Source organism: Mya arenaria, chromosome 9 (genome assembly GCF_026914265.1).
Source record: "Mya arenaria isolate MELC-2E11 chromosome 9, ASM2691426v1".
NCBI lineage: Eukaryota > Metazoa > Mollusca > Bivalvia > Myida > Myidae > Mya > Mya arenaria.
In genome coordinates this window covers 20,606,609-20,711,691 of record NC_069130.1, presented here as the reverse complement: position 1 = coordinate 20,711,691, position 105,083 = coordinate 20,606,609, and the positions used below count along the sequence as shown (strand labels likewise).

Here is a 105,083-nt window from a genome sequence, read left to right as displayed (position 1 = left end):
TTAATTTTCAAATCAGTTTTTAAAATATTTGTACTTCATAAACAAAAGAGAACTTGCCGAACATAATTTGTAACAATGCTAACACATTCTACATCATCAAGGGAACTATTATATATAAACGTTGAAACAATGAAAACGATATCCAAACTGCTTTTAAAAATGATCCATGTTATATAGGAAAGAGTAGGCTCTTACAAAACAAAACGGTACTGACACTAACAAAATCACGAAAAAGCGATGAATGGGAGAGCTTTTCAGCCTTCTGGTACACAAAAAATGAAAACAAGAGTGCAAACCAATTTTCAGACCATCTGCAGGGTAGTAATAATAACAAGTATAAGTCGCGTTTCTCTTTTTGAACTTAACATGCACGGTCTCCTACATATGTCAATTGAAAACATTATTTTAATTGTATACATAATAACATTTTTTTTTAATGAGTTAAAATAGCTCCAAACAATGTTTTATTGTAAGTCAAAGTAAACATAAACTTACATTATTTTAATTATTCAAACAGTCAGTGGAAATTTAACAAAAGTGTGCTTACCTGTTCTTTTTAAGGACAGTTTTCAAATGTTATCCATGCTGCATGCACATCTCTTACAATCTTTCAGGATTGGCGACACGCTGGATAATAACGTCATGATATGTTAAACTTTGTTTCATTCACTATCATTTTTCCATGAAACGGATATCAAATCAAGACCTTTAAGGTTCAATTTCAATACGAGGATTTATGATATAACGTAAAGATTGTGACTGAAATGTTGACACACATTGGCTGCAAAACCACCATGAAGGCAAAGGACAATCTGATTAACCTGTTTGTTACGTGCGAGATGTTAACAATAACATTTCATACTGCTTTTCAAAATACTATCAAAAAACGAGAAATAACGTGCAGAATTTATGTGAAATACTTCATAAACAAGCTTAGTGGCAGTAAGTTAAGACATTAATTCCTTTAATGGTACACGGTAAACGCCAACGACAAAGAACCCACGTCCTTATTATTTTTTAATTTTATTCCATTTTAGGCATACTCAAGGTTAAACTCCTGCAATTGAATATATTTGAGTTCAACTTTTTAAATTTGGTTCGTATATATATATATATAGTGCATCTTTTTTGATATTTCTGAATACATTTATTTTTACTTTGACTGTCTCGTGTATAAACACAGAATGCTACATTAAGTGTATACTCCAGTGTATATCATGACATGACTGAAATAGATAATAGATAATATTTGCATGAAACTCTGAACACTTAACCACTATGACAATCTGCACCAATTAAGATACATTTTGTTGAATAATGTGTTTTGAAGAGACTAGCTTGTAAATAGCTGTATTTCTTTTAGTAATTTTGTGTATTTGAAGCATGTCTGCAAATGTAGATTTTATCATGTATTTTGAATGGATCTGAAATGCTGTTTATTTAACTGTATAACAACGATTGGCACAATAAAGATGGATTTATGAATTGTCTTCATACAAAAAATCCAACCAGTCAAAATTGTATTTTCGAATTATTTCCCAATACAACAACTCTCAGTCACAGTTTTGGTGCATCATCATCATCATCATCATCATCATCATCATCATCATCATCATCATCATCATCATCATCATCATCATCATCATCATCATCATCATCATCATAATAATCATCATCATCAACATCATCATCATCATCAACATCATCATCATCGTCATCATCATCATCATCATCCATCATCATCATCATCATCATCATCATCCATCATCATCATCATCATCATCATCATTATCATCATTTTCATCATCATCATCATCATCATCATCATCATCATCATCATCATCATCATCCATCATCATCATCATCATCATCATCATTATCATCATCATCATCATCATCATCATCATCATCATCATCATCATCATCATCATCATCATTCATCATCATCATCCAACGCACCCACCACAACAACCACCACCACCAACTTCACCATCTTCATCATCATCCACATCATCAATCATCAGGAACATCTACATATCATCATCTCGTCATGATTATTGTCGTCATCGTGACATCATAATTAGTATCATTGCCGTCGTAGCATTATCATTATTATTATCTTCATCTTAGTCGTCGTTGTCGCATTATCATTATAATACTCATTATATTCGTCTTCGTCGCCGCCGCATTATCACTATCGTCGTCATCGCATCATCATGATAGTGTCGTTGTCGTAATATTTCACTTATCAAAGACGAATTTAAAGAAAAATCACCAGCCTGAAAAAAACAACGTATTTTGTTGTTGTCCAATTTTCATTATAATTACACAAATTTTAAAATGAGCGTCGGAACCCGCCACCGCCTCCATCACAAAAAAACCGGATGCTTAAGATACAAATGTAACATTAATAGCAGAATAGAGACTGCGAGTTTGTATCATTTGTGCAAATCATTATAAAAAGGAAAGTTACATTAATTGATTCCCTTCAAGAGATTATCTTATTATTTTATTATTATTATTATTATTATTATTATTATTATATTATTATTATTATTGTTATTATTATTATTATTATTATTATTATTATGACTATAATTATCATTAATAAAAGAGAGAGGCGCTCATTAGGTTAATATGACGTAACGTCATTTCACTTCAGACTGGGTCACTAGCTTTAACGCTGTGCTTTATCGTTATTTTTTACGTACGACCGCAGAGTTTACGAGACGTTTCTGAAACGCCTTTATGATTATCGTTAAGTTGGTCGTTATTATGATCGTAAATTTACGATAATGGCAGATCGTTAATTGAATCTGAAACGCACCCCTGGTCATTAAAAGGCTTGGTTATTTTAATTATTTACATGATTGTTTATTTTATACAAGCATGAGGTCTTAGAAATTAAAGTTAAGTTGACATGTTTTCACCTTTCTTTAAGGATTTTTCTAGTAAGATAAAAAGATTGTTTATGCTGCTGAATATAAAAAAAGAAATATATATAATTTTATACATGTATTAGTGAAACTAAGCTTATCTTTATTTCTAACACACGTGGTGATATTCGTATTATATTCAAATTAAATAATTAAAAAACGACCATACTGCACAAAATTAGCAGATTAGCGTTTTACTATTTATTACCCTCGTTCCAGACATATGTTGGTAAGCTCATCAAAGGCACGTAAACTAACAACTAAACTCGATAGATAGAGTTGTGTATGTTATATGACAATAAGTGACAGTATTTCCCTCGTTCCAGACATATGTTGGTAAGCTCATCAAAGGCACGTCAACTTACAACTGAACTCGATAGATAGAGTAGTGTATGTTATATGACGATTAGTGACAGTATTTCCCTCGTTCCAGACATATGCTGGTAAGCTCATCAAAGGCACGTAAACTAACAACTGAACTCGATAGATAGAGTTGTGTATGTTATATGACGATTAGTGACAGTATTTCCCTCGTTCCAGACATATGTTGGTAAGCTCATCAAAGGCACGTAAACTAACAACTGAACTCGATAGATAGAGTTGTGTATGTTATATGACGATTAGTGACAGTATTTCCCTCGTTCCAGACATATGTTGGTAAGCTCATCAAAGGCACGTAAACTAACAACTGAACTCGATAGATAGAGTTGTGTATGTTATATGACGATTAGTGACAGTATTTCCCTCGTTCCAGACATATGTTGGTAAGCTCATCAAAGGCACGTAAACTAACAACTGAACTCGATAGATAGAGTTGTGTATGTTATATGACGATTAGTGACAGTATTTCCCTCGTTCCAGACATATGTTGGCAAGCTCGTTGAAGTGGATGTGTTTATTAAGAAATAATATAAGATATATGACTATATTATACTATTTATTGAACTTTCCTTATATATTTGAAATAGTTTGTCTCTTTCTCACTTATCAGCTGAAGGCACTTAGTGACAGTCATCCGGATATTTGTGTTGGTTAACATGCTTGAGAGAACCAAATGACATACAGTCTGTCTGAATGTTTTGTGTGAAAAGAACCAAATTAAAATGTTACAGTACATGTATCGGTTATAATTCATGTTTAATGTAAAAACATACATAAATGGTTCTGCAATGCTACATATTATATCTCATTGATGTAGATTATGAGAAAAGTAAATTTGATATACACGATTATTTTCTAAATGAAAATAGTCATATTCGAATAGAGTATTTTTACTGAAATGGAGCTTTACGGCGGGCATCTCGCGCGCCATCTTATATATAATTGCTTTTAACGTCAGGACCGCCAAGTGGCCAAACTCATTTTATATAAACATAATTTTATCTATAATATGATACAAAAGTATTTTGTTTGGAAGAGGGTTGCATTTGTTCCATTTCAAACTTGAAATCCATACTTTATAGTTTAAGATTCATGTAGTAAACGAAAAGTAGACGTATTTTTTTATTATGTTAATCAGGAACTATAATTGACTTAAATTTTATGAATGAAGCACGTCACGGAGGAATATACAATCAAAGCGCTGCATGCAGTAAAATATCCACTTTTGCAGATTGATTAGTAATCTTGGTCGATGGGGTAATGTTTGTTGTTTATCTTTGAAGTAATCTAATAAACAGCACTCACAAAAATATGAGGTGAAGGAGAAAATCATGAGTCAACAAGTGAAGTGAAATGACATCATAGAGATTGATGTATGTTTAAAAGCACATATTGGTTTCGTGTCTATAAAGAAAGCCAGAAAATTGGCATTGTTTTCTTTGAATAAACCATTAAAAAGCAAATAATTAAAGGGGCTGTACCCCGTATGATAAAATAACGAAAAAAAAGAAAATTGTCGAAAACTGACATAATCTTGACATCGATGTGTACAAAGCATTGAAGCTTACCACAAGTACCACATAGTCTACAATTTATTCAAGTTAAGCTATTATTTTGTTTTGTTTTTCCATTAAAAAATATTACTGGGTATGTCTACCAGGTAGAATTAATTCCTTATGCGTGATTGGCTAAACGGTGTTATCACGTGATATTATCGAGGTAGGTGTATAGCTTAGTTATGTCACCCAATTAGAGTAAGCCGTCGAAGCTCAGTGGATACGACACTGGACTGCAAGGGTTCGAACCCGGTCTCCGACACAATATTTTTTTACAATTTGGTACTTTTTAATAATTATGATATCGAAGCGTAACACATTCTATTACATAATTGTCCTGACATTCGTTACAGAAACAAACGTTTTTTGGTGCCAATCTGGTGTACAGTCCCTTTAACGTCGATCAATAGAAGTAGATCGATGTGATATATAAGTATCTTTAGAATAATGACTATATGCGATAGGAGTTTTTGTTTCAATTACCACATTAAATATAATTTGCCAAAAGATTTAAAATGGCTAGGCACAGGATTTTACCAGAGCGAGAAAACAGAAAATAGTAAAAAACTAACATAAGATTGACATAGTTGAGTACAACGCATTGAAGCTTACTGACGAATATTGCTTAAATTCTTCTCGAATCGCGATACTGTAAAAACTGTCTCTTGTGAACAAATTCACACTTTTGTTACAATTCTTTTTTTATCATTTTGGATATGGGTTATTTTCCTAATACCAAACTTACCTAGCCGTATTGAAGGTTGTCGTACCGTACACCGAACCGCCAAAGATAATCGTGGTAGGCCCTGGGTACCTTTACATACATGATAGTACCTCCTTTGAGGAAAGATGGAACGGTGCAGCTGTATGCACATTTGATTGTAAATAGCTTTCCTTGACCACATCATAAACATCAACAGTTATAATTCAGTGTTAAAGTTATTTCATTTGATGTTAACATCATCTCGCAATTTTCTCTTTATTGATTTGTGTCCTAAAATCAGTATTAACACCATCTTTACCATTCCTCCAGTCTTTTATCAGTTTTAGTGCTTTGATTGGAAAACAGTAGCGAATATGTAGACAGCAAGGAGTTGGCATTAATAATATTGATTGAGAAACAAGTCAACTCCATTATTCACTTAGTAACACATTAATGCATTTCAATATAACTTGTCAAGTGCCTTTATCTTCATATTAAAACTTAACAGTTATATACCATAAAAACTCAACTCAACTGACGTGACACGTTTTTCTGTAGCTTTTTGCATATATATCAATAACCCAGTAGTCAACGAGAAACTGCAGTCTCTATTTCACTTCGCGCACCTTCCTCTACATTAAATGTAATTTTATGGATACCATATGTTCATTTCATGAATAAAACTATATTACAAAAGATATTCTTGTAACACCTAATTTGACTTATTACTGAACATTCGTTCATGAAAACAAAGACGGATATCTTATTATGTATACTATCATATTTATGAATACATTTATTCAGAAAACAAGCAAAACAGAAAATACATGTCATAAGACAAAATATAACAGGACTGTTGAAAATCAATGGGCCGTATAACGCATATAAAAATAAATGCGACAAAGAAACATACAGTTTTGCAAATATACTGTTTGTTAGATACGGCCAAACCGTTATGCACGTACCGTTTTGCATACACATCATGTTGGTACAAAAACACTTATCGTTTAGTACACACCGTTCTGAAATGTTTGCACAGATATCGTTGTGTTTGCTATAAAAGTATTTACCGTCTAGCAACAAAAGAACATAATGTGTTTTGACAAAAAGTCACATACCGGTTCGCACATTAACAATTTTACTAACACACGCACATACAATTTTGCTACAAACCAGAAACCGATTTTCTTCGAAGGCTCATATCCTTTTACCGTTTGCTAAAACCGTTTGACATATATATCGTTTTACTACAAAAGCATACACCACTTTACACATACTGTTTTGCCGTTTTGTATGCTTTAAAATCATAGACTGTTTTCCACATTAGTTAATGCATGTATACCGTTTTGCTACAAAAGCGCATATCATTTTGCACATAACGTCTTGCGACAATAAGCACATACCATGTTGCTTCAAAAAGCGCATACCAGTTCACTACAAAAGCACAAACCGTTTTGCTACAAACATATCCTTAATCTTGAAGTATGTGAATAATGGGCACACTGTAACCAACGACCATAAAAATTTAAAAACAGTATAAATCACGCAAAACTTTCTTCTTATCTATCAAGAGTTTTAAAACATCATATTTACATATGAAAGTACAGTATAGTATGATAACACGTGTCAGCAATATAATGTACTGGATAACAAAAACATCTTTATAAATTCACACAAACCAAAAAGTAAAACATGTAACCGAAGTCGACTATTTTCTAGCATAATAACAGTATACCACAAAAAATTCTAAAATGTATATTGGTCCCAACTGTATTCTCCTGTTTTATATATCTATATCTTATTTTCGTACACATTTAGGGTCAAAAATGTGTGTGATGGAGTCACATATTTTAGAAACATGGTTATGATATATGTCTGAGTGTGTTCTGTTTTAAAGTATTGGACATTTTGGTGGTTTTTGTTCCTTTCCTTTTGGGGTATTTCGTTGTTCACCGTTTCCTTGCATGATCGGCATGACCGGTTTTGGCTTTGGGATTGGCTTCGGAATCGTCGGACCCTTCGTGAGTTTCGCCTGTTTGTAGATATTATTCCAGGCGTCAAACTCTGCTACAAGTTGCTTATAGTATGTGTCGTCTTCTGATAACTCGGTCTTAGCCTGCTCCATTTCTTGTAACTTCATTTCCAGATTCTCAATGATTTCAGATCCAAGACTCATCAGCCCATCCTTTTCATCTTTTTTAAATGACTCAAGTGCCTTCTTTTTACTTGATTGTTCTCCTTTTGTAACATCTGCAAACTCCATTGGCAAAACAACTGATCCAGATGAAAGGCGATGTAACTGATGTTCTAAAAACACAGGTTGGTATTTAATAATCTTTTCAGAGATATAATAAAAGTTAAAATGCCCTCCCTCATCAAATGCAATATCAGTTAATCATGCCCCCTACCCTAATCTCAAGTGTAAATAATGAATGCCATAAATCATTTTTAATTAAGGGTTCCTTCTTTTTCGTGCATTGCTTTTATTTGCATTGGTACATATCATCGTATTTTCATTAAAATATGATGCTATTCGGTTAATGGTCATAAATCATACCATTTTTTTCCTTAACCATTTTGTAGACAAGTTGTTCTTCGACCTTTCCATCCATATATCCCTGCAAAGCGGCTCTAGTCTGTAGAGTACCATACATTAATGATAAACCATACACTCAAATCTTTTATCGTAAGGATCATAAGAAATGCGTTAGCATAAATAACAAATTTGTATATATATTTAAATAATCAACGACAGTCACCACTTGTTTTCCAAAAGAATTCATTCGCATTATAAAATATTGGATTCTGCTCTTAGAAAATTATTGGAAGTAATGTCCAATTATCTATTTACCTTTGATCCAAGGTAAAGTTCTTGCTTTGTAAATTCATCAGTAAGAGTGTTGATGTCTGCTATGTATTCGCTGTAGCCGTCCACATGAGCATACTTCTTCTCTCTGATTTTCAGTTGAATTTTTTTGTCGAGCTTTTCTAGAGACCTTCTGCATCTCTCAAGGGAGTCTCTCTCTACGATTGACTTGAAACGTTTCAATTGATTTTCAAAACATTCCTGAAAGAAATCTGCGTTACATGACACATACGCATTTGTTAAACACAATTTGTTCTACTATAGTTTTCTACCGAAAAAAACCCACCAAATTTACTCTGCAATGCAGTATTCAATTGGATATTATGTCGTACTATTTATGCGGTACTAAAAACAAATGCATACAAACTCACGGACGCTTTTCTGTGAAATAAGTCACTGTCATCTACAACAACAAGTTCCTTTAGTTTATTGACAGCAATGTCCATGCAATCATTGTGATATCTCTCAAGCCCGCTCTCATTTGGTATATGTTTTTTTATCCTCTTTTTCATTTCTTTTTGGTAGCATTCTGACGCTTTCCTTACTGCAAACTGATTTTCCTTGTCAGCCATTAGTTTCATAGCATCTTGTAAACACGGCGCCGTGTTTTCCTTCACGTAATTCATGTAGCTTATTATGATCGTTTTCAGCACTGGATAAAGACAAGCATTTAAAGAATATGAATATATGTTTTTTTTAGATTTTCCTTGTGCGTTTTAGTTCTTGGTAATGTAAAAAGTGTAAAAAAAAGTTGAATATTTGGCCTATTTCATTAAATATTTTTCGATTTTTTTAAATTTGTTTCAACATCATATATAATACCAAGTTCATTTTGACCTCATAACCAGAACTAGATTTTAACATTGGCATACAGCATAAACCATTTTATGCTAAGACTATACCTAAATCAATAATGAAACGGGACCCGGGTCCCTTAAAAGAGAGCAATATATATTTGATCGGTATTTGAGTTGTTACTTACTTCTGCCGTTTATGGGCTTGCCTGATTTGAGTTTCAACGGGCTACAGTCACATAGGTATTTGTGCAAGTCGTTTACCCGTTGCAAAAACTCTTGGTCAATCTCATTATCCGGCATTGATTTTAGTTTTTCGGGCTTTGTGCATTGAATAGGGAGTGCAATGCATTTCCTTTTCTTGAAATATCGTTTAATAAGTCGCCTTGGTTCGTTGTACTCCTTGACACTGTCAGATTTCCCAGTCTTGTAAACCAGCAGTTGTTCAAGGTGTTCATCATAAGATGTATCAGATGTTAAATTGAAATCTCGTAAAACTAGAGCGAAATTTGGAAAGAAGAAATCAAGAATACTGTCGTGTTCACTTGCACTTCTTGCAACTGACACGTTAGATTGAATCACATTCAGAAATCTGTAAAATATTAACATCCAGCAATGCATTATGATTACAATCTAGCGGTTAATGATATAACTCTTACTAAGGCCGTTTGTCTGACGTGGTTTTACTACTTGATCAAGCAAGAATAATTTGAGATGCTATTTTCTCGTTTAATTTATGTAATAATCCAAGCGAACAAACTGGGCGGCCGCCTCTAAGTAGCGTATTTGCAAGGACAAAATGAAATCTGCGCATCCCTTTAAGCAAACCAATGTAGGCATTCAAACGAAACAAACTACAACACTTTTTAACAACAGACGAATGGCGGATACATGTATTCATCAAAACAAAGTTGATATACTGATGTTCAATGATAAAACTGTTCTCGATGTTAAACCAGATTTTCAAAACGTTTATATATAATTTTAACGATAACAAATGTTTTATCAATTTTACTACCTCCCGCTGGTCTTAGAATATACTTGAAAAGAAAACGTAACCCTTGATAATTTGATTTTTTACCGAAATTTCGTGATGTCTGAGGCATCAAGGATGCCTTTTGTATTGTATACAAGGACATTGCACAGCAATGTGGCAATAAGGAATATCCACCACGCCACGGAATGTCTATAATTGATTGTGTAATCGAAACAAAAATAGAGAAAAGATCATGGACTATTAAAAATGATACGTGAAAACGTTGGAATAAAAAAATGTCGTATTCAGTGGTCCAGTACATAAAACACAGTTTGCTTTGACTATAGTTTGCATAGATGAGCATGGTGGTTTGCCAATCGACGTGTAATAGGTAAACCTCATATGAGGCCAAAATAACAATGTTTAGGTTATCAGTCACCGCCGCAGTCGTTTGTCCCAAAACTGGTTCTTTTTTAAACTATGAACATTTACTGGTATTTTACCTATAACACATGTTTTAAGTTGCTTAGAGAATATTTAAAGTATGATCATAACATAATATGGACATTTTCGCTTTCGGTTATAAGTTTGCAGACGAAAGAGGTATAACGTTAAAATAAATTATTACCTGTTTAAGCCACGCACTAAGCTTTGTAAAATATACTTGTTTTTAATCACAAATAAAGAAACATTGTTTGATTGCATAAGGCCTGCATCTTAGGTCCCACCAGATTCATGTTTCGTTGCGCGGAGCAGATTTACCGTTCCTATTTTTTTTGAAACTGTATTTTTTTATTTTGTGCGCCCGCTCCCATATTTTAATCGCCAGCCAGATTTTTTGTTAAAATGTCTTTTTAAAGACTGAAGACATTAACGATTATATTTTTTCTACGCTGGTTTATGTGTTTTTATTAAGGGAAGTCTCAAATTGACACTATTTTCAGTCCGAAAACCTGGTAACAAAATGTAGGGATTTTAGGGGGATCCATTTATGCCAATTTAAGGTTTTAAAACATTAGCTTGAAGCATATCAAACAACTGATAGTTAAAGTTGATACTTTAATTGTGTGGTGCACGCTTTTCTCAAATAAAAATGGAAATTTTTAGATTTTGTTTGAAACAGGTAAAAAATATGCACTAATGCAAAAATGAAATAGAAGTATAGTTTCATACCCATTCGTTCAAGAAATTCAAACAAATCCACATTAAAGGGATGTAAAATATAAAAAAATACCATTATATGAACCTGTTTTGATGGATTGGAATAGAAGAAACCAGTGGCTTAAGGCTTATGATCAATATTAAATTAGTTTGTGTATAAGTAAGTATTTTAAGTGTTAAAGTTTACATATTCTTTTGTTTAAAATATTTTTTACTGCAGAAATGCTCAATATCAACGAAAAAAAAAAAAAAGCTGAAAAAGCAAGTGTGTATACATTTCGGACTTCAACTATTTCGGATAAATATTTAAAAGTCAGCTTAAAGGGATGTGTTTCAATTTATCTACTTTGTTTAGACTGAATTTGATACTGATTATTTTTTTGTTATAAATAGTTAGTCAAATAATGAAAAGCTTTACATAAAAACTATATTTATGTATGCCTTTTTTAGTTTATAAATAGATTTTTCTTAGAGAATAGGTATTATAATTCATATTAATAAAATTAAGTTTGGTAATATTTTAAACTAATGAAACTTTAACATTAATGCTTAAACTTTCAACAAGTGTAATTGATAGCATCATTCTAGTATCAACATTTAATGTATTTAAAGAAAGGGTTTGGTTAGTAAAGTAATATTAATATTGTGGCTAAGATTTCAAAATGACACATACTGGAGATTCTTTTTGGATGGAAACCGGAATGATGAACAATGACTCAAGAATTATTTGAATCGAGTTAAAATGCAAATGAACAGAATTTTATTTTATGGCATTGATGCTGAAAACGACAACTTCACCTAATATTAACATGAGTCATTGTTTGGTCCAAAATGATTTATCAAGGTCATTTTTTGACAAATATGGTATTATTACACAAATGTAGTTCTTAAACCAATATTCATTTCAAGGTTAATCAAAGGTCCATTAAGCTTAAACCTGTTTCTCAGATATATATTAATTAAAATGACATGCGATTCTAACTTTTAATCTAATATGACAAAAAGATGACTGCAGTTTGCTTTATTTCACATCATGATCACTCAATAGAGCTAGAGTGAGAGAAGTGTAGTGGTATAGGTGATTGTCTGACTACTTCTACCCAAGAGGGAATGGGTTGGAATCCCAAGTTGGAAAACAGAGTTCACAGGTCAGTTGATGTATCCTGCTTGCAATCAAAGAGAAAAGCTGTATGTTGGGCACCTGTAAAATAGAAGACACATAAATATTTACTATTAACCATAAAACGTGAAATTTGTTTGTAAAATAGTCTTCCATTTTTTTCAAATACAATATTTGATAATAGTTCTTATAAAAGTACAAATTTAACTTTTTAGTTAAATACTGTGTCAAACTTCGAATTGAAATGAAATGCCTGCACTGACAGTGATATTTTGTAATAGTTATGATTTCATATACGAGGGTACTGGTAAACAAGAGGGCCATAATGGCCCTAAATCGTTCACCTGAGTAAAATAGTTTAACCTTTATAATCAATATAGCTTAATATTTGGTCTCAAAGAATATTGAAAAACATACTGGTCAAACATGTTGCCTGGATAATCAATGACAGGACTTGTCACCGTTGCCTGCACACTGACAGGACTTGTCACAGTTTCCTGCACACTGACAGAATTTTGTTCACTTACCTGCACACTGACAGGACTTGATGATTGACTACACACTGACAGACTTTGATTCTCATACTTGCACACTGACAGGATTTTGTTCAGTTGCCTGCACACTGACAGGACTTGATAATTGACTGCACACTGACAGCACTTGGTACAGATACCTGCACACTGACAGGACTTTGTTCAATTGCCTTCACACACACATGACTTCGTTCAATTGCCTGCACACTGACAAAACTATGTCAAATTGCTTGCACACTGAAAGAACTTTTAGTATAGATACACAAACAAAAAACAGTGCACCATCTAATAAAATCAATAAACTGCCTTAAGCTCTAATCAAATATCAGACCACATTCAGCACCTTCCACTAATATCATTGCTTCTTCCATCTAGGTAAACATCACCTTCCATCACATGTTCAAAATCAAAATTTTCTTAAAAGACATTAAGCCTTATTCAATATCCACACAAAAGATAAGATTGTAGCTTAGAATAATCAACATAAAGTTCAATGGAAAAGTCTGATTTTTAAATTTATCATTATGTAAAAATGCAAATAATAATAATTATTTTAATCTATGAACCTAAAAAAAGAACAATAATAACCTTTAAATGACTATGTTGAAGACTTAATAAGATTTAAAATATATTCCCTTGTTAATAAAAATAGAAAATAGTGGAATCTCCAACATAAAGGGAGACCATATAGCAAGACTTGCTGCCCTTGCTTCAAGAGTACATAACTATCAGATTTTAACATTTTGGCCATTTTGTTGTTGTTGTTGTTGTTGTTGTTGATGATGATCAATCATGACCTTTGGTGTATTTCTGTAGAGGGTCACCAAATGAAACTTTCTGTAACGTTTAATTTAATTTGGAGTGGTAGTTTTAGAAGAGATGGGTTTTTTTAAGCAAAATAGGAAGTTGGCCATTTTGTTGTTAGTGCTGTTGTTGTTTTTGTTGATCAGTTGTGACCCCTTGTTGTATTTTTGTAGAGGGTAACCTACGAAAGCTTCCTGTAAAGTTTCATTGAATTTGGACTGATAGTTTCAAGGTGATGTTTTTAAAGCAAAACAGGAAGTCGGCCATTTTGTTGTTGTTGTTGTTGATCAATCGTGACCCCTTGTTGTATTTTTGTAGAAGTCCACCCAAGGAAGCTTTCTGTGAAGATTCATTGAATTTTGGCTTGGTAGTTTCAGAGGAGAAGTTTTTTAAGCAATTGTTGACGGACGGACGACGGACTGACTGACTGACTGACTGACTGACTGACGGAAGGACGGACTGACGAGCGCCGGACAAAGACCGATCACAATAGCTCACCTTGAGCTAAAAAGCAGTAGTTTGCAAGAAGCAGCAGCCAGTAGTTATTTTCTTCTTTCATATTTATTTTAATGGCAGTTGCATGTATTCCTGAAAGGCTTGGTCCTATAACAATAATAAATCTTAAATAAGCATACGTCCCAATTACTGTTTGCATAGATAATGCAAAAATTCGTATACTCATATGCAGAGATATACAGTCTTACCCAATCCTTTTCAGGGCTGAGCCTTTCTTTCGAAATATTGCCTGCAATGAAAAACTTTATACTGTAAATCATATCAATAACAACAAAGGGTACTGTACATAGTGATAATTGACAATAGGTCTACCTATTCATAAAAGACAAATGTCATTTTTATAGTAATATAATTGTATATTAAAACATATTTCAGTGTGTAAACTTACATAGCGTAAGGAAACAGTTCAAATAATATGCGCTTACTAAACTTTGTTTACATTTTGTACTTCCGGTTTTTTCAATCGAAGATAACAAAGTATTAACGAACGTAATAGTATAATACTGACAAGTATACCTTTTTATTCTATTTTAACATGTCAACGCCATAACATGCACAGTACAAGTCTAAATAAAAATGAAAACTTGAATACATTGTATTATCAAAATGTGTCATAACCTGATAACATTGAAACAGGAAACAGCTGCTTAAATGGGTCAAACCGTGCCGTAGCAACCGTAGACGACAAAAGGTTACCACCCACTATATTTATTAAAATAAATAGTAAATATCTTCTAGTATGATTTTTCGATTATTATTTTTTAAGTATACTCACATCTACGGTTTGTTTAGATTTTTGTCTGTTTACTCCTCCTTTTGAAGAGTAACTACGTACGAAGCTTTCGTACGAAGTGTTCGTACGAAATAATGTACGAAAGCGTTAATAAAACGGTTGCAGAAATCTTCGTACGCAAGTTCGTGCGAAGTGATCGTAGATTTCTGGTCTAGTTCGTACGAAGTTTTTAATAAAACTGGCCCCTATGAATAATCACGTATTGTTAAATAACGCCACTGTTCATAAAAGTAGTTCATTTTCCATTTGATTCATCAGTTAGATATGTGATATTTCTCTGGAGTATATGAATGACATTTTTTTAAATGTTGGTCACTTCCTGAATTAAAACGAGATGGATTATGAACATATTACACAATACTATATTCATTTTACCGCGTGCGACGTCACCTTTTAAAAACACACAATTCATTAAAAGTTTTGTAATAATATGGTGGCTCTTACCGTATATCACCCCTGTATTCATTCTTTTTATAAACGAAATTAAAACGATTAGCATATATTTTTATTTAAACTATTCCGGGAACTACTTTTCTCCATTGCATGTAGCGAGGAATATGGAATTGCTTTGTCAGTGTGGGGTATTCGGCCCATCATCAGCGCGGGCATTGCTCTTTGTCCCCTCGTCATTGAACCATTACGCATGCACATCAAAGCCTGATGGGTACTTTTTAAATAGAATGCAAACGTATCGGTGAGAACAGGAATACCGTAAGCATTACGTGAAGTTGAGATGATAGCATTTTGTATCTTATGCAACATGAACCCGAAAAGCTGTAGTAGCGCTGCATGGAATAAAGATTTTATGGTCGATATTATTAAAAGAAAACGGATCAGGTTTGTTAACTCATGTCAGACTAAAGCGGATGTAAGGAACAGATGGATTAGCCAGTGACGTAAATAAATGTTAATAAACATGAATATTTCGTGAAATATACTAAAAATTTTAGCTCTATAATCATTGTGAAAAAGGCTGCATGATGAGATGAATCACGCTCGAGTCCGGTTTCTGTGCAAAACCGATGATACATTCATTTATTATAATCATAACAAATGAATGTCTCATCTGTTTTTATATCACGAATGAATCAAGGTTAGGCTTTGATAAATCTTCTGTCTGACAGTGTGTCTCTTTGTCTGAACGTATAACAAAAATTATGACGACCTCTTACCTAGTGTTACATCACCATTTTAAAGAAAGCAAATTTCTTTGTATAAAGTGTTTATGTTTTGATTCTTAGTGAATATGTAATGTCGGTATTATTTTTACTTTATAAAGGATCTAAAACAGTTAGATATATAAATGCTGTTTTAAATTATCCCGAATACTTAATTTCTGCAATGAATGAAGCGAGTGAAATGGCTTTGCTTTGGCAGTTTGTTGTAAGTTTCATCTTTGGCGTAGGTGAAACAGGTAAGTATATTTTATTACTTTTTACAGGAAAAAAAGCAAGTGATAAAATAAAAGAACATACGTCGTCATATAGAATACACTTTTCTCCCACCTCAGTTGAGTAGATCCAATAATTGAGCTATGCTAGAAATTCTAATCTTGCCCACGGGCGAAGATGAAATGCCCGTATGGAACTTCTTTTTAATGGTCTCCACATTGTAATTACCTTCCTTGTTAAAGACTGTCGTCTGTAGAATTATGGAAACATTTTCTTGAGGTAATATTTAGAACGCTTATTAATTATTTCTCGCTTCAAATGTCACCATAAAACAGTTATCACGCACCTTTCAAGAAATAATGCTTCACTCTCCTTAGAACTATTTAACGACCGATTTGACTAATAACATCATCTGAATCTGCGCGCATATCCATGACAACCACAAATTATCGCATATCCATGCGCAATTATTTTTACTAAGCACAAAAGAGTTCCAGCAAAAAATACATTTTTACTTAATTTTGTTTAACTGAGTTGGGGGAAAAAGCATCTACCATGGCCGAGAGTGTAAGATAGGTTCATCCCGACCCTCGCGCAGGGTGTTTTGCAGAAACTCGGTAAACCTCGTTTCCGCAAAACACCAAACGCTCAGGTCGGGATGAACCTATCTTACACTCTCGGCCATGGAAGATACTTATATTATTCAACTCGTCGAGGAAATAAGGCCTTAGGCTTAATATACTCTAATTTATAAATGGATGCAATTTCATAAAAGGACGTTTATCACATAAATAATCTTTTAAAAGAGAATCATTTAAAGATGTTCAAGCTGTATCAACATGCGTTTTTCTTTGGAACTTTCTTTCTTCAACTGTTATTCATAAATGCTGCGCGTCTTTGTCTTTGAAAGGAATGCAAGAACCGATCTTGTCTTTCCAGAAAGGACTAACAATATCGACCCATGGCAAGCCTCGTTACTATCTACCGCACGTGACATCAGGTCCACATTCGAATCAGCATTATCTACAATAAAATGTTTTGCTTACTCCTTTTGTTGCACACGCCAATTAATCGGTATCTCTTTATCTGAAGCTAGATTACACAGTTTAAACCGAGCCAAGGTACTGTCATAATCCTTTTGGTCCCGTGTCGTATTTTCCTCACCTGCTCTGCCCGTCGTACTTCGAGAGGTGTCGTCAATGCTTCTTCATTTTATGCATTTAAGCATACGTTGCCAAAATACCAAGTTCGTTATTACACCTAAATTATAAAAAAGAATTTAAAAACAAAGCAGTGTTAATGGATTCAAAGTAATGAAGACGAAACATCAACATTTACGGCACGTTGCATGATTACAAATTAGCCCGATAATAAAGATAATTAGATAACTCAATCATTAATTTCTAATTTGTGTTTCCACTGGTCGTTCATAGGTACAACACCAACCTCCATTCTTCATTTCGAATTTAAGTTACTCTTTTAAAACGTTTTGGATAAATAACAGACACTGCTTCGCGTGTGCACAGAGTGCCAAAATTGTGCGCATTTAGTAACATAATTGACATTTGCTTCATATCCGTCTGTCTTGAGTCTTTGTGGTCATTTGGGAATATTGTCTATACAATTTTTAAGATTAAGATTATTTAATTATTAGTTTTTGCAAACCTGCTCAATCTCTTTACACTATATACCAGTCATTTAAATGTGGTCCAATAAATGCTTACCAGGAATAGAACGTACAGTTAAAAGCTTTGTCATTGTCAATAAAAATGCAAGTGCTCAATCAGATTGACGTTTGTTAAACGTTAAACTAAATTAAAAATATTTTCGTTTGAAAGTACAAATAGATCGAGTAACAGCACAATGAACCATTTAATGTGTTTTTGTCGATAGCAAGACATTGTTGACACCATGGCGGCTCCGTACGGTAGGGCGTCAGTGCGGCAGAGCGGTGATGCGTCCGTCAGGATTGAACTTTGTCCGGGCTGTATCTTGACAATACATTATAGGATTCACAAAACACCTGCCATGAAGGTTCACTAAGATGGGATGGTGTTTCTCGATAAAGTACCAAAGGTCAAGGTCACCCCTAGAGGTCAAAGGATGCAATAATCCTTGTCCGGGATGTACCTATAGCCCATGCGTGATAGATTTTCAAAAGAACCGACAAGTTGTCAACGATGCAAAAGCAATTAATTGGAGATGCATTTTGCACTATACATCACAATTGTTTTCAAGTTACATGAATCATGTGACAAGCCTCTTGTTCGCTGATGTTGTTTCATTTATGATTGCCCTTTTTCTGCATGAATATTGGTAAATTGTGTGGAAAATTATCGAGGAATTGTTTATCGTTCCTATACATCTATTGGAACCTCTGAGACTAACATTACATAATTTGAATTGTTCTTAGGAAAAATTTTATCATTGCATTTTATAGATGAATTGTTCCAGATGATGAATGTTCTGATATCAATATTTGTTTGTTTCCTCTTAAGTATATTCCACGAGTGCAGAATATTATGAATGAATACGTTATGGCCATATATGCCTTTAATGTCATTTTCTTCAAGTTAACAATCAAGTATAAAGCTCCCACCGTTCTTTTCTAATACCGTGTTAATAAATATTTTCCATTTACCTATATTATTTTTGTCAATGAGTCTTTTTACCCAGCTTGCTTTAATAGCATGTAAGAAGTATCTAACATTTGGCAGGTTAAGTCCACCGTTTTCCCTGGAGCAATATATTTGTTCTCGTTTGATTTTATCAGGTTTATTATCCCAAATAAAGGTAAACATACCTTTTGTGATATCGTCTATCATTTGATCCTGTGGATTTGGTAGCACAGTGAAAGGGAAAACTAATTTTGGAAGAGCGAATGTTTTAATTACAGAGACCTTTCCAAGCTGGGTTATTTTCTGTGTTGCCACTGTTTTAGACATTTTTTTTGAATTCTTGTATTTTAGGTATAATATTATTGGTTAAAAATAATGAATTATTGTTTGTAAATGTGATTCCTAGAGCTTTTGCTGACGTAGAGGTCCATGTAAGACGACTTCTATCACTGAGTTTTATTTTCTTTCCTTTTAAAATTCCGACTTGAAGTACTACTGTTTTGGAATAGTTAAGTTTTAAGCCTGACGTCATACCAAACTCGTAAATTGAATGTATTAACTTCTTGTATGACAATTCATTTCCATTATTGAAGAATGCAGCATCGTCTGCCAAAAGAGTTTGTTTTATTTGAGTGTTTTTAACTGTAATAATTTCTGGGCAATAATCAATGTAATTTGAGAGTATTTCGATACACACTAGAAACAAAAAAGAAGATAATGGACATCCGTATCGTACTCCGCGTTTTATTACAAAACTTTCTGACAGATGACCATTATTTAGAATAATTCCTCTGATATCGTTATAAAATAATTTTACCCAGTTATTAAGTTCATTTCCAAAATTGAATTCTTTAAGACATCTTATTATGAGTTCGTGATCAATGCTGTCAAAGGCTTTCTCAATCTACAAATATCAGAAGTCCTGGTTTGTTTGTGTTGTTTAAATGATCAATTACTTATTGTATAAGTCTTATAATTTCAACAATGTATCCCCCATTTGATAAAACCGGTTTGATTGGGTGATATAATAGCATTTTTTATTTTTTATTCTATTTGCAATTGCTTTTGTTGCAATTTTATAGTCTATATTGAGAAGATTTATTGGACGCCAATTTGAAAGTAATTCAAGATCTTTGCCTGGCTAAGGTATTAGAGAAATAAGGCCTTGTTTTGGCAGTTCAGTAAGTGATTGAGTTTCGAAGGAGAAGTTTATAGATTTTCGAAATGCATTTTTAATACATCCCAAAATACATTATAAAATTCGACTGTTTGCCCATCTGAACCAGGACTTTTGTTTAAATTTATATCTTTTAATGCATCTGTGCATTCGGATTCAGTTAACAAACCTTCACATTTTAGTTTTTCTTCATTGTTTAATGATTTTAGAGGAGTATCAAAAAAGTTTATTTCACTATTGCTTGTGTCTGTTTTTGTATAACTTTTCATAAAAGTGTCGTTGTTCGGTTAAAATATCTTTAATATCAGTTAATATAGTTTGGTTTGCTTTAAGTTTTGTAATCGTTTTTTGTTCATAGTGCTTTTGACCTCAGTATCATGCCATTATGTTTTTCTGTTGTAATAATATCTAATTCCTGATGAAGCAACATTATTTCTTCATCATCACTGTTATTTTTTTTTGAGCGTGCGTTTTCTTGAATTTTTTGAATTTTTTCAATATGTTCATTTTTTTTCTTTTTCTTTTTTAATGTAAGTGAAGTATTTAATATAAATGTTTCTAATGGTTCCTTTGATTAATTCCCAAAGAGTATTGGGGTTATAGTTACTATTAATTTGTACGGTTTCCATAATTGCAGTTTTTATTTGGTTTTGGTACTCTGTGTGATTGATGATATTATTGTTTATCTTAAAGTAACCTGGTCCTCTCTTTTGCTCAAGTGTGTTAAGGGTGAGTAATACAGTCGAATGGTCTGTTTTATATCCTGGCTTGATGTCACATTTAGGTATTGTATTACGAAGATATTCGGAGATAATAAAATAGTCTAGACGAGAGTAAATAATAGGCCTAATATTTGAAAAAAAAAATATATCAAATTACAGTTTAAAATCATTTTATTTAGTGTTGATTGACATTTTCTGTTTGTATCTGTCCTTCCATTTTCCTTGTCGATAGAAGGATTAAGTACTGTGTTGAAATCCCCGCCTATCATTATATTTCGTTCATTATTGGTAGCCACAAAATTTTCTAATTGATCAAATAAAGATGTCTTATCATCGTTAGGCCCATAAACATTTACTATTGTTATAGCCTTGTTATTAACATTTATATCTAGAGTGATTAATCGTCCAGCTACTAACCCATTAAAATTTAAACATTCGATATTCGAAAATTTATTGACAAGGAATGCGACGCCTTCTTTATTTGATTTAAGTCCGCTAAAGAATGAACAACCATCCCATTCCCGTTTCCAGGATTGACTTGTTGATGCATCGGAATGAGTTTCTTGTAAAAAGATAACGTCATACGATTTAACCTTAATATACTTAAATACTTGTAAAGGTTTTTGCTTATTGCCGAGTCTTTTAGTGTTAAGAGTACAAAAGTGACACTCATTATTTAAAAAGAACAAAGATAATTGGAATATTTCTTAAGAAAATCCAGATGTCTCTCAGAAACGGGTGTTGAAATAAATTTAGTGGCATAAGTTTTTTTGTTCAGGCGAACAGAATATGGATAGTCTTGTAAAGCGTGATGAGTACGTGAAATGATACAGTTACAAAAGATAGAATCAGAAAAAAATGAAAAAATAAAATTATTTTCGTTTATAAAAAGATGCCATGATTACGCATAAGATCAATTGATGTTACTGAATGACTTAATTCATACTATAGTTTTTAATCCTGTCACATTAAAGTAAAGCAGCATTAATTTAAAAAGAAACAAAAACACATACCATGTTCTAACAGTATTGAATAAATAATAAGGGGTGTATTTTTCGCGATAAGCGCCATCTTTTAACACAAGTTATAAATTATATATGAATTAAAATATAAAAAGTTATATGATTTTGAAAAAAGATCTAATAATAATTGTTGGACCCTAGCACAATGTGTATATGTATTATGTATTGAGCAATAAACATAACGAGGTAATAAGTGTAAATCGCGCGTTATGTATGTATTAACAGTCAATTTGTTGCATTTGTTTTACCAAATCTCAATTTAATATAAAAATGTTCAAGCTTATCATGCATATTGTTTAATGCATATCCTATAATTACTTTATTAAAGATGTGCAGTACATATGGAATCGCTAGATAAATGTACTTATGCTAATAATGATTGCTAGGCTTTAAACGTTTCAACAACCTTTTTTATTTTTTGTGAAACAAGCAAACTTTTGTGAAAAGTCATAGAAACGAGTGATATAAGACTGCTGAAAAAATGAGATTGCAGGTATTCATATTCATGTTCAAAAATTGATGTTTTATGCATTTTTCAAAACATTAATTTGCCAACAGAAATATGAAAAACTACAATAAAATATTTTGTCAGCATTCTTATATCATTGGTTTTATTTACACAAAATTGGTTCATTCCAAGACAAAAAATAAAATATTGTCCATAACGGTAAATCTGTGAGATTGCAGCTTTAAAGAAAACAATAGAAATAACAGGACTATTTTTGAATGATTTCTAGCAGATAATTTATATCTGTTGTCAAAGAAACAAATTCAAGGTATCAATATCCGCCTTGTCAGAAACAATACGCTAATGTAATTATATTATAATTGTATATGGGTCTATAACTCTGGCTTTAAGAAATGATGAGTCATACCCTTTAACTAACTGAAAAAAAACAATAGACATTTTGTTATACCAATTTTACTAGTGGCTCTGTGAAATATTCTTTGACTGTTAAAAGGTGTAAGTTTTAAATATCTTGTATCTTTACTTTAAATATTATTTTTTCCTTGTTTTTGTTTCTTTTAAACAATTTTTGTTTTTCGTTTCAGAGACTCGTTGCCGTGTCACAAATACTTCAGACCTAGGCTGAAAGTTGCTGAAAGAGCAGTAGACTATCCATACTCTACAAACTTCATCTAAACCTTTTCCAACTGATACTTGATGCAACCACAGATTTTGCAAGGACAAAATTCGCAAAACAGTTTCTTATATCAATGGACTGTGCTTGAGTTGAATAGAAACTGTTTCAACACCGTGACCATCAATGGATTCATTCAGTTTACTCTTGCAGTGATAAGCAACCTTGTACATCATTTCAAACTTTGTAAATAGTTTAAATTTGATTTTTTTTGTCTTCGTGCAACTCACATGAAGCTAATTACAGTGGACTTTGAGATGTTGACCCTATGTAGGAAGGAGAGACGATCTTTATACATACTGGTTGTAGCATATCATGAAAAAAGGATACAAATTTAATAACCATCATGACGTCATGTGCACTGTTAATTGCGTTGCTATTAAAGGCGTAGACGTCTTCTATTTATCATGCATTTTTTGTTTAGTACATTCGTTAAAAATGTAGTGCAACTTAAAGGGGCTGTACTCCGTATGATGAAATAGCGAAAAAATAGAAAATTGTCGAAAACTGACATATACTTGGTATTGATGTGTACATTGCATTGTAAATTACTTACTAAAGTACCACATAGTTTACAATCAATTAATTTTTATAAGTTATTTCGTATTTTTCCATTAAAAATGATTACTAGGTATGTCTACCTAGTAGAATTTATTCCTTATGCGTGATTGGCTAGTCAATGTTATCACGTGATATTACCAAGTTAGGTATATAGCTTAAATATTCCACTCGTTTAGAGTAAGTCTTCGTAGCACAGTGGACTACAATTTTGCCGAGACGGGTTCGAAACCGGTCTCCGAAAACATTTTTTTTTACAATTATGATATCAAAGAGTAAAACATTCTATTAAATAATTGTCCTGAGATTTGTTAGAGAAAACAACTTTTTTGAGAGCAAATCTTGTGTACAGCCACTTTAATACTTCTTACCATAGACAATACGCCAACTTATAACATAACTTACGGCACAAGAGAGATATAACCCCATGCACTATTTTTCATATATATATATAACTAGTGTAGTAACTATGCAAATTAGGTTACCGCATCACAGGAAAACGTATTCATACGCGCTGTCAAAAACGTAAACAGAAACAGACATCAGAAACAGAGTTTCAAAAGAAATCCTGTCGATGTCAACAAACTCAGCTCCACGATGAAACGAGTGGTGAAGAAGGCTGGGCTTAATTCAAACAAACGACCCCTGCTCATAGAAAATACCTCGTCCAGTATTGAATCATGAATGGCAACAATGTTTGTGATTATGTAAAAATCGGGACACACGAACATTGCATCTTTAAACAACCATAACATAAGTCCAAATCAACACAAGGAAACATCCAACATCCTGTACTCCAGTGAAATACATGTACAATGCTCAGTCTATGCACACAGTTCGCCAGCAATATTAATGCGAAAAGCTACAGAAATAAGTTCAGTAGCAAAAAGTTTAAACATAAACCCGGTTTAATGGCACTGGGCAAACGCCAAAGACATAGAACATAAAACAAAATTTCCCATACAAGAAACACGGAAGAACAACACAAAACCCCACAAACAAATGCTCAAGTTCACACTGATTCCACATGAAATCTCCCTTTTTCTGTTGGATTTACAACATTTATGGATCTCAAATTCACGGAGGTAAAACCCATGTGAATATCATCAAAATGACAAAAAATCATCATGTAATCAAACAGCTACAAAACGAATTCGCTCTACTTGAAGCGACTATGACGCTGACTAATGTTTTTTTTTTAACTTCAACCGCCAACTGACATGTACACACTCGTGTGATTACTAATAACGTCGCACAGTCATGACATTGCTCTAATTATTTATTTGCTTGATTTTAATGCATTGAAATATTTAAATGGATTGAAATATATCCTTTTTTGTTTTCAGGTGAACCTTTAAAAATCAGTTGATAATTGAGACATGAATTATGTTTTCATTGTCAATAAAATGATTGATTTTATGTCGTACTATTTTCTTTCCTGCGGATGAGGCATCCTAGTATTAAACACTCAATGTAAATTCTTCGCTCTAGGACACGAGCATGTGTATTGAAGAAACTTTGACCTAGCTTGCGACCGTAATTGAGTTATGTTATAAATAGATTCTAAAATTCGCTATTATTTAAAAACAATAAAAACTCAACAAAGCCTCGTTTTTATCGTTCTACAATGAACTCGTTTAATAAATTTGATACAAAATACATACTCATTTGAGATCCTCTATGTATAACACGACCCATAACTTGAATGAAAAAGAGCTATCATGGCTTAAAATAGTTCAAGATATTCAAATGTAACTTGATACATATCTTGCCATTAAGAATACTCAACTATATCCGCCAATAACTTTGCCTGTATAGTTGTCAACTTGAGCACCTATTACGAAAAGACGTTAGCGTTCTCTCTGTGTTCTAGTAGTTAATTATTACAACCATATACGTATATAACTGATTTAATCAATAATTTTTGTTTCGCAAACGATTTGACATTCGTCAATAAAAGTATCGTATTACCAGTATACATGTTTACCGTTTAAGAATATTTTTCGAGAAAGTCATTTCCAAAGAGGGCGTTTCTAACCGCAGAAGGTTTACTTATATCTTATTCGAAGCCATAAAGACCCATGGAGGTGATAGTTTGTTTCTTATATTGTCAAACTAAAGTTTCCTTGGCATTGCCTATCATTGGATTAACACGATCTTGAACATTGTATTTTCTATCATCTGTCAACTTAAATACACTGCTAACAACACTAAGACATCCAGGGGAAATAGTGCGAGCCGTTCTGCAATATCCGGCTGTATTATTTGGCAATTTCTTTCATAAAGACACACATTATGTATTTACTTAATTGTTTTCTGTTTATTTTGATTTTGCATTCTTTTGAGAGAAACAAAAATGATTAAAATCGCGGATGATGTCCTTACTTTTTCTTCGGATATTTACCATTGTTTATTAAGGTGGTAGGTTGTGAAACATTGATTAAATAAAATGTTGTTCAATTATATTCATTGTCTTTCCATATTTTTCACTATATTCGAAACTTAAAAAATGCTTTTTTCAAAAATAAAGTTTTCATTTTTAAATGGATAATGGAGCTATATTATGACAAAATTTACTACGGTCAAATAACGTAAACCTCTGAAAAAAATATTTTGCTTTTTGAGTTCATATTTTGATGAGTTTGTGTTTTTGTGAACAGCATGTATTATTCAGAAACAAAGTTCTGCGAAGTCAGTACAAGATTTACGATAAAATTAAGGTAAAATTTATTTTAATGAAAGAAATTCCTTAATGAATATATCAATTTTCGATTGAAATCAGTCTCTGAAAGTGAAATCGTTTTGTAATACATTTTATTATTAGGTATCTGGATATGACACGACATAGGGAAACTCATTTCTGCCCAGCGAAATCAACGGTGTTTCACAAACCAAAGGCAAACTGACAATCACACAAAAATCCCCACTTCTGTTATGAGTTATAAAAAACGTGGCATGTCACAGGTATTGACAGAAATGCCTCATATACTATTGTGTAATTGACAACCACTTATTTATCTTGTAAGGTGTGTCATGGCTCTTGTCCACAACCGGTAGTGAGCTCCTTATTATTGGCATTCCTGCCTGCTCTGCATCTGACATTTTCACAGTAAATGTCTCTTACACACGGCAACTGTCAATAAGAATCGATTTTATAATGTTCAGGTTTTGTCAAACTACTGCTTAAAGTATTGAGTCTGATGTTGCTTTGTGACATTAACTTACCAAGAAAGACCAATATGGCAAAATTTGCAGCGCATAACATTTCTATTTGAATAGTATTGCAAGTTTGCAACTATAAGTTCGAGAGGGGTCGTTATTAATCAGACAAACTGGAATTAACAATGTCATTGTCGTAATGTTTTGTATTTCATGGTGCTGTCAAGGTTTATCGATATTGGTTTTAAATGTAAATGAGCATTATATTAAAACTTATTCAGTATTTTGTGTTGATTTGCCTATTTTAAAACCGAATCATATACTGCAGTATTTTGACTATTGAAAAGAATAAGAAACATGAACAAAATATCTGGTTTGGCCTGAAATGTGAGATTGGATAAATAGAAAATGCTACTATTCATTGAGGAAATAATATATTTTTTTTTTTTTAAAAATATGCGATTTGTTTTTAACTCGTACACTTACACAGTTTCCGTTTATTTTTCATCAATATATACATTAACACTTTATTCCTTAACGAAGGTTGTTGTTTATCAATTTCACATTCATTCTGTATAAAGTGTAATGGCATTTCCCATCGAAATCACGTGTCTTTGTTCGATACTTCTGTCCTGTCATTGGGCGCAATAATACTAATGGGCAGGTCATATTTACTACGGAACTATATTTTTCAATGCAATCGTAGTAAAATTATTGGCAACCTACAAAACTAAAATCTGCAGTAAAGCAGTTAAATCAAAATGAGCAACGATAATTTGATTGATTTTAATGTTGATTTTGATTTCATGATGGATTAAATAGTTGAAAAAATATTAAATGACACTGATGACGACTTAATTCGAAATTTGGAATTGACATTTCGTAAAAGTAAAACATCTGACAAAACATGAAATGGAGGAAATGAAACAATAACATATTGTAGTGCACCAAGCTACGTCCAGAAGAAAGAGCTCAGTTCAACACTAAGTCTTCTCGCGTCCACTAGCTTTCCTTCCGCGAAAGTTCACATTGCTAAACACGTTATCCCACCCAACGTCACTGTCGTTTCATCCGATGTTAACTTCCAAAGAAATGACAGTGCACTTGCTGATTTGTCCAGCACCGTATTCCAACATGGTTCATACTCTAACTGATCCTTCAATATAACGCTCAACAAGTTAATTGACTGGAATTTCTCTCCAATTTGAAAACTCGCGACTAACAAACGCTAGTATCGCGTATTATCGTATTATAATGAGAACTTTGTAGGTGTCGATATTTTTGTTAGTTTAAACTTATTTTACAACGATTTATGAAACAAGCTTAGGCAACTTATATTAACCACTCTCGTTGGCAGAATGTTGCGCGAAAATGTAGTCTTGTATTGTGGGGGAAACCGGAGTACCCGGAAAAAACCCACTTGTCTGGCTTGGTGACCACTTACCAAACTCACATGCGCCCAGGCCGGGAATCGAAGCCGGGTCGCCTTGATGAGAAGCGAGTGCGCTAACTACTGCGCTAACCGGACAACCAAACAACCGATATTTTTGTTGTTTACTTTCTTGTCATTGTTAATTTTTCATAACTCCATTTGTATTTTTCCAGCTGTAAAACAGTTATAATATGTTGTTAAAATATGCTTTTCCTTGAAAAATTTAACCCATGAATAAGGAACTTTTTTTTCTGCGCATTCATTGTTTAATAGATTACGGTAACCGCAGCTGTTCGAATTTACCCACCGTTGAGAATAACGAGATAAAAAAGAAGAGAAAATGCTCTTGAATAATCTATTTATTTAAGCATAAATGAACATTCAAATAAATGGGAATATAAGTATTAAAATTCGATATTTATCATTTTATTGGGGTATGGTATGCATTGGCGCAGTTGAAAATAATGGTGGAGTCATTCGGAGAAGATTGTAGAGAAAATTGCTGGAACAAAATGAAATTATGTTGGTTTATTATTATATGTAAGGGAAAACATCGCCAAATATGGCTCTTTCGTAATGTCATAAAACGACTTGCATTGATGGATATACATCGATAATTATAATGCAATATATAGTTTAGGGACTAATTTCTTTGTTTGGTTACGGTTTAGTGCACCTTTTAATTCTAGCAGAAACGTTCAATTGGAAAAAATCATTTATGATATTATGGAACAAAATATAATCACAATTATAATTACGGCAAAAAACTTTTCACTGTGATATATACAATTGATTATATGTTGCATTAAAGCTGCAATGTTGTTCATACAAATAGTCGACTGCTTATTTTTAATAACGAGACGTTTCTGTTGATTTTTTTTTACAGTAGATTGTCAAACTCTTCAAAACCGCTGTTTCATAGAAACATTTCCAACGCTGAAGTTAAACCCTACCTTACGTATGTTTATGTACATAAATTCAGAATTGTATTAAGCCAGTTCCAATTATAGCCACATCGGTTAAATAAAGAAGTTGGTAGGTGGACTAATATTGTTTTTGAACAAAGAGATTGCCAACATTGTGATGTCTTTCATTGTTTGATTGAATGCCGTCATTATACAAAAATTTCTAAATATATTTCACGATTTTATCGTACTCATCCAAGTATTTCAATTTACATGGCAGGTGCGAATAGCTCCGACGAATTGTTTCTTATTTAAGAAATTTGCATGGCTACATGTTTGTCATATCATTATAATGCATCATAAAGACAGTAAGGTATAGTGCTTCAAATATTAAGAAAATCGTCTGTTTGTGGTGTATAATACATATATTGTATGAGTTCCATGACGATTAATCAAGCATATAATCGTGTTCAGTTGAAATTATCCAGTCGATAGTGCAACTATTATTCATCTCAATTACATGTTGAGCCTTTAATGAGAGGCTTTTCAAAGAATTCTCTTGATATAATTCCATTGGCTTTCATCTACTAAACTGACTCATTATTGGCCAAACGTTTTTATAATATCTTTAAGCCAATAACATCCATAATTGCGAACATTGGCAATAAGATCAAGTGATTCAAAATGACAGCAGAAAACAACATAATGAACAAGCTAATGTTACCGTAAGAATAAATCGTTCAACATTTACTTGATGGCTTACCCAACTTAAAAAAGAAGATAAGTCAAAAACACCATCAATATCCGTCAATGATTATGCTGATGTGTCTGTGCTACTCCTACGCTGTCTATAGAGTCAAAGAAATCGTTCCCCAGCAACTACAGTTATGCATTTTTCGGCGTTTATCGACTTAGAGACTTCCCTTAGCTATTTTAATGATTTATATTATTTCATTTACTATCTTTTAATATTTTTATGTAACGATGTGGGGATTATAACATTGACTATTGCCAAAGCGAAGGTCATTTTGGATACAATTTCATTTCGGACAGTTCTTAGATTTTAATTAATTGCTTAAGGTGATACTTTTTCAAAGGAAACACATGACCTTAACATGTAGTAAAGATGTTCCTTTTCAAGAATATGTTGAATTGTCATAGTCTACTTTTAATCAGAACAATGTTACATTTGGTCTAAGTCGTTAATTTTAGCATAAAATATATAGGCAATTGTACTGGTAACCCTAAGCTGAAGAATTCATTTATCAACTACATCATAATGTTCAAATTAAGTTAAGGGACATTTGACTGCTGTAACCTACCTCTGATACCTATGTTCGGCACAAGTAAATTTTCAGGTTGACCTTGTCTACCTTATTACAAAACAGTTTTGAAGCATAACACCAAACCAGGCAACTAATTGACAAACCGATGAATACCTCAAGTGTACAACCGTTTAAACTTATCGAGCTTTGTATCACGTGAGAATAGAATAAACATAATTTAAATTCGATTTGCCAATTAATTCCTGACGTACCTGATACCAGTTTTCAATGTTTTTTTCCTGTTTTATTTTAGCAGATTTCGTATTCACTTTAGTCTTGAGTCTGAGATTAGGATTCAGGCTTTACAAAACTTCGTATAAATGTGTTAAAATATATTTCATATAACTAATGTTGACAAAACACGAGTGGCTGGAAAGGTTATTCGTTACAGATGCCTTCATTTGTACTATATTTGCTGTTTGGGTAAAAGTTTAACACCAAAACTAAAATGGTACATTTCTAAGTGTGACTCTCAAACACACAACCAATAAGATAATAGCAATGGGCCTAGGACATTACCATAACTGAATTCTGTACACTTTTCCCACTCCATTAGACAAGTAAAAACTGCACTCTCACAGATTGACAACTTTGTTTTTATTTTTTTGTCTTGGAATAAGCCATTTTTGCGTTGATGTCTGGAATAAGTGGTATAAGAAGGCTGATTAAAGATTAAATCGCATATTTATGGTCGAAAATTGATTATTTTATGGCTAAAAGCGTTACTAACGCTTATTTTTTTTTGAAAAATTTGTCCGTTTTTCGAACAATTGGGATCTGTTATAGTGTGAGTAATCTTATATAACTTAATTCAAAGCATTGATACAAAAATCAGATTCTGAGACAAAATTTAAAACTAGAAATGTCAAAACGGTCAATCTCTGAGAGCGCAAGTTTAAAGTAACAATAAAGCGAAATTTGAAACTTCCCGTCTCTAGGTGTTAACTCAGAACATAAAACGGAATCGTCTGACATTAGCGATAAAGGTTTGCACTTAGTTGAATTGAATCGCGTTTTTAAATCATTGCCAAAATGAATGGCTATTGTATTGAGCCAAGTTGCAATTCATTAGGCTAAGCGTTTTAAATATATTTCCTTCATAAGACAAGCTGAATATTGCTTCCCGGATATGCGTATTAGTCTAGAAGACTTCCAGAAAACTTCCCTCTTTGTCTCAGGGCAGTTAAAGGGACAATCAATGATGGAAAAGATAACACTTAGAAAAATGACACTTGTGTAACTAAACCGAGCCTTTTCTTTTGTAAGTCAACAAAGCAAACTCCTTATTCAAAACTTATCATTTTACACCTGTCTTGAATATGAGACGCAAAGCCATGCAAGTCGTTAAAAAATTCGTTTGAATAGTATTTTGAAATGGAAAATAGTACGATTTATGATGAAAAAATCAACAATAACCAAATCTTTTGATATCAATGGGCAATATTATTATGCCCCCCTCCGAAGAAGAGCGGATATATTACTTTGCACATGTCGGTCGGTCGGCAGGTGGGTCCGTCGGAAGACCAATGCTTGTCCGAGCGATAACTCGACAATACCTCGACCTATTGTCATCAAACTTGACATGAAGGTTAGGCCTGACCAGTAGATGACCCCTATTTATTTTAGGGTCATCGGATCTAGGTAACAGTGAATTTGAATGTGAAAAGGTTGTCCTAGTGATAATGTTTGCACCTATGAATGTTTTCAAAGACAGGATAAGTTCTTTAGTTAAAGAGAAAAGAAAAAAAAAAGTAAAAAAGAAAATATATACCTAATTACCAGGGAAATATTTTTTTTTTTAAATATGCATACACAGAATATGTATAATTACCGATTAAAACATGTTTAGTTTGTTAATGAATGTCAAGTCCAATAATAAAAACAGTTATGATTACCTAGAATGGCGGCCATCTTGAAAAAAATAGCGGCCATTTTAAATTTGTCTTTGCTAACGGGATTTTCCAAAGAGTGTACATGTCAATTTTGGTGCTTGTACCATAATGTTGACGTTTTTTTACACTAATCTGCAGGGCTACCTGGGATTTGCCTTTCGTTTCCATTGTATTATTCTTTCATAAACAGGTTTATAACAGGAATCACCCTGAGATGTTTTTCGCCTGAACCAAACTACTTTATTTTGACACTCTTCTGCGGTTTAACTGATTTTGACAAACAGGTCGTCAACACTGTCTGTTGGGATTTTGGCGCGACGTTATGTACGAGAGTGACGTAACGCGCGAAATGTATTGATACCTACGTAACGTTACTTCCGGTATGTTGTGATTGTATGTATGACTTTTAATAAAGAAAACGAACCTACACGACGTGTTTTACCGTGATCATCCCAAACATTTTGGTGCCGTAACCAAACATAGATCATGAATTTACAGAAGTTCATAGCGCTGACAGACGGCCACAGAGAATCCATAGAAGATCATTTTGTACAGCTCGAAACCGCAAAGGAGGGTTACGAATTAGAGGACATTGAATTTATTGTCTTTTCGATTGCTGGTATTATTCTTGTATCACAAACGGATGTTGAAAACACTACACGTGGGATGAAAGAGACGAATGGGTATAATTTACGTTTAAAACTTCGACTGCAGAGGTAGAAAAGGTATTTAGCTACGGTAACGTCAGTTATCTCTTCCACTGCGTCCGCCGCTTTAACCCCTGAAGTTTCAGGAGCACCATCAAACAAAGCTAGCTCTGCCAGTACAACTACACCTCCCGCCGAAGCAACAGCCACCGCAAATGCTCAAGAAGAATACGGAAACGTAAACCAGTCATCTCGACCAGAAGCGTTAATCGTAGAGTCATTGCAACAAGTCATCACTAGAAGGGGATGCAGCGAAAGCATTCGAAAGATTCACGTTAACCAATGCTAACTACAGGCAAGTTCTAAATTTGTTGACCGAACGTTTTGGACAAAAGTACAAAATTTCATCTGCTTACATGCAGACACTTCAACAGTTGCCTTCCCCATCCAACAAACTTAGGGAGCTCCGTGATTTCTACGATCGACTAGAAGCTACGATCAGAGGTCTCGAATCGTTAGGTGAAAACAGTTATGGAAACTTGCTCATTCCCATAATCCTTGAGAGGCTTCCACCTGAAACGAGGCGTCACCTAGCCAGAGAACATGGAACCGGATGTTGTCTGAACTTCGCGGAGCGATGTACAAAGAATTAGAGATTATGGAGGCTGGTCAGACACAGGAAAAACTTACCTTTCAACCAACTGCCTCATTCCTTACAAGTGACCGTAAGTCGTCTAACCGTGACGTGTTTGTCCATCCGAATCTATCACAAAATGATGCCTTAAGAATAAAATGTGTGTATTGCACAATGTCGAATACCGGAGAATCTCAGAACAACTATGGGGATATCATACAGGAACAGGACAACAGAGTTTTCAATGAACAACTCCCAGACAAAAAGTGATACCCACCACCAGATGATCTGCAGAGGGGACATTGTGTTTTTCCAGGACGATTTCAAACCTAGGTTGCAGTGGTACCTTGCAGTTGTTGACAAACTCATTACCGGTAATGACTTATTCAAGAATTATACCCGCTGGAAGTAGTAGACGCTTAATAGACATTATGGTAATATATCTTAAAACCATTCGTGGCCGGGAGAATGTTGGGATTTTGGCGCAACGTAATACGATGTACGAGATTGACGTAACGCGCGAAATGTATTGATACTTAGGTAACGTAATTACCGGTTTGTTGTGATTGTATGTATGACTTTTAATAAAGGAATCGAACCTTCACGAATTGACATCCCAAACACTTTCGGAGTGAATATTCGGCGCCAACTGGTTTTGGTAATTGACAGAACGTTAACTTTTTCATGGCACAATACCGTTTCTTTCTGTTCTCAATAACAGTAACTTAGATCTTCAATATCAAGGTTGGTAAAGTAAAAAACTTGGCCCTGAAATACAATCAAGATCAAGGAATATGCTTTCTTTAATTATATTTGATTGCAAAATATCATCTCTCAATCATTAAGCAGAACCTGTTTTTTAAAATTCAGTGACAGTTACCTTTACTTCAAGTCTTCAACTCAAATTAAAGCTAGGTATTTTATACGTTAAAGCAATATAATTCTTTGCAATATGTCATATAAAGTTAATGATCGGAACATATTTTGTTTTTTAAAAGAAATTAACGCGAACGAACAGACACAAGCTAGCCCGCCCGAAAACTAAGACATTTAACAAAATGATTCAAATGTATCATACAACTGTAATTATGTTCTGTTCATGTAGTTTTTATTTGCAAACCTCCGTCCTTTTCACTTTGTGGTTCTGGTGCGAACACAAGGCTCATTTGCCAACCTTTTATCCAATTAGAATATAAACGAACAAAAACATAGCTGTAAAGGGAAGAAGTAGGTCTGTACAACAACAGTGAGTCAGATTTTCTGTCTTATTAAAATAGGCTTGTTCTACCTTTATACATCAGAATTACTCTATCCTTCATTGTTCTCAAATTGATACTGGCTCCGGTCAGGTTTATACACTAAATATTGTAGTTATTGATAAGAGTTGGAACAAGTTTTAGGATATGCGCATATGCACTAGTTAAACGCCAATTGTTAACTCGTGTTCCCATGATCTTGTGTTTCACTGACCGTTCCAAGGCTGCGATCCCATTATTTGGTATTTGAACGTAAGTGTTTCTCCTTCACTGTCGTTTTGGTCAATTACGTGTGCCTCCGTACAGGTGTCGTATGTTTTGGCTTATTGGGTTGTCCGTGCATGTTTCGCAGTATTTCTATGATATGCATAAGAGAAGAAGGTTTCCTTAAGTATTCTTGATGGGTTTTGTTACTTAAACAAAAAGCAAACAAAGGCGGTGTGTTAAAGATGATAGCAAATAAAAATCAACAATACAGCAAGTGCTTTTATTAACAAAGTAAGTAACTATCATTTGTTGCTTGTTTGTAAATGTTCAGAATACTTTTGTTAAACAAATCAATAAACGAAATGGATGAAAAAATTATATTTCTTTAATGCCACATGTAATGAAAGAAAGAAAATGAAATGGGAATCATACACGAAGTAATCTTATACATCTTCCTTCACTGTTTGAAGGATTTAACCCTGAAAAGAGATGGCACAGAACCAATTACCCTCAGGGTTAATGTATCTAAAGAGATGAAGTCAATTTATTCGGTAATCCTTTACAAAAAAAGATTCAGGCAAGTGCCAAGGAATTTATATGTGGACTCGGGAAAGAGCAATCTTTTCATCACTAAATTTTGTATCGTTTGGTTTCTGTCGTATACGTTATGTGATAGGAATAACCCCGATTGTTTTCGAAAGGGAAAAAAACATGTCTAAGCGAAACAAAACGACCATTACATGTTTTTAATAAGAAATGTTTTTATGTTCAACATAAATTAGGATTTAATTAAGGTCAAGGGTTTTCGTAAGATTAACTTTTTAAAACAAATTGAATATACATAATACACTCATACCAATTATCAACTTAAAAAGGCTTGTGCACTGTTAATAAAAAAAATCCTTATTTCTAAGTATATTTTGGGGAAGTAAGGAAAAAAGTAATTATTTAGGGAACTGTTTACTTACGAGAAAAAAATAGAACATTAAATACGGTACCCTGTACAAGGAATAACCATCACGCCCTCTCACAAAATCAGTTTTATTGGTAAGCAATCTAATATATTATAAAACGAGTTCAAACTGTGTATCGATGGCACCAATGAGCTATAGATATAAGCGGCGTCTACTTAACGAATGTGTTACTTATGTATAACTTCCATTTATTAATTATTTATTACTCTTTACGGTATAAAGTTTTATTCTAGATCGGTGATAATATGCCAGTACATCATGTGCATGTGTATTTACAGATGTACATAAATCTTTAGTCATTTATTTTCTGTTAAAAAAAAGCTAAGAGCATATTATAGTATCTTTTCGTTGATAAATACTTTTCTTCAAGAATTTCGAAAACGATATCAGACATAAATTCAAAATTCGTATTTTTTGTCTGTATGATTATCATTTGACAATGTTTCGTTGTCCCAATGTTTAAGTCCTTGTTCTGAAGGTTTCTGTTTCAAACGGAAATTCGTTCTCATGAAATTGAGTTGAGAGTGGTTCATATATATAAAAGTCCTCTTTTTCCCTCTAAAACGAATTCCAATAATTAACTTAGCCAGCGTAGTTTGGGTTGGATGAACATGTATGCGCAAGTCCTTTAGATAGCTTGGCAAGCGATGAGGTTGAATGTAATTACATTTCGCATGCCAATAGCCTTCTTAGATTTCGTTTTTTTTATCTAAAATAATTGTCATTCTAGCTATCTGACCAAATTTAACACGCTTATAAACACACACAATTAATTTTATCAGGCTAAATATATTGTCGAAAAGTCAGCGGATTGAATCATCGCCAATGATAAACACAATCTTTGCTCTATAGAATTCTACACTGATTGGCAATTTTACAATTTCCGACTGAATGGAAAGTATAGAAAACTGTGACTTACTGCTGGAGATACGGCCACCTTTGTCCTAGTTATGTCATATGCTCATTTCCTTGAAATGAATAATATTTTGAGGGGCACAAGATAAGTTTATGCATTTTTTTTAATGCTTTTCTTTGCTGAACTCAATTGTCTAATAATCATAACAAAATGGATACATATGATTTGTTACAATATAGAAATGTAAGCGGTTTTTTTGCACCTTCTTAACTTGGTAATTTGTGGTCATGAAGCTATTAATTGAAAAACAACAACAACAACAACACCTGGTAGAAAGGCTACTATTATTTTATCTGTACATAAATCATAAGCTTTTCTACGTTTAATAATGAAGGTCAAACGAGTTAAGCATATTAATTTATTGAAATATGTATTTCACAATTCATAACTCTTTTATGCCAATATAAAAAAAATCACTGTTTTAACAGGAACTAATTTCTCAAAATAATTAAAAAATCGACTACATATTTTTTTTGTGGTTAATAAGGCGAACACATTAAGCTTCAACATATAAATTTACTATATAGAGTGCATTTATAGATGTTAGCGGAAACAGGGTCCAACAATGTGCTTACCTGGAAGTACGCTGTTCTAGTGTGCTCTAATCAAACGTTGTTATACTGGATGCTAAACCGACTTTACCATGTTCTTCTTGGCTCTTACCCCACATAAAACTTTTATACTGGGCGTTTTCGATTTAACCCTGTATATGTTTTGGTGCTAACGCGACATTGCGGTGTTGTACTTAGGATTTGCCCGACATTGCAATGTTCTACACGTTTTATACCCGTTAGAGCGCTGTTTAACTGGAAATTTACTTACCCGATCGAACGGTATTTTATAGGGATTTACCCGACCTTACTCTGATGTTCTGACCGTTTAGCAACGGAAGTATAGCTGAGACTTGCATATAAATCTTAGCGAAACCAACATCAGGTTAATAACAATGAGGACTTAAACTCATAAAATATATAGTGGCTTTTAAGCTAATTGCATGTTCAAACAATCTCCCATCTTCCTTATATTCTGGTTTACTAACTAATATGTTCTTTACACAACTAAATGCTACGTAATCGGTTGTTACAATTATATTTCAGACACATAAACCAATGACTGGGCAGGCAGATATATATTTAAATAAATATTTATTCTTTGCTGTTACATCGACACACCAAGAATTTCAAAATAGTGTTTCAGACACAATACAAACACGGATGATTGTCTTGACAAAAATAGTTTGATTTTTGTATCAGATATTTTTACAACAATTTCGTGTAACAATAGAAATACATCAGATCCTAGAGGTTCATAACAATAAAACAGGTCCTAGTCGTTCACCAAAATACGACAGGTCTTAGACGTTCATCAGAATACCAAGTGCACAAGCAGCTCCTAGAAGCTCATTAGAATACCAAGTGCACAAGCAGGTCCTAGACGTTCATTAGAATACCAAGTGCACAAGCATGTCTTAGACGTTCATCACAATACTAAGTGCACAAGTGAAAAAATGTACGAGCGCTAAAATTAGATCAATGGTTCCCGTTAATTAAAAACCTTGAAGTGTATTGTTAACAGATAAAAGAGAAACATGTTTACCAAAAAGCTCATTAACGAAAACCTGTTAAGATAGGTATGATCTATAATGGGAGATTTTGCTTATAAAAAGTCATAAAAATGTTTTAGCAGAAACCTGCCCTTTCAGACGTGTATGATGCTTCTCTACCTTTTGAAGTTGTACGTTTGAAAATATTGAATATTAGATTGTCGAGTCTTAAACGCAGAAAAAATGGAAATTGAAATACCAGCTGAAAGAATACCGGACTGGTATTTAAAGTCATGATTTTGTTAGCACAACCAGATGTCTTTGTATAACGCACAGTATGGTGCACCTTTTAAACATCGCTTTAATGTGTGCAAGAGGGGAGATAGTAAGCTAATACTTGATTTGAGTCCGGCTCGGTTCCTTACGTAGAAACACTTTCTGTTTTTTGGTATCCAATGATTTCATAAGTATCAAGGTCACCTACTCAGCGGTAGTAGCACACGTTATCATCTGCACTCTGTCATGTTATCCGAATCACCTTCCAGATAAATTCTGTACAATATTTTTGGGATATATTTATCAAATTTATATATGAATTGCCCATTTACATGTATGAACTTGTTTTCCAACTGAATTATTAAACTCAACTGAACTGATTTGTATACAAGTTTAATTATTAGTTAATCGCGATGTTTCTCCTTCAGTGGCTTTTTCTGGCTCCTAGATCGTGCCGTGTTTTTGACCCAAATATTGAGAAAAATGGTCACTCGATCCTAATCCAATGATTCCATTTTCCCCATTTCCATCGGTGGATCCTGAAGCGTGATGCAATGGGATATATGAAAGGACAACACATATATAAAAATGCGGTTTAATCATTGACCCCAATGGTATTCACAAACCTCCGATTAGTTATGATTCAATTTAAGCCATGTGATTATCTTCAAGTAATATCACAACCAAAAGTATTATACTTGATTTTTCAACAGAAATTAGATCATCATTTGAAATAAACAGAAGAAATAATTCAGGAATATTGTTACATGTTTACTTTTATGTAGCTTTCACTTAAGAAAATGAATCTTCAGTCAATGATGTTTCAGTGAAATACATTACTCATATAATTTCATTGAAATAATTTATTTCATCTGTTTCACAAATAACCAACCTTATTTTCCGCGGTACTAAAGTATGTCGCTTGCGTCTGGGTGACGGGATCCATGGTTGTGTATGTGGCACCGGGACCCCCAGACGCCCTGAGGCTGCTTCGGCTCATCAGTTTGTGTTGGTTCCACTTCCGCCGTAGCAGCTGGATTACCTTTTATCATAAATCAAAGCAATGGTAGAGATAAACAATGATTTGCAAATCGCTTTTTAAATTCCTTTAAAGACGTTAAAATTCGTATGTGATATTCAAGAAATGGACATGAAAATCAAGGCAATTGAGTCTTGCTAATGCTAAGTAAGTGATACAGGACTATTTCGGTTAAGATTGTTACAAACTCGCTGTAATTGCCCTTTTACATTAGCATTTAGTAGATAATACACATATGTGCATTCATAGATGCTCATGTATTGTATGATAAGAGTCCTCTCACACCTTACCGAATTGACGTTAACTAATTAATATTAATGCGACAAGTGCTTATAACTACTGTAGCGCGACGGCTGTGTGGTAAACGTCCTGCAGTTTAGAACCCGGCTTTGGTCGAATAGGAAAAAGAAGATATTGTAAACCCAACAGGGGAATCAGGATCAGTGTAGCCCTCGTTGCTTTTCTTCAAATAAATTAATATGTAGATATTAGTAACTTAGTCAAATTTACAATTGTGAGTAAATATGGTATGGAAAGAAAGACGGAATAACAATATAAATATCAAACACGTTCTTAAATTTTTGTTTGTTAAATTTAATAAAGTTTTAGTTTTATAAGCTTCATCCTCATGTTGCAAATGATTGATTGACTAGTGCTATCAGTCGTATTTGTCGATCTATAACGTTTCCTATATGCCATATATATGCTAATGTGTGATTGACCTGCAGGGACAGTTTTCAATATAACTTCCTTCCTTTCCGTTAGATATGACACTGTGATCCCATTCAGTCTATTTGGCTGTTATATTTTTTTACAGTGCAATCAAATTATTCAGATTTGTCTCTTAAGCTTTAACATCTAAGTTTGTTTGTTGCTGAAATAATTCTTTTGCTGAACAGAAAAGTGAAATAGCGTACCTGGTCTGATCCGCTTCCGGCATTTGTCGTAACTTTGTGATTAATAGCCGGACGATATTCACCAAAAATAGTACGTTTACCTGGTTAAGAAAATGGAAGAGCAATAGCAATACAATTTTGATATGTAAGACCTTACTCTGAAAATGGATATAATCACACTTTTTCATAGATTTACCTTTAAACGAAGCCTCTATAAGGACTTGACTGACAGCTTGCATTTACGTAACCTTAGAACTAATAACTCAACTCCGATATACTTATCAGGTATATTATGAATACAATACGATGTACACATACGAGGGGTGATCGCGAAGTTCGTGTAAATGTAGACTTATTTGTGTTCTATTATTAATAATGAAATGAAAAAAATATACCACTATAATGTCTAATTAATTAGAATTCTCCATGCTAAATATTATACGAATCCATTAAAAGGTTTGATAGTTACATCAATTCCAACACAGTCACTATGCTTCACTTGACGCACGCCAAAATCGTAAACCACGTCAATTAGCGTCACACGTCATCCATGTTCACTTTCTCTCGTTTGATATCAAAATACGTAATAATTACGTTTGGCAGCGTAACACAAACTTACCCCGATTAAAAATACAATCGGACCATACATGATCCACTGTAGTGCACTCTCATTAATCCAGCAACTAAAATGAAATACATTAGAATTTAATATATTTGCCGAATACATTAAAGTGGAACGAATATGAATGGCTCAATGACGGCTTGGCAATTTACACAATAGCGAAAATTGTTGCAAGTACCCATGGAATGTAAACGACCGGAAGGCAGATTGCTTTTGACATATTTTTATATGATAGGTTTGGAATTAAATAAAACATGTTATACTATAATAATGCCATATGACCCTCAGGGGTGTGTTATATTAAAAAAACAACAACATTATTTCGCTGCACCAATCAATTGACACTCAACATATTTCAGTTTGAACAGACATAACTTCTTTCAGTCTTCAGTGGAAACAAATATTATCAACATGTGTAAAGCACGAAATGTATTATTATAGGAATACTCTTTGATAAATATTAAAGATGACTCCACAAACCACATAATGATGTTATTAATCATATTTAGAATGAGATTTATTACTTCTGAAATCTTCAATTTGTATTCTGTTCTGTTTAAATATACAATTTTGGACGATTTAAACAGACTGTGCTTCCATTTTCGTATCTTATTTTGCTTTTCTGTCTGTCTTCAGCGTCGATCTATGCATCATTTACCTTGTACATCAAGATTATTTGCCTCAAAATTATCGCAGAAAGACACATAGATAATTTTAAAATTAATCCTTTGCGATTATTTTCACAAGCACAAAGAAAGTAGTTCATTATGTATCTGGCTACTGTTTTAGACCTGTTAGAAATTCATGTAGAATCTAGAAAACATGCAAATACGAGCGATATGTTCACTTGATTAACAAGAGCAATGGAATAAAGTCCATTGTTTGCATCTACTACCTTGGTGATGTGACCTTTAGTTTTCTAAAATTCATTTCCCTTTTTAACCTCAATGCCTTAGCAAATGATGGGCACTGATCAGACTTTATATGCGAATTCTCACAAACATTTATCCGTTAGGAGATTTTCTCTAATGGTTATTTGATGACAAGGGCGTATGCGATAATTATTCCAGGCTGAGGCACGATAACATTGTAATTACTTGGGAAACGTATTATATTTATGCTGCATGGCTTAAAATTGTTCAAGATATTCAAATGAAACTTGATACATATCTTGCCAGTAAGAATACTCAACTATATTCGCCAATAACTCTACCTGTATAGTTGTCAACTTGTGCACCTATTGCGAAAAAGACGTTAGCGTTCACTCTGTGTTCTAGTAGTTAATTATTACAACCATTAACGTATATATCTGATTTAATCAATAATTTTTGTTTCGCAAACGATATGACTTTCGTCAATAAATCTATCTTAATACCAGTATTCAGGTTTACCGTTTTAGATATTTTTCGAGAAAGTCATTTCCAAAGAGGTCGTTTCTAACCGCAGAAGGTTTACTTATATCTTAATCGAAGCCATAAAGACCCATGGAGGTGATAGTTTGTTTCTTATATTGTCAAAGTAAAGTTCCCTTGGGCATTGCCGATCATTGGATTAACACGATCTTGAACATTGTATTTGCTTTCATCTGTCAACTACAACACGCTGCTAACAAAACTAAGACATCCAGGAGAAATAGTGCGACCTTAAACGTTATGCAATATCCGGCTGTATTAGTCTTTTCATAAAGACATACACATGTATTTACTTTTTTTTTCTGTTTTGTAATTTTAATTTTGCATTCTTTTGAAAAAAAAATATGATTAAAATCGGGGATGATGTACTTACTTTTTCATTTCGGATATTATTCATTTTTTATGAAGGTGGTAGGTTGTAAAAGATCGATGAAATACATTATTGTTCATTGCCTATTTTCAATATATTTCCATTTATTCACTATATTCGAAGATTAAAAAACATTTTTTTAAAATAAAGTTTACATTATGAAATGGATAATGCAGCTATATTATTGCAAAATTTACTGCTTTTCTTTTTGTGTTCATATTTTGATGATTTTGTGTTTTTGCGAAAAGCATGTATTATTCAGAAACAAAGTTTTGCGAAGTCAGTACAAGATATACGATACAATTGAGGGAAATTTATTTTAATGAAAGAAATTCCTTAATAATTATATCAATAATTGATTGAAGTCGGTCTCTGAAAGTTTTATAATACGTTTTATTATTATGCATCTTGATAAGACACTACATAGGGAAAGTCATATCTGCCCAGCGAAACCAACAGTGGTTTTTAAGATGGCAGAGGAATCACAAACCAAAGGCAAGCTGTCAATTACAAAGAGATCCCCACTTCTGTTTAAAATAACAAAACGTGGCATGTCACAGGTATTGACAGAATTGCCGCATATATTATTGTGTAATTGACAACCACTTATTTATCTTGTAAGGTGTGTCATGGCTCTTGTCCACAACCGGTAGTTAACTCAGTGATATTGGCATTCCTGCCTGCTCTGCATCTGACATTTTCACAGTCTTACACACGGCAACAATCAATAAGAATCGATTTTATAATGTTCAGGTTTTGTCATACTACTGCTTTAGTATTGATGTTGTTTTGTGACATTTACTTACCAAAAAAGACCAATATGGCAAAATTTGCAGCGCATAACATTTCTATATGAATATTATTGCAAGTTTGGAATTATAAGTTTTAGTTCGTCAGGGTTATATACCTGACAAACTATCATTAACAATGTCATTGTCGTAATGATGTGTATTTCATGGTGCTGTCAATTTTTATCGATTTTGTTTTAAATTTGAATGAGCATTATATTAAAACTAATTCAGTATTTTGTGTTGATTTACCTCTTTCAAAACCGAATCATATATTGCAGTATTTTGACTATTGAAAAGAATAAGAAACATGAAGAAAACATCTGGTTTGACCTGAAATGTGAGATTGGATGAATAGAAAATGCTACTATTCATTGAGGACATAATATATCTGTGTAAAAATATGCGATTTGTTTATAACTCGTACAATTACGCAGTTTTTCGTTACTCTCCATCAATTTTTACATTATATTTAACACTTTATTCCTTAACGAAGGTTGTTACTTATCAATTTCACATTAATTCTGTATAAAGTGCAATGGCATTTCCCATCGAAATCGCGTGCCTTTTTGTCGGTACTTCTGTCCTGTCATTGAGCGCAATAATACTAATGGGCAGGTAATATTTACTACGGAACTATTTTTTCAATGAAATTGTATTATTATTATTGGCAACCTACAAAACTAAAATCTGTAGTAAAGCAGTAAAATCAAAATGAGCAATGATTATTTGATTTCATGGTGGATTGAACAGTCGAAAAAATATAAAATGACAATGATGACGAATTATTTCGGAATTTGGAATTGACATTTGGTAAAAATAAAGCATCTGACAAAACACGAAATGGGGGAAATGAAACAATAACATATTGTAGTGCACCCAGCTACGTTCAGAAGAAAGACGACATCGCTGATACTGTCGATCTTTTATAGTTCGGGAAATACGGCTCCAGCTCGGCATCTTTTCTGATGACAATCGGCGTGTACAGCAACGATTCGGCATGGTGATCGGCATAGCGTTACACGATCTGCATAGCTTCCGCGTGAATACGCGAAACAAAACTCTTTCACTCGACGTCTTCCGGTATCATTCGGCATCGATTTAGCTTCCTTCAGGGTCCGCTCGGGATGGCTTAAATATTAAGAAGCCTCGATGAAGGCTTTCCAAAGATGCCGAATTAATGGCCATGGGTTTCCGAACGTCGCGAATGGTTCCCGATGGTTTGCCGAAGATCCCGAAGCCGTCCCGAAGTAAACCTTCGGCGTCAAAATTTTAAAACTTTTAAAATTTGGATATCGATGTTTTTACGATCCAGATTTGTCCCGAAGTGCCGAGAAGGTTTCTAAAAGTGTTAAGGAAGGACAAGGAAGGGTTCCAGAACATCGCTAAGACATGACGAAACATTCCGATTTTGCGAATAAAGCTTTCGGGAACCCTTTCGTGGGCTTAGTGGACGGCAGGTAATAACAAATACCAAGTTACGATTAGGCCACCGGGCTTTGCCTTTCGTATCGTTCTGTATTGTTCTTTCAAAAGAGGTTAAAAACAGGATTCACTCTAAGATGTTCTGCGCCTGAACCAAACTACTTCATGGTGACACTCTTCTGCCGTTAAACTGTTTTGACAAACAGGTCATGAACACTGTCGTAATAATTCACTTGGCGCCAACTGGTTTTGGTAATTGACAGAACGTTTACTAATGAAACAAGACTATTTCTTTCTGTTTTCCATAACAGTGAATTAAATCTTGACTTAATAAACCTGGAATTCAATATCAAGGTTGGCTTGGCCCTGAAATTTAATCAAGATCAAGGAATATGCTTTTTTTAAATTATATTTCATTGCAAAATGCCATTTCTCAATCATAAAGCAGGACCTGATATTTTTTTAAAATTCAGTGGCAGTGACCTTTACTTCAAATCTTAAACTCAAAGTAAAGCTAGGTATTTAATACGTTAGAAACTATACATCTCCGCAATATGTCATATAAAGTTAATGATCGGAACATATTTTGTGTTTTGGTCGCAATAAACGCGAACGAACAGACACAGGCTAGACCACCCGATAACTAAGACATTTAACAAAAATATTCAAATAAAAACTGTAATTATGTTTTTATTATGTAGTTTTCATTTGCAAACCTCTGTCATTTTCACTTTGTGGTTCTGGTGCGACCGAAAGATTCACTTGCCAACCTATTATGCAATTATAATATCAGCGAAAAAACATACCTGAAAAGAGAAGGAATGTAGTCGGTACTTTAACAGTGAGTTGGATTTTTTGTCATATTGAACCAGACATTGATCTATCTTTATACTTAACTCTATTATTCTGTATAATAAAATTGATACTGGCTCCAACAGGCTTATATTTTAAAGTTTGTAGTTATTGATAAGTGTTGGAACACGTTTGATGTTATGCGCATGTAAACTAGTTCAACGCCAGGAGTCAAGTCGTGTTCCCGTGAAAGTTTCTTTCACCGACTGTTCCAAAGCGGTGATCCCATTATAGTATTTTGTATTTGTACGTTAGTGGTTCTCCTTCATTGTCATTTTGGCCAATAGCCTGTGCCTCCGAAAAGGGATTATATTTAAAATGGTGACTAAAAGTGTTGTCCGTGCATGTTTCACTGTATCACAATGATTTACAACAGACGAAAAAGGTTTTCTGAAGTATCCTTGATGAGCTTGTTACTTAAAACAAAAAGCAAACAAAAGGTAGCGGTGTGTGAAAGATGATAGTTAATAAAAATAAATTCAACAAATACAGAAGGTGTTTTAATCGACAAAGTAAGTAACTAGCATTTGTAGATTGTTTGCAAATGTTCAGAATATTATTTAAAGTTCCAATCTAACTCCCAAATAATATTTTCCATAATAATACAATTGTTTTAATTTACAAAAAAGAATGAATAAATGTAAAAAACAATGGTTCTTATTAAGAATTCCGAGTATAATTTGAAAGAAAAATGCAGGAAACACGGAATTTCCTCCTTAATAGACGAAAGTAGATAGCAATATATCTTTTAGCACCCATCGATCATTTGCCAATTTTGCGTTTTCAGCTATTAAATACACGGTTACAATCTTGTTATCAGTAATTAGTATTTTCCATAAACGCATTATTAAGTAAGTAGTTCAGGGTTTATCAATCAAAGTGTATGTTTGTTATGCATGTCCATGTATTGATTTTGAATTATAGTGTAACTTTAAGTAGTTGTGTTAAACAAATCAATAAATGGAATGGATAAGAAGTTATTTTTCTTTTTTACCACATGCCAAAAAAGACAAGAAAATGAAAAGGGAACCGGACACGAAATACTATAAAACTATACAACTTCATTCACCGTTTTAAGGTATTAGCAATGAACAGAGATGGCACAGAACCAATTACTCTCAGGGATAATGTATCTAAAGAGATGAAGTCAAATTTCTCGGTAATCCTCTACAAAAAAAGATTCAGGCAAGTGCCAAGCAATTTATATGTGGAATCGGGGAAGAGCAATCTTTTCATCACTTACTTTTGTTATCGTTTGGTTTTTGTCGTATACGTTGTGTGAAAGGAATAACCTTGATGGTTTTCGAAAGGGAAAAAACATGTCTAAGCGAAACGAAACGACCATTTCATGTAATTAATAAGGAATGTTTTTATGTTCAACATATATTAGGATTTAATTAAGGTCAAGGGTTTTCGTAAGATTAACCTTTCAAAACAACTTCAATATACATAATACACCATTTCCAATTATCAGCTTAAAAAGGCTTGTGAACTATTTTCCTTTACAATTTATGTTCTATGGCATTAAATATTTATTGACGTTTCGTGAGCAAACCATCTGGATTTTTAAAAAAAAAAATCCATAATTTCTAAGTATATTTTGGGGAAGTAATGAACAAAGTCATAATTTAGGGAACTGTATATTACGAGAAAAAATAGAACATTAAATACGGTACCTTGTACAAGAAATAACCAACACGCCCTCCCACAAAATCAGTTTTCTTGGAAGGCAACCGAATATATTATAAAACGAGTTCAAACTGTGTATCGATGGCGCCAATAGGCTATAGATATAAGCGGCGTCTCCTTGACGAAGCTGTTACTTATGTATAACTTCCATTTATTATTATTTGTTACTCTTAACGGTATTAAATTTTATTCTATATCGTTGATACTATGACAGTACATCATGTTTCTGCAGGTGTATGTTAAGATTTAAATAAAATAAATCTTAAGTCAATAATTTTCTGTTAAAGCAAAACTAACAGCATATTAAAGTATCTTTTCGCTAATAAATACTTTAGCTATTATTTGCGAAGTTTCGAAAACAATAACAGACATACATTTAAAAAATCGTATTTTTTTCAGTATGATAATCATTTGACAATGTTTGTTTTCCCAATGTTTAAGTCCTTGTTCTGAAGGTTTCTTTTTCAAACGGAAATTCGTTCTCATGAAATTGAGTTGAGAGTGGTTCATATAAATAAAAGTCTTCATATCCCAGCTAAAACGAATTCCAATAATTAACTAAGCCAACGTAGTTTGGGGTGGTTGAACATGTATGCGCAAGTCCTTTAGATAGTTTGGTAAGCGATAAGGTCGAATGTAATTACATTTCACATGCCGATAGCCTCCTTAGATAACCTTAACGCTTTTTTATCTAGAATAATTGTCATTCTAGCTATCTGACCAAATTTAACACGCTTATAAACACACACAATTCATTTTATCAGGCTAAAAATATTGTCGAAAGGTCAGCGGATTGAATCATCGCGAAGGATAAACACAATCTTTGCTCTAAAGAATTCTACACTGATTGGAAATTTTACAATTTCCGACTGAATAGAAAGTATAGAAAACTGTGGCGTACTGCTGGAGATACGGCCACCTTTGTCCTAGTTATGTCACATGCTCATTTCCTTGAAATAAATAAGATTTTGAGGGGCACAAGATAGGTTTTATGCATTTCTGTCAATGCTTTTTATGCTGAACTCTATTGTCTTATAATTAGAACATTGTTACCAGGTAGAATTGTAACGGATATTTTTGCACCTTTTTAACCAAGTAATTTGTGGTCATGAAGCTATTGATTAATAAAACAGCAACAACAACACCTGGTAGAAGGCTACTATTATTTTATTTAAATATGCTTTTCACAATTGATAACTCTTTTATGCCAATATATATATATATATATATATATATATATATATATATATATATATATATATATATATATATATATATATATATATATATATAAATATTTCACTGTTTCAACAGTTACTAATTTTTCAAGATAATTCAATAAGCGAATACATGTTTTTTTGTGGTTAAAAAGGCAAAAACATAAATCTTCAATGTATAAATTTACTATAAAAAGTGCAATAATATATGTAAGCGGAAACAGGGTCCAACCGTGTGCTCACTCGGAATGACGCTGTTCTAGAGTGCTCTTAATTGACATAACGTTGTTATACTGGATGCTAAACCGACTTTACCCTATACTTCTTGGCTCTTACCATAAGGCTCTTATACTGGGTATTTTCGATTTAACCCTGTATATGTTTTGATGCTAACACGACATTACGCTGTTAAACTTGGGATTTGCCCGACATTGCAATGTTCTACACGTTTTATACCCGTTAGAGCGCTGTTTAACTGGAAATTTACTTACCCGATCGAACGATATTTTATAGGGATTTACCCGACCTTACTCTGATGTTCTGACCGTTTAGCAATGGAAGTATAGCTGAGACTTGCATATAAATCTTAGCGAAACCAACATCAGCTCATCATTCTTTATTTTCTGGTTAACAAACTAATATGTTCTTTACACAATTAAATGCTACGTAATCGGTTTTTACAGTAATATTTCACACATAAACCAAGACTGGGCAGGCAGATAAATATTTAAATATATATTTATTCTTTGCTATTACATCGACACACCAAGAATTTCAAAATAGTGTTTCAGATACAATACAAACACGGATGATTGTCTTGACAAAAATAGTTTGATTTTTATCAGATATTTTTACAACAATTACGCGTAACAATAGCAGCACACCAGGTCCTAGACGTTCATAACAATACCACAGGTAAGTCATTCATCACAATACAGCAGGTCCTAGATGTTCACCAGAATACAACAGGTCCTAGTCGTTCACCAAAATACACCAGGTCCTAGACGTTCATAAGAAAACAACAGGTCCTAGACGTTCATCAGAATACGACAGGTCCTAGACGTTCATCAGAATACCAAGTGCACAAGCATGTCTTAGACGTCCATCACAATACTAAGTGCACAAGTGAAAAATTGTACGAGCGCTAATATTAGATCAATGGTTCCCGTTAATTAAAAACCTTGAAGTGTATTGTTAACAGATAAAAGAGAAACATGTTTACCAAAAAGCTCATTAACGAAAACCTGTTAAGATAGGTATCATCTATAATGGGAGATTTTGCTCATTAAAAGTCATAAAAATGTTTTAGCAGAAACCTGCCCTTTCAGACGTGTATGATGCTTCTCTACCTTTTGAAGTTGTACGTTTGAAAATATTGAAACAAATAGATTGTCGAGTCTTAAACGCAGAAAAAAATGGAAATTGAAATACCAGCTGAAAGAATACCGGACTGGTATTTAAAGTCATGATTTTGTTAGCACAACCAGATGTCTTTGTATAACGCACATTATGGTGTACCTTTTAAACACCGCTTTAATGTGTGCAAAAGGGGAGATAGTAAGCTAATACTTGATTTGAGTCCGGCTCGGTTCCTTACGTAGAAACACTTCCTGTTTTTTATCAAATGATTTCATAAGTATCAAGGTCACCTACTCAGTGGTAGTAGCACACGTTATCATCTGCACTCTGTCATGTTATCCGAATCACCTTCCAGATAAATCCTGTACAATATTTTTGGGATATATTTATCAAATTTATATATGAATTGCCCATTTACATGTATGAACTTGTTTTCCAACTGAATTATTAAACTCAACTGAACTGATTTGTATACAAGTTTAATTATTAGTTAATCGCGATGTTTCTCCTTCAGTGTTTTTTTCTGGTTCCTAGATCGTGCCGTTTTTTTACCCAAATATTGAAAAAATGGTCACTCGATCCTAATCCAACGATTCCATTTTCCCCATTTCCATCGGTGGATCCTGAAGCGAGATGCAATGGGATATATGAAAGGACAACACATATATAAAAATGTGCTTTACTCATTGACCCCAATGGTATTCACAAACCTCCGATTAGTTATGATTAAATTTAAGCCATGTGATTATCTTAAAGTAATATCACAACAAAAGTATTATACTTGATTTTTCAACAGAAATTAGGTCATCATTTGAAATAAACAGAAGAAATAATTCAGGAATATTGTTACACGTTTACTTTTATGTCGCTTTCGCTTAAGAAAATGAACCTTCAGTCAATAATGTTTCAGTGAAATACATTACTAATATAATTTCATTGAAATAATTTATTTCATCTGTTTCACAAATAACCAACCTTATTTTTCGCGGTACTAAAGTATGTCGCTTGCGTCTGGGTGACGGGATCCATGGTTGTGTATGTGGCACCGGGACCCCCAGACGCCCTGAGGCTGCTTCGGCTCATCAGTTTGTGTTGGTTCCACTTCCGCCGTAGCAGCTGGATTACCTTTTATCATAAATCAAAGCAACGGTAGAGATAAACAATGATTTGCAAATCGCTTTTTAAATTCCTTTAGAATTTCAAAAAAAGAAGTTAAAATTCGTATGTGATATTCAAGAAATGGACATGAAAATCAAGGCAATTGAGTCTTGCTAATGCTAAGTAAGTGATACAGGACTATTTCGGTTAAGATTGTTACAAACTCGCTGTTATTGCCCTTTTATATTAGCATTTAGTAGATAATACACATATGTGCATTCATAGATGCTCATGTATTGTATGTTAAGACGAACACAAAATATGTTGTGTTGGTAGCAACATATTGCAAAGACGTACGAGTTTATGCACGTACCTCTCCGTTACAGAAGCAGTACATCGTTGAAACAAAAGCACCCTGAAGAAAAGAAAATCTAAAACTTAATATTTCACAGAAATAATTAACCTATAAGATGTCTGTCAACAAACGCATTTGGCAAGGTCCTTAAAGGGCCTCTCACACCTTGCCGAATTGACGTTAACTAATTAATATTAATGCGACAAGTGCTTATAACTACTGTACCTGATATCGATATATGTTTCATCCTCATTGTACTTCACATAGAAAATGGAATATACCTGAAGAGATATTAGCAGCGCGACGGCTGTGTGGTAAACGTCCTGCAGTTTAGAACCCGGCTCTGGTCGAATAGGAAAAAGAAGATATTGTAAACCCAACAGGGGAACCAGGATCAGTGTAGCCCTCGTTGCTTTTCTTCAAATAAATTAATATGTAGATATTAGTAACTTAGTCAAATTTACAATTGTGAGTAAATATGGTATGGAAAGAAACAATCAAATTACTCAGATTTTTCTCTTAAGCTTAAACATTTTTTAAGTTTGTTTGTTGCTGAAATAATTCTTTTGCTGAATAGAAAAGTGAAGTAGCGTACCTGGTCTGATCCGCTTCCGGCATTTGTCGTAACTTTGTGATTAATAGCCGGACGATATTCACCAAAAACAGTACGTTTACCTGGGTAAGAAAATGGAAGAGCAATAGCAATGCAATTTTGATATGTAAGACCTTACTCTGAAAATGGATATAATCACACTTTTCATAGATTTACCTTTAAACGAAGCCTAAAGGACGTGACTGACAGCTTGCATTTACGTAACCTTAGAACTAATAACTCTACTTCGATTTACTTATCAGGTATATTATGAATACAATACGATGTACACATACGAGGGGTGATCGCGAAGTTCGTGTAAATGTACTCTTATTTGTGTTCTATTTTTAATAATGAAATGAAAAAAATACCACTCTAATGTCTAATTAATTAGAATTCTCCATGCTAAATATTATACGAATCCATTAAACGGTTTGATAGTTACATCAATTCCAACACAGTCACTATGCGTCACTTGACGCACGCCAAAATCGTAAACCACGTCAATTAGCGTCACACGTCATCCATGTTCACTTTCTCTCGTTTGATATCAAAATACTTAATAATTACGTTTGGCAGCGTAACACAAACTTACCCCGATTGAAAATACAATCGGACCATACATGATCCACTGTAGCGCACTCTCATTAATCCAGCAACTAAAATGAAATACATTAAAATTTAATGTATTTGCCAAATACATTAAAGTGGAACGAATATAAATGGCTCAATGACGGCTTGGTAATTTACACAATAGCGAAAAATTGTTGCAAGTACCCATGGAATGAAAACGACCGGAAGGCAGATTGCTTTTGACATATTTTTATATGATAGGTTTGGAATTAAATAAAACATGTTGCACTATAATAATGTCATATGACCCTGTGTTATATTAAAAAAACAACAATATTATTTCGCTGAACCAATCAATTGACACTCAACATATTTCAGTTTGAACAGACATAACTTCTTTCAGTCTTCAGTGGAAAAAAATATTATCAACATGTGTAAAGCACGAAATGTATTATTATAGGAATACTCTTTGATAAATATTAAAGATGACTCCACAAACCATAATGATGTTATTAATCATATTTAGAAGGAGATTTGTTACTTCTGAAATCTTCAATTTGTATTCTGTTTTGTTTAAATATACAATTTTGGACGATTTAAACAGGCTGTGCTTCCATTTTCGTATCTTATTTTGCTTTTCTGTTTGTCTTCAGCGTCGATCTATGCATCATTTACCTTGAACATCAAGATTATTTGCCTCAAAATTATCGCTGAAAGACACATAGATAATTAAAATTAATCCTTTGCGATTATTTTCACAAGCACAAAGAAAGTAGTTCATTATGTATCTGGCTACTGTTTTAAACCTGTTAGAAATTCATGTTGAATCTAGAAAACATGCAAATACGAGCGATATGTTCACTTGATTAACAAGAGCAACGGAATCAAGTCCATTGTTTGCATCTACTACCTTGATGATGTGACCTTTAGTTTTCTAAAATTCATTTCCCTTTATAACCTCAATGCCTTGGCAAATGATGGGCACTGATCAGACTTTATATGCGAATTCTCACAAACATTTATCCGTTAGGAGATTTTCTCTAATGGTTATTTGATGACAAGGGCGTATGCGATAATTATTCCAGGCTGAGGCACGATAACATTGTAATTACTGGGGAAACGTATTATATTTATGCTGCATTGTTTGGTACTTCAGTAGTGACCCATAGTCGATCATGTTGTCCCCGTTGATTATTAATCAAAATCAGCCGTCATCACACAAAATTGCCAATTACTGAACGATGCGTTCAAAGGAAAGATTCTTAATTGCAGGAAATTTTGAAGGCTTGTGAAATCGGAGAACGACGGCGATTCAGAAGATTACGGATTAATGGGATGTAAAAGGAAAGTGGTTAATTAAGTTTACCAGCGCTTATTTTAAGTTCCATGGATTCTGTTATGTGCATAATATATTATCACGCCGCCTTTACTTTAATAACATTATACATGTAGACTTTTATATATTTATATAGATATATATATATATATTCGATCGTGAGAGGGCAACATGAAATGTATTTTCATGGATATTATTTAGGTATATTTCTCTATTGAAAGTGTGTTTTAATAATGCGTATGTTCTTAATTTGGTAAATTGTTGATGCCTGCTTTCCAGCTTTGATAATATGTATCTTATATTCCCTTTTTACAATCTCCAACGTGTAACTATCGACAGCTTCTGGTAGCCAAATATCATAGACTAGCGATTGAGACGGGCAGATATACTCATACAGATATACATGAAATAATTTGTGTCTCATTCAGCATGAATCAGGTAGAATCTGAGTTCCACTTTCTTCTCGTTTGCCTAACAAAAGGGAAATTCAACCATTGGACAACATTAAATAAATTCGAATACCTCAAAAGCACTCCTACGCACAGGGTTCAGAAGGTAAAAAATCTCTATGTTCTTATCAAATATTGCTCTCTCTCTAAGCCAATTTGTGACCACTGTGCGCAAGAGTAAACAAAGATACTTGGTAACATATTGGGGGAGAATCGAGCTTAACCTTAGCATTCAAACAAGATGGCGGCGCCCATGTAAAAGGTGAGTTTTTCGGCGATTTAAAATTTTGGAAGCCAGTTTAGACACTGGCATATTGTGAAAAACCTGCTAGAGAAAATTCCACACCCATTGGTACTTGGATCTCCATGAAACATGCTGTAGTTTTGTCAAACATTCGGACATCGGCATCGACTCGAGAGGAAAACGAACTAAAAGGCACGGCTAAGGTTAGGATCCCTCGATAATATTGGCCTGTTTTGACGATTAGCAACACTATTCATGATTGTTGTGTCAAGTTGGTGCAATATAAATGTGTATTGATCAAAAGTTATCCGTCTAGAAACCCGTAATGACGTATTTGCCTTAAAATTAGTATTTATGCACAATGCTAAGGAGCAGTGCACGCAAATAAGTGGCTAAGGTTAGGTGCCATTTATTGAGAGAGGCGTTCATTACCTACGGTAATTTTGTTTCCTGTTTGTATCTGTTCTTTCTGAGAGATTAAAGGTTTCCGTAACACTGTGCGACATCATCATTATCCGGATGAGGTATTTTGAAACTGCCAAATCTGATTTCGCTGTGTTTTCATCTAGATACATTTGAGAAAAAACTACAGTGACGCGATGTTGTGGATGAAAATCGTCTATTTTGTAGTTTTTGGTGTACCTGTTTAAATTTGAGGATGCATTAAAACAAGTAATAAAGAAATATTCACATTCATATTTAATCAATAGTTACCAGAAGCGAAACTGATCGCACTTAATTAGTACTTAAATTGTCAACGGTAGATCGGTCTTGTCAAAAATGTTGACAAAAGATTGTAATGATGATAAAGGTTTAAAGTAGATGAATGATGTTTCCTGTATACTCGTATTTGAAAATAATGTCTGGCTCGATCAAACATAGTTTAAACGGTTACAGGCATAGGACGAATACTTTACAGGTTGTTAAATAGGGCCGATCTAGAACTGTTATGTTTGTTGTGTCACTAAACCCTAGTTTCTCCTGACATTCGATTCTCCCCCCTGCATATGAGAGGATGGTATTGATTTTGATATCACATTATTTATGTTGAATAATGTACAAGACAATTGTTGTAATAATGCATATTTTCCGATACCAATACTAACACATGCATACTTACTATAATATAATGTTATAACATTTGCACCAGAAAATGTGTTTGTGTACTTTTGTTCTCCAATCATTAATTTATTGGTTTTCATGCTATAAACATTGTAAAATGTTTTAGGCAATAAACAGATCGTATCGTTTACTTATGAACGCCCAGCCATTCGACATTACCAATTCTAAGATCCTAAGATGTATACAGTCTAATGAATTGTATAAGCGGTCAGTTATCAAATAAAACACGTTCTCAACACGAAACTTACAATTCTGCCAGAAATAAGTGTGGCCGTTTGGCAACATCAGCCCTTGTAATTTGAATTGCTTTTGTTAGTTGATCTAATTATATGTGCATATTTATGATGTCATAATAAATTAACATCGGAATAATGCAATCCGTCATTTGGCATCATGGCAAGTAGGATAATGGTTCTTTTTTGCAATGAATGTTATAAGATCTACATCTATGTCACCAAGAGGTCACAGAACGTTATGTTTTCACAAGTGACAGAGCGTCGACTGTAAATATGCTTTTATGTGATCACCAGGGAAAACAACTGATCGTAAGAAAAAGGATTTGATTAATAACCCCAGGGCTTACTTAAGAAGTTGGTCCATTGGGCAAACGATCATGTTTAGATTGATGAAACACTTACTCCATGGTGAGATAGTCGTCCGATTCTCGAACCAACGTGTACACCAGTGTTAATACGACCGGAATACCTGAAATAGAATTCTAGAAAATAGAACCTCGAATTCGCCTTCCTACTGTATGGTGTTCGAAAATAAAGCCATTACATTCTTACTATATGGTATTTTTGGTTAATAAGAATATTACCAGCATGAACCACCCACCATACTACTCTTGGGTTTTCGAAATCATTCAGGCATAAAGTAAAATATTCTAGTACGGTATCCTAGTTAGAGCGGCTGAATCACAGCACCGCATTTTCAAACATGTGATATAAACACGCAGTTGTAATAAGGTATTGCAAAAGTAATGAAGCCCACATTAGATCAGATATTCTGATGTGATGCATTCACTCCTTACCCAGGCTACAATTGAACATGAACATTTTCCTTATCGTTGGAAATGTTAAGCAAGTAAACATTTAAGCAGAATAACTAAATGTTATTAGGAATTGAAACATGTTTGAGAACAGGAATGCATAGTGACAATTTAACTTAGAACGTACAAGATGCGCTATTTTATATGGAAAACAAAACTTATTAGAAATTGATTCAATACCAGACATTGTTATACCATAAATTCATCTGAAGAGCTATTTTATATGGAAAACAAAACTTATTAGAAATTGATTCAATACCAGACATTGTTATACCATAAATTCATCTGAAGATATGGAAATTAAGCCTCCCGAATAACTAAAAACATGTTTCAATATGGAAATGACTTTGAACAATTCTACAACTGGAAAATTAAAGAGGTCTCAGTGCAAATCAGATTGATGAAGTATTACTAGTCCATCTCTTAATTATTGATCTAGCCACGACAAGAGTAGTTCTAAGACATAAGAATAGGATCTCCTCAAGTTATCGGGTTTCTTTGATGGCTATTTCAGTTATTTCACCAGATAGTGATATTATGTCTTACCATTTAAATACCAAATATGTCCTCAATTTTGGGCAACTGATTTTGTATCGACAGTTTGCAATTGGTTTATTGTATATATCACAGTGCAAAACAAAAAAGCATATTGTTTGTGTACAGATACAAAAGCGTTGGCTGTTTTATAACTTTGGGACATTCTGGCCACTAAGCAATTAATTAAAAAAAAAAACCTCCTATTTCAAGGCTAACCTGTTTATATGCTTCTTATTTGTTTTGGTCAACTTAAACAATAGTGTTCGCATTTAGGTATTATAGACAGTTCGCTGGAAATTGTATTATTATGCGTAAATAACAACACTATTTTCAGACAGACAGTGGTGTTATCCCTATTCTAATGTATAAAGTTTACTTCATACAATTCAGACAAACAATATTGACCTTTTTCTTAAAGCCGCTACAGTTTTGACCGATTTAAAATGGATTATTTGTTTAAATAGTTCTAGAATAAAAAAAAATGTATACTTATGCCGATATTTATCACAACTCCCATTAAATAGTGTAAGCATGGAAATAAACCACTTATAAAGATAAATAATCATAAATGACACTATCAAGACGTCATCAAAAAGTTACAACATTGATCATCGTCCTCCACCAACATCTGTCCTACGGAGGTAAATTTGATAAATAAGAATAATTATCTGCTTGCATATCACTAGTGAAGAGCAAAGTTATTCGCTAAAGCACTTTTTGGTACAATTGTGGATATTTTCATTAAGTTGTTGCAAAATGTGAACATTAAGATTAACCCTCAAATACTTAATAACGTACATTAAGATTTACCAAGACTTTTATTTCATATTGAGTTAAATGCTGTTCTATGTGCGGGGACGAGTACAACACAATCGAAATGTCGGAATGTTTATACTGTTTTGTTTTCAACCCAATTTGAATTATGGAATTTAGCGATTTGTATATGACAACAGAATATCAAAATGATTTACTAGTACTCACCCCAGCCAATGATGTAACAGGAGATGATGAGAATCTTCCCCGAGCTGAACGCGTACACCATGATCGTGTTGAGGTATAAACCCTCACAGAACATCCAGAGGAAGTTGCACACAATGAAATACTGGCACATAATGTGCAGGGCTTGGCACCAGAGCTGAAAAAAACACACATTTCTTTAAAAATTGGAATGGATTTATGGACGAAAGAAAAAATGAACGGAAATCTTTTATAGAAAAACAAAAGCGAAAGAGTATCTTTTGTACATAAGTGACCACATATCTGATGTCCATATAAGGCCATCTGAGACGCGTCGTGGGAGTTTGGACATTACGAAATAATTATAACAAATAAAATAATCTTGAATAAAACAATCTAAAATAATAGTTTTTTCTATGTGTCTTAATTCTCCCAAAGTTGTTTTCTTTAAAAGGATCGGGATTGGCGCATAATTTTTCGATAATTTATGACCATAAGTTAACTCATGTTTCGATAACAACCACGGTTTTTGTCCAGACTTTCTTTACTCCAGTCATAGTCTGTGTTTTAAATGACTTAAAACTACAAAAAATCATATGTGTTTGCATTATGCATGTTCCATAAAGATTCATTGTTAAGAAATAAGATTATCAGATAGTCGTAATTCTGATTCGGTAATGTTGCACGTCATTTTAAGGTTCCTTCGAAATTATTTAGAATTCAAAATGTGCAAGACATGATCTTACTTGTAGACACGTATCTTACGCAATATAAATGATAGCATCATGATGTTTTTAATATTACTTCCTGAAATGGCATTTAATTCAAATACTCAAGAACATAATAAAAGCAAACGTATGTCCGAAGGCCAAAATATCGCACGATGCTGCTCATATTTAAAAGAGCTGGGGTTGAATTCAAGCCCTTACAAAGAAATACGAGAACTGAAACATGATACAATAAAAGCATTTAAAGGAATCCGTTAGCATTTCTAGTGTTTTCAAGCAACCCAAAATTGCCTATGATGTCATTACTTATCAAATATATTTTGATATTTGACATAACAGTGTCGAAAGATCCTGATCTGAATTTTAGTCATGACTGTTACGTTAATGAATTACAAATCGTTCACTTTGATTGGATTATTTCAGTGGAATAACATTTTAACTGACATCTATTATCGAACGTCAATGGTTATAAATACATTGCAATTGAAAACAAACAAAACACATTATGTTGAGTTCAATTTTTAACAAAGACTGATTTAGATATTGGAATTTTATCTGTGAAAACATTTCGCAATTAGTTACTTAATTTTATTTTTTTACTTTTAAACAAAAAATAATTAACGTCATATTTATAATTCAATTCAATGTTCTTTATTTCCAACAATAATTGATGATTATTAAACATGAACATAAACATGCTGAAAATGATAGGAAAACTCAAACAGAAATATATGGAATAGATTCCTTTGTAAGATTACATGATATTAACATGATAATCAAGCGAATTTTGTATAACCCATTTTTCTTTAAACCAGAGTTCAACAGGTCTTTACTGGCTGTAAAAAATGATTTACATATGAGGTTAGATGTGTAATGCAATTATAACTACAAAGACAAGCCTGGCATCAAATTCTAATTGCCACACCTACCACAACGGTAGGCAAATATATATTAAGGATAAACTATTCTTATGTGTTTAATCAAATAGAATGAAATGCCTTTGACAGAAGAGTTAACATAAGGTTTTGTAATTGACAATTCATTTATTTATCTCGAGAGGTTCTATGACACTCGCCCTTAAACTGTATTTTGTCCGAGCAATTGGCACTTCTGGCTTTTCAGCAATTGGCGTTTTATCTGATAATGTCTCCAACACACGATAAGTGTTTCGGTAATGCTTAGTGATTTCAGACAGAACGTTTAAAGATTAAATAAACGACATTTGCATAATGTCACAAAAATAAGGATGTCAGTCTGTGCTGGTTTTTCGTTTTGTGTCTTTTCGTCTCTAAATAAAGCGTTTATTAAAAAAAAATAATGACTAATGAGCGTGATAAAAAAGGAAATTATCATTTTATAGTTCTTAAGCACTATGATGTTGTTGTCAATTCATTATAATTAATAGCATTGCAACTTTATATCCTCGTTAGCAGCCTTTACATACCTTTAAATCTAAATTGAATATGAAATGTCATGTTGTAAATCATTCATGTCTTTTTAAATAGGTCTTATTTAAAGTTTACCTCTTGGATAAGGCGATATTTCAGCTAAATATAGTTGTATGTAAATGTACTTTGTTTCCATTCTATTTGCAGAAATAATACTTAGTTGTACTCGAAAGCAAACACAAACACAACACACTTATCAAACTATTATACTTTTTTAAAGGAAAACCAAAAGGATTTACCAGTATGAGAAAAGCATCATTCTCGTTTTTGTTACAGTCTATACTTAAGTCGTATATTGCTTTGCGATTCCTTCGACTATTACAGATTATGTATCCATTATAGATTATGTATCATCCAATCAAAATGCGTGTAACATGAGAGTAGGACCGTTATTGATCTCAACCGTCTATTTTGTAAGATGTAGTTGTCATTCCAACATTGTCTTTCACCGAAAGAGCATTGATGAAAAAGTCAACGTATACCATTGTTTAAAGTTTCATTGCTTACAGTTATTAAATAAATTCATACACTGTTGCCAATGTCTATGTATATTTCCTTTAATCGTACTTTGTTAATGTTGTTTAGTAAGTGTTTCTTACGGTAATGGGTTGTTTACTATAATATTACAAGTAACATATTAAACTACTACACGTTAATCTTTTTTCGAACGAATCCGTAACTGACAACCACTCACTTAACTCAACTCGGACGATTTTTATAGTGAACAAGCCTTTAAATAGTCTAGCAATCTCTTATTTATATTAAGCTGAGTTACGTCAGCAGACGTATTCAATCACTCTCATTGTCAGAGACCAGTCTAATTTGCTTGTAGACGATATTGTTACCTTTGAAGAGTTATGTCAAACCACGCTTCGAAAGTGTCATTCAGATTATTTATGATGGGATGTTTATATTTAAAAGTCAGTTAATTGTGGTGTGAATTTTCAAGAGACTCCAATTGGCAACCTTAGACAGCTAGAACACATATTCAAAAAATGAAGAAAAAAAAATGGATTAACAATCCTTATTAAGCCGTTAGTTCTGTTCTTTTCCACATAACTTTTATTTCAACATAAAAAAAATATGTTTAATAATGTTTTGCTGCTTTTTGCTCAAAATGAAGTTACCACAAATAATTTTAAAAAATGGTATAAATGTTGAATATTTTAATTGTTCCTATGCAGAGAAAATATCAAAATGAGTTTTATTGTTGTTATTTATCTAATAAAACTCCATATATTACCGTAACAGAAAATATCGTCATTTTCTAGCATGGAGGTTTACGTCCCCTATAAACTCTAGAATACCTCTTTTGCCAGTCAAAGCAAAATAGGCATTTATTTAGAACAAGCCTTAATCATCAGTAATTTCATCTTTGGCGGGTGAATAAAGGTCCGCCTCCTGCAACTCATCCGATACTCACTTCTTGAGTCAGATTTCAGCGAATGAGCTTGTATTCTAAGTCAGTTTGATGACCTGATGTTATTATATTAATGATTGAAAAGGGCTCGTTTGCAATGATAAATGCGCCCGTTCTTAATCATTACGATTTTAGTTCAAGTCATCTAGCTTTTACATAAACAGTTAGTCAACTACCATTTATTCGAAAAGTAAACATTTGTATAAAAATACCAGTGATGCGTTGTTTTTTAAAAGCTTTTAGCTCTCGAACGACGCTGTTGTAATGGTAAACCAACAAAGAGCACTTCATACCGGATTATCCAGGAGAACTTCGCCATCCAAAGCTGCTAACACGTAGTACAAAATCCAGAATATTCCAGTGAACACATAGGAAAGAAATAGGTTCTTGTGAATAGTAATTCGGTCACATCGAAGTTGCCTACAACGTTTAATTAATGATAATTGCATATTTCCATAATTGCATCATGCATAAGTTTGGGACAATACTCAAAAGCATAGTGTTGCTTAATGAAAGGACGTCGTATATGCATGCCTTTCAACATTACTAGAGGTCGAGCAATTTCCGGAGAATTTCTGTTGAATCCTTTGATCTTTGTTATTTTACAATAATTGATTATACATCTAATAACAGTGTACAGTCACGTTCATATTCAATTAATTTTATAATTTTTAAAATGCAACAGGTCAACTTCAATAAAAATCATATTCAATTGCAACAATATCAAGCGACATGAAACCAAAGACAAAAACATGTATTTCAGACATCATACACATATTGATCTGTGATTGAGTATTAACTGACTTACCGGAATCTAAAGAAAATAATCAATGACACCACCAGCATGAGAAGTGATAGAGAAAACCCGCCAATGAATATGTAGATGTGCTTGGTATCATCCTCCGCTTGCTGTGGAATCAATGGGAACATTTTACAATAGTAAGTGTTACACATGTTTAAGATATTGTTCGGAACGTTATTTGAAATTGCTCTCTACTAACAATACTTTACCACAATCATGTAATTATTTGTTTTGTCATCATTTGACCTTCTAGAAGCGCTTCTTGATAAAGCAAAGGCCTAAAATAGGGTTTAAGTAGACAACCTTAAAAAGGTTTTGTCACCTGCAAATGTCTTCTTTCAGGAAAATGAGTTTGTGACCTCTCCTGTTTAAATTATATTAGGGTTGACAAACACAAAACGAAAGTCATCAATCGGAACAATACAAATAATATCAATAGTTTATTATATAGTTATAAGTAAAACTGAAAAAGACTATAAATACAAACGAACGACAAATATTTGGCAATTAAACTAAAAGTTGTTCCGATTCCCAGCCTGGGCTTATTTGAGTTTTGTTAATGATTTTAAGCAAGACAAGTGAGTTTTTCTCCGCGTACTCCGGTTACACTACAACACAAGATTAAACTCTCGAAAAACGTGGTGCCAACGAGAGTGAGTTTCCAATAATTTTCAACACAACTGGTATATAACATTTTGATGACATTTTCTGTCAAATGCATGCTATTGAAGTTTTCTACTGACATATTATTCACCCTTTTCTTTAGCTTCTTGACCCTTTCAAAAATCTCCATGGCTTTTTGCGCTTAGCTCCCAGCCCTTTCAATTTAGCTCACTGGTAGTATCCCTTAGCACTCGGGCCACGTTGCAAGTTCAATGCCCTTTCCCTTTCCCCCTATCCATTTTCTCTTAGCTTCATGCTCATTTCACTATATATCCGACATATTGTATATCCGCTGCCCTTCACCGTTGTCCTCTACCCTTCCACTTCGCTCCCTGTCCCTCTACATTGTCCCCTGCCCTTCCCATTTGTTCGCCACCCTTCCACTTCAATCTCTGTTTCTCTACTTTACCCCCTAACAATCCACTTTGCTCCTTGCCTTCCACCACGCTCCGTTCCTTTTCACTTTGATCCCTGCCTTCCCTCTTTGTGTCCCACTCTTTCACCTTGTTCCATGACCCTCCACTTTTCTCCCTGCCCTTCAACTTTCCTCCTTGCCCTTACAATTTGTTCCCTTCCCTTTCCCCTTTGTGCCCCTCCCTTTCACTTTGCTCCTTGCCCTTACAATTTACTCCCTGCCCTTTTCTGTTCTGCTACTTTCCTTTGGCTTTTTAACATCCTTTTCTTGTATTTTTACATTTAAATTATTCTACAAATACTGTGCAAACAAACGAAACTAAAAAAAGAGAAACCTACAAAGAAAACACAAATAGTTCTTTAAATTTTATTTATCTTCTTATTACAAAATTATTGAACTAAATTTACACTGCTCTTGTTTGTTAAATGGAAGTGAATGATTGGGCAATTAATTGAACACAAGACGATCGTGTTAGCTTTCACAAAACAATACGAAAGTACACGGAAACGTCTTCTGGTGGCTAAATATTTTACATGTTAGGCTCACTGTCTTCTGACGGTCATCAAAACAGGAGTTTACTTGGGGTTTAGGCTAGAACTATCCAACCCAATGCTTAGCCAATCATCAAGTTGATCGGAATGTTACTTATAGCAAATATTAAAAATATACTTAAATTCAATCGTAGTTAGCATAAACTTGAATATTTTTTAAAGCGGGTGTCTGACATTGATTCCGACCAATGAGTATAGATAACATTGATGTATGAAAATAAAAGTTGGTGTGGAGGTAGCTTATGAGATGAGCTATTTAGCGCTTGCATCTAAGGGGGTGGGGTTAAGGTCTAGGTCACTGTTGCTAAAAACAGAAAATAAATGAGTTGAGCCGAATAATTTAAAGAAGAAGCAAGACAATGAATATGAGTATATGAATAGGATATTGTGTATAGGAAGCTTATGTAAAAAGCTAGCTTGGGATTGCTTATGAGGGATGTTTGCTCAAGGTCAAGGTCAGTGTCATCAAAAAAAGAAAATGCTATCCGCCCACCAACTTAAGTTAGAATTAATGGAAACTTAACACCTTAATGCATGGCGATTACGAAACATTAATCTATTTATGTTTGTTGTGTCACTGTTTATGTGTCTACTGTGTGACTTAATTCGTGTACAATTACAAATTTTAATGATTTAAGCTTTGACTGCCTGAGAATAACCTGTAATTGCAAATGTTTAATGTGGTCTTGGTATCCTTGATAAGATTATAGACGTTACCAATAGACAGGAAAGAAACATGCAACAATAGATTTACAGCAATGACATACGTATAGCCTTCAGAAATGGTAAATTTGAGAACCTATTACAGTTTTAGCATTTTCTTTGTGTTCTTAATACATGTGCAACATCTGAAGCTTGTGAAGACAATACACTCCTTTCTCCATCAGATCAAAATAAGATTTTCAATACAACATTTTAATGAAAGCTACAGGGGGACACCCAGTGCTCTTTTTACTGTGATTTGTCCATTGCGATGTTGCCCGATGACCAAAACCAAAATACAAAAGAATTTCGGGATATAAAACATTACTTTACCTGGTCCGACATCTGGCGGGAGTGTGAGTTGTAACATTCGCTGTAGTTTGCCCAGCGCTGTCCTGTTGTCTGGTTCACAAACCAAGTCCCATTTTTCGTGCATTCCCGGTACGCAAATGCTAGTTTTAAAGCAAATTAAAGCTATCAAATCTTAATGTCAGGCATTAGTTTGCAATTGATGAGAATAATCTTCTTAATATGTCTAAGAACTTTGCTACAAATGTTTAGGCTTGTGATATTCTAACACTAATAAAATGTACCTAACGAACCCTGTTTCAGTCAAGGTGACAGTTATTGTAATAATTGGTCAGTCACGGTGAAGTTTATTGTGATAATAGGTCAGTCACGGTGAACTTTATTGTGATCATGTGTCAGTCACGGTGAAATTTATTGTGATAATAGGCCGGTCAAAGTGTACTTTATTGTGATAATTGGTCAGTAAAGGTGAAATAAATTGTGATAATAGGTCGGTCACGATGAACCTTATTGTCATAATAGGTCAGTGAAGGTAAACTTTAGTGTGATTATGGATCAATCACGGTGAACTTTATTGTGATAAAAGGTCAGTCACGGTATACCTTTTTTTGATAATAGGTCAGTGACGGTTAGCTTTATTGTGATAATGGATCGGTCACGGTGAACTTCATTGTGATAATAGGTCAGTCACGGTATACCTTAATGTTATAATAGGTCAGTGACGGTTATCTTTATTGTGATAATAGATCAGTCACGGTGAACTTTATTGTGATAATAGGTCTGTCACGGAGAACTATATTGTGATAATAGGTTAGTCAAGGTGAACTTTATTATGATAATGAGTCAGTGACGGTGAACTATATTGTTATAATATTTCAGTCAAGTTGAACTTTGTATAAATAATGGGTCAGTCACGTAAATGGGCAACAGTTTTTTTTCAAAACAATCAGGATCATAATTTTAATCAAGTTGAATACACATCCCCCCTTACTAACAATATTTTGAGTGATTCTTCATTCAGCTTCAACATTTACATAAAGATGAAGGTCGCATTATCCTGGGAGTCCTTGTAATTTCCCAAAATAAATCTGTAAGATACTTGTATTCTTGAAGGCAATGACGTGTTCCAAATTGGAGGACAAAACCTTTTATTTTTAGAGTTTTATAACTCCATCAATTAATTCTACTACAACGCGACAGACCGACATACCATCTTTTTAATGACTCCAGTATACCACTGGCATATCAAAGTAACGTGACTGACAATTACATTTGTAGAATGTGAAGAAAATTCGAATGTTTCTGTCAAATGAGTGAACTAAGAATATACTTTTGAATAACCTGAGATAATCTACACAGAAACGCGCTCAGTCGAGTTGAATCGTATATGTAAGGGAAAATTAAATAATGTTGCGTTGCGCAATATTCTACACATATAATGATGTTTTTCAACCAATACGACAGGTTAAAGTTTCTTGCTATAAATGCATTTCTCTAATTAGTCTGGACGGAATGACGTAGACTGGATTCGTGTCTGTACCTTCAATTAACATTGACGTATGCAAATTGTCATCCTAATTTAAACAGGAGGGTTAATCAAGGGCAGAGAGTGACAGAGGTTATGAGTTCGATCCTCACCAGAGGTGCTTTCTCACAGCCTCTTAGAATGGACACCAGAACTGGATTCTTCCAAGGAACCAAACTCAACATTGGTTTTGTAAGGTTTTAGGCTTCGTCACAATGGATAATAATGCGAAAACTACATAAACAAGCTCAGTAGCAATAAATGTGTAAAAGCTAATCGCAGAAACATTTAATACCCTAAATAACACATTTATATAAATAGGTAGGTAATACTAACTATTGCTTATTTAACGCAATAAGCATACTGATATTACATGCTTCAAATAGAACATCACGTGTATATATGACGGAAAATGACTTGATTTGGCAACTCACTAATCAGAACAGTTTTTGTCAATGTTTGCATTTTTAATATGTTAAGGAAGTGTATATTTTGTTATTGTTACGGCGCTAAGACATTACGTTACCTTCGAGGTTGAAACCAGGTAAGGACGGGCATTGTATCTTTGCTGTCTGTCCTGGAAGAGTGTCTGGCCAGCATCCGACAAAATTGTCCACTGTTCTGTTACAGTAAAGGAGCTCTGTAAATTTTAGCAAAACAAATGATGAGTAACTTTGCTTGACAGTCACTTTTCGGAATAAAATCTAACAAAGGGAACGCATCCTCACAAAATTTGGATTGAGATGCAAAATCCTTTTTGATAAATTCTTATAAGGCATCATACACATACCGTTTTGTACGTGTTTATATTATTTTAAGATTTTATGTTTTGTCAACTAAAAATGCAATTGGAGTGCATTCCAACCACTTTCACGATGTCTACCAGACTTAAGTTAATGTCACGGATCAGTCGCGCAAGAAATGTATGATGCTATAAATTGTAGTTGAATCGAGCAGTGTACACTCTAAGACACCCGGTATAATAGAAATATGCATTCGAATTGTAAATCTGCGTGTTTCTGAATTATTCCAACTGCGTAAGTTTTAAATAAGTCTATGCGAGATTATTATTGAATTTTGTATTATTTTCGTTAATGTTTCTATCTTTTTGTACATATATTAGTGAAAAATGTACTTCCTTCCCATGTAGTCGTGGTGTTTGATGTATTTTTAATGTAGCGGGCTCATTCAAGGTAACATTTAAACTGAAATGAGTATTCAATGTGTCCTGTATCAAGTTTAAATAGTGGAAAGTTTATTTGAACAAATCTTTAAGACTTAACATTGATGTAATGTTGATATAAATCAATCAATCAGGTAGAAGAAATAATCATTAATCCTTTTATAGTGTTCTGACGTTATACGCAAATAATGAAAATGTTTTGTGTTATGAAAATCCAAACTATCTGTGACGTTGTAATGGTGTATGAGATTTTTTCAGGAAAAACAATATATAATGTAAATTTCAAGTTTCATTCAAGAAATCATTTACATATCATTTACATATATGTCAACGTCTTCCATGGTAGTAGCATGACATAGCTTGAATTTGTTTTGAGAAAACTGTTAATCATGCTTTCGGTGTACATTTTTCAGCATCATATATGGACCACTTAATGATTATTCGACAGAAAAATAAATATCTGTATGATATGGTATAAAACATCATTATATAGGACACGATTTTTCCGTATGGCAACTTGCTTAATTTTGCAACAGCGCTGGTTAAAAGATTATTTATTTATATATGTCAATACATCAGCATATTACTAGTATAAAGGACCAGGGCTTAAAGAGATAGTTTAGAACTAACAAGAATACTTCTCTAATTCCAGAAGCGGTACCGGAAAGTATAAACCGCAGAAACGTAAAATAATGCTACTTATTTCGAATATTGTGGATTTTTCAATGTAGTTGTGTTAAATACCAAATTAGGTGTTTATATTTGTATTAATAATTTTACAGTGGTCATGACAATGACATCACAGACGTTGAATACAATCTCAAACTCAATGTAATTTTAATTATATACACTTACGGTACAGTTGGTTGCATTGCTGTATTTCGGCAGCAGATATTGAGTGATAATAATCTAGTTTAGGAACAGTTACCTTTACATTTACAATCCAAAGCTAGGTAGGTAAAGGTGAATTTAACTCTTTCCATTTCCATTGTAATAGATAATCCATGGAAAATTGGAAACCACTTAATATGGCTAGTAATGACCTTGATCGAATATACCGCAACTATAATCACTTACTACGTGTTTGCTCAACGTTGTTATTTACAAATGTAAATTATTAAAACTTATTCTATACCTAATTTATCGTAGACGCTCTTTTGAACCACGTGACCATACAATATATTTCCGTATTGGGACGCACGCGCGTACAGAAATCCCATATTTTTTCCGTATTGTACGAATCACAGGTCTCATGTTAAACGATAAATACCGAAACCCGTGAAAAGGTTCCGAATGAAAATCCGAATCAACAAGCGCTCTAGATAAAGCGTTACGATAAAGCTTCTGTTATTATCAGATCAATATTGTCATTTGTAAACACGGAAATTATTATCATATTTTCATTATTATTATTTTATGATTATTATTATTATTATTATTATTATTATTATTATTATTATTATTATTATTATTATTAAGATTATTATTATTAAGATTATTATTATTTTTTAACATTTTCTGTACAATACAGAATATTTTTGGGATTATATTTATAGGTATAGAATAAATAGGTCACTTAACATTGTTCAGTACAATACGGATATATTTGGACTCGAACACAACTTGGAACTTTGGACTTTCCAAGCTGTGTACTCGTCCAAAGAAATATCAGTATTGTATAGAACAATGTTGATTAACCTATAATTATTGCCTTACACCCGTCAAACTTTGGGAATGATGCCAGTTGCTAAAGGCCCGAACAACAATGTTCTATATCAAATTATGCTGCCTTAGCAAGAAGTATTGATCCAGAAAATATATCTTGACATATACATGTACATTGTATTTCTCATATAAATCGGTCCACTAAAACAGACATAAGAAGCATAAACTGTAGTTCACATTTCAAACGAACCGTTTAAGAACAGACGCGAGAAGCATAAACTGTATCTAACATAAACAACGAGTCACTTAAAAGCAGATAATACAAGTATAACCTGCATCTTTCATCACAATAAGCCACGACTACTCTCAAACTAATTAGTTACAGATATTAAAAGCTTAACCTGTATGTACATAAACAACGAAACACAAAAAACAGATGCAAAAAATAAACATTGCATCTCCCAGGACACGACTTCTCTCTTACTAATTTGTTGCCTTCATCACGCTTACAAATGCTTCATTATATAGTCCCAAAATCATGTCATATAAGAAACCTCCGTTAACAATTCCAACAATTTCCGCAATAGTTCTTATCTTCAACGATCACCTTGTAAAATACGTTTCTGTTTGCAGTGACTGAAATGTTCTCACACAACCATTCACGATCGACTTTAAATAAAGATGATTTTAATGTACCAGCATACTATGAATGTGGGTTTAGGGATAACTACATTTAAAACGCCCGTCTTTAAATATTGTATATTTCTCAAAATAAACATCTTCGTAAAAAGGTAAATCAAAAAAGAAACATTCTAAAAGAATTCTCATTTGATCGAAAATAACATAGTTTCACCTTTTTCTTAACGCTCCTTTTTAAGCAAGCCGAATGAAGCCTCATCGCACAACTATAAATACTATAATTCAACAGCTTTTTTGTTCAAAAACGAACAAATGAATAAAATTCAGATACCATGTGAAACATGGACAGTATGCGAATTCATTATTTAACAACTCCATTATAGTTTTTATGATAAAGAATCAGAACAGAAATGAAACAGAATTAATCACCTTCTGGATACATTTCTCTAGAATTAGGAAAAAACAATTAACAATTCATACAAATATCGAGCAATTCATGTGTAGGGAATAGTATTTTCTCCGTCCAAATCATATCCCCTTAAACGTTAAACGAAATAGCTCAAAACATAAAAAATGAAAGAATTACTTTTACTGTTGAATTACCGACACAATTCAAAACAAATGTTCATTTTATACCTTTAAATCACAGTGACTTATTTGATATATTATTTCTACGCCTAACACTAGTATTTGGAACGGGACGTACGAATGCATAAACATAAATACGTGTTGGTACGTTTTTATTGCATGTACGAGCATTCAATTTAAGGTTGTCATAAACAAATTGCCTATTTCTTTTTGAGGCTGGTAGTAAATACACGTGTGACCATGCAAATGTCAATGTGCATACAACTACTTTTATTGGGCTTATATACATTATTATTTACTTGGATTTTACTGCATTGAAGTACGCACTAAATACCCATTTTATCATTTAAAAATACAATGAACTCAGCAGGCCCAAGCCCGGTAACCAAAACCATTTGCGATGACCCTATATGATAAAACAGGGTAAAAACAGGTCTAAACAGACTTAAACGATAGACGCACGCAACGCATGTATATGCATGAACTTATGTTGGGATACTACCTTTGAATGTTCAGTAAAGCAGTTCACTTTGGGTTTAAAGTTTATGTTTATCAACATGTATTGATAACTGCAGACATGCCCAAAGCTTGCATAAACAAGTTTTTTTTGGTAGTGGAACGAATATAACATACACATGGTTTTTCTCAAATATGAAACAAATTGTTTTCCAGTTCATCATTGAAATCGAATGATTGACAATAAAACCGATCAATATCCGTTTTCAGCTTTAAATAAACATTGGTTCATGCCATCAGTTTCCTCAAGATTAAAATACGTTGTGTGAGATCATATTACTTATGTGTTGTTTTGTCTTCAGCGTCATTGATATTGACTTCATTGCTATTCATTGCTTTGTATTTGTGTATTTACTTCGTAATTTGCTTTAAACAAATACATATTCTAGATTCGAGAAATAACATATTTTTTAACATGAGTGGGTGTTTTATGTATGTTCGTCTTTTCTGATAAAATTGTGTTAAATTCGTTTATAACCATTTTACAACCAAAGAGAATTTTAACGTTTTAGAGCTTTAATGAGAGTTTGCACTGTTGTACTTCTTACAGCGATAGATATATCAAAAACAAGTTTCGAAAATTCTTTAATAAACGTAATTTACATTTGAATCAACATGTAACAAACTACTAACAATATCACCAAAAATACTTTTCAATGTTTTTACATGTTATTTTATTCGGATAAACAACCCTTCCTTATTGATTGTATACCAAGTAGTTTAATCATACGTTTATTGTAAATTATCACATTCAGCATTTTTTTTTAATTTAATGCAAATTGATTTTTTCTAGTAACGTTCTTTCGTTCTACTGTCTTTTTCATTGCATTTATTTACGAGCTTATTTCAAAAACTGTTTGATTGATTTAATAATGAATACCTCTAAGGTATTTTATCAAACAGTATATAACAGACTGTCATATGAACATAACGGTCTATGTTTATGTATAAGTTAGATGTGATCTCTGCCATGTTCGACTTTTGAAATTGCTTGTAAGCATTACATGACCTTATTGATCGAAGTTAAGTTTACCATACGACAGTTCTTAAAAAGTAAAACTCAAAGAACTTATTTTCTATTTTTGTTAACACTCGATCCTTCAGTCGGTACAATGGACTTCTGCTAGCATTAGTTAAGAAATATTATAATAGTTAACGGGTAAATAATTATATATGTCGACAATTTAAATATTGGGTTTATGTACAAATAAATAAAGTATTCCAATGACATATACTTGTTTACACAATAACGTTAAAATGAATAAGAGCAAAATAGACTAGTTATCTTAATATTTCTGCATATGCATGTGCGATCAATTCATGAGGAAAGTAAATTGTCGTGTATGTTTCGTGTATGTTATAATGTTGTATATGCAAGTAGCCTACAAACAGTCTCTGAAGACCCTCTGAAAATACTTGTCATACGGTCTTAGTGAATACAGAAATTAATACTCCTATATGATTAAATAAATCATCCTCTCAAGCTTGATGTAATGTTAAAATAGTCACAAAGCTAATTCTTAATTGAATGGTAACTTAACAAATGCGTTATTTTTTCAGTTTCCGATTATCTTCAAATATAACTAAGATACGTATTAAATATATTAGTGGAACTAGTCTTAGTCTTGACAATTGTTTCTTTGAACATTTCAAAATTGCAATAATTTTTTATGTATTAATTTACTTTATATTATCTGCTCAAGGCAATTGTATAATCATGTTTTGAGGGGATTTCTAAATGTATTTTAATTATCAAGAATTGAAAATAATAACTCTTTAAGTCTTTATTAGATATCTATATTATTATTATTCTCTATTTTAACTAATTCTTCGATGACAATGACAACAAACAGTAATCTGTTATTCTTATACACGATTATTTATACATTTACTCTGAAAATGGTTCTAAGTTCAAAGTTGTAACACAACTACATTCGTCCTTATTAGATAGATAGAGATAGATTTATTTCGGCATAGGAAGCATATACATAGTTAACAACATAACATAGGATAAAATAATGAGCATTATTAAATACTATATCACATACGAGAAAACTATGACATACACACCAACACCAAGGATAACACAAAAAAGGGCAAGCCCTTATTTCCATTGTGGTCCTTTGTATTGGCGGCATGACACAGAGAGGCGGACCTAAATATAATCATGTGTAAAAGTACTATTGAGTCATAAAAATGTATATCACAGTCAAATCTTGATTTAGTGACACTCCTGTTTGCAGCTAGGATTTAAAACACATTTCTAAAATTGTAAAAAGATATTAGCAAACAATTTAAAATCCTGAGCCGAAATAGGTAAAAATAATTTTAAATACTGTTCATAAGATGCCTTTTGATGGCAACCTTAAAACTTTGTAACCTGTTGATCTCCGTTAACTCTACAGGTAAATCATTCCATAGTTTAATTCCAGAGAAAGCAAAGGACTTAGAACCATGACTTTTGACTTTAGGTAGACAATACCCACCCTTTTGACTAAGTCTTGTACTATAATTATGTACGGAATCTTGCGAAATAAAGTGTTCACCCATGTAATCCGGAGACAGGCCATTTTTTATCTTAAAAACATGACACAACATTATCTGTTCAACTCTTCTGTGGACCGGTAACCAGCTAAGGGACTTAAAGTGGGATGGGTCAATATGGGCTCTGGAATCTAAGTCAAGTACAAATCTCATTATTTTATTTTGACAAGTTTGTAACTTATTTTTTAAAGACTGTGTCAAGCTATTAAACCAAACAGAGCATGCGTAGTCATAGTGACACTGAATTAGAGACATAACCAGAAGTTTCTTGGTATGCTGAGTAAGAAACTCTTTCTTGCGGTAAAGAAATTTTAACCGAGAGTTGGCCTTCTTAAGAACAGACTCGGCCATGGAGCAAAATGACAGATTTTGGTCTATAGTAATCCCAAGATACTTGATAGATGAAGTTGATTCAATGGATGTACCAGAACAGGTTATATGCAGGTTAGATTGTGACCTAAGCTTTTGCTTGGACCCAAATAAAATTGACTCGGTTTTACCCAAGTGCAGTGACAACTTATTGTCCACTAACCATTGGCTGACCAAATCCATATCATCTGTCAGCGCCTTTTCAACAACAGATAAACTTTTACCAGATACCAGGATACCAGAATCATCAGCATATAAAAACAATTTATTTTTGACCACAGCTGACATATCATTTACATAAATTAAAAAGAGAAGGGGTCCAAGGATTGAGCCCTGAGGAACCCCACATGTTATTTTGGAATTGGAAGAATAAGTACCAGAGACATCTACAAGCTGCTGTCTATCTGATAAATATGATTTGAACCAATTTAGGACGTCAATACTAAGACCTGATGCTTGTAGTTTCATTAAAAGAATGGAATGGTCGACTGTGTCAAACGCTTTCTGCAAATCCAGCAGCACCATACCAACAACATTACCTTTATCGTTTTCATACCTGATAAAGTCTGTAAGGTGAACTAGACAAGTATCAGTAGAGAAACCACTCCTGAAACCTGATTGTAATTTATATAACAGATCTTTATCCTTAAAATAAGCTTCAACCTGGTCATAAACCACCTTTTCAAGCAGTTTAGATACAACATTTAAAATGGACACAGGCCGGTAATTACCAACAGACAATTTGTCGTTCTTTTTATAGAGGGGAACAACTCTTGCAGATTTAAGATCATCAGGGACTTGACCTTGGATAAGGGATAAGTTTATGATATGAGCTAATGGACCAGCAATAACTGGGGATCCATCTCTGATAAAACGAGAAGGTATACCATCTAAACCAGTAGCTTTTTTGACACCTAATGAAGTTAAGTATTTAAGAACTTTACTTTCAGAAACAATGGAAAAAGAAAAACTGTTTGCAAAAGCACCCTTATTTGCATAATAAGTATTAACAAAATTCTTACTAAATTTATGCACACTTTCTGGCAACTTTTCAACAAGTTTACATGCAACTGTTGTATAAAATTTGTTGAATGATTCAGCAATAAGTTTCTTTTCAAAACACACATTATCATCGATATTTAAACAAATATTTGAACCAGTTGAAGATGAACCCTTCTTGGAAGGCAAACCAAGATTGTAACATTGTAACATTTGAAATAGATAACAAAGCACTGCAATGAAACATCCTTTTCAATGTACAATATGCTACTCACCTGTGATCAATTGTGGTTGTGAACTTTGTGTTTTTACGCAATCTCTCTTTAATTCGTCAATTATCTGCTGAAGACGCGGATGGTAAGCATTTATTTTCTTTTTTTCCTGATTTTCGACAGACACATTTGCGATAATTGTTTGATAGGCAGTATACGAAGAAGTCACTTCCATTGTTGACGTTGATTCAAGTCCGTGTGCAACGTCGAAATTACTTGCTACAACTTAATCACTAGCAAGCCCAGGCAATGTTGCTTCAGTTGTGGTATACTGATATAAGCTATACGGTAAATTCAAAGCCGGTTCCTCCCTGAACAAGCCATTGTGAAGTTTCAGATTGCCTTCGTCTTCCGTTATGTCAACGTAATCAAAAGAAGGCAGGTCATAGAATGACTCCTCGATTTCTGTCTGGTTTGTTGCCTTAAAATCTGTCCTCGGAATCCCGTAATTATCCACCGATATCTTGGATGTTTTAAAGGCTGTGTTATGTAAATGAATTTTAGACAACAGTCCAAGAAGAAATTTATGTCTGAACATCAGATGTTCTGTTTACTGCATGGCAATTATCGATTAAAGTTTTTTTCGCCAGGTTTCTTAAATTAGACGGATGAGTATAAATCCAAGGGTTATTCAATTGTATTATGACATGTATTTGTTATAATCCTGTATTTCTAGGTGATGCATGAGTTGCAGAATCATAGTTGTAAACGATACAAAAATATGTTCAAAATGTCAAATATCCAACTCACTCCGTATCTTGACTTTAAGTACGGTAATAAAAGTAAAAGAAAGAAAAACATATTTCACACAACTATTATTAACACAAACAAGCTGTATATTAACACGGATAACGCGACATGTATTTGTCTTTTCATCTTATAACAAGTTAAATAAACTAGCATCGAGCTAAAGGTAATGTCTTCTAGTTACATTAAAAGCAATATTTGTTTCTTCACGAGTCATGTTCATTAGCAAGATGTTCGCGTCTCTTTGATGCCAGCGCGAGTGATGGTCTAGTTAATGGGGATCGATTTCACAGAATGAAGTGTCAAATAACGGCACGTCGGTAAGCTATCTTACAACCCTCTGTAGAGAACGGCTGTCAAAACCGATCCCACTGGTCTTCCGTGAATGAAAAGGTTTTGTCATTGTAGTTGATCATTGTATTATGCTAAACACTTGAAAGAAGATGAAGGGTTTGTCTTGACTGTTGTCATTTTTTCTGTCTAATGTGCTAAAAGTATAACATTTAATCCTGAATTCAATACGATTAAAGATAGAAATAAATTATGAAGAATAATAAGAAAGCGACAAAGAGGAATATATACATGGACGCATAGTGACAACATACACAGATATTCCACAAGTATTTGCCGAGAAAATACAAAATGTTGTGGAAAAAGCAACATATTTATTTGAAAAGATTGCCTCCTTAACAACGTTCTGTTCATTAACAGTTTTACCTTTAAAGCTATTGTACCAAACAAAGATTTCGATCAAAGTGCATGTTTTTCGGCATATACAGGACGCATACAGTTTTCAAATTTTAAAGAAAACATCCTCTTTACCAGGCAAAAGTTGGTTCCTGAAACGGCACTTTTCATTCTTAATCCGGCATTTTGTTTGTCATGAATTTATTTTCTTCATTATTGTTTGCATGGAGCGAAATAAAGTCCTCACCCTTGATTATGCTTTACAATGATTAACCAAAACGATTTGTTTAACCTAACACTCAATTTGGAGTTGGTGTGATCACTGACTATTTCCTAAAGTGGACCAATATGTAGGATGCTGGCTAGAACTCACCTACAACAAATGAATCAAGCAAAAGCAACAGTGACAACTCTTAACATTCAAAAGAAGCTATATTGACGAACTCTTTCTTCTAAATGTTTCCTAGACTAATCGTTCAACCTATCCTGCGTACAGAAATAAAATTGTATCGCTTAGCCTTATGGTTTGTAACACGGTGCAATGACGTTTCAGTCTTATTATATATAGAGTTCTTTAATCGATTCAATTCGACTACGTGCATCTTTGTTACTGCTTATGTCAGACGAAAGGTATATTCTTCTTTAACACATTGCAACAGGAAAATCTACTTAGTTTCTAGTTTATCATATTTATTACTTAATCTTATGAAATGCTAAATGAACAAAAACATTTCTGGTATCATAATATTGATACACTAGCAGATATTTAATGAAGACAAGGAAAATGATATGTATAGTATAATTTTCATTTTTAAACATTCGCATATCATTCACATGTTATAAATTGCGATATTCTTCCCGTCATTGTTATTTCAAAACCAAGTTTGAGGTGGTATATTGGAGTCACCTACCGTTCTGTTTGTTAGTCGATTTGTCTGTATATTTTGCCGTATGTAACAAAAAGTTAGCGACGCGATCAATTTCTACAGTGCTTATATGTAAGGTCCTGAAACTCGGTAGTTCTGACCAGCGTGGTTCTTTGTCAAGTTATTCTGTTGTAATATTTGCTTTTCGCATTAATATTAACTGAATTAATATTTCCATGTTAAGTACAGTTATTGTCGTAATTACCTACAAAAAGGAATTCGTTACAAATTTATACAAATTATCATCATATTGGTTTAAAGTATATGACCTTATCCAAAGGCGTTCATATTCCGATGGCCACTGTCAGAGTATACCGATTTGGGTACTGGAACGGCACGAGAAACAGGACATGGTTTGTAAACTAAAAACACAACAGCGGCGGGTCAACTACAGCGGATGTGTCAACACACACTACCACCAGATATCTGACCAGATAAAATTATATTGTTTTACCCCGTAATTAATTAACTAATGATGATAATGTGAATATTTTCAAAACTTCATAACATCAAGGAATTAATATGAAACAATGTTAAGTTCAGTATGCCTTTAATTTCTAAATCTAGAACTTTGATAACTCCTCAAGTAAAGTGACTGACTATAATTACTTTTCAACTGAATCTAATGTTTAAAGAAATTATTTTTATTCCTCAAATAATGGGAATTGTTGTCATTACTAATTGACTAAATCTTTAAGTAATTATTCAATAACTTACAACTTAGTCCATTAATTCCTATATGGTCAGCTTGTCGTTAATGGTCATTATTTCCTCTTCATATCTGTCTGATATTGTATTCCTTTAATTGAGATATAAAACCATTTAATGTATACTTGTCACAGAAATCAGACTCTCAGAAAAAGGGGAAGAAGCATTATGAGTACAAAAGATCCGGATGCGGTACCATAGCTCTTTGCAAAGAGACCTTGTGGTTTTTAAGGTCCTCGGTTTAAAGCACCATTACATAGGATACAACTTTCCTGGGTTAGACTGGAACCTAGTTCGCAATTTTCCCAGTACATCCCTTTAAATGCCCAGCGCTATGTTAGGGAGACACGTGTACGAATAATCGACCGGTGCGGTTGTCTGAAAGTTGGTTATTACACTATAATATTCATTTCAATTTGTAATCCATCTACACTTTTGTATTTATTCGGAGCAATATGTCACGACTGTGAAATTACAACTGATAATTCTCACAAATGCAACCGTCTTTTGTGGACTGCCAATCAAAGCACATTCAAAGCAACTGTATAATATAAAACTACTTTTTGAAAATTCGTTTTATGTACCCTTCTTATATTCGAATACACATTCTCAATAATGCATTTCTCTTCTTCAAGTGGCTTTCTACTTTTGTAGTACATTGTATTAACTTTTGACTCAAATATGTTTAACGCCTCAATGCAACTTAGGATTAAATAATTAGAGAAAAGAAATACATGTGCGTATAGAACTATGATATAATCTTAAATAGTGTGTGATAAATACACGAGGTCCACACGATGCTTTATTAAAAATAATTGTATGGGAAATACGAACGAAATTCCTAACTAATCCACTGACTTACTATATGCTTATGAGGCAGATAAGTGGGCGGAGCATAGCATCTATGTTGGTAAGAGAAAAATCGCAGAGGTACGCACTCATGTTTTTGTAGGATCAGGTGACATATAGTTTGCTGCAATTTTCTTGACTTAACTGTCGTGGGTTAACACTAACTAAATCGAAATTGCTTTTATACTATTTCTGCATTTTGTCTGCATCTTCGATATCATGAAATAAATCATGATACAATGAATGTTTTCAGATGCATTGCAGCGAAACCATTTTAATATTTATGCGAAAAGCTACAGAAACAAGCTCAGTAGCAAAAGGTTTAAACATAAACCCGGTTTAATGGCACTAGGTAAACGCCAAAGACATAATATCACACACAAGAATCAATGAAGAACAGCACAAAACTCCACAAGCAGCACAGTGCATACATACTATATATAAAAACCTATGTATGTTTATCAAGGATTGTTAGGTACCGCCTTGGAACGGTCAGTAAAATGTCAATTTACTGGGGGTTAAACCAGTTTGTGTGCACAGCCTCACTCTTATAAACCCAAAACGTCATAGTTATAAACTGTAAATCTTCTAACTTCTAAGTCTCTAATAACTGGATTAAGCTAAGCTCATTATTTTTGTTTTTCAATAATTTGCGTTATACTTATTTCTTAAAGAGTTTGTGTACTTAAGATAGGAATTATCTGATACTGTGAAATCATTTATATTCGTTGGCATGAAATTTCGTGGTTTGCCAAAAAAATACAATTTCGTGGGTACTTGAATTCGTGGTTTTTCATTTTTGAAAAATAAATCGAAACTGTGATCGTCCTAGATCATCTGCATTATCTCCATGCGCTGGCCCGTGATTTCTTTTTTTACGTCACTTGGTTTATGACATTCGCTAAAGTGGTACGACATGCCAATTTAATTGTTCATATACCCACGTCAATTATTGATTTAATTGGAAATTAAGGTAATAAAATATGTTGTACCCTGATCATAAATACAGATAGTTGAATGCCAATTAAAAGATTTGAAATCACCTCGAAGGTCCGTATATTTCAGAAAACAATCCCAAAGATAGCTGATGTTTACAAATTCAATCACTTTTGAATATCATCTCATTTCAAATTATATCATTTCAATATCTATTCACACGTTTTTGTTTAATATACGTGTATATTGAACGCGTTGTTTCCTACATTGTTACGTTGGGTGCTCAGTAACCTCCAATGTAATCGATTAATTATTTCATTAAAGAAAAAAATCGAGAACCGACACTCATCACTGACATTTTGTAAGCCTGGAGATTTTGATGAACAGCTCACGTTCAGGCACATGCTTCTGTCATTTGATTAATTAAACACATTTAAATGATTTTGTCTATTATTTGTTTAAGGCAGATATAATATATTAACAAAACAATGATAGTAAGATTTATAGTGAGACGGATATTTATGCTGTATATTGCGGCCTCTGTTACGAATAAACTTGAGTATGTACAAAACATTGCAATTGAAAAAATGAATAAAGGGTCTATATTTCGTGTGAACCACGAACATTAATGCCCCGCGAACATTAATGAATTTACGGTAATCAGAATAATCCATTTTTCATTTATCTAAAACCAATTTAAATATGTAGTTAGTCTAATTGAAATCAGCTACTTAAGCCTGTTTAGGTTAAGAAGTTTCGAGAAAATGGGGCCAGGGCTTTAAAAGTATCAAAGATGCTAAGATAAACCATTTCGATATACTTACAAACAATAAGTTTACATCACTAAAACATATTGGGACTTTAATAATCAAAGTGCTCGAACTAAATGTTTAAACCAAATATTCCTTGTATGCATCTCTGATTACAGAACTCGCAAGTGCCTGTTATTAGTAGCGTACACATATCAATAATCAAGTACCAAACCAGAAACTAATGGTCGATTCATTCCGATACTATCCATTAAATGGAATATAACATATTTTATATTGATAACATCATGTTAAACATTTTACGGGTAGTCAAGTTATGCATGTTAAATATTATTATTTGTCATATTCACACTACAATTTGCATTTAATATATTCGTGTATAAGGTTTCTTATTATAATGGGTGTCCACAGGACATATAACTGTATAAATGAACATAGAGAAAAAGAAGAAAACACGCATACTGTTAGAACGGACTCCCTCAATTCAATTCTCACTCAAAAACTGAATTTATATTGGAAACAATGATTTTAAACTTTGTTGAAAATATAATAATTTACTAACTTTTGTGAATTTACACTTAACCGAGTATAACCCTCTTATACTCAGGATGCGTTTTTTTTACTGTAAAAGGATCTTTTTTATATTTTTTCTTGAGAGCAGTTTGACTATTTTAAGTCATAGAAGGTCAATTGCAAACAATTGATCTTCTAACTGATAATCAAAAGCTTTGAGTCATATGATAGAGGCGTTCCTGTCATCGGAATCAAGAACAATATTTTGCTCTTATATATCTGAGGCAGTTGATCAGGGGTTGCCGAGAAGGAACTACAGAGAGTTACCACTACTAGATGTTCGTGCGCGTATGTATATAACCGGGAAATAACCTGAAATATTGCTTGACTTTCAATAGAAAATGTGAACTACTTACATTTAAAATCAAGAGGATATGGCTTTGCAGTCTCACGACATATGCCCAACTTAAACAAATTTATGTTATTATTAAGTTTTAAAATTTATTCGAAACAATGTTGTGGAATGCACTGCAATGTTATTATTTTCAATAACATTTGATACATGATGTTACTAAAAATATTAAGCCTGGGGAAATCAGATTTAAAGAAACATAAAGTATTGAATTAAAACTCGAAATTTACAAAGCAGATCATAGTGTCCAAATGAAAGAACTGTTGAGGCAATTTGCTAGTTTAGAACGTGTAAAACTGACTTTCCATCACAACTTATTATTTACATGGGTAGATACTTCTTTGTCATTTTTATGGCTTGATATTTGTTTGGACTGTGTTACCCATTCGCAATAAAAAAACCCCCAGCTATTTGCTTTCAAATGCTACCAAAAAGACTCAGGTTAATCAGGTTCTAAAATTTAACACGTTTATTTCAATTATAGGTGAAAGGAGGATTTGAAACTATCCATTTATTAAACAACGCCATGTATTGTAAAGGAAATGATCAGTAATTTTGCATGATGGTTACAATTTGGAATAAAATAACAAAAAGGGAACGCCTCCATGTAAACCTTGATTTGATATGCAAAAACAGCCTCACAAGAAATGTATGATGCTATAAATTGTAGTTGAATCGAGCAGTGTACACTCTAAGACGCCCAATATATGGAGGATATTTTTTTATTTCAGTGTAAGATCGTATTTTATGTCACGAGTGTCATAGAAAAAACATATTTTCACGAGTGGCGAAGCCACGAGTGAAAATGTAGTTTTTCTATGATCATGAGTGAAATTAAATACGATCTTACACTGAAACTAACAAATTTTCTGTTTCTGGTATGCTTATTTTCGGAGTTTTATTAGTTTTTTTTATTTATTTCTTAATTACCCCCTTTTTTGAAAAGGTTGGTTTTTATGCCGCTACGCGTGGGGCGCCCCTCATGCAAAATTAGAGCTGTCAACTTTTCTATTTTCGGTTGGCTGAGAAATAGTTCTCTGCTATTCATTCTTATAGCTTATTATTCGCTCGTTTTTTAGTGCAAAGCTTTTATGAACAATAAACAGTGAAGCTGTATAAGTGCACATATGTTCCAAAAAATAGTAAAAAGACTTTTATTTTAAGTTGGGCATGAATACATAACCAAATTACTACGCCGCTAATTAATGAATGAAAATTTGGAAGGTCAAATGTGTTAGCAAAACAAATGCGGATACTTATTGGATTTTGACCATTCTTCTTAGTTTAAGACTGCATGTGTTTCATAGTAAATTAATATTTATTAATAATATTAATGTTTGTTTTCCAGATAAAGAGTGAATACCACGCTAGTTTGTTGACAAATTTTGAGGTGTGGGTGGGGTAAAAAATATCGGATTTTCTTAAATTGTTGTGTGAATTTTCCAGGAAGCTCAATTTACGTACTACATCGGCAAACAGTTCAAATTACATTTGAACGATGATATAAAATTCTGTTTATGTTCGAACAGTTGTTTTGGTCTGTAATGTGTTTGGTAAGAAAGCAAATGTTCGAACATTCAGCTTCAAAGACCAGGAAAATGTTTGAAAAACGGGATAACCGGTAATAAACGGTAAGTTGTTAATTTCCAAAAATATATTTATTTAAATTTATAAAACATTTCTTTAATTTTTAAACATTTTTGACAACATTTACTGATTCAAGTTCCAGTGTTCTATTTTGATCAAGGCAAGTAACTACAAAGGAATTTAAAAGTAGTTCTGAAAGTTGATATTTTCACTCCTTATTATGCAGTGAAAAAGATGTACATTTTTTTAGCATCATGTATGGACCATTTGGCTTTTATATTTGTATTATTAATTTTACAACTTTGAATACAATCTCAAACTCAATGTAGTTTTAGTTATATACACTTAAGTTACAGTTGGTTGTATTGCTATATTTCGGCATCAGATATTGAGTAAAAATAATCTAGTTTAGTAACAGTGCCCTTAACCTTTATAATTAATAAAATCCAAAGCTAGATAGGTAAAGTTCAATATAGCTCATTCCTATAAATTTGTCAATCATGGTAAAGTGACATGGTGAAACCACTTTATATGAGTAGTAATGGCCTTCATCGAATAAACCGCAACTATAATCACCTACTACGTGTTTGCACAACGTTGTTTTTTAGTAATGTAAATGAATATAACTTATTGCCTTACACCTGTCAACCCTTGGGAAGGATTCCCATTGCAAAAGACCCGAATGCTTGCCAGCACGATCAACCAGGAACAAAAATGTTCTAACTAAAATGGCTAACAAGGCCCACACTTGGCACCAGTAAATTAGTGAGTTATTTCTTTGTACTAGATTAACAATAGAAACCTCTCGTTTGAGCAATATAAAATTATATTTGCTAAGCAAATGATATTGATCCAGAAAATATGTCTTAACAAATACGTTGTTTAAGAAATGAATAATGCATCAAACGTTCGTGCAGTTCGACCGTAAGGACATAGGGTACAAATTGAAAATGTCACAATGTTTGCTCATCTCACGTTCTCGTTTATGCTATCATATTTGTTTTAATTTGCTTTAAAACGCATATTTGTGATAACATGCAGCCATCAGACATCAGTGACATTGAACAAATGTTAAACGAGTGCTACATCATGGTTGAACATGTCATAAATACATACATGCATATGACGCCAAACCTACGTTTTATCGTGATTTAATGATGCAACCAGCCAGAGAAACAGGTTCCTATAATACTTTCACAATATGCTAATAATAGCTTTGACAGTTCTCCGTACGAGCCGAAGCAGATTTACATCATTAAAAACTAAAATGACAAGGAAAACATCAGTCCTGTCTACATATCGTCTGGAGTCCCCCAGGGTTTTATTTTAGTCACTCTGGAGTCCATCTTAGTCAGCCAGATATCTATCCTATTCCCATAGGCTTACATCTTAGTCCCGCAGGGTTTCATCCATGCTTTTATCGTATAGCAGTATACTCAGAAAGGAAAACTAAACATTTAAAATTCTATTTGCTGCGGCAATGACGATATACGTAGAATATAATCGAAAGCTAGTTACCTAAGCCCTACAAAGACAAATTTAATGATTGCTTACAAAACAACAACGCAATCAACCTTATCAACAACCCATACTCATGAATAACACAATCGTTAAAGAAGTTCAGAAGTTTACATTTAGGTATCACAATAATTATTCTGATATAAGCTCGTCTGGTATAAACTTATTTCGAATGTTAAATAGACATGCAAATGTATCTAAGTATTTACCAATTCAAATAAATTCTTGACAGGCATTATATTATATATAGTATTTATGCACTGTGCTGTTTGTAGAGTTGTGTGCTGTTCTATGTTTCTTGTCTGTGAATTTGTGTTCTATGTCTTTGACGTTGCCCATTGCCACTAAACCAGGCTTATGTTTAAACTTTTTGCTACTGAGCATGTTTCTGTAGCTTTTTGCATATATATTCATAGCAGATTTGCATCATTAAAAACCTAAATGACAATGAAATCATCAGTCCTGTCAACGTATCGGCATGAGTCCCCCAGGGTTCCATCTTAGTCACCCTGGATTCCATCCTATTCAGCCAGAGATCTATCATATTCCCATTGGCTTCCATCTTAGTCCTGCAAGGTTTCATCCATATATATTAGTTTAATCAGCAAGGAAATCTAAAAAAATGAAAATACTATTTGCTATGACAATGGCAATATACGTTAAAGATAGCCGAAAGATAGTTACCTAAGCACTACGAAGACAAATGTAATGGTTGCTTACACGACATAAACGCATTAAACCTAATCAAAGCCCATTCTCATGAATATCACAATCGTTAAAGAGATTCAGAAGATTACATCTAGGTATCGCTATAATTATTCTGATATAAGATCTTCTGATAAAAACTTATTTCAAATGTTAAATAGACATGCAAACGAATCAAATAATTTACCAATTCAAATACACTCGTGACAGACATTATATTGTTATCACGTACAACAAAATTCATTCGTCTTATCTCTGAATATTCAAGTACTGTCTGGAATGACATATCACTTGCATAACAAGATATCCTGGACGCATCCAGTCGGCAGCTGTCCGTTTACTATCTTGATTGATTCATTTAAACTCTTGTATACTGAAGCATTTCTCGAGCTTCTTAAAACAGATATTACACGCTTAAACTGTATCTCTTATATAAAACGACCTATTTAAAACAGACGTAAGAGGAATTAACTGTATTTTACATTGAAAACGAACCGTTTTTAACAAACGTGAAAGGCATACAATGCATTTTACATATACAACGAAACACTTAAAAGCAGATGTAACAAGCATAACCTGCATCACTCATAAAAAACAAGCCACACCTCTTCGCTCACTAATTTGTTGCCTTCATAACGCTAACAAACGCGTAATTATAAAGTCTCAAAATCATGTCATATAAGAACCCTCCGTTATAATTTGCAACGCTTCCCGCAATAGTTCTTATCATCAACGATCACCTTGTAAAGTACTTTTCCGTTTGCAGTGAGAGAAATGATCTCACGCAACCATTCAAGATTGACGTTACATAAAGATGATGTAAATGTACCAGCCTATGAATGTGTGTTTAGGATTACTGCATTAAACATGCCTGTCCTAATATTGTAATTTTCTAAATAAACATCTTCGAAAAAAAAGGAAAACAAAACAAAAACATTCGAGAAATTATCATGTGTTTAAAAATAACATTATTTTACCTTTTTCTTACCGCTCTTTTAAGCAAACCAAAGGAAGGATGATCACACATTCATCTACTATATTTCTACACCTTCTTTTGTTCAGAAAATAATAAACTTGACATACAATGTAAACATAGAGAGTATGAGAATTCATTATTAAACAACTTCATTACAGTTTATAAAAATACATCAGAACAGAAATGAAACAGAACTAAATACCTTTGGAATACATTTCTCTGGAATAAAGAAATGAATTAACTCAAACTATTCAGAAGACAAATATCGAGCAATTCGTGTATAGATCGACAAGGATAGCAATCTCTCTGTGCAAATCATATCCCTTCAATAGTGTTTTCCATGAGTGTAAACAAAATAGCTCGAAACCTAAAAAATGTAAGTTATATTTTAACCGTTGAATTACCTGCATACTTCAAAACAAATGTCCCATTTCCATCTTTAAATCACAGTGTCTGATGTCGAAGTATTATTTCTACGCGCAAGACTTATATTTGAAATGGGACGTACTAATACCTCTTTTGTTAATATAAAATACATACGTGTAAGTACGTTTTTATTGCATGTACGAACATTTCAATGTTAAAGGTTGTCATTGCATATTTGTTTATTTATGCTAAAAGTTTATGTAGCAAATACAATCTTTACCATGCAAATGTTAATATGCATACAAACTAAGTTTATGTTTAACTTAGAGTTTACTGCATTGAATAACGCACAAAATACCCATTTTATCATTCAAAACACAATACCGTACATGCAACACAGCACAGACCTGTCCCATACAGAACACAATACTGTACATGTAACGCATGTATATGTTTAAAAAAAGATGGGGTATCCGCCCTTGGATGTTCAGTGAATCAGCTCACTTTGGGTTTAAACCATACCAGCGTTTAATCTGGCACTTGTCCCAACATGTATTTATAATTGCAGACATGTCAAATACTTAAATAAACAAGTTTTATTTCGTAGTGAAACGATCATATAAACATGTTTTTTTTTTCTCAAATATGAAACATACTGTCTTCCAGTTCATAATTGAAATGAAATGATTGAAAATGAAACCGATCCACATCCATTTGTATCTCCAAAATAACTGGTAAAATTCAGGTACATTGGGAAACCCAAATCTGTATTTCAACGAAGAGTCGGAATTTCAAAGAAATATTTATACTTTTTGAAACTTAACACACTCTGAAAAGAAAAGAAACTGATTGTTACTGCACTCTTTCAGAAACTTGTGAATGTTTTAAATATATTGATTCCTTCAATACAAGATTTATTAACTGAATTATACTGTTAATCTTTTGTACACATTAATAAGAACAGAACTAAACATTTAACCAGAACAGGCATTTTTTTCCATCAATGGTTAAGACCATAAAGGAGTGATTTTCCCGTTATGTCCACAGCCTTTAATGCTACCTTTAAATCCGTTCAAATAGTAAAATCAAGGCAGCCATATCTTCTCGCGGAACAAAAATATTCAAATTTAATTTTAAAGGCTAACTTACATCCAAGTAACTGGCATAAAGGATTGGTTCTAAACAATACAATATCATAAACAAAATATGACATAAATATAAACAATAGATTGTATATCAGAGTTAGTCTTCTCTAAAGATAAAACTAGTGTTTTTTACAAATTAAAAACACAAAATAAAACTAAAAGAATTTCGCCTTGTTTAACACCAAGTGATATATGAAACAAATCAGAATACGGCATAGTTCATCAATATGAAATATGTAATGTTGTATTATCTTAGAGATACTACAAGAATGCTAAAGCTTTTTCACTGTCTATAAATGACCAAACAAGATTTTTTTTGTTAACGGTTTGCTACAAAGTATAAAAATACCGTCATAACTACCATCACCATTTTTAAACCATATTGGGCCTCGTTTAATTATAGACGTCCTTGGATTCACATCACTTTCTTCTTATTAACCAAAGTGAACATATTTTGCCTGCATTTTTACAAGAGTTATTCCCCCTGTTATACGATTTAAATAATGACCCTTTTATAAATTTGTACAATCGCTCATTTGGCCAGTGCATCAGGATAAACGTCATGATTCAATATAAGGTTGTTTATTTAGGAGACAAGGGGTAATGAACTTTTTACAATAAATGTAAAAATCAGCAACTGTATATGTTAAATCTCATTTTTTGAATAGATGGATATAAGAAATTGTTTAACAACCTCAGCAACAGAAATTTATCCATGTAAACTTATTTAGTCATTCCATTGGTTTTCTCCATATTAAAATACCTTGTATGAGATCATATTACATATGGATTCCTTGGATTTGTTCAACTAAACAAGGACAAATTGGATTTTTATATTTTTACGCTTAACTCTAACTTAAATGCTTTACAGATTGTTCCTACATTCTAGAGATCTTTTTACTGGCTGTTTTTGTGTACGCTAATATTTTCTGATAAAATGGTTTATAATTTGTTTACAACAATTTTCCAACCACAGGGAATTAATTTTTTTAGAGCTTTGAAGAGAGTTTGCACTTCAAACGGTTCTTCCATTTACAGCGAATGAAGTATAAAGAAAGATGTTTCGAAAATTCTTTTATAAAAGTGTTCGACCTTTAAATGAACATGCAACAAATTACTAATAGTATCATTTAAATTATGAAATATGCTCCAATGTGTTCACAGTCCATCGCCATGTTATTAAAATCGAATAAACATCAATTCCTTATTGATTGAATACCAAGCAATTTAATCATACGCATATTGTTAATTATCACACATAAAAGAGAAATTCAAGATTTTTTTTCTTTTTTAACACTTGATCTTTCAGGCGGTACAATACAACTACTGCTAGCCAAAGCTAAGGAATATTATTAAGGTTTACGTTTATGAATAACTAAATACTTAGTTGGTATCCAAAAATCTTATATCCAATGACATATAGTTGTTTTCACAATTAAGCTAAAATGCATAAGTGCAAAAGAGACTAGTATATTTTTTCTATATATGCACTTCAGAGACCTTTCAATGCATGACGAGAGTAAATGTTTCGGTATGTTATTCTGTTGTACATGCAAGTAGCTTACTAACAATCCCTATATTTGAATACTTGTCACTCGGACTGAGTGAAAGCAGTAATTTACACTCTCATATGTTCATGAAATTCATCTTCTCAAACTTGATATAACGTCAAAATCATCCGAAGCAAAAACACAATCACTGATGATAAGAAATCTTATTTAAATGGTACCTAAAGAATTGCGTTATTTTGTTAGCTCCAGTTTATCTTGATTTATGACTCAGATACGGATTAAATATATTCGAATAATTTGTCTTAGTTCTGAGTTTGTTTCTTTGAAAATTTCAATATTGAAAACAAAAAAATGTATTTGATTATTTACTGATGCTCAAGGCAATTGTACTATCCTCATTCTAAATGTTTTACATTTATCAAGAATTGCAAATAATAACTCCCTAAGTCGTTATTAGATATCTATTTTTTAATTCAACTATTATCTCAATGACAATGGCAATAAACAGTAAACTGTTATTCTTGTGCACGGTTATTTAAACATTTATTCTGAAATGGATCTAGGACAAGTGAATTAAGCGTTCGAAGTTGTAACAACACTTCATTTGTCCTTATTGTATAATTTGAAATAGATAACAAAGCACTGCAATGAAATACCTTGTTTTCAATTTAGAACATGTCACTCACCTTTGACCAATTTTGGTTGTGAACTTTGTGTTTTCACGCAATCTCTCTTTAATTCGTTAATTATCTGCTGAAGACGCGGATGATAGGCATTGATTTTCTTTTCTTCCTGAACTTCGTCAGACACATTTGCGATTATTGTTTGATGAGCAGCATACGAAGTGGTCATTGACATTGTCGACGTTGATTCAAGTCTGTGTTTAACGTCGAAATCCTCCGCTACGACTAACCCACTAGCAAGCCCAGTCGATGTCGCTTCAGCTGTGGTATATTGATATAAGCTATACTGTACACTCAACGTCGGTTCCAAGCCATTATGAAGTTTTTGATTTCCTTCGTTTTCTTTTATGTTAACGTAATCAAAAGAAGGCAGGTCATACAATGACTCCTCGATGTCTGTCTGGTTTGTTTCCTTTAAATCTGTGTATTGAATCCGGTAATTATCGAACGTTATTTTGGATGTCTTAAAGGTTGTGTTATATAAACGTATTTTAGACAACAGTCCTAGTAGAAATTTATGTCTGAACATTAGATGTTATGTTTACTGCATGGCAATTATCGATTTAATATTATTTCGCCATGTTTCTTAAATTAGACAGAGGAGTATAAATCCAAGTTATATCCAATTGTATTATGACATTTACTTGTTATAATTCTGTGCTTCTTGGAGATGCATGCATCGCTGAATCTTAGTTGTAAACGATACAGTTGTTCAAAAAATCTAATATCCAACTTACTCCGTGTCTTGACTTTAAGTACGGTATTAAAAGTAAAAGAAGAAACCCATATTTCACAAACCTATTACTAGCACAACCAAGCTGTATATTAACACGGATAACGCGACGTGTATTTGTCTTTTCAAGTTATAATAGATGGATTTCACTAAGACCATGGCTGACTGAACAGCTCATGAATTATTTAGTGGGAGCAAGAACGCTCTGTTGCTGATAAGCCCCCAGTGGAAAATTCAATACATTGGTGTTTGTATGGTCAGTTTATACATGTTTTCTGTAAGTAAAATTGAAAGTGGAATGGTTAATAGTGTATGTGTTGTTGGGTATGCAAATATACAAAACAAAGAAAAGAGAATATCTTTGCACAGATTTCCTAAATACCCATTGAGTAGACACATTGTATACATGTGTAGGCTGTTGCAGACAATACAGAAAAAATTTATTTTGAAGTAACATATGACAATATAGACAACACCAAGGTTGCACTCTCTCTCTCTCTCCCAAATAAGATTAAACACACTTAGTATAAATGTTTTGATATACCAATTTTCCAAATAAACTTATGTTATTTGTGTTTAAAAAATCAAAATGAAGCCTTATTTGCATTTACTAAATATGTTGCCTTACTGTTTCAATTTATTTTCTACATTATGTAATCTGTGATTTATATGTCATATATCATGACCCATGATTGGAATAAAATTTATCTTATCTTTTCTTACCAAAAAAAGAAAAATACATGTCGAACACAATGGTTCTTATAAAGGATACCGAGATGAGTTTGAAAGAAAGGTGCAGAAAACACGGGATTTCTACCTAATTAGACAAAAGTAGATCGCAGTGAATTCTTTAGCACTCACCAATCATTTAATATTTTTGCGTTTTCAAATATGAAATACACGGTTACAATCATGTTATCAGTTATGAATGTTTTTCATAAATGCATCAATTAATAAGAAGTTAAAGGTTAATCACTCAAAATTTATGTTTGTTATACATGTGTCACTTTAAAACAACGACTGGCAAGACTTTCACTTAAAGACCACCCCTTGATTGTCCTAATGAAAATTGGATTAGGTCTTTCAAACAAAGACATATCATATAGCTTAACACTTTTGGGGGCAACAGTTCCACGAATTTGGAACACATGGGTACCAATTTTAGCCAAATGTTTGAAACAATTAATTGTTTGGCCAGAGAGGGAGGTGGCACGATCAAATATACCTGAGGCATTTGAACCTGGTTACAACAAAGTGATTTCAATAATCTATTATTATTTTTTTTTATTGAAAGCCCGCATACTCTTACAACAAGAGCACAAACATGGAGCAACTACGTACAAACATAACAATACAAAAAAAAATTGATATCTATATCGCCGACGGGAGCAGTAAATTTGATTACTGATGGATGGGGTGGACGTGTGTCGGACAAGTAAATAACTTTGGAATCAGGATATATGTCCATCCTTTTGCCTGGTGATGAATAGTTGACAGATAGAGGGGTCCTTGTTGCCGAGGACATGGAAAACTCCGGCACTGTACTAAGGATTCATTCATTCACCGGGTAATACACAACTTTCTGGCAATGAACCAGAAAATTGTAACATGTGAGAATACATGTTGAGCGTGTCATAGGGAGAATGAGGAAGTTTCTTATACTGGACTCAAGTATTCCTGTTAATCAACTTACTTTATTGAATGACAATTTGATGCCTTCCGAATCATTAAATAGAACTAGGTGTTTACATCTAACAAGAAACGCAAAGAAATATTTGTGTTCTTAATTGTTTATTTTATGTTTATCGCTATAAACTGCCAAAATTAGGATTTTTTTATTTTCACTCTTTTCTGTTTATATACTGTATGAAAATATAAATACTGAAAATGGTTTAAGTTTGACTTAATTTTCTTTATTATACCTGGAATAAAATCGGACACAAACACTTCCAGTGGTTTTATTGTAAAACTTTCAAGAAAGTCATTGTCTCTCTGAACATGAACTGCTAAACTGTTTGATTTACTCTCTAATACTTGCAGTTATTTTGTAAGGATCAGGTAAAGTTCCTGCTCCAACCGGATATATATATTGCTACATAACTGGAGGATAATTTCCTTGCATACTCTGATAAATCAACTTGTTTAAACAAGGTAAACCATTACGTTCTATCATGTAAACTAGACCATTAAACTATATTGTACTATATAATGTATTAACCTGGAGGGCCTTATCAGCAATGTTTTGCCATGTGGTCAGTTAATGATATGCAGAATCTATTTTTAGGTTATCTGAAATCCATCTATAAGTTAAAAAAATAATTTGCATCCATCTAAAACTAATGTCTGTAAGTTTCATTAAAAACAACATTTTCTTCTGCTAATGTTCATTAGCAAGATGTTCGCGTTTCTTTGATGCCAGCGCGAGTGATGGTCTAGTTTATAGGGATTGATTTCACAGTATGAAAACCTTAGTGTCAAATAACGGCACGTCGGTAAGCTATCTTACAACCCTCTGTAGAGAACGACGGTCAAAACCGATGCCACTGGTCTTCCGTGCATTAAAAGATTTTGTCATTGTAGTTGTTCATTGTATTATTGCTAAACACTTGCAAGCTGATGAAGCGTTGTTCTTGACCGCTGTCATATTTTCTGTTGTGCTAGAGGTAAAACGCATGTAAAATCTAATACAATTAAAGATAAAAATAAATTGTGCAGTGCCATTAAAAGTCTGGGTGTGCTAAAGGAATTAGACACACAAATAGTAGCTGGTTAACCCGTATTATTTTGTGCAGAAGAATGAAAATTGAAATTCGATCTTTTTACGAAAGCTATATAACTTTTTATGTAAATAGGTATTATCAAGCCTATTACAGTGAATACAAAGAGCAATAATAATAAACTTTGGGCTTCTTGAGCTATCGATATTATTATAATGAAACGATGAAGCCGGTAAGTTATTTATTTGGTTAATTGTACAAATTATATATGAAGACCAGTTTAAACCTGCATATTCGGAACGAGACAGCAGTTTGACTAAAATTTCAATATAAAATATTCCTGTATAGATTATGAATATTGAACGTGCTTGATTATTTACGATGAAGAATATAGAGAAGCTTCAACCCCTGAGAATCTCAGCTAAAATATGATCGAACAATTTGGAGTGACAGACGCCGTCGACAGTATTCATAGATCACACAGACGGAAATATCTTTGGCTAATATAATTTGTTTAATACCGTCTCTTACTGTCATGGGAGTAGTTATATGTTTGGTCGAATTACAATCAACATATGTACGCCGACAGAAGGCGTAACGCCAGTGTCAAAATAGGTTGCAGTGAAGCAAAACTTGTTAAAGTAGATATCAGGCAGAACGTTAGCAGAAGATGTTTGATTATTTGTTGTTATTGTAGTTACAGCTCGGACATTACGATTTTTTAAACATGTAATTTGTATAATTGAAATCGAAAGGGTGTTTGGTGGAAAAACTGTTTTGTACATGGATTTCAATCACAACGCTCAATACATAGGGCGTTAATTAGTAAATAACGTGCTCATTTATCCAAATGAATGAGTTATTTTACGCGTAAAGTCAACGAATTTTTTACATTCTAGATAACGTTAAACTTTCGCACGTCATGTCTTATATTTACACATACAAATATACTATGCCAATACAAGTGTCACCAAAATGGCGTTAATAATGTGTCCGTTAAGTGAAACACGCACTATTAAAAACATGATTTGTAGTTAATATCTGGTTTTAAATATGTTTTTTTTTATGATATTTATAAACTATTCCATATGACCTTTCCCTGTAGCGCTTTCATTGTATTTATAATGACATTTATAGAGTTGTAGGCTGTTATTGGTTATGATATGGCCTTTTTGTTTAAGATTTGTTGAAACTAACCATTTAACATGAGTTTAGATGCATAAATTTATTTATAATTATAGTATGTCTGGACCCTCTTCTCTGCAACGTAAGAAACGAGCTCAACTCATTGCTGGAAACATGCCCATTTGTTTGACTCTACCCATTTGTGGGTATTACATCTACTAAAGCCGATATCATGAAAGCTGCATGCTACAATGATCAGAAATATATTTAGGATTTTTTTTCTGGCTTGATATTCTCACAATGCTAATTAATGACAACGCCTGCAAGGGTGAAAATCTCAAATATTTTTGTTTTGTGCAAAGCTGCCAACTATAAACGAGAGCTGACCATTAAAATCGAGAACAGTTATCTAAAATTTGCAATAATCCTGGATTCCTCACCGTTAGGGCTTAAGCATAAGAAGGTTATTCCTGAAGTTTGAATTATTTAGAAACACGTAGATTTAAGATCGAAATGTCTTATTCTATTCTACTAAAGGTCTTAGAAAGGCTAATGAAATTTGCGACTGCTAGTGTATTATTTGTTATCAAATTAACTACAGTCTATATATCTGGATTTCGTGTGCTCGTGGAAACTGATTCGTGACAATTTGTGGCAATCTTAAAATCCGATAGAACAAGGACACCAGCATTGTCCGAGGCTAAATTGAATGTGGCGGAGAAGAAGAAATCTCCATCTTGAAATTGACACGTCAATATAGACGGTTTTAAGTGCTGTATGAAGGGCTCAAAACAGCGCTCATAGCATTATTTGTATATACTAGCTCAGTCAATGAAAGCTCATGGCATTTTGTCTTGAAATAATCTTCTGACCGTTTCTTTTACGCAAAGACGAAGCAAAATACAAAGAATATGCGTATTTATTCAGAATATTACACTTTGGTTTAATAACATTTTTACAACAATTTTGATAAAAAGAAAAAGAAAAAGAATAATAAGAAAGCGACCAAGGAACGGATTTGAAATTCACAACGACCCGATTTAGAAGGCGAACGAGCCTCACGTTTTTCAAAAATACAAAAGACCGCAATGACATATAAATCCATTAAATAATAGCAAAGAAATACTAGACTGATAAAACGCGTGTGTGTGATGACACCTTTTAAAGTAGCTAGATTCTCATTGTACAAAAGGGAAGTTTAAAGTCTTTGACTCCTTTCAGAGTCCAAAAAAGGACACAAATAGCCCAAAGAATGTTTCCCTGTGTAAGAAATTAACTTTGTGGATTACTTTCCATTTTACCAGGCGTGTTAAACGCTATATTGTTGCACTAAGGTTTTCCAATGTGTCAGTTCCTTTGCTATATTCGAGCCCAGCAGTTTGTGGTCCTAGATCAACCATCCATTCGTCTAGTTTGTTTCTTTCAGCATATATTTCAATTGTCACATACTTCTCTGTAGTTACTGAGTTTGTTTTTATTATTTTTTTCCGTCGCAACTCACTGTACATGGATTGGTTTTGCTTGAGGCTTACTGTCAATTTGTTTCTATTACTTTCACGTGAAAAGCAATTGCATTGCTCCTGTTCATGTGGTCTTTCTAGGGATACACTTTTCTGCTGGGCTCATTGTGTCATATGTGGTGCAACGTGTACGGCCGAGTTATAACCATAAAGTTTGGTAAAGGAATATATAGACATACTTACCCCTCAACTTCCGTTTCTTAAATGAACTGCCTTTCGGCAAATGCGAATATTTTCCGATCAACGTAACGTCTTCAGATATGTTCGGATCCCGAATCATCGTACATCAATATTCATGTTAATATAAAAATTGTTAACCTTGTTTCGGCACATACTGGACGTAGACATTTTTTTCTTTAAAATTCCACTTAACAGGTAGAGGTTTGTTCCTGAATCGGTTTGTTTTATTCTAAATTCGCCATATCGTTTGCCATGAAACATTTATCTTACTTAATGTTTGCATGAAAAGAAATTATGTCCTGCCACTATATACCTAACAATAATTGAACATATCTGTTTGTAGCAATCAATTTGGCATTGGTGTGATCACTGACTATTTCTTAAAGTTTACCAATATGTAGGATTCTGGCTAGACACCACCTTTAACTAAATGAATTAAGCAAAAGCAACAGTGCCAACTCTAAACATTCGAAAGAAGCTATATGGACGAACTCTATCTTCCGAATGTGTCCTAGACTAATCGTTCAACCTGTACAGAAATAAAATTGTATCGCTAAGCCTAATGGTTTGTAACACGGTCCAATAACGTTTCATTCTTTTTATACATAGAGTTCTTTAATCGATTCAATTCGACTATGTGCATCTCTTTTATTGCTAATGTCAGACGATTGAAGGTATATTCTTTTGTAACACATTACAACAGGAAAATCTACTTAGTTTCTAGTTCCGCTTATTTATTCTTATCAAATGCTAAATGAAACAAAAACAGTTATGATATCATAATATTGATACAATTGCAGAAAATAATTTAAGACAAGAAAATCCACCAACGTTCTGTTCGTTTAGTCGTTTGGTCTGTCTATTTTGCCGTCTGTAACAAAAAGTTTGCGACGCGATCAATTTCTACAGTGTTTATAGGTAAATTCCTGAAACTCGGTAGTTATCCTCAGCGTGGGTCATTGTCAAGTTATTATGTTTTTATATTTGCTTTAACTTCCATTTTAAGTACAGTAATTGTCGTAATTACCTACAAAAAGGAATTCGTTACAAATTTACACAAAATATCACCATGATTGGTTTAAAGCATGTTACTTTATCCAATTGCGTACATATTCCGATGGCAACCGTTTATTCGTATCAGGGTATACTGATTTGGGTACTGGAACGGCACGAGAAACGGGACGTGGTTGTAAAATAAACAACACAACAGCGGCGCATCAACTACAGCGAACATGTCATCACACTACCGCCAGATATCAGACCAGGTAAAATTATATTGCGTTACTCCATAATTAATTAACTAAAGATAATAATGTGAATATTTTCAAAACTTCATAACATCAAGGAACTAAAATGAACAATGTTATGTTCTGTATGCTTTTAATTCCTTAATCTAGAACCTCAATAACTCCTCGAATAATGTGACTGACTGCCATTACTTTTCAACTGAATCTAATGTTTATTAAATTATTTTTATTCCTCAAATAATGCGAATGTCTATCATTACCAATTGACTAAATCTTGTCAATATTGACAACTTTACAACTTAGTCCATTAGTTCCTATATTGTCAGCTTGTCGTTAATGGTCATTATTTCCTCTTCATATATGTCTGACATTGTATTCCTTTCATTGAGATATAAAGCCATTTAATGTATACTTGTCACACAAAATCCGACTCTCAGAAAAAGGGGAAGAGGCATAATGATATACAAGAGATCCGGCTGCGGTAACATAACTCTTTGCGAAGAGACCTCTTGGTTTTATAAGGTGTCCGATGTAAAGCACCATAACATAGGATACAACTTTCCTGGGTTATAACCGACCCTAGTTCGCAATTCTCCCAGTACATCCCTATTAATGCCAAGTGCTATGCTAGGAAGACACTTGTACGAATGATCGACCGGGTGGTCGTCTGAAAGTTGGTTATTACACTACGATATTCATTTTAATTTGTTATCCAATTTCCATTTTTGTATTGATTCTGAGCAATATGTCACCACTGTTTAAATTACCACAGAAAATTTTCAGAAATGCAGCTGTCATTTCTGCCAATCAAAGCACAAACGCAACAACTGTAATATATACAATTATCTTTTGTATATCATTTTTTATGTAACCTTGTTTTGGTCGAATACACATTTTTATACATTTCTCTTCTACGTGTTTACTTGGATATCCTGAATTTTATTCTACGTGTTTACAACATTGCAGGACAATGTTCTTAAACAGACTTTTTATATGTTAAAATGAAGAATATCAATTAAGGACAAGTGCCCTATTGATTCAATATCACGGCGTTTTCAGTTGACTTATAAATGTCTTCCTTCTTTTGTATTATCTAATATTTACTCAAATATGTTTAGAGCCTCAGTGCCACTTATCATTATTATTAAATCATTTGAGAGAAAAATATTTAGACGAGTACATACCTACGATAGAGTCTCATATATCATGCTTTATTAAAAAGACTTGTATGGGAAATACCAACGAAATTCCAAACTGGTCCACTGACTTACTATATGCTTATGAGGCAGATATTTGGTAGAAGCTTAGTATTTATGTTGGTTAGAGAAGAATTGCAGAGATACTAATGTTTTTGTTATATCGACTTTTGTGAATGCCGATATAAAGGGTGGCAAATCATTCGGAGGCGTTACAACTAAGACATTCAAAGCTAAAACCCTTCAGCAAATGTTGATATTAATTCAAATTTCGTCGTTGAAGACCACAATGTTCATGCTTTGTTGTTGCGTAGTTGGTTGACAGCCATTATCACATGATGTTATTAATATATAATCAAGACGTCGAAATATCGACAAGATGCATTGTAGTCCTCGTGACCTAGTTGATCAGGTGATATATAGCTTGTATTTTTCTTACTTAACCGGGGTGGTTTTAATTATTGATATATACAGCAGTTTTTGCGAGTGTCGTGTGGAAGCTGTAAAAAGTCGCCCCGCATTTACATTTAATGTTGTCATAATTTTTAGTTTTACAGAAACTTAGAACGGCAGTGTATTTTACATAATTTTAACCATGTTGACACAGTACCATTAAACTGGGTTAATGTTTAAACGTTTTGCTACTGAACTTGTTTCTGTAGTTATTCACATAAGAATTGAACCCAATCAATCGTTTTTGTAATACTGTTACTGTTTTTTGTCTGCAATTTCGATATCATAGAGTTAATCATGATAAAAATAGTTTTTTTAGATGCATTGCTAGACAAACCTTTTTAAACAGAAAAAGTAGTTAAAAACTGCAAATCATTAGGCATTCAGAAAGTCACGTGATATGTAAATTTCGTAATGATGCGCGCTGAATTTAAACTAGACTTTTATTTTACTTGCAGTTTTGTTGCTTTTTTCTGGGCTTAAAAAGATGTTAGGAGAAGTCATTTGGAAACACTTACAAAAAAATAAAATAACTTCCCTAAAACATAACCGGACTTTAATAATCAAAGTGCTAATACTAAATGTTGAAACCAAATCTTCCTTGTATGCATTCTCTGATTACAGAAATCGAAAGTATCTGTTAAAAGGAACATACACATATTAAGTACCAATATTTATGTGAAAAACTTCAGAAATAAGCTCAGAAGCTAAAGGTTAAAACATAAACCCCGTTTAAAGACACAGGGTAAACGCCACATACATAGAACAGAAAAACAAAAAATCACAAACAAGAAACATGGAACAGTAGCACAAAACTCCACAAACAACACAGTGCATATATACTATATAAAAAACTAGGTATGTTTATCAAGGATGATTTGGTACCGCCTTGGAATTGTCAGTAAAATGTAAATTTACTGGAGGGTTTAAACCAGTTAAACATGCACAAAACTCACCATTATCCAAACCAGAATCTCATGGTCGATTCATTCCGATACTCTCCATTAAATGGAATATAACCTTTTTTAATATTGATAGCACAATACAATACATTTTATGAGTAACCAAATTATGCATGCAAATGTTTAACATTATTATTTGTCATATTCACATTACGATTTGCATTTAATGGGCTGTAATTGATGTATGGAGGTATTGCGTGATACTTTATATTAAGTGAGCTCTTTTAGAACGGGCTTTAATTAAACACACAACAGTCAAACGTGATAAACTGTGTTTGAACACCAATTGTAACAATATTCTATTGGAAACTATCTTCACGGAAAACATGGAAACATCAGTCATCTTCGTTGGAAAAAGACATTGCCAAAAGACAATTCTTGTACAAGGTGTCTTATTGTAATGGGTGGAAACAGGACATTTCTCTGTATAAATGAACACAGAAAAAAAAGAAGAAAACACGCATACTGATAGATCGGATTCACTTATGAATTAATATTGGAATCTATGATTCTAACTTTGTTGAAAATATAATAATTTACTTACTTTGTGAACTAACACTTAACTAAGTATAACACTCTTATACTCTGGGTGTGTTTTGTACTGCCAAAGGATCTTTCTTTATAACGTATTTTGAGAGCAGTTTGACTTGTTTAAGTCCTCAAAGGTCATTTGCAAATATATTATCTGCTAACTGATAATCAAAACCATGATAAAACACGATTGCACAAGATTTTTTTAAACAGTAGAAGTTCATATGTGACATTTTAAAACAAGAGTAGCAAACATTGGATTAACATAGAATTTAAAATGCATTTGTTTAGAGATAACGTTTAATGTATGGTGGCACATTTGTAGTAGTTATAAACTGTGGGATTGCCAAATGCCTTAAGGACAGATACGTCAATGGCTCTTACATAAAAATCATTTCAGGGCAAATAGTTTGAAAACATATACATGATATGTAAGTGGTTGTCATTTAATGGGCTAACGTCGAAATAATTTTGACAGAACAAGTTAGTTTTCTAACCAAAGCCACATTATTGAGTTTGAGGCAGGAAACTCTTCGAGCGTTTGTTACCTTCTGGCAAATTAGTAAAGATACAAAGATGCAGCCGTCATTTACATATTACTTGCATAACGGGACGACCTAGACGCGTTCAGTTCACCAATTGTTTAAATGTTTTTCCATTATGGCCTCAGCCTTTCTTGTTACCTGTAACTCCGTTGAACTATTAAAATCAAACTAACTGTATGTTCTTACGGAACTCTGATTAAAATAGGTATTCTTCATAAGCATCATTGCTTTCGACATGTGTTCATCCTTTATGGTTTATCAAAACAATTGTATTAAATGTGTTAAATCGTATACGGGAGTAATTGTGCATCTTTTAGGAGATAAGGGGTAATGAACTGTTTTTCAATTTATGTAAAAATCAGCAACGATATATGTTAAATCTCATCTTTTGAAATGATGCATATACGGAATTGTTTCGACGACCTTAGCAAAACAAATGTATACATGGAAACATATTTAGTCATTCCATCGGTTTCCTTCGGATTAAAATACCTAATGTGAGATCATATTACATATGTTTCTTTCTTCAGCGCCGTTGACATTAACATGATTGTTATTCATTGCTTTTATTGGTGTATTTCCTTTTTAATTTTCTTTGGATTCGATTAACTAAACAAAGACAAATTGGATTTTCCTCAAGTATAATTTTTACAGATTGGTTCTAGATTCTAAAAATAACATCTTTTTCTCATGAGTGGATGTTTTTGTGTATGCTCATTTTTTCTGATAAAATCATTTTAAATTTGTTTATAACCTTTTTCAAAACACAGATACTTTTATTTTTAGAGTTTTGAAGAGACTTTGCACTACAAACGTTTCTACAATTTACATATAAAAAAAAAGTTTCGAAAATTCTTTTATTTAAGTATTCCACATCTGAATAAACATGCAACAAATTACTAACAATACAACAATAATATTAAAAATATTTTCCAATGTTTTCACAATCTTCATTGTGTTATTTTATTCGGATAAACAACAATTCCTTATTGATTGAATACCAAGTAACCTAATCATACGTATATTGTAAACTATAACATTGCATGTTGTTAACTTTTAATGCCAGTTGAATTCTTCAATATTCAGTAAATGCAGTTAAATCCATCAAATTAAAATATGTAATAAATGCGTACAGGTTATAAATCACTACTGTATAATCAACTACACTAGCGGCTTGATTATTTCTAATAACGCTCAAACAGGCAAATTATCGACTGTCAAGACTAGCTATTTCCATGCATGTATTTATAAACTTATTTCCAAAGCCATTTGATTGATTTATAAATAAATATCTCTTAGGTTGTTTATCAAACAGTAAATAACAGACTGTCATATAAACATAGCGGTCAATGTTTATGTACTAGTGAGATGTGATCTCTGTCACGTTCTACTTTAAAAATTGCCTGTAGGTATAAATTCGCCTATTTGATCTTAGTAAAGTATACCAATCGGCAATTATTATAAAGTAAAACTCAAAATACTGCTTTTTCTATTTTCGTCATTTTTACTCAAATATCAGATATACCACAATTAATACAATTGTTTTATATATCAAAAAAGCGTGAACAATTGTCGAAAACCATGGTTTTATAAAGGATTCCGAGTTTAATTTGAAAGAAATGTGCAAACAACACGGTATTTCTACCTCTCACTGCGGAAAATGGTTGAATATACGGGAACGGCCCGACTTTCGTGTACGTCGATGAATCAGCCGACGACTGTGCCTAGGACTCAGCCGACGACTGTGCCTAGGACTCAGCCGACGACCGCGCCGAGGCCACAGACGACCGCTTCATTGACGACGGCGACGACGACTGCCCCGGGAACTCAACCAACGACGGCACCGAGGACCCAGCCGACGTCTACACCTAGAGCTCAGCCGACGCCGATGCCCAAGATACCTGACGCCCCCGATACCTACGCCAATATCAGACTAGGACATTGGAGAAAAGCGTGCCATCAATGTTGGTTCTTGGAATATTGATGGTATAAAATCATGCATCAGTGATCAGGAATTTATTTATATTGTCAATTCATATGATATTTTATTTTTGTGTGAAACGTGGTTAAAGGAAGGCGATGAAATTTCAGTTGAAAATTATAATGTGATATCTGTTCCAAGACCGGAAAGTAGTAATTCTAAAAGGGGTCACGGAGGGGTTTTATTATTGTACAAAAATGAATATAGTGACGGAATATCATTGTGTGAATATGACAAAAGTGGATTTATCTGGATTAAACTAAGTAAAGATTATTTCAAGTTCGCAAAAGATATCTATGTGTGCTTGGTTTATATTCCACCATGCAATTTCTTTTATTTTCAATCGCATGTAACTGGCTTTTTTGAACTGATTGAAAACGGTTTGAAAAAATATAGTGACAGTGGATTAACTGCAATTATCGGGGATCTGAACTGCAGAACAGGCGTACGGTCGGATGTTTTATCGAACACACATGACTTTGACAAATTTATTAATTCTATTGATAGAAATGACACCAATATATTGCCTAATTTACCAGCTAGATATTCTATGGATAAAACTATTAATACACACGGAACTAAACTTTTGGATTTATGT

General features: G+C 33.2%; 1 protein-coding gene across 1 annotated transcript; it reads right to left on the bottom strand.

Annotated features, from left to right (window-relative positions):
* Positions 1-51,185: 51,185 nt before the first annotated feature.
* On the bottom strand, positions 51,186-97,670 carry LOC128245844 (calcitonin gene-related peptide type 1 receptor-like). Its single transcript, XM_052964068.1, has 13 exons — positions 97,574-97,670; positions 68,008-68,121; positions 65,998-66,099; positions 63,323-63,419; positions 62,808-62,934; positions 58,943-59,096; positions 57,012-57,078; positions 53,245-53,308; positions 52,653-52,732; positions 52,339-52,474; positions 52,076-52,117; positions 51,580-51,729; positions 51,186-51,227 (listed from the first exon to the last, which is right to left on the bottom strand). Exons 1-13 carry the CDS (start codon positions 97,668-97,670, stop codon positions 51,186-51,188), a joined length of 1,272 nt encoding a protein of 423 aa, XP_052820028.1.
* Between the last annotated feature and the right edge of the window lie 7,413 nt (positions 97,671-105,083).

Coding starts and splice junctions, on each gene's coding strand:
- LOC128245844 (XM_052964068.1), bottom strand. CDS start 97,670: ATGATTCGGGATCCGAACATATCTGAAGACGTTACGTTGATCGGAAAA. Junction 52,475..52,652: donor CCGGAAGCGGATCAGACCAG/GTACGCTACTTC, acceptor ATTTATTTGAAG/AAAAGCAACGAGGGCTACAC. Junction 51,228..51,579: donor TTAGTACCGCGAAAAATAAG/GTTGGTTATTTG, acceptor ATCTCGCTTCAG/GATCCACCGATGGAAATGGG.